The 121,896-nt window shown below is 40.5% G+C and overlaps 10 protein-coding genes across 15 annotated transcripts; 7 read left to right on the plus strand and 3 right to left on the minus strand.

Moving 5' to 3' along the window:
- The first annotated feature begins 12,241 nt into the window (after positions 1-12,241).
- Positions 12,242-15,050, plus strand: LOC307047570 (B2 bradykinin receptor-like). The gene is made up of 2 exons (XM_079694561.1): positions 12,242-12,340; positions 13,695-15,050. Exons 1-2 carry the CDS (start codon positions 12,321-12,323, stop codon positions 14,737-14,739), a joined length of 1,065 nt encoding a protein of 354 aa, XP_079550687.1. The 5' UTR covers positions 12,242-12,320; the 3' UTR covers positions 14,740-15,050.
- A 1,112-nt stretch (positions 15,051-16,162) lies between these two features.
- Positions 16,163-20,919, plus strand: LOC307046448 (uncharacterized protein; the record flags this gene model as incomplete). Its single annotated transcript, XM_079692844.1, has 2 exons — positions 16,163-17,179; positions 19,277-20,919. The coding sequence occupies 2 exons, from the start codon at positions 16,163-16,165 to the stop codon at positions 20,366-20,368; spliced, it is 2,109 nt and encodes a 702-aa protein (XP_079548970.1). The 3' UTR covers positions 20,369-20,919.
- Positions 20,920-21,353: 434 nt separating this feature from the next.
- Positions 21,354-24,534, plus strand: LOC307012974 (B2 bradykinin receptor-like). Its single transcript, XM_079640180.1, has 2 exons — positions 21,354-21,456; positions 22,696-24,534. The coding sequence occupies exons 1-2, from the start codon at positions 21,437-21,439 to the stop codon at positions 23,759-23,761; spliced, it is 1,086 nt and encodes a 361-aa protein (XP_079496306.1). The 5' UTR covers positions 21,354-21,436; the 3' UTR covers positions 23,762-24,534.
- A 1,261-nt stretch (positions 24,535-25,795) lies between these two features.
- Positions 25,796-26,937, plus strand: LOC307013059 (ovarian cancer G-protein coupled receptor 1-like; the record flags this gene model as incomplete). The annotated part of the gene is made up of 1 exon (XM_079640280.1): positions 25,796-26,937. The coding sequence occupies one exon, from the start codon at positions 25,796-25,798 to the stop codon at positions 26,765-26,767; it is 972 nt and encodes a 323-aa protein (XP_079496406.1). The 3' UTR covers positions 26,768-26,937.
- A 644-nt stretch (positions 26,938-27,581) lies between these two features.
- On the plus strand, positions 27,582-30,989 carry gpr65 (G protein-coupled receptor 65). The gene is made up of 2 exons (XM_079640513.1): positions 27,582-27,796; positions 28,714-30,989. The coding sequence occupies exon 2, from the start codon at positions 28,742-28,744 to the stop codon at positions 29,690-29,692; it is 951 nt and encodes a 316-aa protein (XP_079496639.1). The 5' UTR covers positions 27,582-27,796; positions 28,714-28,741; the 3' UTR covers positions 29,693-30,989.
- A 7,290-nt stretch (positions 30,990-38,279) lies between these two features.
- Positions 38,280-53,375, minus strand: kcnk10b (potassium channel, subfamily K, member 10b). 2 transcript variants are annotated; one of them, XM_079693265.1, is made up of 7 exons: positions 53,268-53,375; positions 48,905-49,320; positions 43,406-43,523; positions 41,957-42,117; positions 41,657-41,849; positions 41,333-41,475; positions 38,280-40,334 (listed from the first exon to the last, which is right to left on the minus strand). In XM_079693265.1, coding segments are annotated over exons 1-7 (1,668 nt in total). In that variant the 5' UTR covers positions 53,269-53,375; the 3' UTR covers positions 38,280-39,698. The 2 variants fall into 2 exon arrangements, with proteins under 2 accessions (XP_079549391.1, XP_079549390.1); XM_079693264.1 differs by lacking the exon at positions 53,268-53,375 and adding an exon at positions 52,684-53,113.
- A 1,036-nt stretch (positions 53,376-54,411) lies between these two features.
- Positions 54,412-60,965, plus strand: spata7 (spermatogenesis associated 7). Of its 2 annotated transcripts, none has more exons than XM_079641378.1 (12): positions 54,412-54,644; positions 55,367-55,423; positions 55,530-55,619; positions 56,736-56,783; positions 57,033-57,136; positions 57,215-57,681; positions 57,818-57,863; positions 58,853-58,977; positions 59,082-59,132; positions 59,299-59,376; positions 59,504-59,561; positions 59,711-60,965. In XM_079641378.1, the coding sequence occupies exons 1-12, from the start codon at positions 54,602-54,604 to the stop codon at positions 60,344-60,346; spliced, it is 1,803 nt and encodes a 600-aa protein (XP_079497504.1). In that variant the 5' UTR covers positions 54,412-54,601; the 3' UTR covers positions 60,347-60,965. The 2 variants fall into 2 exon arrangements, with proteins under 2 accessions (XP_079497504.1, XP_079497505.1); XM_079641379.1 differs by having other exon boundaries at positions 58,856-58,977.
- Positions 60,966-61,437: 472 nt separating this feature from the next.
- Positions 61,438-78,054, plus strand: ptpn21 (protein tyrosine phosphatase non-receptor type 21). Of its 3 annotated transcripts, none has more exons than XM_079694127.1 (20): positions 61,438-61,772; positions 62,452-62,750; positions 63,836-64,005; positions 64,284-64,381; positions 65,242-65,309; positions 65,402-65,472; positions 65,662-65,749; positions 65,877-65,965; positions 66,413-66,500; positions 66,844-66,923; positions 67,056-67,163; positions 67,803-67,863; positions 67,999-68,080; positions 68,227-69,746; positions 70,674-70,814; positions 72,298-72,516; positions 73,410-73,538; positions 73,632-73,866; positions 75,485-75,645; positions 76,266-78,054. In XM_079694127.1, the coding sequence occupies exons 2-20, from the start codon at positions 62,571-62,573 to the stop codon at positions 76,392-76,394; spliced, it is 3,717 nt and encodes a 1,238-aa protein (XP_079550253.1). In that variant the 5' UTR covers positions 61,438-61,772; positions 62,452-62,570; the 3' UTR covers positions 76,395-78,054. The 3 variants fall into 3 exon arrangements, with proteins under 3 accessions (XP_079550253.1, XP_079550252.1, XP_079550254.1); XM_079694126.1 differs by having other exon boundaries at positions 61,438-61,655; XM_079694128.1 differs by lacking the exon at positions 67,056-67,163 and having other exon boundaries at positions 61,439-61,655.
- Positions 77,379-82,362, minus strand: fam98b (family with sequence similarity 98 member B). The gene is made up of 8 exons (XM_079694129.1): positions 82,148-82,362; positions 81,395-81,543; positions 81,181-81,309; positions 80,909-81,081; positions 80,412-80,492; positions 80,165-80,281; positions 79,294-79,461; positions 77,379-79,210 (listed from the first exon to the last, which is right to left on the minus strand). The coding sequence occupies exons 1-8, from the start codon at positions 82,195-82,197 to the stop codon at positions 79,001-79,003; spliced, it is 1,077 nt and encodes a 358-aa protein (XP_079550255.1). The 5' UTR covers positions 82,198-82,362; the 3' UTR covers positions 77,379-79,000.
- A 4,660-nt stretch (positions 82,363-87,022) lies between these two features.
- Positions 87,023-120,201, minus strand: spred1 (sprouty related EVH1 domain containing 1). Of its 2 annotated transcripts, none has more exons than XM_079691428.1 (6): positions 119,300-120,201; positions 107,964-108,237; positions 101,213-101,381; positions 97,848-97,894; positions 92,572-92,727; positions 87,023-92,382 (listed from the first exon to the last, which is right to left on the minus strand). In XM_079691428.1, exons 1-6 carry the CDS (start codon positions 119,329-119,331, stop codon positions 91,684-91,686), a joined length of 1,377 nt encoding a protein of 458 aa, XP_079547554.1. In that variant the 5' UTR covers positions 119,332-120,201; the 3' UTR covers positions 87,023-91,683. The 2 variants fall into 2 exon arrangements, with proteins under 2 accessions (XP_079547554.1, XP_079547553.1); XM_079691427.1 differs by having other exon boundaries at positions 92,533-92,727; positions 119,300-120,195.
- Positions 120,202-121,896: the final 1,695 nt, after the last annotated feature.

The following is a 121,896-nucleotide window of genomic DNA, read 5'->3' on the forward strand; positions in this document are numbered from 1 at the left end:
CAGGAGACCACAACAGAGGGAGGATAATGGAGAATCATTAGTTTGCTTCAAGTTAATTAATTAAGTTTTCTGACTCATGGGATTGGGTAATCGGAATCACTAATGGGCTTTTGCTCACTGTGTTTCTTGTTTGAGATTACTTTCCAAGAATAGGAAAGATCAACAGCATCCCTCCTCTCTACGACACAACCTCTGATCAAAAGAGGCACTGGTTTGGCACAAGGTATCAGAGCGTAATATGAATTATGCTGTGTTTGCATCATGTGTAATCGACTCCGACGTTACAATGATGGATGTTTCTGATGGTAACTGCTTGAGCGCACAAGCAGGATGGAATTTCATTCCCTGATCCGATCCAATGAAGACTTGAGGTACTGACAGCTGTCATAACACTAAAAAAGATAGTTACAGAGACATTGCCAGCTGGCATTGTGTGCCTCATGGTAACATACGAGAGGGAGAGCGGATGGTGATAAAATTATTTTAGGTGGGCTGCTACCATGGCAACAGCAGGCTATAATGGATTTGGACAGCACCTTTGGCTTGTGGCAGCCATTCCTGGTCCTTAATTCAGCTTGTGTGTTTCTTGGGTTTTTCTTCTTTCAACCTTTTATTTGTCACACACCCTCTAATGTTGCTGGTAATTAAAGATGCTTGTCAATACAGCTAATTCCTTTTGATGAGGGGCTCACCTTCAGCTCTGATATGCAGAACGATTGAACAAGATAATAAACCCTGTGAGTTGTTAACCGATGATGTGCATCCTCAATATGATTTAATTTGTTAATGACTCTCCAATACGGAGTCGTAATTGAAATAATTGCTTCCCCGCTGATTTATTAGGTCTACTTGCCATTTGTTTAGGCACAAGCAGCAGCCGAAATGTAGAAGTAATAATATATATTCCACTTCTGCGTTACCTTTTCTATTCTAGCTCCAATTGCATGAGATCGTGCACACTCTACACGAGGTATGGCTGTGTCAACAGCCTTATTCAACGACGTGAGTGTGGAGGACTGCACGGCGGCGTCTTGGTCCACGCCAGGCCCATTCATAAAGTTTTATCTCTTGGACATTTCTGACTCCTTCTCGTCGTCTGTGCTTGCTGGGGCAACACAGGACGGGTGAGGGGGGGGGGGGCTCTCGGGGTCAGTAGGTATCTGACCCCCCCCCCCCTCCCCTGGACATAATGTACTTGTGTTTTTCCCATGCTCCTTGGGGACCCGGGGAACATGGTGCGTAGTAAGCCCCAGGCGGGGCTGGAAGACTCTCCTCGCCTGCCTATGGGCAGGGGGGGAGAGCCTTCCTCACTATTTTTTCATGCACACTCTTCACAAGATAAGCGTGTCTGAGTGTGCTCTACCAGCCAAGTGATCTGCGGCACCGTCTTCTCCACGGTCACAACTGGAGGAGAGGGACTGGCGGCGCAGTGGTTGTTAACCAAAAGCCGGTCAGGGGCAGTGTGGGGGGGCCGATGTTGTTGGACGACAGCGCGTTCATGCATCAGGGCTCCGCCCACTGTACCCATAGAGTCCAGTAGAGGGCGGAGCCTGTGTGAGATATAACAAGGGGTTAGCTATTGTAACCCTAGTTACAGTTGCAAGAAAAAGTATGTGAAGCCTTTGGAATTACCTGGATTTCTGCATAAGTTGGTCATAAAATGGAGGAAGCCACTGCTGTTCAGAAAAAATATTGCTGCACGTTTGAAGTTTCCAAAAGAGCACCTGGATGTTCCACAGCACTACTGGCAAACATATTCTGTGGACAGCTGAAACCAAAGTTGAGTTGTTTGGAAGGAACACACAACGCTATGTGTGGAGAAAAAAAGGCACAGCACACCAACATCAAAACCTCATCCCAACTGTGAAGTATGGTGGAGGGAGCATCATGGTTTGGGGCTGCTTTGCTGCCTTAGGGCCTGGAAAGATTGCCAACATCGACGGAAAAATGAATTCTCAAGTTTATCAAGAGATTTTGCTGGAGAACTGCAACAGGACAACGACCCAAAGCACAGAAGTAAATCAACAACAGAATGGCTTAAACAGAAGAAAATACGCCTTCTTGAGTGGCCCAGTTAGAGTCCTGACCTCAACCCAATTGAGCTGCTGTGGCACGACCTCAAGAGAGCGATTCACACCAGACATCCCAAGAATATTGCTGAACTGAAACAGTTTTGTAAAAAGGAATGGTCCAAAATTCCTCCTGACCGTTGTGCAGGTCTGATATGCAACTATAGGAAACGTTTGGTTGAGGTTATTGCTGTCAAAGGAGGGTCAACCAGTTATTAAATCCAAGGGTTCACTTTTTCCACCCTGCACTGGGAATGTTTACATGGTGTGTTCAATAAAAACATAAAAACATATAATTGTTTGTGTGGTTTTAGCTTAAGCTTATTTCATGACCAATTTATGCGGAAATCCAGGTAGTTCCAAAGGGTTCACATACTTTTTCTTGCAACTGTATATAAGCACAGGCAGAGCCCTCTACTCGGGGCACTGTCTGTCCTATACCGCTCGCTGAAGAGGATGTAGGATGACGGTCAGGAGGCGAGGCCGCCTTTTATATGGTGTGATTACGCGCGCATTCAGGTAGGTCCGTCCCGGGGGCCGGCTACGTTTATAGAAGTCTCAGTAGGTGAATGCTTGCATGGTATGGTTGAGAGGTAGTACCCATAGAGTCCAGTAGAGGGCTCCGCCTGTGCTAATATAACTAGGGTTATAATATGTAACCCCTCGTTTCTGAGGTCAGGGGGTCCGCCTTATTATCTGTTGCGTTTGGTCCAGCAGATCTGGCAGGATACCCAGAAAATTCAGTGGGCAGGGATCGTCTCAAGGTTTGTTTACTTTGTCCAATCCCCATTCTTCAATAAAAATAATGTTCTTGAACCTTGGTTATCTGTGCCACATTAATGTCAATCAAATCAGGCAGCTGGTCTTACTATGAAGATTAAAAAAATGTCAACCTTGTGGTGGTGGTAGAGGAAAAAGTCAGGGCTCACTTAAATCAGTACGATTCATTCTCTATGGGGATCATTAATGTCTGCACAAAGTTTCAAGCTATTCTATTATCTTGACTGGAAATACAACCTACTTTAAATACAATTCTTAGAAAGTTCCTGAGGATCTCTGGAAATAAGATGCCAATACCTCAGCAAACCACGGCCACAGCTCCGTCGCTGAAAATGTAGAACATCAGCATGCAGATCATGCAGGCTGTCACCATGGAGACTGACATGTATCACTCCAGCTGCCTGATTGGCAGTCACACTTGAGTCTGTCTTTCTCGGTTGCTGGCCAAAATTAAAGTGGAAACCACAGCGGGGGTAATGGGGGATCCATTGAAGAGAGAGTGAAACAAGTAAAGAGACAGATAGACGGATGCAATGGCTAAAAGGAAATGCACAGGAGGATTTAGAAGAGCAACAATGTTATAAAATGGGAAAGGAGAGGATCGGGATTAACAGTGGAAACCTCTTTCCAGTTCCATGTTTTGTAAAGGATGCTGTGTTCTCTCAGAGCAGAGATTGATTGATGTTGAACCTTGTCATCTCTAAATCACTAAGTACCAAGGCAACCCTTTTTTCTGCAATTTGTATTCCTACCTTGTTATTTATGTTTCATGTTTCGTAAGGTCATTTCAGTACGACTTACGGAAGTAACGTGTTGAGGGATCTTCGTAATTTAAGTAGTACACTAGGCAAGGCAAGTTTATTTATATAGCACTTTTCAACACAAGGCAATTCAAAGTGCTTTACAAAAAATGAAAGACATTAAGAAAATGGCATTTAAAATCAGTCATTAAAAAGAAAAGTTAATAAAATAAACATTAAAAGAAAAAATACATGAATAAAAGTTACAGCGCAGTCTAAAATATGAATAGTTCAATTAAAAGCAGCGACAAAAAGAAAAGTCTTCTGCCTGGATTTAAAAGTAGTCAGAGTTGCAGCGGACCTGCAGGTTTCTGGGAGTTTGTTCCAGATATTTGGAGCATAATAACTGAACGCTGCTTTACCATGTTTAGTTCTGACTCTGGGGACAGAAAGCTGACCCGTCCCTGAAGACCTGAGACATCTGGATGGTTCATCATTTAGCAGGAGGTCAGAAATGCATTTTGGGCGAAACCATTCAGTGCTTTATAAACAAGCAGCAGTATTTTGAAATCTATTCTTTGACATACAGGAAGCCAGTGTAAAGGCTTCAGAACAGGAGTGATGTGATCCACTTTCTTAGTCTTAGTGAGGACTCGAGCAGCGGTGTTCTGAATCAGCTGCAGCTTTCTAATAGATTTTTTAGTGAGACCTGTGAAGACACCATTACAGTAGTCCAGTCTACTGAAGATAAAAGCATGGACAAGTTTTTCCAAATCCTGCTGTGACATTAGTCTTTTAATCCTAGATATGTTATTTAGGTGATAGTAGGCTGATTTAGTAACTGTTTTAATGTGACTGTTGAAACTCAGGTCAGAATCCATGACTACATCTAGATTTCTGGCTTTTTCTGTTGTTTTGAACATTGCAGGCTGAAGCTCAGCGCTAACTTTTATACGTTCTCCCTTGGCTCCAAAAACCATCACCTCAGTTTTATCTTTGTTTAATTGGAGAAGGTTCTGACACATCCAGTCATTGATTTGTTCAACGCACTTACTCAGTGTTTGAATTGGAGCATAGTCTCCTGGTGAAATTGTTACATACATTTGTGTGTCATCCGCATAGCTATGGTAACTTATTTTGTTGTTTTTCATTATCTGAGCCAGTGGTAGCTTGTAGACGTTAAAGAGAAGAGGCCCCAAGATGGAGCCTTGAGGTACCCCACATGTCATATTTGTCAACTCAGATGTGTATTTACCAATAGAAACAAATTTGTTTATGTCCTTTAAGTAGGATTCAAACCAATTTAGAACTGTTTCCGAAAGTCCCACCCAGTTTTCCAGTCGGTCTAGTAATATGTTGTGGTCAACAGTGTCAAACGCAGCACTGAGATCTAATAATACTAACACTGAAGTTCTGCCACTGTCTGTGTTTAAGTGGATGTCATTAAAGATCTTTACAAGAGCAGTCTCAGTGCTGTGGTTTGGACGAAAGCCTGACTGGAACACATCAAAACAGTTATTTAAATGCAAGAAGTTACTCAACTGTTGAAAAACAACTTTTTCAATGATTTTACCTAGAAATGGCAGGTTTGATATGGGCCTGTAATTGTTCATTACTGAAGCATCTAGATTATTATTTTTTTAAGAGCGGTTTAATGACTGCAGTTTTCACTAGTATAGTATATATATATATATAGTACATATTTTGGACTAAGGACAGTCATTGACTATCCCAACGTTAGCCTTAATGTCATGAGGTCTCCCAGTTCAAAGTAAAGGTCCTTCATTCAAGTGAAGTAAAGGTTCACAAGTAAAATAATCACAATAAGGCGTCAAAGGTAACGATTATAAAGAATGGCTCATGTCAGCGTTTAAATATAATTGTTTCTCAGTGGTGGATAGGAAATGTACTTGAGTTCTCACTTTGTGTTACTTTATACTTTATACTTCTATTCTATGAAAAATCAGAGGCCATTATTGCACTTTAATTACAAAGTCACAAAAAGTACAACATTTGAGTCAATGTACTTGAAGTAGTACTTAATGTTATGGAGTATGATAGCATATTTTAGACAGACCAGATAAGGGTAATTTCTGGTCAGAAATCAGAAAGGTCACATCCTCACAAACCAAATATTTCAGTATGAGAAAAATAACAGGTCTTATGACACTCACATGGACATAATGTGTGTGTTAAGTATGTAATAGTTACTGTATGTTCATACATGTTTTATTGGGCCTGTGTTTAAAAAAGAGGAGGGCTGACTGTCTGCACACTTGGTATGTTGTCTATTATATATCCAAAGCTCACACTTTATAGTTCATCCAGTAGAGGGCTCTATATCAATAATTTGTTCAGACGCTGAATCAAGAATGATGAGGGTAAACATTATTTACAGTGCATTATAAACTGCTAACTGTACCAGCATGTTTTCAAATGTAACTTTTTAATTTCATACATTTTAAATATACTCACACTTGTGTCTGATGGCATAACATTGTAATGATGCTTTAAATCAAACAAAGTATAGAAATAACACAGCATGTTGTTTTTATATTTAGAATACATTGTTTACAAAAGGATCCATGGAGCATATATGTGTAAGTACAATAGATCCTTTTTTTATTGCAGGGATATTGCACAGACATTGCTCTGTAAAGATAATATGGGTGATTTAACAGTGCACGATGTTCATTGAGCTGTGTAGCGCCGGCTAGAAGGAACAAGTTGAAGGAAATTGATTACGTGCATGGTGTGAGGACCCTGTGGGGATTACTTCTCCTAACTATCTCAAACTATCCTTTTATTTTGTCATAAAATATCATTCAAATACATTGTTATTCAATTGATGTGTTACAGCAACATATCATGGATTTCTATCTAGAAGATCTAGAAGCAAATCAATTAAATGAAGGTTCAAAAAAGTTTGAAAACATATGCCTCTATGTTTTAAAGGAGGTTTTCTTTTTCGATAGAAGCTGTTTCAAGGAGGAGACACAATTGTGATGTGCCGAAGCAATCTTAATTATCACTGTACTGTCAAAAGTAATGCAGTTACACAAGCAGTCATCTGTTTTGTCCCTCTGAGGCAAACATTTGTAGTCTGTCAGTCGGCATCAGAGTAAAAAGACATATTTGACAAGAGCTGTCTGTGTGTCCGTGTGTCACGTTGCATTTAATGTAATTTGTTAGACATAACTTTAATGGTGGAAAATCTCAGAAGCTGACACCTTGTATAACAAATAGTTTCTATTGTGTTTTTTTGTGGACTTTATGCATAACAAATGCTTCCATAGAAAATGTTCAAAAGATATTATGTGGCAAAGTAATTTGCTTGGGTGGTTTTAAGGAAATATAAGAACTTGCAGTTTTTGGTCTGATTCAAAGACCAGATTGGAAAAATCTCTTATTTCTCAACATCACTCGCAGATGTTGAGAAACTTGTGGTCACTTAGAAGTTGTGTAGCCCAATAAAATGATTTGGAGTCATAACCACAACCATCCACTCTAATAGCGCCTGGATGATAAAATATTCATTCCCAATCAAGTGGCTTTCTCGCACTTAGTTCCTCTGTAAACTACTTAATTATTCTCCAAGCTTTCAGCTCAGTCATTGCGAACAAACATGTTTATTTTACCATAAATGGCAGATTTTCAGGCTTACCTCAATGTTTTTTCTATTCGTTCTGACGTTCAAATCACAGAATGAAAACAAGACTAAGTCCGACAACAGATGTTTGGATTCCGCCCACCAGTAGTTTACTTAATGTATTGCATAATGTCTGGTTTGTTAATGTAAAAGAGGGATGTGAAATTGAATCATTTTTTTATTAACTTCCAATAGTCAATGTGTTGATTTTGCGTTGCCTTTATTTCAAAGAAAGATGGAAATAATACATGAGCCATTTGAAATTCAAGAGGAAAATATGAGGGTAGACACAGATCACTATCCAAATTCTGTCTAAGCCTGTTGTGGAAAAAAGAAATTACCGTAAGTCCCTGTCTAACAGTAAGTAAATAAATACTGGGTGGGCTGTGTTTTTGACGCCAGGAAAAAGTGAGCAGTCAGACACACATTATTAGAAGCAGCAGTTGAATTTTACTTTCTTTTTAAAAAATGACTTATTGTTCCATGGCTGGAAGCATAGTGGTATCACACAGTGTTCGTCAAAGTTGTATTAGTGGTTACGGACATGAGCCAAGCCGGCCCGGGGCCACTCCCAGCATCAGTCCATGGGGTTGGACCGATACCATGTCTTTTGAGGTCTCATTCACACCCCATTCAAAGCCCCTCATTGTAGCTGACAGCTGTGAAAACACATACACATAAACTACACAATAATGTATGGATATGAATGGCTTAACTCAGTGAAGAGTACTGAAAGAGGGAACTGGGCCGAAATCAGCACCAAGCTATGGAGCTCACAGCCTGGAAAAAAATGTTAAGCAGACAGGCAGAAGGAGACAGGAAATGAGCTGAGTATTTTTGAAGAGAATCATGAGCATGGCCGCCCCCTCGTCCAGACATTAGTTTTATACCTCATTACACACCACTGAGACATAACTAACGGCAGCAGACAGACGTTGTAGTCTGTTGTCATGATAACTCAAGGACCTTTCAGTTTTATATGACAAATTACTTTAGAGTCTACTATGAAACAGTTATATATTGTGAGAAATCATTGTGTGTGTCTCTATATGAAGGATTAGCCTAGGATGGAGGCTTAAATCACTAATATTAGGCTTACGTTTTGAGGCTGTTACATCTTATAAATGATATACGTGGCCCAACACCTGTAAGAAATCGCTTCACTTTCTACACATAATTAAGGTTTAATTTGCTGAGGTTTGAGAAAACTATTGTGTTTTGTGGTGCTCATGTCATTATTATATTACAGCCTGTTCTTCTGGTAACTTTTTCTTCTCACATTGTTTTGGTAACATCACTCAGAGCACAAGCCAAAGACCAGTGATTTCTGGGAAGCAAGCATGCAGAACAGAACATTATCTTAAAAACTAAACAATGAAAACTAGTTTGCTGCAGGACATTTTCTAGAGAGGTTTTTATATTTTTCCCTGGAAGTTTGTGCAATTACCTTTATGGCTCAAACAATTACCAGAAGTACCAAAAGGAACTGATTTGGATAAGTTTCTTTGTTGAAATAGTTTCAACCTTTCTGTTTCTAATTTACGTTTCCTTATCTGACTCTGTGAGGAGGCACACACTCCCTCACTATCATTTGGATACACTATTTGTTTGTAAAGAAAGGTAAGCAATTATTTTTCAGAATTGTCTTTCTTTCATTTAAAGTTAATAATATAAATGTACATAGGCAAATGAATATACTATGTATTGAAATAAATCTCACTTCTTTAAAACACACAATCACAAAATGAAACACCATTTCCTTTGTTCAGACCTGGAAGCCATTTTGTGCCAGTGCTAAAAGGGGGAACACGCCTCCGAAGTACTCCTCACATATTCTGTATGAGTAGGAGGAGTCTTGGATGTGATTGGTCAGAACATGTGTGATGTAATGTATGCCAATTAACTTACAAAAATAAAATATCAGTTTTGTGCAGATCTTGTTTGTTTTGAATGTACAATCTTTTTTGTAGATAAAATGATGTATTGACTTAGGCTTTGAGGATTTAGTTTGTTTTGTTTGTGTTCTTTTTGTGTTTAACTCTTCACTTCCCTTTCAGAGTCATGACCTGATTGGCCAGGATGAATTAGGGAAGGCTGGCAATAAGCTATAAATGTGACTGGGAAAAGAGTTGAAGGGTGGCATTTTTGTCCTTGTTGGTGAAAGAGCAGCACAAGGCATGTAGAGAAAAAGCAGTTTATGTTTCTGAAAAAGAAGGTTTTTGTTGATGTAAAGAAAACCCTCTCTCCTTGTGATGTTTTAACACCTGCACCTCCCATTAAAACAGCCTAATTGTACTGTTTTAGATTTGGTTGAAAGAGATACGGCCAAATGTTGTTTTCACTGCAGAAATGATCCTTCAGTCATAGCAATTCATCTACTAACACATGTCTACATATTTTGCATCTTAGGTATGTTGCAACATTTTGAATAAAAGGAACCAACAAGCTTTTCATGTTTATGTTTGGATCAATATATTTAATTGTATGTGATATACAAAGATAGAGGAAATATGTTGTGTATCATTCTCTATTTGTAAACACAAACATAGCTTTATTGATTAAAGCTATTAATATCATTATGGCTCAATTAGGACATTGACAGTCTTAAAAGACAAACCAAAAAAAGCAATACAGAAAGAACAAGGTTCAGAGAGAAAACGAGGACCAAACCTGAGCTTATTGGAAAGGCGAGGCCTGAGAGGAAGTTGACTGAGGGTCAAATATGTGTTCATATTGCGAGAACAAACAGGGAAAGCAAGTGTTATGATGTCTGAAGTGGCTCTCTTAAGAAGTTCAATTCATCAAAGCACCTAAATGAACAATTGATATCAATGTAGATATTAAAATATCTGTCATATCAAACCTGGTCATTCAAGGACTTCCATTGTTTGAAACATGGGTGTTGAATAACAACATTTGTTCTTGTGTTTGGATATCCAATATCCGTCTAATGTATTTTATTCCAAGGAAATGTGCTGTAAAAGTGTGATGAGTGGGAAGTCAATAATATACTCAGTACACAGACCAATCTATTATACAAGTGTATAAAAACATCCGTCAAATGGGACATATGATTTAGATTCTTATTATATCTAAAAAGAGGAAAGGGGAGCAGGACAAAATGAGGAAACGACATTACTGTGTCAACACCAGGAAGTCTCGTGACTGGGCTGTTATTAGATTCTATGTTTGACAACCTGACCTGTCTTAGAAGATGAATGGTGGGCGAGAGAACGGCGTCAGAATGGCGCCAGCACCAACTGGATGCTGCTTCAGATGCTGCCAAAGCACTAGAGGTCACTTCAAGGTTACCACTCAGATTGTCCTTTCGCTCAAACACAGTTAAGGGAGCATGTGTCTTAATAACAGGTACATTTACATTATGGTAAAGCATGATGGTCTTCTTCCATGTCTGTGTGTTTTAAGGACCAACAGGAAGTGGCATAACTGAATCATTGTCATTGCAACATGTCTTTTTTTAAATCAGTCATGCATTTACTGCACGTTAATCATATGAATTTGACACACCAGATCAGTTTCCCACATTATTGGCTGCCTTTAAGCACCATTGTCTATTCTAATCAATGCTAACTAGAAAATGGCTTTTGGGTTAAAGTGAATTCTCCCTATTTAGCTGCACTGTGAGATCTTAATGTCCCTCAAATGGCCATGTTGTTCATCCCAAATGCTGGCTCTTAGGTAAATGAAGATCTCAGCCCTCAGATACAAGCTGATAATCACAGGCTTGATGATTGAGTCAACAGCCAATCTTCCCGCGCACACACACACACACACACACACACACACACACACACACACACACACACACACACACACACACACACACACACACACACACACACACACACACACACACACACACACACACAACCACACACAGCATAGAAAATCGAATTAGTCATTTATAAATATAGTTTAGTATATTTGAAAGATAATTGAAGGGGTCAATATTACATAACATAAGGAGGAACGGACTGAGTCCTTATATAGCCGTAAACAACAAATGGGAAAACGTTTTTTGTATTGTTATAACATAAATAACTTCGCTGTTCACAATTTCTACCCAATACATAACACCCTGCTTTCAGCAATGGAACAGCATGTGGGGAAAAAAAGCCTTAACCAGCCACAATGGCAACCATTATAACTCCAACCCTGTTCTTTTGGTTAAGTCAACCCTTTGGAAAACTAAGCACACTCATCCTCCTGCCAAACTTGCAATGTGCAGGGCCAGGGGATTGTGACACATGACGGGAAATTGTTTTGTAAAAGCCTAATGTGGGAGAGGATCTTGAAATGGTTAAGATGATCTAGCCTAGCAGTGTGATTCATTGCACATTGTGTTAATCGTTTACAGGCATCAACATTATAAGATTTGTTTCGTGATACAATTATCTGTTCTTGAAAATGACTTTTGTAAAATGCAACAATCAAATATTTAATTGGCCATACTGGTTATGTAAGCCATGGTTTTAAGTTTACAACAGTAACCATAATGGCTATCACAACGCCTTTCTAAAACCGTTCAAACCAACCTGTAATAACAAACACAACGCAGTGCAGTAACTGGATGCACAGTTATCAGTGTACAAACATAATTTAAAGGCTTTCATCACAGTCCAAGCTCAAATAAATTGGACTTTAATGCTGAGAAAATAACACCACTATGCTCACATGTGAAATGTCTATGCAATGGGATTTTGGTGTTTATACTGAAATTCTCAAATATCTATACAAAGACAGACGTCACCCTCCCACTTTGAAACTGTATACTTCCAGCTGCAGGAACTAAAACATATTTATATAATGAAAAACATTTAGCAATAAAAAAATAAACTAACTAAACGTGCTAGATGACTAACGCATAGACATGCTGTGTGTGATGACGAGGGCAGGGGACAAACAGGAGAGAGAGAATGCAGACAGAAGTTCCCTGACATCCTTTTAATTACAGTTTTCTATAAGAGAGTGAGTCAGTCACAGACAGAGGAGAGTAAGGGAGGGTTACTGGAGCAGTCGTGCATCTGGAGGTTTCACATCTGGACTTAGGACTCAGGAGCAATGAATCTTCAACCTACAAGGTATCTATAAGCTTTATTTAGTTATTTATCGTGAGATATGTATACATAATATTTTTTCACATGGAAATATCTATAGTTTCAATGTCTATGACTATAAGAGTTGTTTTGTAATGACATTTTCAGATTTATTCTACTTCTTTTGTCAAGATGTATTGAGTAACAAAATATCTTGATACATAATGGTAACATATACAGTCAAATACATCCAAAACGTAGCGTCTCATTTATTTAGTTTACATGTCAGCAAGCAGTAACCCCGCTCTCTTTTGTGCTAAGTACATTATGGTTATTTTTTTATTTGTTTCGACTTTGCTGATACATTTAAAGTAACAATTTAAAATGTGTTGATTGAATCGAAATTTGAAAGAAAATGAATGAAATAAAATGTATTGTGTTGATTATCTGAGCTCGAATTTTGCCCCTAAGTAAAAAAAATTATACTATAGAAAACAAAACATTTAACAACAAACATTTAGCACTTTTCAAAAGTTGATTTTACATGCCACAGAACTGGTACCTTCTACATAATGTACAGTAATAAAAACAATAAAAACAATCTATTTAAAAAAAAAATGGGTTTAGACCTACGCTCTTAAATCGCAGCTCTATTATTATTGATTCTCAATAAATGTAGAAATATTCTCATGTACGTATCATTAAAGAATACAGTTGACTTTGATGTAAAGGTTCAGTGCAAAACAGACTCCCAGATGACAAAGATGATAGCCTATCTCATATTGTGCAGAGCAAAGCCAAATTACCCCCGGGGGAAATTAAGATGAACAGAGCCCAGCATGTTGCTCATTATGTGGAGATAGTGACCACTGGACTACGCAACTTAGATGCAAATACAATGGAGAGAGTAATCGATTGATGGGTGGCGGCAGGACTGCTGAATGGAGCATTTCAAGATTACAATGCAGTGATCAGTAGTTCTGCCAGCAGTTAGATGTACAGTGAGGGGATGGATATTTAAATTCCCCGCTCTGTGTTATTATGATTAAGTTTGAAGAGATCAAAGACCTTAGAGACTACATTCGTATTTTAATGGTTGGTTATGTCCTTTTAGTGCATGTGGTACGATGCCCAAACAGCTTGGGAGTTATGAAGCTCAGGGGAGGACCCTATAAAGACCATTTCCCCACAAACAAATCACACAGTTTAACCAGGTTGAATGTTGCCAGGTTAAAGCAGTTAATTCCCATGGCTTTCAGTATTTATGCTAAGCTAGTCTAACCAGCTTCGCATTTACTGTCATGACCGGAGTATCGATCCTTTGACCTCCAAAGATTGTATGAAAATTATGTAAACGTTTTTATTAATATCAATGTTTAATTTACTTTTTTTTCCACAGCGTCCCATACCTCAGCACCACCGCTTTCAATGGAGACCAAAACCACACCAATGGCACAGACTGTCCTCAACACTACGACTGGGAGTGGCTCCACACCGGCCAGCCAGTGTATATCCTCATCATCACTGTGGTTGGGATTGTGTTCAACGTGTTTGTCCTGGGGGTTTTCTGCTTCCACAAGAAGGCCTGCACCGTGGCTGAGATCTACTTGAGCAACCTGGCGGCCGCTGACCTCATCCTGGTGGCTTGTTTGCCCTTTTGGGCTGTCTACATATCCAATGGTTTCAATTGGCCTTTTGGTCTGTTCATGTGCAAAGTCGTCAACCTGGGCATTAAGGTGAACTCCTACAGCAGCATATACTTCCTCGTTCTGGTTAGCATAGATCGCTATGTGGCACTTGTTCATACGATGTCCCATGCCAGAATGCGTCGGCCAAAATATGCCAAACTAGGCTGTCTGCTGATGTGGGGTTTCGGCTTGCTCTTGAGTCTACCCACCATTATCTTCAGGAGAGTGAAATATTTCCCTGAGTATGGTGGTGTGAACGCATGTTTTCTGGACTATCCAAATGTCACTGCAGGACTGCTCTTTGATGGGATTTTGATTGTTTTTAGCTTCATCATCCCCATTTTGTTTATCTCGTTCTGTACTATCAAAATTATTCAGGCTTTAAAGATCCAGGCGATAGAGAGGTTCAATGCTCAGAACACGGAGAGGAAGGCCACCAATCTGATGCTGGCCGTCCTCCTGGCATTCCTCATCTGCTGGGTGCCTTTCCATGTGGTCACCGCACTAGATGTTCTCTTAAGAGCTGACATCCTCGGAGGATGTCACCTCGAGTCTGTCCTAGATATCTGCAATCAGATCTCCACCTACTTAGCCTTCTTCAACAGTGTTCTCAACCCCATTCTTTATGTCATCGTAGGAAAGAACTTCCGTAAGAAAGCTTGTGAACTCTTCCAGCATTGGAAAATTAGAAAAAACCCCAACTATGAATCCTCACGTTCATCAAACCTGTCAGCTACACTGAAGACTTTGGTGTAAAATACTACTTTCACAATCACTGGAGTACATACAAATACTTATTTTTAAGAAATGTAGATATATGTGCAGGGACATAAAATGTCTTAAATGAATTGTTTTCTCAGTTTATAACAGTTGAACTACATGAATTAAACTGAACTTGTTTAAAACATTTCTAAACAACTGTATCTTTAACATACATGTGATGTGATATAAATCAGCCTGGAGCTGTACAATTATTTATTTAACATACAGTTAACATATCCTGTCTTGTATATATTTGTTTTTGTTCTGAATATAAAAGGTCCAAATAAAAGATACATATTGTTTTACAGATGCCTCGTGAATCTTTATAATATATTTAAATGTTGACTGGAACACATAAACTAGAATGTAAGAGAGAACCAACAACTGCTTGCTAAGTGTTTTCTGATGTTATGACTTAGTGTCTGCAGAGTTTAAAACAGTATTGTGTCAAAGAGTTTCCAGTGCTGATACACAAACATTCCTCTTTTTGTTGGCTGTATGGACTTCGCTTCACGTTTCTTACCACACCACCATTTAACTGCCCGATGTTGACTCATTGTGGGCTGTGGGCAAGGGTACACCCCTACTTGTCCCTTAAATTAAGGCACGTCTTGCCAAACAGGAAATCTTTGTTAGGAGTCTGTATTTACCACCATTGCCAGAGCTGGAAAATATTGTGAAACAGAAAAATGCAGACGGACAAAGTTACCTCAAAATAGAAACGATGCATGCAAAAAATACACTGTTTGACCTTGTTGCCTCTCTGGATTTTGCTAATTTGCCTAGGTTGCTTGATTTTACCCTTTGAAGGGAATACGCTTTAACTTTATAATGCTTAAAGGTAAGGGAAATACAAACTTAGGAGGCAATACAGTATGATGACGTACTCTGTCAGTAGCAATCCATGGTAGTTGACTCCAATGTCAGCTTGCCTTTTAACCTGTAGCTAGAAGCTTGAAGTTTGGCCCAAAAATGTGTATATTCTCTTCTGAAAAATGGGAAAACACAATAGTTTAGTTAAGCATATATTCCCTTAGACAACATCTGAGCAGATGCCAGTTACATTTACATTGTAGTTATGCTGTATGTGTTTGTGAATGCATGCACGTACGCATTACAATGACAGACATATTCCATACAGTGTCTGTTGCTAGGACATCCCTTTTTATGTTGGCATGAGCAGGCTGTGTGCTCTTACTGATAAACCACCATTAAATCACTGACAGTCCATTAAATCTATTATTCCTTCTCACCTAGGAACTAACATTATGATGTGAAAGTGACAACAGAGACATTTAACCTGTGTTGACACAGTTGAAAGGTTTTTACTTGTATGTTCACTTTGAACGCAGCCTTTTTTTCTTACTCTTAAATCGTCGTTACTGTGGAACAGTCTTCACATTGAGCAACAGTTCTTATGGAGACTGCCACGAGAGATGAGCCTGTCTGCAACCACACAGATGCATGGGACTGGGTTTACACCATGCAGCCTGCCTACATGTCCATCATCTGCCTCTTTGGAGTGATCGGGAACTCCTTTGTGCTATGTGTGTTCTGTCTCCAGAAGCGACGCAGCACTGTGGCCGACATCTACCTGAGCAATCTGGCAGCAGCTGATCTCCTCATGGTCTCCTGCCTGCCGTTCTGGGTAGCAACCGTTATCAACAAGTTCCACTGGAGGTTTGGGGAGCCCATGTGCCAGATTATCAACATTGTCATTGGGATGAATTATTATTGCAGTGTGCTGTTCCTTACGCTTGTGAGTGTGGACAGATACCTGGCACTTACCAGACCCCTAACCCATGGGAGAGAGAGACGGGCCTTCTGGGCACATGGGATTTGCTTCACTATCTGGATTGCTGGGGTCTTGCTCAGTATCCCTGCTGTCTTCTTTCGCTCCGTACAGTTTTTCCCTGATCTGGGCATTGAAGCATGCTACCTAGCATATCCACATGAAGGCTGGAGACTGCGCTACAACGTGACTGTCAGCACTGTGGGCTTCCTTATCCCCGTTCCTATTGTGTCCTTTTGTAGTTACCACATCACTAAAGTCCTTCGCCACAGCCAGAAGCTGAGGAAAGGAAGCAGAGGCAGTGTGGAAAGCAAAGCGGCATATCTTGTTCTTGTCGTTTTGGCTGTGTTTATTCTCTGCTGGCTGCCCTACCAGGTTTTGATCTTCTTGGACACCTTGGATCATTATGAAGTCGTCTCTGGATGTACTTGGGCGTACGTGTTGGACATCGGAAACCAGTTGGCTACTTACCTTGGTTATAGTAACAGCTCATTAAATCCTTTCCTGTATGTGATTGTGGGGAAGCACTTCAAGCAGAGGGCAAGGGAAGTGTTTAGACGCGTGCTGTGCAGGAGGAAAAGGGAGTGTGGGAAGTCAGGTCGCTCCAATGCCAATCTCAACTCAACTAAACAAACTGAGAGTACTAAATTCTAAATCTACACACACACACAAAGAGAAATGTTTTTACCAAAAACAGCTGTTAAAATAAAATATTATCTCTCTACCTATCAGTTTAAATTAAGTACAACAACAAAAACTATTAAAGAGTCAATCATAAATCCACTGCCATTTGAAAGCCATATTTGGACATTTTGGGAATACTCTTATTTGGTTTTTGCTAGAGGTTATGTGACTAGGTCAATACTACTCTTATTTATAGGCTAAGTGTGGAGATACAGCCAGAATCCCATTAGCTTAGCATACAGACTGGAAGATGGGAAAGGGGTTTTCATTGTGGTCGTGAGGTGACAAAATGTGCCTACCAGTACCTCTAAACCTCACTAAGTGTCATAACATCAGCGTTTGATACAAAAACTTTAAAACCATACTATGTCGTTTTTGCACTTTTTAAAGAATTAAATAATGAGATCATGTGATGACACGTGATCTTAGAGGACCTCTTCCAAGGCTTTTTCTTAAGTAACTTCACATGTTGGAATCGGCTCTATAACTGATGCAACAGATATTAAGAGTAATAAATATGTCATATATGAAATCCTGCCGCTGTGTTATACATGTACGTATGAAATATATGTGTTCCTTCTGCAATATCAATATAACAGAAATGACGTGAATAGTAGAAATCACCCACAAAACATTTGAATTCCAGATAATAAAGTGTCTATTAGGGCTCTAATAAAGATGTTTTTCAAGTTAGTTCAACTATTTATTGACTGTTTCTTGTTTTCAATAAAGTAACATCTATAATCCTCAAAATCAAAAAGTGTTTTTGTTTTGATAATAATGAACTGTGGCAATGAGCCAGATTTCCTTTCAAAAATGTTTAACTCGACAGCATGATTCAAGCATGCTGTTATCATTTTGACCGTAAAAGGATGAAGCCTCTTCCTCATTTTTAGATGACACTTCCCACTGCATACTGACAGCAACACTGTTTATATGTTGTAATCTGTCACTGATTGTTTGCTATTCAGTTGTTAACCATATCAAGTTGTTATGACGGTTTGAGTTGGAGGGACATTTAGGATAGATTAGGACAGGATAACATGACGGTACAAGGATAAATAGGAACATGACAACCTTTGTGGGGATTAATTAGGCACATGTATTATCTGTATATGCAAAGGTAAAACTGATACAATAAAAAACACGTCAATCCTGATAATCGATGTGATCGGTTGGATAAAGATTTCTATCAACTGCACGAGAATTGTTGTTGTGATAACATAGAAACTCTGAATCCCTGTTTCACATTATCACTCATTTGATTTTTCTTATAATAAAATACATACAACTACCTTACTGCCTTCCTTGACAGTCTGCACTACTGCTAATGGAGTTGAACACTCTCCAACACATTTGGTGCTATGCAGTTTCAGGTTGTCTAGACACTATTTGTGCATTGAGCACATTTTTACTCTCTCCTAAACAAGTTGATATATTGCATACTTGGCGAAGGGTGAGGAAGAATGCAACTGTATACAAAATCGCTCGTAACGGATCCCTCATCTGACTTGCTTTGCACTCACTGGGATCTCAGTGTACACATGAGCCCTGCCCCAGACGTGCCTGTTATCATTAGCATCCTGAACATAGGAGGAACATGTTCATGAACAACACGGTAAGAACTTATTCATTCCATATTCTTTCCTTTTTTCTTTTTTGAACATCAACATATATACTTTAAAGATGCTCAGAGATGCTAGATAGTCTTTCAGCATAGACTCAGAATGACAATTAATGATGTAGACTTTTTAGCCTTTTTGGTAGCACAAAATTATTGAAGTTACCACATGAAAACACATTTCAATCAGGAGCTTTGACACATGTTGTCAAACTAAAGGAAAGTTAATTAACTGCTTGTTTTTTTCTCGGTCACTTATGTCTATCATGAGGGCAACATTTTTATATTTTGTGTATTTTCCAACATGTCTTATTTATTTTTGTTGAAGCTAATATCGAATGTTATGTCTCTGATGCAGTAGCTTTCAAAACGTGTTTTTCTGTCATTAAAAACGTTTTACTGATGAAGCATGTCCAAATATTTTTGTTTTCTAGCCTATGGAGCCAATGATGCTTGTAACTGTGCGGACATTGTGGTCTGAAAACAGCAGTGCGTCCCGGCCATCAGAGTTTCCTATCCCTGTAGAATGGGAGCTTATCCATACCATCATTCCTCCGTACATCTTCACGTTGTCTCTGTTAGGCCTGCTCTTAAACATCTTTGTCCTGGGTGTGTTCTTCGCCCACAAGGATCGACTGACTGTAGCAGAGATCTACCTGAGCAACCTGGCACTGGCTGACATTATTCTCCTGTGTGCCCTCCCCTTCTGGGCGATGAACATCCTCAACAACTTTAACTGGCCGTACGGAGACGTGTTATGCAAACTGGTCAACTCCATCATCATCCTCCATTTCTACACTAATATCTTCACCCTGGTCATGATTAGTGTTGACCGCTACCTGGCACTTGTAAAGACCATGAAGGCCAGGTGGCTAAGACGGACACTCTATGCCAAAGTGATCTGTTTCCTCCTGTGGATTTTAGCTCTTGCTTTGAGCACGCCAACAATGGTTCAAAGAAAAGTGACGTTCATCCAGGACATCGGAACAATTTCCTGTATTTTGGATTATAGTCAAGGCAAGTCTTGGAAGTTGACTAATCAGATTCTGATGAATGTTGTTGGCTTTGTACTGCCTGTTCTGGTAATTGTTTTCAGCAGTGGGAACATAATCAAGGCTTTAGTTCAGAGAAAGGAGAGGGTTGCATTCCATGACATTAATGACACAAAAGCCACAGTACTTTTGTATGCTGTCACACTACTATTCTTACTGTGTTGGGGCCCTTTCCAGGTCTTCACCTTCCTCGACACACTCTGTGATGTCAGAGTGCTGGATGAAGAATTGTGGTTCCATGCTCTTGATATAGGAACCCAGGTTTCAGTGTATCTGGCCTTCCTCAACAGTGCACTGAACCCACTGCTGTATGTCTTCTCAGGGCAGTACTTTAGGAGGAAAGTTAGCGCCATCTACAGGAGGACCAGACATTATCGCAGAGGATCAGATACGACAATATATCAACGCTCAGTTGTGTCCACTTACATTAACAGAACAGAGAAAATTAAGCCAGTGGTCATTCTAAATGCATAGGATCCCATTACATTCTCGACTTGCAAAGCTGATTACGTTGAAAATATTTACAGTATACAGTCTCATAATTGTGCTTTCATGAGAGAGTTAATGGTCTAGGTTAACCAGCATTATCATCGGATGTTTCAGACTGTTCCTATGCATAAATAATGGACACAAGAGATAATGGTTGTAATTTGCAAAAGACATAAAAGCAGATTTTATGTTTACACTTATATCACGTTCTGAAGAAATGCAGTATGTATCTAACGTCATTAAAATTACTCTAAAAGTGCAGTTTACATTCTGCAGGCTAACCAAAGAGAAAGGCCACCCATGTACTTTGTGTGTATTCACATTCATAAATCCCCTTGTACGGTATATATCATGACATGTTAACAAAACATCTACTCGGTGACAAACACATGCAAGCTTTTCTTCAGTATCAACAGTCATTATTTAAGTATGTTTGTGTCTTGCTGGAACAATGTGTGCAATCAACTCAATTAAAGTACTCACATGCAAAGACATAGCGTAAGGCATAACCTGTTGCAAACTCATAACTTTCCCAAACTTTTATAAATGGATCCAAATGTATGTATGTATTGTAAAAACATTGTTGACATCTTCTGTTACATACATTAAACAGTATTAGTCAAGCAGGCCCTCTAACGATGTCTAATTCAAGGGGGAATTTGTGCCCTTCTCTCTTTGAAAGTTTCTTGAGTTTAAAAAAGCAAACACATTTCTTATCTTTGTTGAACTCCAATGGTCTCATTCCTCACTGTATTTTACAGAATCACGCCACGTTGTGTCAATGTTCACTCTATGCAGAAAGCTAACTTTTATTAGTAAAGTCTAATAATTTGAAGTTATTAGTGAAGTTCACTCCTGAACCGAGGCGTAAATACTTTAAAAAGCTGAAACCAGAGTGAGGATGAAGGCGGGGTCTCAACAGCTGAGAAACATTAAGGAGTTTGTCTGACATCCTTTTTCATTGGATTCCTTGCCCCTTCGGAGAGCATGTCAGAGGCAGACCGAGGACAGTGAAACAAAGTACTGAAGCAGTGTATCTGCACAAGAAGAAGAATGGCTCTTCCGTCCACAAGGTAGGCATTAACATTCATATGGTTTGGATATTACTTTCTTAATGTTTTAACACGATTGACAGCTGAATGTTAGCATGGGTTATAAATAAGGTTCAAGGCTTTTTTTTTGTCATTTCTACATACTGTAGCTACAGTTTAGTTATGACAATGAAAATCTTAGGTCACAGGGCAACACAATAAAACAGATGAAACAGATCAAATAGTGCAAGTGAATCAAATCAAATAGAATATAATAGAAATAGTGCAGAATAGTCAGTAAAGTAATTGGAATATTGATAGATATAAGTTGCAAACAGATGGATGTTATGGATGATGTTCTTTCAAAAGTTCAGGTGTTCAACAGTCTTATGACCTGTGGGATGAAACTGAAATTTGGTTTAATATCGGCACCACATTTAGACACAGTCTGTTCAAATGGAAGACAGTATTATGTTTTTTCCAACAAATGAACAGTTCTCTAACTGCATAGTTTGTGTCTCAACATGTTATTAGATGAGGGTTAGATGTTAGACGATGGTGAGGTGTGTACCATGTTGATGCATTTTAGAATTACTCTTGATGCATTTATATTGAAAACATTTAAAATAGTAAATCAGTGGCAGGTTTGGACATTTACTCAACTACTGTATTAAAATGACGATACTTGTACTTTACTTGAGTATTTAGAATTTCTGCTAATGTATACTTCTTTACCGTTAATCTGCATATACAAATATGATCAAATATTAAAGAGAACAATCCCAAGAGGGCAGGGACATCCCTTAGATTCCACTTCCAAAATCGTCAAAATTCAGTTTGCTCAGAGTAAACCTGTCAGAGCATGTTTGCTCTCCAGCGATTCCTTATTTTGCTGAAATTCAAGATATGCTATAAAATTCCACAGAATGAATGACACATTCACAACATTTATAGCAGGATAAGAGCCTGTCAAGTTGTCGTGGGGAGAGACATAAAAATCCTGCAATAAAAGTTATTCAGAAAAACATTTCATAACTTTTTGTTTTGCTTATACATAAACATACATGTATAACATCCTTATTATTATTTTGTCACCCTTTTTATTCATCATAAACTAGTCTGGCACCTGCCTTACACTTGGAATACAACTATTTAACATTGTTCAGTGTAACTGAAGCATTATCTCAGCATAACATATTTCAAAGAAAATATTGAATTGTTACCTTGAATTTGTGTTTGTTTAAACGTTTTGTCTTGTTTGCCTTCCTCTTACTTCCACAGCATCCTCGCTGACTTCAACACTACAGCTATAAATGGAGAGGAAAACAACACGAATGGTAGTCAGTGTTATAGTGACGCACCACATTTTTGGCACACCTCCATGCTGCCGGTGAATATCCTGCTCGTCGCTGTGCTGGGAATTGTGTTGAATGTGTTTGTCCTTGGGGTTTTCTGTCTTCATAAGAAGTCCTGTACCGTGGCTGAGATCTACTTAAGCAACATAGCTGCTGCGGACCTCATCATGTCGTCCTGTCTGCCCTTCTGGGCTGTGAATGCAGCCAACAAATTCAACTGGCCCTTTTCTTATCACCTGTGCCGACTGGTCAACTTTAGCATCAACATGAACGCCTACTCTAGCATCTACTTCCTCGTTTTGATAAGCATAGATCGTCGCATGGCACTGACGGACCCTCTGTCCCATAAAGGAATATCAAGGCGAAAATATGCCAAACTGGGCTGTGTGCTGGTGTGGGGTTTCGGCTTGCTCCTAAGTGTCCCCACACTTGTCTTCAGGGAGGTTAAATATTTCCCTGAATTACAATCTAATATATGCCATATGGCTTTCCGAAATGTCACTGAAAGGGCTGTGTTTGATGTGATGCAGTTTACATTTGGCTTCATCATCCCCCTTTTCATCATCTTCTACTGTACTATACAGATTCTTCAAGCTCTGAACAATCGGATATTTGAGGGGTTAAACACCCAGAAGAAGGAGCAAAAGGCCACCACTCTGGTGCTGGCGGTCCTCCTGGCGTTTATGATCTGCTGGATGCCATTCCACGTGACAAAGATATTACATTTGCTGAAAGAAGCTGAAGTCCTGACAGGGTGTAGCTTTGAGTACGCCCTTAACATCTGCATCCATGTCTTCATGTACCTCGCCTTCTTCAACAGTGTTCTCAACCCAATCCTCTACGTCATTGTAGGACAACAATTTCGGCAAAAAGTGAGGGGACTCTTTAAACAGTTGAGATCTACCAGAAAATCGTCCGTTAACATCTCATGCACAAACTCAACCCGGATGAGTAGTGTTAGACCTCAGTTGCCTGTACTTACTTTCACATAATGAAGTTATTAGTCATGTTCCCCGAAGAAGATATGGAACAGTAACATAGTCATTTAGAGTTTAGTCAGAATACACATTAAATACAATCCTGTCTGATGAGAGGATGTTGTCTCATACTCAGACCTTACTTTTTATTTCAGAATTAGATTGGTCTCTCCAAACAGTTTCCTTCATCTTATCTTCTGGGCAACAGTAGGAAACCGATGGGAAGGAGGAGAAAGATAATCATAATATTTAGCAACATGTAAGCGCTACTAATATTAATAGAAATCAATTTTGTGGTCACCTTTTAATGCATGGGGTTATTACAGGATGTGGGAGGCAATTTTTATGCCATTAGTAATGTAATGTTCAAAAGAGATGGAGTGTTTCCTTGTAAATGCATGTTATGAAGTCTTTACATGAGACATATTCTGTGTGTGCATGTCTGTGCATATGTGCTTCTGTGTACTGTCAAATGCTGTTGTTCTTACAGTCTTTATTATATTTTTTATATTTTAATGTACATCCGAAAAACAAACCCTATATTTTTTTAACTATTTGTCTCTGTCATTGTTACTCATGTTTCCTTTATTCGACTCCAGAACATTAATCTGGTAGGTTTGACTTACACAGTCAGGTTGGTATTTTTTTACAATGTGAACAATGTTCTCTACGTTCCATGAACCACCTCTGTGTATCAATTGTTAAACTATTTGTTAATTAATTGTAATACCTGGAGAAACATCTTTTGCCTACCTATGAATAAACGTACACCTATGTCAGTGTATAAAGACAGGTTTTGTTTGCAATTTGTTGCTTTTCATGATGTATAAAGTTAAAAATCTGTTAAGAAGTTAATTTAATTCATCAAGCAAAAGGCTTTTATAAGTATTACTTCACATTGGTTCTTATTTTCATAACTGTTTTTCCTGGTTATGATAACATTTTAGTTAAAAATGAATTCCTGCTATTTGTTTATACAATGTCATTACTTTACATCTGAATCATGCAGTTTGAAATCAAGCCAACACTATAGCAAAATGATCACTTTTTAAAAAATTTTATTTAAAATTGAGTACACCCAACATGTGATAAATAATCTCGCATTGGGTGTATGCATGCCCAAGTTATAATAAGGTCAAGGTTGGACTGAGCTGTGAGTCTGCTAACTTAACCAGTTCTTATGATCATAAAATATGTATTTACTGAGTTGTTCCTTGTAATTCCTGACATAAGAAAGTAGTGACAATAAAAGCAATGAGTCAGACTTAGTGATAAAATCTGTGTGATTGTGAAAGCTGTTGGTTGTTTTTAACCTGGAACATGTGTATTGACGTTGCACTGTTCCCAGAACTTAAGTCATTGAATATAACACTTTGCAAATGCAGGAGTAGCCAAAAAAAAAACACAAGAGAGTGACATTAGAGAATAACTTAAGAAAAGCATCCACACTTTCACACTCCAGATATATTCTCTTCACCAAACTTTAACTCCAGCTACTTAGTCTTATTTGGTGAGCTTAGATTCCTAATTATTGGATAAGTAAACGTTCAACCCTCTCAGCCCTCTCAGGCTTTTTAGCGTCACATTGTAAGTGTAGACAACAATCCGCCCCCTATTCCGTGTTGCTGTATGGCCGGCCCTTTGTTCCTGGCTTGCCTGAGGAGCTTTGCCAAATTTCCTATCCAAATGATATACTTTGAATTAAACGTTAAAAACATTTTTAATGAAATAATAGATAACTTTCTCTATAGATCATGACATCTGAGGTTAATGGTAGAACTATTGTAGCTGACAACACAGTGCAGTTTCCATTTAATCCTACAAACACTCAGGTACAAAGTAATGTTTTGGTTGACCTTATCATGACCTTTGAAAGCTGCATATAATTACAGATAACTACAATGAAAGCATTGGATGCCGTTTAGATTATTAGCATGGCCAAATATTTTTCAGCAGGAAATATTTGCATTGCCAAGCTTATCTCAATTCACCAGAATACAGGGCTCTCCATTTCAAACCACATTCAGGTTTGGTCATCAACACATGAGGATGGACGCAGCTCCTGTTAACCAGACTAACTCATCTACCTCCTGCACCGTGGAGTCCTCAGTGGAAACGTACATGTATCCAGCTGTTTATTCTCTTTTTTTTATTGTGGGTTTACCGGCTAACTGCCTGTCTTTGTATGTAGCCTGGATGCTGATGAGGAATGGCAACAACATGGCAGTGTACCTCTTCAACCTGTCCATCTCTGACCTGCTCTACACTATCTCTCTGCCTGTGTGGATAGAGCTGGCCCTGCAGAGACCTCTCGGTGGCCTTTGCAGTTTGGTAGCAGTGATCATGTACAACAGCTTCTACGTAGGCTCGGGCCTCCTTTGCTGCATCTCTGTTGATCGCTACCTAGCAGTGGTCTATCCTCTCCACTTTCACTGGGTCAGAGAGGTGCGGACAGCAGCAATAGTGAGTATTGCCCTGTGGACTCTGGAGATTACCATTCACATTATCTTGCTTGACCACACGGGGGCACTGCAAGCTTTCTCCTCAAGAAAACTATGTGAGGAGCGAATACCCATGACACAAGAAGACGTCAACCTCGCCATTACACGTGTCACGCTGGGTTTCTTGGTCCCTATCTTCATCATGACCTTTTGTTTTCAGCAGATCATGCAATCGCTCAAAAAGAACACCTCAATCCTGACAGTGGAGCGCAGGAAAGTGGGACTGCTGCTGTTTTACCTTCTTCTAACCTACATAGTGGCTTTTATGCCCTACCAGATTGTCATGCTGATGAGAGCCATACTGGAGCCAGGGACCTGCTCCTGGGCCACAAGGCTTAGAGATCCATACCTGGTCACTGTCGCCACGACAACCATAAACAGTACACTGGATCCCATAATATACTGTTTAATCAGCGAGAGCGCTCAGAGAGAGTTAAGGAAAGCTGGAGAGAAATGTTGGGGAGTTTTTCTGAGAAAGAAATTGTCAGAGAGTTCTAATCAAATTCAGTCAGTTTCCTAACTGAATTATCTATTTGTTTACATTTTAACCCATAATTGCAAATCAAATTAAATGTTAATGACAATATTGTATTGATGCGAGGGTGTCTTAGATAATTTAGAAGAGCACAGTGCTGTTTCTATCCAGGAATGAAACTAAAATGTATCCTATGTAGGGATAGTACATTTATAATACTTTAAATATAAATAGAGTCATTTACATTTATATTTACATACACAGAGATGTTGTATTTCCACTTCTGAGTGGGTATTTTATAACTGTAATGTACTGCTTTGTTTGATTTTGAACAAGATCATATTGGCCTTTATTTAATTAATTGATTTTATGTCTGACAATAAAACTTGAAAAGCAGGAAATCTAAATAATTTTCATTAAAGTTCATTTCCTTTTTGTGGGTTGGTATTACTTTGGAAGATCATTATTTTATTAGTCAAACTTTGATTGGCTAATAACATTTTTACTCAGAGCAAGGAATGTGGATTTTGTCCCCCTGTCACTTACACTGACATTTCTTTATGAAGGGATCTCCTTGTAGGCAGCATGGACCGGATGTAACAGCAAACAAAAATACTTTAAATGTAAATAAAGACTTGTGAGAATAAGAAAAGCTCAAAAATAATGTATGTGCCTATCATTTAGGAGCAGGTAGGCTCAGCCAACATTATTACGCTGTGGAAAAAATAAGTCAAACAGCCTTTATCAGACACTAATCAGCATCACCTTTACCCGGGTTCATGTCTATGTTGACACACCAAACATGAAGACAAGCAGTGTCATATAGGCTTAGTTATTAAATTAAACCTGACATGTGGTCTGTTACACCGGTAGTTTGTTCTGCCATGGCCTGTCACCCAGAGTAAGTCATACGGTACTCAGGGACGACTCTTCCTGTTCCTCTGATCCGGCTGACCAAGCAGTGGAAGAGGAGACAACCGAATGAATCCACTCTGCATCTGCTTTAATGTTTTCATGTTGCTTTTAATTACTTTTATGGACATCATTTGGAGCGGAAACTCTTCTGAGTAAAGAGTAAGTAGATCTTTATACGAGTTCAATTTAATTTGTGGTTTATTTGATCTGGCTAGAGGAATAAATGAATGTTTATGGTGCATTTGAAGCCTAAGTATAACAAAGGTTGTTCATGTTCTAGCCCATTAAGTAGCCTTTTATTAGTTATTGCTAACCACTCAAAATGCATTAGTTTTAGATTATTTCCCACCTTCCAGGGGTCTATTGATTTTGATGCATTTCAGAAAAGTAAAAAAAAAATACTTTTAGTCTTGATTTTATGTAGATAGTCTATGATAGCAAACATCTGATCAACAATTGCTTTTGTCACACCATGTTTTTGTAATGCGGAAATGCAGGATGTGTTGTGAAATGACCCTCTTCCATAAAAGTGCAACATTAGAGGTTTTAAAACGACACACTACTAAGTTTAAAGTAGACGATTACTAAAACCAAATATTCCCTGGAAGGTGAACAAACAAGACTTTGTTCAATATGTTAGTTTAGGAAAAGCAATCTGTGATTTATTTGTTAATAGGCCTACAAGTGAATCTTTTGGGAATTTAAACAGTCGCTACATTAAGTATGTCACTGATATGAAGTTGAGAAGCTCAGATAAGACCTATAGGTTTTTTAATATCAAATTATAAAGTAGCAGAGGCAAATATATTTGAATTTTTGTTCTTGAGCGTGACATAATTCTGTGGCGCAGTGGATAGAGCCTTGGTGTTGGGATCAGGGGGTCACAGGTTCAAACCCCACTGCATGTCGTTGTGTCCCTGGGCAAGACACTTCACCCCAAATTGCTCCTGTGGGGATTGTCCAGAGTATTGAGTATGTAAGTCGCTTTGGATAAAAGCGTCTAATAAGTAACATGTAATGTAATAATAATTGAATGTGACATATTTGCTTATTTCTTCCCTTGTTTCTCTGCAAAGGTATGAGCACATAAACTCCACATCTGCAATGGAAAACTTAACCCTGAGCTCAAATCAATCAGAATGCTACCCAGTTGATAGCACTTCAAGGAGGAGGTCGTTTATGTTTTTCTACCTGGCTATCATCGTCACTGCCATCCCATCCAACGCCTTCTCCCTGTACGTGTCGTGGCAGCATATCAGACAGAAGAACGGTCTCGGTGTGTATCTATTTAACTTGGCGCTGAGTGACCTGACCTTCACCATCGGCCTTTCCCTGTGGTTGGACTTTCTGTGGAAAGGACTTTGGATCCACGGAGGCTACGTTTGTATGCTATCTGTGTACTTCCTCTACACTAACTTTTACACCAGCGAAGCTCTCCTCTGCTGCATCGCTGTTGACCGCTACCTAGCAGTGGTTCACCCCTTTAAGTACACTTTCTTGAGGAAAGTGAATACTGCAGCAGCAGTTGGTGTTGCCATTTGGTTGTTGGTGTTCTGTTTCAACGCTACAACCATCTCTTGGGAGGACTCATACCATGAGTACAACAAGTTTGCAGTGTGCTTTGATATTTTTCTCCCGCTGTCAAGGAACTTTGTCTGGGCTAATGTAGCACGCTTTATCCTGGGCTTTATTATTCCCTTTCTCCTGGTGGTGTTTTCCACCTGGGGAATCTGGGAGGCCGTCAAATCCAATCAGGCCACAAAGGAACGAGAACGTAAACGTATCCTAAAGCTGCTGACGGTAGTTCTGCTCTGTGTTTTGTTCTGCTTTGGGCCTATCCACGTCATGATGCTCCTCCGCACACAAATGGATGACTGCAGGGAGGTTGCATGGCTCCTTTACCCATACAAAATCAGCTTAGCTCTCTCCAGCTTAAACTGCCTTGCAGACCCTCTCCTTTACTGCTTTATTACTAGAACGGGGAAGGAAAATGTCAATCAAGTTGTTCTATTCTTCCAGGTAAAGAAGAGGAGCAATGATGAAGATGTGGTGTAGTTTTAAAAAAAAAGTAAATAGCTAAACTATATGACAAATGTGTGGTAAGCTTTAGAGTTAGAGATTAAACTATATGATCCTGAAGTTTGTATCAGTTGCAGACACAAATGTTAGAAAGTTGTCAACTGGTAAAGATTCTCAGCTATTACGCGACAAAGCTGGCAGTGTTGGCAATGTTGATATGTGTCTCGTTGACGACAAATCTCATTACACTAAACCAAACAATGGGTTACTCTGTCTCTAAAACAACTTCCTGGTACCGGTCTATAGCACCCGAACCCCAGAAGAAGTGGTGGAAGAAGGATTCTGTTTTGTTTTTCTTAGAGTAAAAATACTTTTAACATTCTGTGAAAAAGACAATCCTGCATTCAAAATCTTATTTAAGTAAAAATATATCAAAAGTATTATCAAAAATATGAGTACTCCCTGCTGTTATGGTCCCTTGATGTCAGTCTTTCAAAAATAAGAAGTTTAACTATACTGCACATAATAAGTCTCCTTAAGTAGGTACAATTCTGTTTTTAGGATGTGTGCCGTGTCACACTTCGACCTTTCGACACACACATACATTGTTCTGCACACACCAACATGTTTAAATTGACAGTTTACTTTGCTTGTACTGTACACCTCTGCTATCACGGCAGACAGCTGTGTATACACTTCATCAGCATGGACTTACATGCAACAGCTGTTCCAAGGAGGAGTATTTGTCTAACATCAAAGCTATTCTTTTATATAAAATGCTCTCTACATAAGAACGAAATGCAAATTTGACACCATTTGTAGTTTTTGTAGTTTAAAGTAAAATAACAAACCCATTGACTTTAATCAATGGGCTGGGCTATGAACACAAATCTGACTGGGGTTCCATTTAAGCTTATCTTACAACACCATTTGAATTTTGGCCAAAAACAAACGAGTGGTTGTCAAGGGAAGTGTATATTTGAGTCAATTATTTTCTCCTTTTCGAAAGAGCTATTTCCATTAAAGAAAAAAGGACATATGACTGTAAAAGATTAATAGAAGCTGCATCACTCACTTCGAACAAATGGGAATCTAATGAAGTTTCAAAAAGAAAGGCTCTTTTCAGTAAACAGAGAATTGTTTTTATAAACTGGTCAAATGTGTGGCAGACTAAATGTGGATATATGTGGCTCTCTAGTGGACAATTATAGTAGTGCAGTAAACCATTTACACTGCTTACACTTTGAACAGTGGTTCATTACCATTTGCACATATTGTTTTATGACGCAACCTGTAGTGTTTTATGTACTCCGATTAAACCGCAAATGGTGAATATGTGTCTTGTCTTTTTTTAATAACATGAGTGAGGATATAAAAGGTGGCCTTAGGTGGTCATTCTGGTGTGTGTAAAACACAGAAACAATACAGTCATGCAGCTCATACACACATGCATGTACAAACATACAAACACACATGCACACACAAACTTTGCAGGTATTAAAATGACACACAAAGTTAACCTATGGAGACCAGATTTATGGTTCCAGATGACAGGTGAGCCCCATTAATGTACACTCACAATAATAATAATAATAATAATAAAAACATTATATAGCGCTTTTCCTGGTGCTATTATATATATGTAATGTATTAAATGACATCCTCAGAAGTGGGCAAATCTGCAAGATTCCCCATCTAACATTTCCCGTGTTTAACATTGGACCTTCATAACAACAAAGTCAGGCAAGGAAAGGTGTCCTTCCATGTTAGTCCTTGTCTTGCCTCTTTATTCCTTCCATCCATTCATCCATGTCAGATAATATGCTTCACCTATCGCTAAATAACCAGATGGAGGTTATAAAGCCCATTCGAACATCCATCTTCACCTCTCACCTTCTAGTGTCCTTGACTCTGTAAGAGACAGCATTCATTATGTAAAGCACAGGTAGGGATAGAGTTAGCTGAGGATCAATGGGCTTCTTAACCTCTTAAGCCCTGAGCCTGTTGTTCAGGTTTCAGGATCGAAAATGCTATGCCCAAAACAAATGACTATAACTTAACTTCTAAAAGGGTTATATGAATAATTTCTTTTATCAAAGCAAGGTTATATCTGTGAGTTGGATGTAGAAGTGTCAGAATCAATATAGATGTTTCTGTGTCAGAGTAAATTCAGATGGAACATAGTAAAAAAAGGTCAATTCTGACCTCCGCCTAAAAAAAACCCATTACTTATAGTGAAAACCACCCTTGAATGATGGTATGATAGACTAAAAGCTTTAGGAATCCAAAGTATAACACATAATAAGTACCCTGTATCAATATTGAGGCAAAACCAGTTAAATTTGACCATTTTAGAGAGGTTTCTTTGGGAACATTTTGGCACATTTGGATACCATCAATGCCATTTGACCTTTTTCAGGTACCATACTGAAATTTTTTTTTATTATGACTATAGGTAATCATTCCATCCAAATACAAGTGTTTTTATAAAAAAGAAATATATTTTTAATTTTTTTTAAATTACATTTCTTTTTTTATGTAAATGGTGTGTGTGTGTGTGTGTGTGTGTGTGTGTGTGTGTGTGTGTGTGTGTGTGTGTGTGTGTGTGTGTGTGTGTGTGTGTGTGTGTGTGTGTGTGTGTGTGTGTGTGTGTGTGTGTGTGTGTGTGTGTGTGTGTGTGTGTCTGTGTGTGGACTTTGACACAGTCCTTACATGTTTATCACCCGACTAACACTTCTAGGAAGGTTTACTTACACAATAATAACTATTATTATTATTAATAATATTCAGAGGTTCAACAGTTGCTTAATGGTATGAGGGTCTGCTCCTTCTCAGGCATGATGAATGGTGGTCTTTTTTGTGTAGTCACATTTAATGAAGTATGATGCTTGTTGGAATAACTAGGCAAAGTGTACAAAGCAAGTTGCAGTACTGTAGATGATCCTTTGTTCAAAGTGTTGGGGTAAAAAACATCAACAGTGAATCCGTCTGTATTGACCAGATTACTCCTGGTATCTTGACATTAAAAAGATCCACCTCTTTGGTTGGAAAAAAACACATCTCGAATCAGGATGCACAGCCACATTTTGGCACAGCCAACATCGCGATGTTGGCAGGAAGGCTGTGGGGGCGGTCATGGTAACGTACACAACCATGTGCCTCAATCTAAACTGAATACGCAGATGTGCTGAAGAAAGGAAACAGATGGAGAAATAAAGTGTAGAGTCGTGATGTCAATGTTACATAAGCCATTTGTTATGTAAACTTATAATATATCATCTATGTAGTTTTACCCCAGTAATTTTAATCATGTTTATACATCTACTGTATAGGCTGCACTTGCTACACCTGTAATACATCCTTCTTTATTGACTCTTGAGAATAAAGACATGCAGTAACCAGAACTGAAACAGAAATGTAGTCTCTATCTCCACATTTAAAATCTAGCTCATAGGCTGAAGGCTTAAAGAATAATCTGAACATAGTTAGTTTAGTTACTTCCCACGAGTTCATATTACACCTATTTTTACTTCACAAGTATCTCACTTGCGTCGTTTGCGCTCAAGAGCCTGGACCAACAAATACCTCACCGAGCGCACTAAGACACGCATCTACCAATGTTGCGTGGTCAGCGTCCTGCTGTATGGTTCCGAGGCGTGGTCAACTTACGCGCGGCACGAAAGAGAGCTAAATGTTTTTCACATAAGGTGCCTGCGCAACATCCTCGGGATCACATGGCGGGACAAGGTCACGAAAGAGGCGGTGCTGGCGCGTACGGGCAGCAAGTCAATGTTCCAAACACTGAAAGTCAGGAGGCTGCGGTGGCTCGGTCACCTTCACAGAATGACAGATGGCCGCCTGCCAAAGGCCATCTTATACAGCGAGCTGAGCGCTGGTTCCAGAGGCAGAGGACGACCACTGCTGCGCTTCAAGGATGTCGTAAAACGTGACATGAAGGCCCTGGACATTGCGACGGACAACTGGGAGAGGCTGGCGGAGGACCGGACGAAGTGGCGCCAGCAGCTGCGCGAAGGTGATGACAGACTTGACAAAGACTGGATTCGTGGACTTGCTCAAAAACGTGGACATACTGTATCTCTCTGATTGCACTGTACAATCTCTTGTAGATTTTCTTGCCAATAATAATAAAGTTTTACCCCAGTGATTTTAATCGTGTTTATACATCTATAGGCTGCACTTGCTACACCTGTAATACATCCTTCTTTATTGACTCTTGAGAATAAAGACATGCAGTAACCATAACTGAAACCGAAATGTAGTCTCTATCTCCACATTTAAAATCTAGCTCATAGGCTGAAGGCTTAAAGAAGAATCTGTACATGTAGTTAGTTACTTCCCACGAGTTCATATTACACCTCGGCTCTTTTTACTTCACAAGTATCTCACCTGCCAGACACGTTGTCAGGCAGATTTCACACTTCTCTCCCAATGGATTTCATGTCAAGCATGCTGGGCTCCTCCTGTGACTGTCTGACACTCCCCGCAAATCTTCCTCTTCATCAGGGAGGACACTGTTGCTCTAAGCACTTTCACACTTTCCACACAACAGCTCCCAATTCCAGCAACAACTCTCTAAATCTATGTGGGATAACAAAAAGAACTTGAAGGCAGGGGGTAGTTGTTTAGCTTGTTCATTTAAAAAGACATCTCTGCAACACAATACGTAATGAAGAAGACATAATGTCAAAACGAGTTCTGTTGCTGAACTTATATGGTTGCCATACTCAGTTATCTGAAAAACCACATCTTTCTTTTATACAATGCTGGTTGTACTATTTTGTCCTTTCATTCTATGCTACTTTTGCAAGGCTTTCCTTGAGGGCGAAACATGATAATTTACATGTTTTAAGGGAAGTGCATGTGAGCATGAATCACTTGATCAATGTTTAACAGGCAGTGCATTTGTTTTATGCTCTCCATCACACACAAGTGACTTCTCTATCTGTTGTTACCCTTGCCTTATTAAAGATCACTTGTAGATTCAGATGTGTGTTCATGTATGCAGGCCCATCCCTGCAGGGTGAGACACAAAAGCTATTTTCTCATTCGTACACACACTCTTACAACATACAATTCTTCATAGTTTTGTGATTGTGCGGAGGCCCTCGGGAAAATTGCACAGCTCTCTAATGGCTCACTAAGAGCTGTAAAGCAACAGCACTCTGATAGTTGACATCAGTTACAGTAATGTTTCTTTAACAGTCACTGCGCCAGACAAAAACTGGCCCCATAAAAGATGCTATTTGGCGTCAGAGAAGTTGTAAGGCATGGAATGTTCAGTTTGTCTCACTCTAGCAAAGTGATGTATGGAGGCCAGATGGATCAATATACTTTGCCAAAATATCAAACACATTCATGCTTCTTTCTATTGCATACAAACGCCAATTTCAAACCACTGCATAAATCTTAATGTTCAGGTTTCATTTTAAATTGCACCTAAGACTGCATGTACCAATGGGACATATGCATTCTTCTTCCTTCCCTGGTTTCATTTTAACCAGTCATAAAAGGAGGCCTTTGGGTGCAATCAGATGAGGGTAGCCACCCATCACACTTCCTTTCATCCCCTACGGGGGGGTAAATAAACACAGTTGATAGAAGGAGGTTCAACACTATGCACACAGAATGAACAGAGGTAAATGGAGGAAGAAGGGAGCTGTAGAGGAAGACCTGCTCCACCCCACTCCTTCCTGCAACCTACGCTCCACTAATATCAACCTCCTGGCTCGACCAATCAAAACCAGGCATTGAACATGGGGCGACAGAGCCATTCTCCCTCCCTCTGGAAACTCTCTCCCCAAACACGTTCTTGCCAGTTTCAAATCTAAACACACCTTTTCAGAACTGCTTTTAATGCATGTTTCATATTGTGCTATATATATTTTTGTGTGTTTTTTTTATATAATATAATATAAAGTGTCCTACCCATTTACTAGAGACTGCACGTGCACAGTTTTATTAACAAATAACAATGAATATGTTAATATACTACATAAACGATCTTTAACTAAATTATTTACATTCTTGTACATTTTCTATTGAGGCTCTGAAAATGTATTCCCACACAAATGTGCATCATCATTCCTGCTTCAGCTCATCCTTCAAATCATGAAGCATGTGATACAATGTCATATTTATAACTAGGATTGTATAAGGGGTGAAAAATAGTTTCTGTTACCTCAGAGCAATGAGTATTCCAGTTGATCAGGTTCACCTGTGCTTTCAAATGTAATAAGATTTATTTTTTCTTAGTTTTCAGTGTGACTGTGTTAGTGGGGTGTTGCTTATCTCTGAGATTGTATGGTGTTGTGAGAGATTGAGTTATATTTGAAAAGTATTTTCTTACATAACAATGTATATGGGATCATGGAAATACGTATAATGGAAATACAAAACATCCTATTTTTAATCTAATTATAATTCCTGAATTGTATATGTGACTGTTACTAATTGCATGAATGGCACTTTTAATCATCACCTCTTGTTTGTCCAGATATTTCAGTTTCCTGTGTTTCTTCCAGCCTCTTCCGTATTGCCGATTGATTCTCCGAGGACATGAGTAAATACACTAATGAACAAAGATATGACTAGAAAGCAGTTGAGTCATCATATGTGTGAGTGAGGGACAGATGTAAAGATGGATGGGCAGAAAGATAATGAGAGACAAACAGGGGGGGGGGGCAGAGTTGGCTGAGGTCACTTGCACCTTGAGGGGAAACCAGCGCACACACACACACACACACACACACACACACACACACACACACACACACACACACACACACACACACACACACACACACACACACACACACACACACACACACACACACACACACACACACACACACACACACACACACACACACACACACACACACACACACACACACACACACCCACCCACACACACACACACACACACACACACACACACACACACACACACACACACACACACACACACACACACACACACACACACACACACACACACACACACACACACACACACACACACAATTTATAGCTCTGCCTTTACTGACTTGTCTCTCCGTGATTAATTCTATTGTGGAGCTGTCAGCTGCTCTTTCTTCTTGGGTGCCTGAACACACTTTGACACACACGACTCTTACTCCGAGCAGTAGACACGCACTGATGGAGACCTTGGGCACCAGCATCCTTTAAAACGCTAGTTAGCTACAAAATAATGAATTCTGTAATTGAATTATACACATGCAGCATCAAGGCAAATTCAAATCAATTATATCTTGTTAGGCTTACACGTTGAAAGGAGTGAAAAAAAGTGATCAAAAAAGTTCAATTTTGCAGAGAAGCAATGCTTTGTTCACATATTGTGTTGGAATAAAATAAGTCAATTGAGAGCATTTACAATGTGAGTTTGAGTAGGAAAGAGACAAAATAACAATATACAAAATTGCTGTAGAAAATGCTATCATTGAATAATGTCATCTATAGTAGAGCACTATAAGAGCACATAGGGTTAGGGTACTGTAAATAAAAAAACATGTAAATATATAATATATATATATATATATAAAAGTACACAAGGATAATAACATTATGCTACATACCTTGCTAAAGGACCCTTCACATTGTTTTACAGTATATGTCACATAAATGAAGACCATTATGCTAGAGGTCAAATTTAGCCATTAGTGTTAAATGGACCATAATTCCTCACAGCAACCTGCCAGTAGAAACCCCATCGACCAGAAATGTGCGGTGAAAAAAGCAAAATGCCTGAAAGATAATTGAATGATAGCCAAATACCATTAAGATGCTTCAGTTTCAGTTCATGCTGTTTTGCATTCTGGCTCATTGACACAGTGTCTTGACTCATTGCTGACAGAACAAAACAACCATTAACGTTGTAATTGTCACTAAACAACTATCCCTGTTCTAGTATCACAAGTCATAATACCTGATCTGAAAAATAAACAATATTTATAATATTTCATTTGCAGCAATAATTCTAGAGAAGCAACGATTCCCAGTACAACATATAACGAAATACTATGCAAATTGTTGTGTCTCGTCAAATGTGCTAGTTATGTATTTTGTCTGTCATTTCCTGTTTTATTTTCTATTTACCTCTTGTCTTTCATTTCGGGCCGTTTCTTCCTCCCCTTGTGTGTTTTTTCCCGCCATCATCAGTGTCTGCCCCGCCCCTGACTGTTTCCACCTGTTCCCACTCACCTCATGTTTAAATAGTCCTGTCTCTCCCCTGTCCTGTCAGTTTGTCTTGTTTGTTTCCCCGAATGGTCGTGCCAATCCTCTACTCAGAAAGGATTGCTTTCTCTCATGTCAGGTTATGTTATTTTGTTGATTTTTGTAGGCTTAAGTTTTTTCTTAAGTTCTCCTTTTGTTATTTCTAGTTATTTCCTCCTTGTGAGCGCTTTTTGTTTATTCCAGCACCTACTCTGTTAAGAGGGATTTCCTGATCATTGGAAATAATAAATACATGTTATTACATTCAAGTCTTTGTCTCTGGGTCGTGCATGTGGGTTCATCAGTTTGTGTCGAGGTCCTGACACAAATACAGTATTTGATATAGTTACAACAACATCTTTAATTACCTGTGTAGTCTTTATTATTTGGAAAAAGGCACTCACTACATTTAATGTGATCTGTTCGTAAAATAAACTGTACACAACAAACTTGTCACAGGTCATGGTCAAAGGAAAAGGATAATGATATCAGATGAATAGGTTACGAGTACAACCAGTGTGTACTTTGTCTTTAGTAATGCATGCAATGCACGCTATAGTGATACGTTGAATAATTCAGTAACATTTCAAGAAGGCGTTAAGTAGTGCCAATGCCTATTTGTAAAATGCAAATATGAATTGGTGACGTGTCAAACATTTCAGTCAGTTAATTTAGGAACAACAGCAAAACACATCTCAGTGTGAAGACGATTGAAGCCTCTGTTTGACTGTGTTCCAGAAAAAATAAATACGATAAAAGAAACATGTTTTTTTCATATTTTCGATTCTATGAAAAATGTAACTCAAGTGCTTGGCTGGTATAAAACAAAGTAAACACATATACAAACATGCTTGATGAGTAAAAAATCAACAGCATCACATTCATTAATTAAAAAGTAGTTGAAGTCGTCAGAAGACATGTGTGATAAAAGTGAATGTAATATACAAAATAAGTGTTTTCAACATGGCGGACAATCTCATAGCCAACGGTGATTAAATGCGTCTAGTGAATTCCAGCTTGGTATATTCTTCTTCTGCAAAATGTTAAATTAAGCAGTACATTTCATTTTATTAAAATATTATTACAGCTGTATTTCAAGCTTTCAAGTAAGTCAATTATCTGCAATACTTGTGGGTTTTTTTATGAGCGCTTATGTAGTAGTTTAAGCCCTAAGGCTGCATTTTCAAAGCCACATACCATGTAGGAATACTTGTACATGCCAGGAAGGTAAATGCTTGTATTGTCTATTGATCCAGCAGAAACACAACCTTCCACCCTCCAGACATTGTAATCTTTAAGCAGCAGAGCTAAAAATAGCCAACACAGCATGAAAGGACAAAGCGGCGATCGATAGTGGTTTTGAAGATGGATGACATTTTACTAGCTCTCTGGATGTCCTGCCCACATCTGTACAAAATAATAATATTCTGCATTAAGTGACAGCCGTTGCCCAAGTGTCTCTTAAGAGTCGTCTGGAAGACAACCAAACTGGATTGATAGCTCCCGTAGAAATGAAGGTTCTTAAGTAGCTCAGTCTACAGTAACATCCCATGTGAGGTATTTTAACTAAAGCCTCTTCTGTCTCTTTACATTTTTGGCAACACATTCCTTTCTCATGGCTATGGCACAATGACTGAATTTCCTTGGGAGCAGTTATGATGTAAGCGTAGGAAACAGAAAGGCACATTTACTGACATCTCAAAGGTCCATGCACTCTTTTTCTGCGTCTCTGTGTGTTTCACTCTGTCTCTCTGTCTCTCTGTCTCTGAAGCAATCGATTATTCATCGCCTAGTCGTTCTCTTTTACATTCACTGTTGTGAACCCATTCAACTTGCTGCGCTCCGTTGCGCAATCTGACAGGTTTGTCAGACTGGTGTTTCCCTCTTTTCTTTCTCCACTTTCCTCGTCTGGCTCCACATCTCCTTCTTCTTCCGTCCTCTCCTCACCCAGCATGGCATTATTTATTCCTAGGCTTGTCCGTTGCACATCTTCATTAATGTTCCTCCGCAGTTCACGGTTCTTGTTGCGTCTGGCCAGCTTGGTAAGGGATCCAAAGCGCAGGTTGGAGAGATTCTCCTCTGAGGAAGATGCTGTCTGTGGTGTTTGCTCACTCGCCTGATGGTCGTACGCCTCACAGGCCCCCTTCAGCCTCAGGTTGTTGAGCTTGGTGTCGATGCTCTCCTGAGAGGAAGTCTTGAAGCGAGCAGCATCCAGACTGGCAAACAAGGCCCTCTTCTCAGGAGACAGCATGTCCAGAGAGAGAGCTCGCTGCTCCAGGCCCAGCTGGCGGCGCTCCATGCTGCGGATGGTGGCGGCCCGCTGGAGCTTGTCATGGATCTCAACACTCAGGCGCCGCCGCGTTTCACGAAACTCTGCTCTGACATTTGCCTTCCATTCAGCAGCATGAGCTTTAATCTCCCCAACCTGTGACGATAGTGCAGAAAGGAAAGGATCAGGAATCGGTTTCAGAAAAAAAAATGTCTTTAAAGAATTCTAATTCAGTTTTTGCAAAGAAGTGTGAGTGATGGGTACCTCGATGATAACAAAATGTTCTGCCAATGTTCTTTTCACTTTAACCTTACCAACGAAATCTGAATAGATGAAGATTTGTACAACTACTTATACCTATACAGCGTTTTCATTTCATTGTCTTCTATTTGGACAATGCTGAACAACTCAAACAATATAGCAGCCTGTTAGATACCATTCTGACTAGAGCTAATCAGCGATTATTGGGAGAAATGTAAGAGCAGAAGGGTAGAGAAGGCAGTAGCAGGGTCGGAATTTCTAGTTCTATTATTATTATTATTATTATTATTATCTATTATTATTATTATTATTATTATTATCTATTATTATCCGTGAACACATTACACCCGTCCTCATCAAGCTCCACTGGCTCCCCATCCCCCAGAGAATTCAGTACAAGATCCTCCTGATGACATACAAAGCCCTCCATAACCTGGCCCCATCCTACCTGACTGACCTCCTCCACAGACACACTCCCACTCGCTCCCTCCGCTCTGCCACTGCCAGCCTTCTGTCCCTCCCCACCCGGACCAACCTCAAGTTTTGGGGCGACAGAGCCTTCTCCGCTGCTGCACCCACCCTCTGGAACTCACTACCCCAATCCATCAGAGATTCTTCCTCCCTCACAACATTCAAAACATCACTCAAAACCCACCTGTTCAACACTGCATTCAACCACTGACCACCCCCCTCCACCCCTATTTTCTGTTTTGTTTATCTCTTTTTGTATTTCTTTGTTTTTTTTTGTAGTCTTTTCTTAATTCTCTGTCAAAGCGTCTTTGAGTTTCATGAAAAGCGCTATAAAAGTACCATGTATTATTATTATTATTATTATTATTATTATTATTATTATTATTATTATTATAGTTTCTCTACAATTGTATGAACCTCACCTCTTCTTTGGTCTTTATGGACAGTACTCGAAGCCAGTCTCCAATCATGCTGAGTACGGCCGCAAAGTATGCTAAACCCACCAAGATCCAGAACCACACCAGGGGTTTGTACCACTGCATATAGTCGATTCTACGGTCACCACCTGGAGGGGAAGGAAAAACACCAAATATGTAAGTCATGATAGTTCAATTAAACAATAATCTACATCATGAGATACAGTACAATTCAGTTTTCAATCATCATCAAATGTTGAGATTTCCTGATTTGAGATACAAAATGTTGGCTGAAGAAAGAAAACATTCTTTAGTTGTAGCATGATCTACCTGCCACATAGTCTCCTATTCCCACTGTGGTGAGTGTGATCACAACAAAGTAGATGGCCTCTAGTGTGGTCCAGCCCTCGATGTGTTTGAAGACGACAGCAGGGATGGTGACAAAAACAATGCAGCCAGCCAGAATGAACAGGATGGTTGACGTCACTCTGATCTTAGTTTGGCTGATCTGTTTGTGTTTTTGCTGAAAAAGACAAACATGGGATGCCATTAGAACAATATAAGAAGTTAAAAGAGGATAAAAACTGGCAAATACGAATAAAACAATATCTGAAACTAGCTTAAACTCACCCTGAATATCTTCTCAACTCTCAAGATGCTTTTCACGAAGATGGTCCCCAGCTGGTCTCCAATCCCCGCCAACAAAAAGCCAAAGAGAGGGATGCCAAATATTGCATAAAGGATGCAAAGGATTTTCCCGCCCTCCGTGCTTGGAGCTATGTTTCCATAACCTGATAAAAAAGAAACAGAAAAAACACACGAAGAAGAGCAGAGAAAAAAAAGATTATAGAATCATGGCCAAGTGGTGAGGGGGAGGGGGAGTGTTAGGATGAAAGCAATAGAAGACAATCAAGACCTTCTTAACCAACAATCAATTGAAGTCCATATCATGCTACTGTTGCAAGGGTCTGTAGTAAATAAGCCCCTCAAGAAGAAATTATCCTCCTGAGAGATATTGCATGATTATTATTTGACAGAGATACCAGGCCAGGGAGACACATAAAGGACAGTTTCATCATGTATATTTCAAATGCAATTGAATTGAAACTCATTGAAGAGGATGATTTTTTTTATTTGTAACATGTTTAATTTAAAGCTGTGTAGGGTCTTACTTCTTGTATTCTCTTAAATCTGATATCTTAAAATCTGATATCCGGATGTTAATGAAGCAACTCAAAACTACTGTATAGCGTAGTTGCAAATCCCTAGTTAATGAAATCTCTGGATCATAACAAGAGGTTCGGGACTTTTTTTTTCCTTTTATTTGAAATGAGGGGACATGCAGCTAATAGAGAAATAGAAACTTTAATGTATCATCTTGATGTTGGAATTATAGCTCCTATATGGAACTATATCTATTGTAAATATTCAAAGCATCAAGAGCCTTTCAATTTCATTAAAAAATGTGTTTGATCAATCAATTGTTTTTCTTGTTAGAGCAAGTAAAAAAAGCTCAAAGAGAGACATAAGGTGAATTGAAACTAAATAATCTGCATAAGCAGTGTGTGTTTTGAACTTCACCGGTTGTTAAATCCCACAGGGCTTTGTATTGCATCATTTAGCACCACCTCATGAGGGTGAAGGGATTTGTAAAACTCACCTGAGGATAGCAATAAGAGGGAGGGATTTACACAGCTTTACAGAAATGTGTGTTGAGAAACACCTTCGACAAACTGAAAGGACAAAGCCTTTCAAAAGTATTCTAATCCCTTTTCAAGGTCTTGCATATATACAGTAACTCATGTTGTTGTTTGGTTCATCACAAAAATATTTGTTTTTTTCAGTGAAGATTCCATTTTTTAGAATAGTACTAATGTCATATTGTTTTTCTCTACACACAAGCGGTGTTAGGATTCTATAGAGCTTCAAAGTGTGGGTTACTTTTTAATTGATTGGGTAAACAGTGTATGGCCATTTTTCTAAATAACACTTTAGTCTAATGAATTGGTCAACACCTCTATGATATGACCTTATGCAACATAACTAGAGCAGAAATGAGTGGATTATTCAAAACGTTACCTATGGTTGTGATGACAGTCCCAGCGAAGAAGAATGCGCTGCCCATGTCCCAGTAACTGGAAGTGTAGGATGTGTTTCCAATAGGACTCACTCCTGCATTCACAGCATCTATAGCATGCTGCAATTAGAACATAATGGAATATAAATTAGATGGAAACAATCCTAGATGTATTTCATAAGCTGATTATACGTTCAGCTAAGTAGATGCAGTTACAATAAATTAAATCAGTTCAACATTAGTGTACAGTATCTGCCATTGGAATCATACGCTGATGTGATCATGGGTGTGTGTTACAAAACGCTGTTGTGTTATAACATTTAATTAAAAAAGAACAAAATATCCATTGCTTTGAACAATACACATACAAATCAGTAAATGCGGAAACATCTATGAGATCTGTTTCTCATTATTCAGTGTCTGACTCTTCACACAGAGCAGTGTCTGCATTCTAACCCACTGCATGTTTTTACACTTCACTTCATTGACTTAATCTACATTGACTTTCACTTGCAGCAAACAGACCTTCATCTATTTGTTCTTCTATGTCAGGTTTTCCTTTACTCCCGGAGCTTTCCTTTATCTCCAGCTTGTCTAGGGAAACATTTAGAACCTACAACGCTCTCACACCCTCCATCATTATTCTCAATGATCTCATTCTGAGCTCCATTATATAGCAATAACAGTTAATACACTATCTTGAATTATTTCTACATTTTCTGTTTATGGGCTTTTTATGAGAATGGCATTTAATTTTGTTATCTTTGTGGACATTAATAGTTTGCATTTTGCTTCTGGGCTCAACATCACTTTCTGCTGGCATGAAAGTCATGGTTGCCATTGGTAAAAGATAGTGCATTTAACAACATCCTGAATTCAGGGCAACCCCCCAAAACTATCCATGCAAGCTGTTAGTAAAATGCACGTCCATCTGATCAAATATGTATCAACTCTTTTGACATAGCCTAAATTTCAAAGCAGACAGAGTAAGGGATCACTTCCACACTGCTGCACCTGCCTACTCATAATCATGCATGTGATTACCTCAGCTCCATCAGTGCGCCCCCGCACCCCCCCCACCCCCCAATGAGACAGACTTTGGTATCTGAAATAGAGTCATGCCCACATAGCCTCAATATAGGAGCCAAATCTGAGCGGTAATTATATAATAAATCCCAAATAGCCTAATTCTTGAGCCAAGAGAGAGCTAATAATAGCCTCACATATCTGAATACTTGATGAGGAAGTCTATTTTTGTCTCCAGTTTTCACAGCCAAGTTCACACTGCATTAGATATGTGGAAAATCCTCTTTATCCAGGGGCACTTATGAAACACGAGGATGCTGACGAGGATTTGTGTTGTTGTGTGCTAATTAGGACGCAACTTGTGTTATAATGTTAAAGCAACTCTCCTCCTATTCGATTGCACTGAAGATTAAGCACACAGACGTTCTTGTAGACACACAGTCAACCCCAAATGGTTGTGACGTGCCCTTTGCTAATGTGTGTTTTTATATTCTTCACTTCAGGATCAATAAAGTGCAGGCTTAATCACTGCACATCTTTATCCTCTCAGTGTGTCCTTCTGCCCCACAGCAGGTGACAGCAATGATCCAGCCAGCATGGTGCCTCGCTCCCTGTGAGCCGGTGCCAAGCTCTCTCCCCTGCAGCACTCGCTCTTTGACTAGTATCTATAACTTCTTCTGAACCACTTTAAAGCATTAAAGCTGCCTAAATGACTGCCAAACTGGAAGACTCTGGTCCATCACAGATAAGGCTAATCATCAAAACAGTTTGTAAAGTGAGCAAAAATAATCAAAACCCAGCTTTGATACACAGATATATCCCTGGTTTGTGGTTTTATTTAACATGAGATATATATTTTTCCATATGTTTTACAATTCACTTTTTAGTCTATTCTTAAAGTCATTTAATTAGTTTAGGAACTTTGTGTCAAACCGTTGCGGAGCCTCTTTCTCATGAATCACTGTAGACCTTTAATAAAGCAGCCTAACTTTTACAATCATTCTCACAAATAACTACATCCATATAACAAAAATAAAAAACTCAAAATCATGAACAATGATCGTGACATAGATTCCCTGCAGGTAGTCCAGTGTTTTTGAAAGTAGTTTGTAGATAAAGTGAGTCATCAATAAAAGAGACTTGACTGGTGGCAACAACAGCACGGCGCCACATTGTGCCAAAGAGTGAGTCATCCCGACAGCGCTGGAAAAGCCAATTTGGTCCGCTGCCTTTGTGGGCGCCCAGCGGGTAGGTGGACAGCACAGATGCTGAAGCAGACATGAGTGACGGGGTCAACATACATGCATTGACAAGCACACACGAACACACAGACACACACTGAGCCAACATGGGTTTTGGAGCAAAGCCTTACAAGTGCTTGGTCTATACACGGTCTTCTTTTCGCTCACCCACACACTAGCTGTACATTTACACACATGTCTCTTAAAGTTGCAATTTTTCGATCAAATCCTTTGCCAAACATTAACTGAACTGTCAGTAATCACTGCCGTGTCACCATAGAGGATCTTTGTTTGAGTGACAGGCTCCACGCAGCAGGAACGGACCGATAACAGAACCTGTGACCAGACAGACTCTATGATTGAGTACTTGTGAAGAAACATGTCCTGAAGGCCTTTTTTTATGACAGCCAAGGGAAAAAAGTGTTATTTAACAGTTCGAGTTTCACACATGACACGATTTTCGTTATTTTATACTTGAAGAACTGTCATAGCTTCGTGGAAGGATATCTGAAGGAACAGTTTGAAACTTTGGAAATTCACTTTCTTACCGATGATTAGCAGAGAAAACTGAAAGAAAACTCTCAATCTGGTATGCATTATTTCTGCAAACAGTTAGCTTATCTTTATCTAAATCATGATATGTCATTTGTTTAATCTGTAGACAAACAGAAATGTAAACATGACATGTTGTAGTTTAAGGTTGCTTGGGTCACTGCTTCTTACAAAAAATAATCTGGCACATAAACCATAACTTGCATTTTTTACAATTAGTTTTTTGCGCGTTTAAAACAGCAGATTCTGTTCAGTTTGGGCAGACCTAGTTAGGCTACATGTCTCCCTGTCTTTCCAGTGAACGTTAGGTTAACTGGCTGCTGGTGCTAACTTTATAAACCATATCGACATAAAGGCAGCGGTATTGATCTACTAATTTAGCTCTCTGCAGAAAAGCCAATGGATCAACTCAAACTTAATCTGATCTCATCATAGTTGTACAAGGACTACACAAATCCTATCATTTTTAATACATTCAATTTGGCAGAGGTAATATTGTAAATTAGTTCTAAAACAGTTTAATAGAGGCAAACAACTGGTAACATGCTGTCATAGACGTTATGTCCTGTCTGGATCTGATCATTAGTCAGCTGCTGCTGCTGCTGCTGCTGCTTGGAGCTACAGGAGGTCTGTGACTGCTGGCCTGTGCAATAAATAATTGATTCCCTCCGGACCTCAGGCACACCTAAAGGTTTTTATTTACAAACATCTCCCAAGGATATACTGTTATTGATTTATTTTCACAAACCCGGGATAACACTTTTGTGGTTTAAAGGTTGAGTGCTGCGAGGGTGGAGAAGAAAGGAGGCTTTTCTGAAATAGAGTAACAGAACAGGCGTGGGTGTGGAGAAGGAGGGAGAGACAGATCGGCAGTCCAATATTTACTGGAGCAGTGTTGAAGAAGCTACCGTCAAATGGAGCCATTGTAGCAGAAAGTGAAGCACACCAAATGCCTTTGGGGTTATTTTAAGTTAAAGATTATCAGAGGGGTTCACTGGGGCACTAACCTACATGGAAAGCACATTATGCAAAAAAGCTCTCTTTTTCACAATCTACTGTATTCATGTCATTTCATATGTTTTCTGCTGAATTATGCTAGTGAGGTACTACTTAGGCAGGTAAAAGGGATTTGCCATTTGGTCCTTGTGTCACAAACATTTGCCCTCAAAGAAATTAACCCACATAGATGCAGAATCCCTCCCTCTCTTTTTCTTGAGAATATTCTCTGCATAGGAGTTTTTGATTGATCTGAGTCCCGCTTTTTTTCTTTTGCAGCACACCCTCACATATCAAAGTTTCAACACAGCAGAGTGCAAGCAGACAGATCTCAAATTATTTTCCAATCGCGCTTTCAGTTGTCAGCTTGATGTATTGACCTTAAATCTCGACCTATAATATCAGAGAGCAGCGTAAAGCATTGCCATACACTGTGGTATAAAGCGGCTGACCCCACAAGGAAATGCCCAATCAAGTCATGATGTGATGGGCATGATTTTTGTCACTATCTGCTTGTTATCTAGTCCAGTTCACACAGGTAGGCCTATTGGTTGATAATGAAAGCTTCTTATTCTGTATTAGAAACATGTGGAACATTGCAGGAACAGTATGATTTAGGTCGACCTGTGTCAAGGGTTGTCACTCGTGTTTTTAACAACAAGCTCTTTAATCGAGATTCAAATGTTAGAATTAATCATTTTCAAGGTTGTCATTATCTGATTTTATGATCAGACAGACATTGATGGGACTCCAGAGGATGGGAGTGTCTTCTGTCACATGTGTCTATACATAAGCATTATCGGAGCAATAACAGCACTCTGGAAAAGGTTGTGATTGAGTTCAATATAACCCTTAAAACCATCTCCTATGTGGAGGTTAATTGCGACTGAATAGAGAAGTACAATAACAACGAGTCAAGGTATTGGGTTCTAACAATCATTTTTTTAAAGAAAGAGGACTTTACTGCTCCAAGTAAACACCTACACAATTTCTAAAGGTTACGAACAAAAAATTGACATAGAAGTAACGAAGCAGTATTATCATTTGTTTGGTTAATTTCTTACTCATTGTCATTTCCTTGTTATTCTAAAAATGTTGATTATAGCAGCTTTTAGTCGAGGCTAGATAGTACAAATAATCTTTACAAATCAGAACTCTTCAAAAATCAGCAATCAAGATGTTTTACTCAATATTTAAATACAGAAATTGTTATATCTATTATATATATGACAACAATTTTTTTGAAAAACCTAAACAATTATACCGTAAAATTCTGCAAAAAGGACAATGACATCAAAGTCTTGATCTTCTGGAGGACGGTCTGGACATGAAAGACAGTATCATCCAAGGTGTTCATGTGAAAAGCTAAAGAAACAAGATTTAATTAACCTGAGAACCTCTAACTACCTCTCATAGCAACCACCATCTTGAAAACTGCTGCTACAAAAAGGTAAGTCCTCTGATTTTCTCCCTCTTATCCAATCACATGGAATGGCAGTCAGTATCAGATCACTTTAATTAAATCTCTCCTCGTTCTATCCTCTTAAAAACTAATCTTTGGATGAAGATATACTGTGATGAACAGATACAATAAACGCAATGCACAATCAAAGGGCTGAATGAACAGATGAAAGGAAGTTCAGGTCTGTTAAATGTGCAGATCCATCTCGACTTTCAATCCCTTACCTTGATGAGTACCTCGAGCTCTTGAGGAGTAACACACGGGTTTCTCTCCAGGAACGAAGCCTTCTCCAGAGTGATGCTGGTCTTCTGATTGCTCTCAAACGGCTGCTCCAGCGCCTTGAAAGCCAGACCTCCGCAGACCAGGTAGAGAACGACCACGATGAACACGGCCAGCACCGTCTTCCACTTCATCACTGAGTGGAGCGCGGCGGCCATGCCGTCACAGCTGGCGTCCATGCTGGCCACAACGCTGGCAGAGCGGGAGGAGATGGACAGGCGTGGCAGTGGACAGTGACCATTGGACTTAGGGTCGCAGCTCATTGGATTCTGCATGGTGGCCACACTGGCCTGGACAAGACTTGACTTTGCCATGCCAGACTGGGCCTTTTTGGGAGGGACCAAGTTGGTTTGGACCGCCACTAGGAACAAATTGGAAATAAGAGAATATTGTTTTGTTTGTCATTGTATTTGAGGATGCCAAGACATAAACTGCAATCCTGTATCTTCTGAAAGTGATTCTCTGATGATTTTATGCAATTAAAACTAACAGACCATTCTTGGCTGAAGGCTTTGAATCTGTTACAGACAGATTGAGTTTTGAGAACGATTCCTCTGAGATTATGTTTTATGAAATCACACTAATTGTTTTTACATTCATTTGTTCTATGCCCAACTCTGATAACAAGTCTTTTGCAATAGTAAAAAATACTCTATGGAATGAGTTTGATTACAGTATTTTCTCTATCCTTTAAGCTTTCATGCACGTCAAATGCATTAACATCAAAAAGGAGCCAATAATAAAAATGTTCTGCTTCCCAGGTACAATAAGTAAAGCAATATAGCTTTTCAATGTTTCAAGCCCAAATTGGGTATTCATCAGGTTCATACTGTAGGTATCAACACTGATTGTTTAAATCTGTTAGTAAGAAGCCTCCAAATATTGTACTTTTTTTTTTTTAAAGTAAATTATTTTAAAGGGAGGCCTTGGGAAATATATCACTGTGCAGGTTTGGACTCCCCGAGCACAGAGAGAAATGTGTATCTGTTTTGCACATTGAACACGACATTGGACATAAACACAGGCTCTTTAGCCATTAAAACCTATAACCACCTCATTACGCATTAGAACGTAATTTCCCTTCTACTCTGATCTGATAAAGGGCTCTTCACAAAGCTAACACTTAAAGCTATCAGCATAAAGGACATATTCAATACGCTCAACAGCATTCATCTCACACTTCACATAATGAGAATTTGGTTTGGGTTTTAAACATAAAAGCCACTATTTCTGTGAATTGCAGTCTCTGCGCTACCACCTCAATCACGCAGGCAGAAAACCTTGACATCGAATTATTGTAATAAATGAAAACAATGGAGGTAACTAGCATGAGTCTGCAAAACGGAAAAATAAGAAAATACATTTACAAATATCTAAAACATAAAACTTGCAACCAAACCCTCACAATATTTCTAAGAGGAGGTGAAAGCTGAGTTACCCTCTGCTAAGAAAGCAGGATTCAATTATGCTAATTCACTGTAAGAGGGGGTGGGGGGGATGAGTGCCACTTTCAGTAATAGGTTTCTGGGTGGGTTTTTATAATAATGCATAGGTGCTGGAACAGGTCAACGAAGTAGCAAGCAGCACCTTGGAGGTGGCCACATTTAGATTCCTTTAATGTGTATAACGCATTGAATAAGATATTCAGAGCATCAACCTTCACCCCTGACGCCCCCACCTATCTTAGATTGGAGAGTGCGGCATGCCTCTGGCCATGGGTGGAGCCTGTTGGCTTTAATGTTGGAACTCTTGTATGCAGGAACACAATATGGATATGTTTGAGAGACACTCTTCTACTGGTATGGGATCACTAATGGGATATTCTAAGTACAATGTATCCTCTCACTCACACACCCCACCTTGATGAGTCAAGGGCATCCAGGAAGTGTCTCATTCTCTGCAGGAGCTATGAATCTTGTTAGTTAATGCCTGTATCGTGAGTGAATCAATAACAGCAGAGTGATTTCAAGCTTAGGAAGGTGCAAAACTGCCACTTTCAATTTATACATGTGTTTAAGGGCAGTGGCTGGCTATTTTTAGAAAATGAGATGGAATGGAAAATTAGGACTGAATGCTGAAGCAGAAGAAAGAAAATAACACATCAATATTGTATGCTGCATTTGATCTTGATAGATGTAGATGAACTTCAACTGTCAAATGAATTGCAAATTGGGCCAAATCAATAACTAGTTACATTGAGACAAGAATGCTTCTCATCTCATCTGAAATGTAATAAATCAGTTATTTGCAGCAGAGTAACGGCAGCTATGCAGTTAAAAAACATGGATATTATTGAGTTTAGTTCAGCTATGTAATAGAAAAACCTAAGAGTAATAAATAAATAAAGTATAAATAAAAGGTTACATGTCTGTCAAAGTTTAAAACCATAAGGGCAAAATCGAACCGGGGATAAAGATAATTGTCTTTGCATTTCATATTTTTGAGGCTTTATCGCATTCATAGAATCCTTTTCCAACCAATGAGTTTTCTTCATATTGTTTTTTGGTAATGAAATAAGGTCTGAGTGGGACACCGTAATTTGTATCTGATAGTATCTCTCTCTCTCAGCCCTTCCTGTTTCCAGCAGGTCTGGCCAAAGCAGAGGTAATGTTCACTCACTGGGGACTCAGGTCCATAAAACAATGGAAAAAATATCAGGATGCTAATGAGAATTCTAATGATAGAAATTAAATGTTGCATTTATAATGTAACACACTGTTTAATGGGGCACAGCTGTGATGGGACAATAGAACCATTCAATTTGTCAACATTTCAGCATACAAATGCACATTGCGTGTAGAAAAGCATTATTTAACCAGTGATAAACTAAATGCTAACCAGCAGGAACAGTTAACGGAGCATTAAGGGTTAGTTACTTCAGGACTCTAGGCTCAGTTCTTCCCTGGGGTGCAAGCAGGTGCAAGTCGGGTTATAGGCGTTGAACTAACCAGCTGGAACCAACATCTAGCATCAAGCCAGCCTGAATCACACATGAAGGCCAAGTAGGCCTACTTCCGGCAAAAAACTGATTCCAAAATCAAACTGAGTACGTTTCAAGGAGTGGTGGACTGGTCCTGCTAACTCTATATCACAAAACAAAAGTAGAACAAGTAATTACAATATTATTCAAAGACCAAGCAAAATCCTCATGTTTTCTGTAACCATATGTTAGGCATAATAAGATAAATAAACTCACATTCAGTCATGGTCAATTTCCGACGAGATTAATTATGTAATAAATAACCACTGTCACCAGCCATTTTTGGTAGTTATAATTGTATATATAGCGTGTCTTATTTTGTAGGATAAGTCATATAGCCAACGTTATTCTTCAGCAGCAACTGTATGCTTTTATTTTTAAACTAGTTCCGGTTTTACGCAGGTTACTTCTGATAGCTTGATTTGGCTGAAGCTCCGCTCTCAGTAGCGTCTCCATGCACAACTAAGCACAAGGAGGATAGAGAATTAAGAAATACCCCCAACATCATTGTCGCTTGTTAAATGTCCATATAGAAACACAGACTAGACAGAAGAGAAAACACGAAGTGTAATCAGTTAAAAATAATAGATACAAAATAGTGCAAAAGTGTTCATCCCTTGAATAATGCAGCGTGGTGTAAATTGGTGTGTCTCCATGAGATGTTTCTGAGACTAGGAGTAGTTTAAATGACTAAATGACATATATCTAAAGTGATGAGATAATAAGAAAGCATTTTTCACCAACCTTGTTCTGGTTCCCAGTTAACTTGTTTCCTTGGGGTTTCTATTGGAAATTTCATCTCTATTTTTGTTCTCAATCAAAACGTAAGGGAATTTCAATAATATTTTAAAAAATAAAGAAAAATATCCAAATCACGAGGAGTCCTCCAGCATCTTCGGGACATCATATGTTTGTGGATGATGGAGTAAATTGTACGCAGGAATAAACGCATCGTAAAACCGCATTGTCTGCCTCTGCTATCCCCCTCCCTTTTTCTCCTCCTCGCTTGGACGCGCGGTGATAGTCTAACAAGAGAGCTCCTTGGGAGACCTTTCACTGAGCTGTCGCACGGGAGGACCAAACCACATCACGTCTCACACCCGAACACACAAAAAACGGGTTGGTCCGGTCCACAAACACAGCCACAGGGTGTCCAAAATAGCAACTTTACGCCAGAAGGTAGAACAACGGGAAGGGATGCTCTCCACCCTTCCATTCCCAAAGCTCTACTCCACATGCTTTGCTGTAAATACCTGGAGGAAATGTGCCTCTAGCCTGGCATCGGTTACATACTCATACATGTTCATAATACATTTTTGAATACTTACTGTTTTGGTTATTCCCAAAAACGGGATTATCTTCTCGTCATTTGGCAACCGGCGACGGAGCACATGGCGCAGGGCGGCAAGTCAGAGCTGCACGGCAAATCAGCTGCAGACACAAACCATGACATCATTCACATGTATGGGAAAACGTTGTATTATTTATGAACTTCTACAAAGTCCCTTCCTCCATCCCGTCAGAAGCCGACCAATTTAGGGAGCCATTGTTGAACAGCTAACATAGACATTTGTAGAAACTAAATTGAGCCTGAATTTATTTTTGATTATGGCCAAATTGGCTGTTTAAGTCATTTTCACACTGCAATGAAGAAATCTACAATCGTTTGCTTGTAAATGACACGAGGGGTCAAAAGGTTTATAAAACAATACAAGGAACACAGCAGACTTAACAATACGCTGCTGACAGACGTTTCCCATGTCCAACATGCACTCAGTTGAATCAGAATGTATTGCACTCTGTGTACTCCCACTACCACATTATATATAAATGAGGCCACTGGTTTTGTTTTTTAGCAGGCCAGATGGTGTGTTTGCCTCAAACTGTCCTCAAAACAGCAAACCAATAATTAACAAGAGGCTCAGTAATTAGGAGGATGCATGAATAGAGCTAACAATAATAGATTCAATATAAGTGTGATAGATAGATGGATGGACGGATATATAGATAGGATAGATAGATAGAAATAGATAGATAGATAGTTTATTGATCCCAAAATCTATTATACAGTATAGAAGTTGATGGAGCCATTATGTCTCTTGTCCCCTCTTCTGGATCATATTTAACTAAACTATTAGGCAGACAATTGTATAAAATGCAGTGCAAGTTTAAAGCCATTTTTTACAAAGGGGCTACAGTTCAGATGCAGTTTATTTTATTGGTGGAAGAAGTGTTCATTCAGCTATTTGTATAGTTCTACTTCTACAGAAATACTCCTTATCTTGTTCAAGTATAAATACAAAAGCAAGTATTTGATATTTCTAATGTCGTGGATCTGATTGAATTCTGAGTTATATACGTTATGCTTTGTTGTTTTTGTTCACTATTTCCTTTCAAGTGACAGGTGTGTTGTGTATGGGGGTGGGTGGTTGGGGCGTGACTTTCCTTACGCATGCGCGTGATGACGAAAGCAATCATAGCAACCAGCATGGCGACGGGGAAGCTTTGCTCCGCCACTCATCTGCTTATAAACTCGTGTTAGGCTGTTACCGTTTCGTTACTTGATTAGCTTTCAGCGTTAAAATGTCCGTCGTTAAGTACACTGTAGTTTCTGGATGTATCCAAGCTCTACCGTCGCTGCCCAATAGTATTTCTGAGGAAAATGGGATACGCTGAGTGTAACATTACCATGGAATCGAGAATAGGTATGCAACTACTGTTAGCATTAGCTAAGCTAGCTGTTTGGCTAGTGGATCAGCTGCATGAAGCTAATTCAAATTGTGCCTAGGCAGCTATGTGAAGATCAACTCTGGCTAACTCTGTATAAGCTCACTAATGTGGCTTCACGTTTATGTAGATACTGGTCAGCCCTTACCTAACATAGCTTGTTAAACTTGAAATCTATAGCAACACAGTAGCGTCTAAGCCTGTAACACGGTTCTTCTGTTAAAGCTAGCTAAAAAATAGGTTACTTTATTGTGGTACATTTATGGTTCATAGTACACGTGCTAATGTATGTTCTCAAAGATGTTCTTCTTAAAGTTCAAATTAAATGTATTTCTATAAACTTCAAAAAAGGATAAACTTAATGTAACATGGTCCGATTGTATTTTTTCAGATCACATATTTGTTGATAAGATCTGTTTTGAAACATATTTACATATTACTACTACTTATAATAACTGAGCAAGAATGGAAATACGTAGAAATACAACACAAAACGTGTTCACCCCATAGAAAGACCTACATGTATTAACCAAGACTGAAGGACTGTTAAATAATGAGTTTCAATAAATATAAATTATATTTGATTAGTTTAATGTAAATAAATAATCTGTTTAATATTTGTAATTGATTAGTAAGCACATATATCATTCAGTAAGTTATAGCATGTTTAACATGTCAACATACATCTGTTTTCATTCAGGGAGTGTATCATCTGGAGGGGGCTGCAGTGTGAGAGGACGGACTTCAAAAAGTAGCCGTGAGTAATATTATGCGCTTATATTATCATTTAAAACATTCAAATGAAAGCTTGATTATATCATTTACTGCATGTTGTATGTGTGTTTTCTGTCTTGCTTTTATAGCATTCTGCCCTCGCTCCTCCAGCATGTTGACACAGTCCATCGTAAAAGACCACATGGTGTCTCATTACAAGAAGGTTTACTCAGCTAAAGGTGAGCTACATGGCAGGAATACATTATGATCATTACATTGACATTCCGTAAAACAAACTAAATCAGCTCCTGAGAATTCGGAATAACTACACTGAACAAAAATATAAATGCAACACTTTTGTTTTTGCTCCCATTTTTCATGAGATGAAGATCTAAAACATTTTCTTTCTACACAAAATAACCATTTCTCTCAAATATTGTTCACAAATCTGAAAAAATCTGTGATAGTGAGCACTTCACCTTTGCCGAGATAATCCATCCCACCTCACAGGTGTGGCATATCAAGAGGCTGATTAGACAGCATGATTATTGCACAGGTGTGCCTTAGGCTGGCCACAATAAAAGGCCACTCTGAAACGTGCAGTTTTGCTTTATTGGGGGGGTCTGGGGGGGTCCAAAAACCCTAGGGTTAAACCCTAACCCTAACATGTCACCCATCTCCTTCGCATAGAGTTGATCCGGTTGTTGATTGTGGCCTGTGGAATGTTGGTCCACTCCTCTGCAATGGCTGTGCGAAGTTGCTGGATATTGGCAGGAACTGGAACACGCTGTCGTATACGCCGATCCAGAGCATCCCAAACATGCTCAATGGGTGACATGTTAGGGTTAGGGTTAGGGTTAGGGTTTAGCCCTAGGGTTTTCGTACCCCCCCAGACCCCCCCAATAAAGCAAAACTGCACGTTTCAGAGTGGCCTTTTATTGTGGCCAGCCTAAGGCACACCTGTACAATAATCATGCTGTCTAATCAGCATCTTGATATGCCACACCTGTGAGGTGGGATGGATTATCTCGGCAAAGGAGAAGTGCTCACTATCATAGATTTTTTCAGATTTGTGAACAATATTTGAGAGAAATGGTTATTTTGTGTGGATAGAAAATGTTTAAGATCTTTGAGTTCATCTCATGAAAAATGGGAGCAAAAACAAAAGTGTTGCATTTATATTTTTGTTCAGTGTAGTTTCGTCATGCAATCATGGAAAGCTTTTAATGTAAACCACTTTGTAATTTGATCTTTAAATGCTCTTTATAAATAAATAAAAAATACTGTTATTGGTTGTGAAGTAATTGGATTCATTTTCTGTTGTGATCTTAATTAATTTTTGCCTCGTCCTATAGCTGCCATTGATGCCTCAGTACCCAAAAGCCTGATACACAGTGTAAAGTGTAAGTTTAAAAGTATCAAATATGACATTATTATGACAGTAGCCTCAATAGGCAATAATGCAATGCAATCACTGATCCTGTTTGAGTACAGGATGTAGCTCATCCTTATCTTTACTGGTAAAGTAATGCTCTCTTCTAATGGCTGTACTATAACAACTGCTCTCTTGCCCCTCTCATACCCTGCACTTAAGTACAGCGAGTCTTGGCCTATTTCCTGTGTCTATTCACTCTTCCGTTGCCTGTTTCCAGACAATGACCAGATCAGACAGGAGCGGTTGAGGAGAGGGGGTCGTCCTCAGTCAGCCAGCTCTCTCTCCCAGAGGAACAGCAGAGCCTCCTGCTCACCTGCCCAGGTAAGAAATCAAGACAGATTCACTGATGCGTCACTAAGAAGCCAGACATTGTTTAAAAACAACATGTTTCCTTTTCAGAGTAGATTATCTGTGCAGTATGATGACAGCCGCTACCTCTACTCAAGGAGTTCCTCAGTATCCAGCCCAGGGTTCAGCTCCTCCTTCCATGCCAAGGAGATAGTTTATCCATCGTATGCAGTGGATTCTGACAAGTTCTCTCATCACATACGGCCAGCTTCAGAAATAAATTACCGTAGTCCTGAGGCAACTTCACACAGAAGGCAGTCAGCATATTCAATGGGAGCTTCAGGAGATCACAGTCACTACACGTCTTTCCAGGACCCTGTTCAGAAGACCTACAGCGGAGACTTGCTCCAGAAACATTCACAGCACTTTACCCAAGACAAACCCTTCACCCCTAAGACCCTGAAGTCAGAAAAAAGTTCATACCTTTCACAATATCGCTACTACCGAGCTCCCCGGAGGAAACCTACTCAGGATAGCACCAGCTCAAAATGTATGCGACAGGAGACATATCATGGAAGGTACTTACCACACATCTACATGAGTCTCAAGGGAAAACAATATATATACTGTATGTCTTTAAAACATTTGCTTAGCCTGTAAAACATGTGTTCCTATGTGTTACAAATAACGTGAATTCGACCTTTTTTTATGCAGCACAAAGCCCAAGAAATACACACAAGAATTCTATGAGCCATCTCAGGTAATTTTGAGGGATTCATTTGATTATTGAAATATGTTTTCCAATGAGTCTTACAATCCTAGTACGGTGTCAACTTATCTTTTGTTAATCAAATTATCGAGTTAACCCATCCTTTTGTATAATGGGTGGAATGTTTTTTTCTCAAGTTATTGTTTGTGGTTTATCAAGGTTTTAATGCTTGCACTGCACTTCCCAAATATCAATTAAGATGTTTAAAGGTGACCTATCATGCAAAATGCACTTTTGTACGTCTTTTATACTTGAATATGTGTCCCCGGTGTTCCAGAGAACTCACCAAGTGTCAGAAAACACAACCCTCTCTATTTTCCCCCATACCCAAATCTCTTAAAAAGGGGCTGCAACGGATCTGATACAGATTGATCCAGATTTGAACACTTCTCTGACGTCACAGAAGTGGCGCTATGGCTATTGGGCCAACTTCACCAATCAGGAGGAGACAGCCACGGACATTGCCGTTCGAAAGCGCTGAAGACGCTGTAGTATATATGCCAGGCCTGTAGATGGTGCTTTTCTCACAGAATCAGCCCATGCAAAGACAGTGTTAAATTGAGCGAAATGAGGAATGGCTAAAATGCATGATCTGTTTGGTATTTTGTGAAAAATAAAAAGTATAAATATGCCTTATATAGGTATGGTCCTACACTATATTATTCAAATATAGCATGATAGGTCCACTTTAACATTTGCATTAAGCCTTAGCTGTTATCCCATAATTATTTCCAAGATCATAAAAGCCACATGTTTAGTAATACCAACACTTAATGAGTCAGAGGGCATTCTGTGGTGCAGTAGCAACATACAAATAGTGGTTTATAATGATTTGTTGCTCAATGTTGGTCATAAATCCTCGAGTTGTTTATCATCCCTTTAGACCATGAAGAACTTAAGTATTTGCAGCTACATTAAACATTTAATCGTGAGGCAGTTTTGGCAATATTTAATGTCCTCATTCAATCCTTTTTGTTTAGCAGGGATTTCATACAGAGCACGAGTGGTCTGAAGAAGAATTTAATGGCACATATTTCTCTTCATCGAGACAACAGAGTCGAGCACACAAGAGCAGAGACCGTGATTTAATTGACTCCTCATCCAGGTGAAATCATAGACTGTAAATGCTATGTTGCATTTTAAACCAAATGTTATACCTGGTGTATTTTGTGTTTAAAGTCCTAAAATAATGAAATTCTCATTTATTAGGGGCTCACTGGACGGCGACAAATCTTCCATCAACAAAAGTTTATCTGCAGAGTAAGTTCTCTTTGATAATGTCTAATCCTTAAACAGCTTTTAATTCATATAAACCAAAGCTCTTGCCAGATGTATAGGGGTTGGCAGTACGACGCTTCTGTGATTCTTTAGATCCATGAACAATAATGTCTCTGGGAAGTTGCTAATTCTAATTTTGGTTTAACAGGGAAGAAGAATTAATGTACCTCGAATTCATTTCTGCTGTAACAGAGGATATATTGTCCAAGGGGCACATCTCTGACAGGTTTGTCGTGTTTTCTATGAACCGCTTTATGTTGTGCTACAGACATTTACAGGATGGCACTTTTTTAATAGGCATGTGTTCCATATTTGATTATATTGTTAAACCATCTGTCTGTGTCCTCTTCTAGGTTCTTAGACCGGGTGATGAATCGCCATATCGACATGAATCGGCATCAGCTTGATGTGGTTAGTGACTTTTTGCAGAATATGTTAAGCAAGTATTTTTTAAGTTTTTGGTTTACAGCTTTAAATACAAAATACAAATTTAAAAGGAAATGTAAAACATTGTCACAAAGAACTTTTTCCTTGCATCTGATTATATTGTTTGATTTTAGGGTAAAATGCGCCACCTTCTGGAAGTGCTGCGTAAAGAGTTTGAAGAGCCAGCCAACTCATTCACCCCCAGTACAGAGATAGAAAAAAAGAAGAATGATCGGGGTGATTCATTTTTGCCATATGTTGAATCAGGAGGGAAACAAGAAAAGATCAAAAAAGACGATGACCTTCTCTCCTATGCATCACTTATTAAATCCTGCGATCTGCAAGATTATGCTGATCCCCTCTTGGTGTCTACACCCTTATACTCTCCTGGAACGACTGCTGCCTCACCAACTGAAACAAACGAAAAGGACGAAGCAGTTGACAATCAGGAAGAAGACAATAACTTTCCTTGTCTCAGTGACCATGCTTCTAATAATACGGAAATCAGTGAAGAAGTCCATCAAAATCAAACAGGCACAACTGAGTCAAACAAAGAAGTCACCTCTGAAAACCATGAAGTTACCCCCATAACCAGTGACCGAGACCAAGAAGAAGTCAGTTATGATGGACAATCTAAAGAACTTGAAGATCTGGGGAGAAGTTTGTCAGAGTCGCTTCATGTATCCAGCAATAAAAACCACGGCAATGACGATACTGTTGCTGAGCAACCTGCACATTCAGTTGCGTCTGTCAGTGATGACGAGTTCTGAGTTTTACCTGTATTCTGTGATTGAATGTTCTTTTATATTCTTGTTACCAAGTGAGTGTTTTTTCCAGAGAGAAATGTAATATTTGAAATTTCTGAAAGTATAGTTTTGTATTTGTGATTTATCACTGGTTGTGTTGTGTTGTCCAATTTTTTTTTAAAACCCCACCAAAATGGTGTTGTTCTATTCTGAATTTTAAAAAAAAATGTTTACAAAAATAAACAGGGCTTTTCAAGTACAACAGAGAAATTATAATTTCTAATTTGGGATATTGTAAAGTGGCCACTTACTGGCCGTAGTGGTATATCTTCAATTGACCCTCAGATTAAATGTTCAAGATTGCCCTGTGGTATCTAGTGAGAATAGCCAATTTGCACTGTCAGATGTGTGAAATGTGTGGTTTCATTTTGATTTAGTCGATTGTAGAGTTTATCTATAGTCTTAATGTAGCTACTGTTTACATTTGTTGATTTCCAAAAAACAACAACAACACTTGTTGTAAAGAAACATAAACATTTTCCAGTGTGTTTGACTTGACATATGCCTCAGAGATGTAGCAACTAGGAGATGATTGTCACCGGAAAGTGTCTTTACAATTGCAATAAATTACTATTTCTTTTGATCCTTGTATCCTGACATTTTTTATTATAAACACTATTACAAACTGATAATTATTCGATATGAAACCTGTAACAAGCGCGGCAATTATTACCACATTGAGGGAGACTTTTAAATCTTAGCAAAAGTAATCTATGTTTGCAATTACAGCTGTCAGCCGATGTAAAGGTAAACAGACAGGTCAGCGGCCAGCAGTTCCAGGCAGCTGTCCCATTTCTGGCATTTTCACCGCTCCGCATTCCAGCAGTGTGATGTCATGACTCTGAAAACCTAAGTGTGTTCCTCCGCCACGGATGCACTATAATGCATTTTGAAACGTCTGCTCAAACAGGTACGTTTAATCGTATATTGTGTATGCAATTATTGAAAAGTCTGTATGTATTCCAATGTTATAAGCTGATTTATAAGATGTTGAAAGACAGCTAATATAGCTATAGTGCCGCGGATGTAGACGGAATACGCTTGTTGCTCTTCCAATCCCAGGAAGCGAAACACGCTTGGAACTTGAGTGAACTGTTGGACCAAGAGGCATGGGGTGCTACGTTAGTTTTGATCCACCAACAAACTACAGACCAACAGGCTGTCTCTAATTTAGAAACATATCTAAACAGTAGAGTGAGCCATTGACCTTGATGGCGGAATCCGTCAGGACTGAATCCTAGTTGGACTACTTTTTTGCATCTGGTGGCTAACGGTAACGTTAACGTTTTTCCCCAAAATATTTACCGGCGACGTCAGCTTCCCAAGGGTATCGTCTATTTGCTGGAACACAAGTTAGCATGCTAGCATTCAAGCTAATTTGACGCTAGTTGTAAGTAACGGTTAAAGTTATGGATGTATCAAAACGACTAACTAAAAGTAGGAAGTTAGAGGGGAAATTAACAAATATTTGGGAAACCCATCCTTTAATTTCAGTAATGCTAAGTCGGTTAAGTTATAGAGTATAAACGTTGTAATACAATGGTTGTATGTTTGAGTTGGAAAGCATTAGGGATTTTGCAGTGTTGTGTTCGACAGTAGTAGCTTGCTGCGTATTGAATCTGGTTGCTCTTGTCAGTGTTTGTATCAGACTATTCACTGGAAGGGTTTCATTTGACCACAATCGTGAAATGTGGCTTGCATTGCGTGTTATAGAATGTAAATGACATAGGTCAGGAGGCATATTACAAATAGCTGTCTATTTGCTTTAAATGTTTTTTTGAGTGTAAACTTAGAGAACTGCATTATGAATTGGTAGCAAACTCAAGCCAAGTCAGGTATTTAAAAAAAATGCCTACTTTAAGAAGATTACTCTTCGATAAGTCTTGTGTTGTCTGGTTCAGGGTGACAGACTGACTAGCTGTGAATAAACTGTTGTAACATACTCTTTAGTGATGAGTATGAACACTATGGTTGTGATTCATCATGGCATTTACCATCCTATTCCAAGTTTTCTATTTTATGTCATTATGTCATTTTTGTGAATTTATGTCTCTTTTCTCTCTTTTCAGATCTGTCTGCTGATGATGAACCTCATGAGATGTAACATTCACACAGTGTTCGAGGGGACAGCAAGGAGAACTATTTCTCTGGACTAAGTGAATAGCTCCCTCTTGGAAAAGTGTGAAACATGCCCTTGCCATTTGGCTTAAAACTCAAAAGGACTCGAAGGTATACTGTTTCAAGCAAGAGCTGTCTTGTCACTCGGATTCAGCTGCTCAATGGAGAGTTTGTTGAGTTTACACTTTCAGTGGAGAGCACCGGGCAGGAATGTTTGGAAGCAGTTGCTCAGAGACTTGAGTTAAGAGAGGTATGTCTGTTTTTTCATCCAAAACAAGTGCAGATTGTTCTCTCTTATATACTTTTTGAGAATCATCTCAGATACTTATCTTTTGGAAATGTGTTAATTACATACTCTGTATTAATATGTAATAATATGCATGTTATCAACTCATCACAACTTGTTGCCCACATTCACTTTCTTCTTTGTATTTCCTTTTAAACAAAAGTTCCAGCTCTCAAATCATGAACAATATGTTCAAGAAAAACTGTCAGTCAGAATTGAATAATGCAATGAGCTTCATATGTGCATTTGGTCACCTGGTTATCATGAGCTGAAATAGATGCTTTCATTGTTAGACACAACTCAAATGAACAATAGATACTGCTATACAAACAGGTGTTTTGCCTGGGAACATGCACTAAATCACAGTGTCTGTTATTCTGATGCAAAGTGGCTAGCGGGACTAAGCCTCTAGCCACATTTAAACGTTTTCTTGTATTCAGAGCAATAAACATATTGTTTTTTTTTGTGCAATCATGTGGTTCTCCATCCATCTCTCGTAGAGCATGTTCTGTCACTTTACTTGATTTAGGGATGATATTTACAACCACTGTCTTATTTGTTCCTATTTTCTCTCCTCCGAATCATTATTATTTAAACAACATTTGTTAATGGCCACATAGCTTTAAATAATAGTTTCCAAACAGTGCTGTTATGTTGGCCATGTTTCTAGTTGTGATTTGAGAGTTGCTGCAAATCACAAAACTCCTCTTTCAGCAAATGTGTCTTTGGTAGACAGCAAGCCTATAGGCCAGGGGGTTACTTTTCTTACTAGTGTTTATTGTGAGATGTTCAGGCAGTCACAAGACTGAACAGGGACTGCCAACAGCCTATACATCTGGGAACGTTTTTTTTTATAGGTCTTGATAAGTGTTGAATGTAATGATGTGCAGTATTGATCTAAAGCAGTCACTCAATATTGTTCTAAAGTTGAATATGTTTAGTGTGCATTCATTTGGGGTTCAGTACAGATAGTAAGACCAAAATGTCCTTAGGGTTTCTTTCATCACAGCATGCCTAAGGTGTAATGTTTGTGCTTCTCTGCTTGTTAGATAACATTCTTCAGCTTGTGGTACTTCAACAAGCAGAACCAGCAGAGATGGATCGACTTGGAAAAGCCGCTGAAAAAGCAGCTGGACAAGTATGGGCTCGAGCCCACCGTTTACTTTGGAGTCGTGTTTTACATACCCAGTGTCAACCAACTGCAACAGGAGATCACAAGGTGAGGTTTCGTCAGTGGCACGAGGTCTCTTGTACTAGGCCTATATTACCTTAGTGACAATTTATACAATTAATGCCAATCAAAGAGGTATTTTGAGATCATTTTGCCTGTTTAAAGTGGCCAACGAGAAAATAAGTTCATCAAGCACAGTTGATCAGTGATTTCCTTTGACCTATGTTTGTTTTAATACACAAATCAATTCAGAGCAGTCATTTATTTTTTTGTTTTCGAGTGATTGTTCATTCCCCACACAAGTAACCCTCTCTTCTTCTCCACAGATATCAGTATTACCTACAGATGAAGAAGGATTTTACGGAGGGCAGGATCTCTTGCTTACCAGAACAAGCTATTCGTTTAGCTAGCCTGGCAGTGCAAGGTAAATAATAAATACATGATACAAGTCGAGAAAAGAAACCTGGGGTTGACAAGCCTGTTGTTTCCTGACGTAAAGCTTCAGCAAAACTTGTCATTTTAAACATTGACAGGCGGCTTTTGCTAGTTTTTGTTAAGTATTATACCGCACCTAACAAGCACCATTACACCTAAACCAGCATATTAAATGGGTCAGTGGTGTGTTTGTGTGTGAATGTGAACTCCCCTTGCAAGAGTTTTAGCCCTGACACGTCCTCCCACTTCTGGCCAACCAGAAGAATCTCAAACACTGCTGGCAAAGTTAAATCAGGCTCTGCAACTTACTGGCCTGGGTGTTGGAATAGCACAGCCTCCGAGATCACTTACTGCTGCGGCCATCTTCAAATGACTGACCAGCATGCATTATGTACATTTTAAGAAAAGCTGTAAGAAGCTTCTTCCAAGTTTTACTAAAGATAAGACACTGCTCAAGTTGTCTTGCAGACTTTGCATGACTTTAAAAGTGCAGTGTGCAGTTCCTATTTTCTCTCCCTGTTTTGGAGTGAAGGGCCGTTGTAGCGTTTAAGCAGGGCTGATTCCTGGGATAGCCAACATAGTTGTGAATGTTGCCAGCCTGAAGCTAATAACAGCTTTGGACTTCTACGTTGTCAGACGCTAGAGCAATCCCCCTTTCTTTACAAATGTGCCCCTCCTCTCCTAAAATGTGTGGCACTGCAGCTTTCCAAGAGGCATTACAGCACGCTGCAATCCTTGAATGTCTATTTAGGCTTGTACTCAATGCAGAATTGGACATGTAATCAAGTTTATTCAGAACGCGGTGTTATGCACAGTATGCTCATGAAGTCTGTCTTTTTTTGTACACAGCTGACTTTGGAGACTTCAATCGATATGATTCCCAGGACTTCCTCCAGAAGCTTGCGTTGTTCCCTATTGTAAGCTTTTTTTGATTTACATGTGAAATGGAAAGTGTTCTTATTTGTATTTAAATACCAACATTGTTTCAACCGTGATATTCTCTTTGCAGGACTGGATCCAGGATGAGCGTGTGCTTGAAGAGGCCACTCAGAAAGTGGCTCTTCTGTATCAGTCCTACAGGTGAGCATCAGCAGTCCTTTTTGCTTCTATAAAGCCACGCAGCTTTTTTTTATTATCTTTGTTAATTTAGAGTCTTACTGAGGCCATAAAGTTATTACCATGACTTATTGCAATGCAGTGATTCTTTCTTGTTTTTTTTTGGTAGGTGAATGGGTTTTGATGGTTGTTTTGTCCTGTTATCTTTTTAAGGGGTTTATCAGCTCCAGAGGCAGAGATGCTGTACATGCAGGAGGTGGAGAAAATGGAAGGCTATGGTCAGGAGAGCTATCAAGCCAAGGTAAGTTAACACGTTGCTTTGATCCCCGACAGCTCAAACACTGAAGAAGACTGCAAACTATGTGTCTGGATTCTTTCACCTCAAATGATGTTCTGAATGTCTCTATCCTCTCCACGCATCTAAACAGGACAGCACAGGCACAGACGTTTCCATGGGGTCGTGCCTCGATGGCATCTTTGTCAAGCATAAAAATGGCAGGCCGCTTCTTTTATTTAGGTAAGTCTAGCCAGAAATTGGTTCCAAATGATCTTTACTTCTAACAGTGAAGAATAAAGGTGTTCAAAATGTTGATTCTGAGAAGCAATTGTTTTGAATCTGTCTCAGCAGCTCACAGCTATTCTTGGGTTAGGTGGTCTCCTTTTATGTTCCTTAATGCTAGATCTGAATGTGGCCTAAGTGGAATGAGTCAAGTAAAGTAACATTGTTGTAGCATTATCTGTCTGTCTAGTGAGTGGGAGTGCATTCTTGACCTTCCATGAACTGTATCTATCTACATACCATTATAGGTACTGCATACACCTTATTTCATAGACTCCCACATGCATTGCTTAAGCAGTGCCAAAGTCTCTTTAAAAAATGCCACAAAGTGATGTGACTGCCATGACATGTGTTTTTCTTTTCCCTCTCTCTCTCTCTGCCACCGTGCTTTAAACGGCTGCGTAGGTGGAATGAAATTAACAACATGAGTCATAACAGGTCCTTCTTTGTCCTGGAGCTCACCAACAGAGAGGAGAGTGTCCAGTTCCAGACAGTAAGTCTCTGCTGCCATCGCACCTTGTCTGCCCTGCTCGTCCCCGGAGACATTTCAGTCTCTTATTGAATTTGGCTAAATTAGACATTGCCAATCGTCAGGGAGCTGAGCATCAGCTAGTCTGAACAATTCACCCGTGTTTGTGTTTGGGTGTGGCTGCTGCTAGGGATGTTTGGGTATGTTACTTATGTGTTGGTCATAAAGTCACATACCATTAGCCGAAACTCAATGTAGCAAGTATTTGATAGCATACAGAGGAACAACTTTACTTAGAGATAACTAAGCAAACACCACCTTTGTACTACTTGTGTTAACATCTAATGCTTTTCTTTTCTTTGTGTAGGAAGACATGGAAACCTCCAAATACGTGTGCCGGATGTGTCTGGCCAGACTCAAGTTTTATAAGATAAACAAGAGTAGCCTGTAAGTTTTTTTTTTTTTTTTGCATGTCTAGCCTAGTTCCTGTCTCTTTGTTCCTTGTGGTCTCGTGCATGTGTCTCCTCTTCGGTGTAGCCTCACTTCTCTCCTCCTCTCCTCCTCTCCTCCTCTCTTCAGAGAGGAGTGTGACCCCCTGCCTTCTGAGGGCTCCCAGAAGTCCCTTCTCACTCTATCCTTTCCTCGCTTTCCAATGCTCTCTCGTCCCTCTCTGCCTTCTAATAAGGGGTGAGCATTACAATCAGCCCTGCCCATAATATTTGACATACAGCTGTTTAGCAGGTGCCAACACCAATCCCTTTGTGATTGTCTCTAGACAACACTGCATCAACAAACAAGCTCCCTTCTTTGTAGCTGAAAGGGCCATTTGGTTGTCATTTTTGTGTATCAAAATGAATACAATTCATTTTAAAGTCTTTTTTTGTCAGCACTATTTGTAAAATCAAGATGATCTTTAAGATTGTTTAAAATCTTGGCATTACCTGTTCAGTATTCTCTCTTACAGTAATTCATTTAATTTTGAGTTGATCAGATATTTAAAGATCTACATTTTCTAAGTTTATACTATATTTGATTAAGTTGCTCAGCTTCATGTGTTTAGAAAATACTCTACAAACAGAAATGTGCTCTGTTTATGAGTCAATCAAAAATAAAAACACATCGCATGACTCTTCTCTTACACCAGGTGTGCTGGTGTACTTTAAGACATGTGGAAAATGTTGCATGGTGTTCTGGAGAACAGTTGAGCATGTGTTTTTAAGTCTGAACTTAACCATGTCTGCAGTGTGCTGTGTGTGCATTGAAAAGAAGGTCTCTAAAAATATATTTCAAAAAGTTATAACAACACACATTTGTTTTACCCACCAGCCAAACCCAGCCTGTCGTTGTGAACCCAGTCAGACGGAGGTCCTCTACTAGAATTACTCTGGTAATGTCCATGCACATATTTTCCTGATTTTCTAGCTTGCAGTTCAGAACATGATGTTTCCTCCAATAAAGACTTATTTTTAATCATTTTCTCAGATCATATGAGCTGTGGCTGAATTCCTCTTGTTTGTTTCAGCCAAAGCCTCAGGCCTACATGATGCCCCCTCCTCAAATGCACTACAATGGTCATTTCACAGAGCCTTACACATCATCACAAGGTAATCAATGGCAACAATGAACCTGAAAAGCAGTGCACAAGATGGCATTAGAAGTTTTTTCCTTCAACTACATTTAATGTTGCATGGTTTTATAAATGTAATCCATTGTCCATGTAAGGATGTGTTTTTAATTTGCCTTCTCACAGACAACCTGTACATGAACAATCAGAACGGTTATTACTACCACTCGCAGACCAGCCTGGACTGCTCCCCTCTGGAATACAGCAGCGGGGGGCGGTTACGTAACGGCAGTGTGTACAGCGCCCACAGCACCAGCTCTCTCACTAATCCCCAGCACTACCTCCAGCCCTCACCCATGTCCTCCAACCCCTCCATCACCAGCGACATCACCAGGCCCGACTATGTCCCCTCGCATCGCCACAGCGCGCTCATCCCCCCGTCCTACCGCGCCACCCCGGATTACGAGACAGTGATGCGTCAGAAGAACCGCGGAGCAGGATTTGGGATGCTTTCGTCTCAAGACCACCGACAGAGCCACTCCATGAGGAACCTGAACATTGGTAACTCGTACGCCTACAGCAGACCGGACCCTCTAGTTTACAGCCAGCCAGAGATCAGAGGAGAGCACGGCGGAGCAGCCCCCCACCATCACTATCCCTTCCACCTGGGCTCCAGCTTCCACAGCCCCTCTCCTTACCCCTATCCCACAGAGAGAAGGCCCGTAGTGGGGGCGGTCAGTGTCCCGGAGCTCACTAATGTCCAGCTGCAACAGGCACAGGAGTACCCCGCCCCTAACATCATGAGAACACATGTGTACCGACCACCTCCCCCCTACCCGTACGCCCACCCACGGCCCGCTAACAGCACCCCTGACCTGTCGCGTCACCTCTATGTCAGCAGCAGCAACCCAGACCTGATCATCACCAGGCGTGTGCACCACTCGGTCCAGACCTTCCAGGAGGACAGCCTACCGGTAGCCCACTCCTTACAAGAGGTGTCGGAGCCTCTTTTCAGCGGACCCCCACAGAGACACCCTTACCACGCTCAGAAGCGGAACTCCATTGAGATCGCTGGATTAGCACACAGTCTGGAGGGGATGAGGGTGAAGGAGCGCACCGTGTCTTCCTCGGCCGCCGAAACCGTCACGCCCCCTCCCCCCCTGCGAGGCGGTCGCTCTCAAGGCTCTCATCTCAACGTGTATTTGGAACGCATAAAGACGGACGACGGGGGCGACATTAAGGAGGACGTACAGTACGGACACAAGAAGTCCCTTTCCGACGCCACCATGCTGGTTCACAGCAGTGGGGAAGAGGAGGAGTTTGAGGAGGACAGTGGACGCCACACTCCTCTTTCCCAGGATGCACTAGAAGCTGTTCCCGTGCAGCCGCCCCAACAGCACAGCAGTTTGACATCTCTGTCGCTCCTTCAGCAACAAACTCCCTCAGAGCCGCCTCCTGCGTATCCCATCGGCTCCTCTCTGGACCCCTCTATAACCAGCTCCTTGACTTACAGCGTTCACCCCCAGAGCCAGGAGGGCGAGCCTCTCTACCTGCTGTCAGATTTACGACAGCCCAGAATAATGCCCTCTGTGTCTGAGGGAGACCTGAGTGGCCAGGCTAAGCAGAAGACTAAAAAAGACTTCAAGAAGAGGCCTGTGTCTGATGTGCCTGCCGGGAAGAAAACAGTGGAAGGGTTGCCCCCTCCGGTGAGTGCTGTTCCCAGTTACATCACATTCTCAGCATAGTGCAGTAGTTAATAATCCTTATGACATTTAGACATTTCTCCGGGCCACCTCTGGTTATAGATATCGTATTTCTCAAGGATTCTGTATTTCAAATTGGCATGAAAGCAAGATTGAGGATATAGCAGCTATTTATTTGTTTCATGGTGGTCTTACAACTAGGAAGGGGAATGATTAATCGAATATGAGTTATGAATATTTTTATTGTAATTTATTTTCCTTTTTTTTTTATGGGAGGGGTGCCTAAGTTGATTACATATTATCAAATGGATGAATTAAATGTATAATGCGATAGTGCCATTTAAAATATCTTAAGAAATACATGAAAGAAAACGTGGTTTTGTTTCTATATTTATTTGAAATGTTATTTAAACCTTTTTTTAATTACTTTTTTTTTAAACATTTAAAAAAAAAACACACATTTGATAGGATATGTCAATTCTGTTAACCGTTTTTTTGGGGGTCGAATGTTCTGATATAAATTTGCTTTCAAATTCCCATCCCTACTCAGCACATCTTATCACACTCCAGCTCTAAAATGTCTTTGAAGTTGAACTGTAATAATAACTCAGGAAACCTACTCCGAGCTTGCTGTAAAAGTGTTTTGTTCCCAGACATGTGTTTTGCTCATTTGAAAGTCACATGAGTATGCACCGAGATAACATTAGGAAGTCTGAACATAGTGTTGGAGTCAGTTTCAGGGGCCAGCTCTCAATGCACGCACACTATCACAAAGAATGCAGCTGGAGTACCTTGTAAAACTGGCCAGGTGACATTCCCTGAGCAAACACCCAGCAGGCTGCGTTTGTCCCGCCCCTCTTGCATGCTGACTCCCTCACAGCGACACATCGTCCTCACTGTTTCTCTGTCTCCTCTCTGTTGTCACACCAGGGCATGAAGAAAGGAGCCAGGTCAGAGTTCAAGAAGAGGGGCCCGATGAAAGAGGCTTATCTAAACGGCCTGTCGGTGTCGAGGCAGCCGATGCACGAAGAGGTGAAGGATGAGCCTGAGAGAGCATCCAATGAAGAGAGGGTAGGACAACTTTCTGCCGTAATGGTTTGCTTCTTGACAAACAGATTTACAAATACAGATAAAACGTAGTTGGGTGTATGTAGGCAATGGAAAGCTAAGACATGTCAGATGTGTTACAGTATGCTTGTACTCATTAGCAGGTTCTACTGTTTGTGTTTATATTCACCTGCTGCTAGGTTGTTGAACAGGTACATGGGGACAACGTTTTGTCAATGTTCTTGTTCTGGAGGTTAAACACAGCTCAACTGGTCAGCCTAATTAGTCTTGATGCTTGTTGCTTTAACTCCGATGTTACCTTTCCATTTCCAAAATAAATTAATATGTTGTTAATGTGATCTGTGAGCGCACAGTAGATTCCCAAATGTCTCATACACACAGGAATGTAGGAAGACAAAAATATCAACCATACATATCACTCACATTTCTTTATTTAGTTATTATTTCTACATGGCTTCTTTACTTATTGAAATAATTCATCTCCTTGTGTCACCCGTCTATTCATCATTTACAAAACTCCACTACTGCACATCTATATCTTTTAGATGAGTATATTGAATGTTCCTTTAGTGCTTTTGAAAGTTTCCAAAATAACTAAGCAAGAATGGTGCTACATGTTTTCCGTTTTTACAGATTGGTACAAAAATATGAGTAGCAAATGGATCTAAATGGATGTTCACCGTGATTTTGTGTTTTCTAATTTGCTTCAAAACGGTTAGGGTCTTGGGGCTGAAGTTTTAAACTTTTAAGCAACAACCACATTTCTTACATACTATCCAGAATCAGAGAAATGCCTTGTCATTCAAAACCACATTTCAATACCTTAGGAGTAGATGCATTAACATGAGTGACTTGCTTGTACCAAGATCAAATGATGCTGGGTTTAGACATTTTTTAAACTACACCCAGTCTTTTGATAACATTCACAAGTGAAAGCTTTGTCCTCTTATAGCAAGCACAACTCAGTACTTCTTCCCTTTTATAGAAAGTAAAACTACAATCATAGGAAGTTAGGATGATCCTATTTATCTGCTGACTCAGATAGCATTCTGACCTGTTACGCAGCGTCCACACGGCGGCGTACGTTGAAGCTTGCCGGTGAGCTTGTCTAAAACTCGACCAACAACCAATCACATGAATCTCCTGCCCCGGACACACAAGCACGCGGTTTGATTGGCTAGAGCTTGTCGAAGCGTCAAAAGTTGAACATTGCTCAACTTTTGAAGCGAGCAACGCGAGCAAAGCGAATCAACGCTCCCACAATGCAGTTCGGCAAAGCGTGCCGTCGCCCCATTCAAAGTGAATGGGCAGAAGCATTGAAGCTTCAACGCACGCCTCCGTGTGGACGGGCCGTTATACTGTATATGTCATTGCAGCGTTTATGTATGCATAATTGGGATTGGGCCAAGGAAGTCCAAACAGGGGAAGGTTGTTTATGAGTCAGGACCGCATCACCCATTGTTTCCTGTTTCCTCGTGTGTGTTAGTGTCAGGTTCTGGAGCAGCATATGGAGAGGGGAGAGATGCTGAAGGAGTACGACAGCATCCCAAAGCGCCGCCCGGGGGGGGGGTGCTCCATCGCCCAGCTGCCGGAGAGCGGAGACAAGAACCGCTTCCAGGACGTCATGCCGTACGATGACACCCGAGTGGAGCTGGTTCCCACTAAAGAGAACAACACGGGATACATCAACGCATCACATGTTAGAGTAAGTTGTCTTGTCTCATGACATATCACATGTTCCTGATTTTGTTTCATAATTAGGACAACAAAGCACTTGGAGCAGAAACGTTTGCTCATGATGATCAGTGAAGCTGCTGATACGGCTGGTTTATTTGTCTTTCTATGAATGTAGGGTTGGGTAATAATGGCAAAAATCATCATGCATTGTTACGTCAATACAACAGGCTGATACGCTTTTCCAGAAAATCAATTCCAAAGAAACGCCCTGCCATTATGTCATTCTACATGTGATGTCAGTGTAAAATGATATATAATTAAGTGTTTCCACAACACTGACATTACTGTCTGACTCAGAGCGAAGGTATACATTTCAAAACCATGCCACTACCTTAGAACATTCGGTTTGGCTTTCCAATACAAAGACTATTTGTTCCTTCTTTTTTGGATTTGAGATCAAGGGTGGTTTTGTGTTTGAACAGCTGTTACTATGTAGCTGCTTCTCCACCACCTGCAGAAAATCACATGTAGGAACACACCCTCAGTACAGGACTGACTTTAAACAACAATGGAAATACTTGGAATTAAGAATGGCCTGCTTTAAATACAGGATTTGTGAGGGACTGATGAATATGATTAAGTCATTGGTTATATTCCAAAAATGTAAGCTAAGCATGATAACACTAAACTTTCTCTATCCTTTGAATAACAAAGTCTAAAAGAAACACCAGCAAAGTCCAGCTCTGATAACAAACCCATGACTCTGTTTCTATGGCTGCTGCTGCTTCTCATTCATTCTTCATCATCAAATCTATGACACAATATACAACAAAAATCTATGCTGTTCTCTAGTTGTGTTTTTTAGAAAATGTATGAAGAGTACTTGTGACTGAAACATATCCCCCTCTCCTCTCTCACCAGATAACGGTGAATGGGCAGGAGTGGAGCTACATAGCGACGCAGGGTCCGATGTCCAACACGTGTCCGGACTTCTGGCAGATGGTGTGGGAACAGGGTGTCTCCATCATCGCCATGGTCACCGCTGAAGAGGTGCGATTTCATATTAACAGCACCCCATTTCTTTCTTTCACTCCTCATCATTACCTCGATTGACCTTTTTAGTTTGTCCTCTGCTTCCTCCAGGAGAGCGGCCGAGAAAAGAGTTTCCGTTACTGGCCGCGCCTCGGCTCTCGTCACAACACGGTGACGTACGGCCGCTTCAAGATCACAACGCGCTTCCGCACAGAGTCCGGCTGCTACGCCACCACCGGGCTGAAGATCAAACACCTGCTGACGGGCCAGGAGAGGACCGTCTGGCACCTGCAGTACACGGACTGGCCCGACCACGGCTGCCCCGAGGACTTCAAAGGCTTCCTCAGTGAGTGGGACCCATATCTGTTTGTCCGTTACATGCTTTATGTTCAGATATCTACCAGGAAGACTGAACAAGTGTATTCATTAGTTTGACTTAATAATAGTAGACCTGGGGGGTATACTACAAATCTAGTTCAACCTTTCCTGGATATGTTTTGAGTTATCCGGTTGACTTAATCCAAAACAAAGCCGCTCTCGCTAAACTGTCCTACAGCGCTGGCTATCAACTCGTTCGCTCAAGCCAGCCGTGTCCTATCTATGTAGGTGCGCGTTCACATAAAAGGGGTGGTATCTGGAGCATTCGACCAATCACAAACACGGACAAGCGTACTGACAGGGCAGCGTCGTACCTCCTGAATGAAAAGTCAACTATAATATTAGACATATGGAGTTAAACTTTAAGCATCCATGACTTAAACACTTTATCCAGGATAAAAGCCACATAGTTGCACCTGCAAGGTGAATACAGCTGGTAAAAGAAAAAGTGTTTGAATGCGTACATTAACAGGTTTATGATATCACTGCCCCGTCTAAGACACTAGTGGATCTGACTTTAATTACATCTGACTCGAGTGTTTCGTCAACTTAATGTGTTGCTTAAAATAATACTTCTGCATACAGTATGTGACACTGTGAGTGTTGCACGGCCAGATACGGCTCAGCTGACTCAGATAAGGAAATATATTATACATTATGATGTGATATGAATGATAATGGGACACATCAACGTCTGCACTCAGTGCCGCGGACTGTAGGCTACGTAATGTTACTTTGATCCGGTTACTTATGTTGTGGCAGATATTTAATTAAGCTTTCTTAACATAATAGTATAATAGTTATAATAGTCAGATTGCTCTGAAGATGGGAGGTGATATTCTATTCATTTTCACGTTCACACAGTCGGTGATTTTGGCCGGCCGTCTTTCCTGCAACGGCAGTTTAAACTGTATTTCCTCCGCACACTGAGCTCTGATTGGTCAGCAGGCGTGGTGCTTTCACTGAGTTGATCTCTTATCCTGGAACCTATCCTGCTTCGGTGCACAGACTAGGTTCCAGGATAAGTCACCATGGAGATCTAGCCCGCTAAAAAGTGAACCAGCTTCGTAGTACCGGAAATCCCAGAAGTTATCTTGCTAAACAAAAATCCTGCTTCGTAGTATACCAGTATTACCCCCCAGTTTTGATGGAAATTGAGTTAAACTCTGTCTTAAAAAATAGAATGTGAAGTTCTCTTCTGGCATTTATTAAATCCTTAAAAACTGATCTCAGATTACATAACACATCACTCGAAAAAAAATCCATGCCTTAAATATTGTCTTTATTAGATTAATAAAGACATGGATAATTGAAGGTGCCTGAATTTTGTATATATTTTGTTGTATTTTATTTTACTAAGTATATGTTCAGCGTTGTAACAGTATTCACGTTGATCCTTGTCCCAAACAACCCTGTCTTTAAATGTATTGTAATAGAGCCTGGAGATTCTTTGAAAAGTATTTTGATTGAATTGTTTAGATTAGTATTGGAACTCTCTAAGAAAGTTACTAAGTAGATTTGTGTTGGATATATTCATTGATTGTGTACCTACCGTACTTAAAGTTGCTGTCCTCATGTTTCTGCAGCGTACCTGGAGGAGATCCAGTCTGTGAGGAGACACACCAACAGCATCAGTGAGCCAAAGAACACCAACCTGCCGGTGCTGGTGCACTGCAGCGCGGGGGTGGGCCGCACCGGGGTGGTCATCCTGTCCGAAGTCATGATCGCCTGTCTGGAGCACAACGAGGTAACATCCCCGCCAGAGGTCGCGTTAACCGAATATATTCCGTCTATGACGGAATTCTTTTGACAATGACGGAAAAATCTGAAAGCAGTCCGTCATTTTGACGGATTAGAACAAACTCAGAACAGCGCCAAAGTTTCCCCGCAGCAGGGCTCCGGTGTTATCCCCTTATGTCGTTTCCAGACCTAACTATGCCGTACTACAAATCATTGAAATGTCTGGGAGTTTATGCTTTGCGCTGTGGCGCGCTCCCGCGAGGTGCAGTGGGCATGCACAACACGGCATAACACCGGCGCTAGTATTTCATTTTTTCTGGTCATAATAATTTATGTTAATTCCATTCAAAACAAATATTTTGAATTCCTTCACTTGCATAGTTTGTGTAAACATTAAACCAAAGTAAGGCGTTGTTACTCATGTTTATAAGCTAATAGTTTAATATAAATGTTTATTAGGGTTAGTTAGATAGACGTTATATATACATCTAATCTAGCTCTTAGCAAAGCAGTAACATGTCCCACATGTTGCTTGTTCTCACCTGGTCACCCATCTGGAGTCAATATTCTTTCAGCTGCTCGTGTTTCTAGATGAAACTGTCGTACTAACTGCTCGTCTTGTTTCAGGCGCTGGATGTCCCAAAGTTCCTTTTGAAGCTTCGTCAGCAGAGGATGATGATGGTCCAGACCTTCTCTCAGTACACCTTCATCTACAAGGTCATCATCCAGTACCTCCGCAACTCCAGGCTCATATGAGTGTGTGTTCAACCCTCAGCACACACCACCACCATCACAGGTTATTGAAGGGTGGAGTCTGCCCCAGGTTTATGCCAAACTGCACTGTGATGATGATGATGATGATGATGAAGCAGCCATATGAAACTGCTCACTGTAGCGCTCTGAGGACTCTGATTGGTCAAGTATTAAAGTCAGGCGTCTGAAGGAAGGATGTGTGGATACACAAACATGAAGGAGCATAAAGACTTATGACCTGCCTCTAAACAGTATTATATATATTATTTTTTACATACAATATTGCTTAATAAAGCCCAGCACTTTTACAGTACTTAGCTGTACACGATGAACCAATGTTAAGCTGCATTATGAAACTCTTTAGGATAGATGGGTTTCATTGGTTCTGATAATGAAGGATGTTTCTGTAGTCATGAAGTGGATAAAGAATCATGTGACTCATATAAAGGTTTATTACAGAGCCCAGATCAGGTGGATTTGAACTTCATCATTGGCCTGTGGTGGCGCAAAGGTTTTCTACCTGCATTTAATTTAATAGGAACATAGAATGACATGATACAGAAGATACCTACCGTTCAGTCGGATTCGGTAAAAAATGTTTACCCACCAAACGTTATCAAAACACAACAGGAACCATCTCCTATCCTCTAAGATGGGGGATTGATGGGTTTGAGAAGCAGGTGTGAGGCAAAAGTCAAATTGGATAAATCATTTTGTACTGTTCATTATTTTTTTACAATGAGAAATCCGAGTGCTGTATTTTAGCCAGATCAAGATACTTTAAGATGTTATTACGAGACAAAGTGCCTACATATCTGCGTCATAAGGAAATGGATTAGTTTTCTTACTCAGTGTAATTTAATGCTTGTTTGATTGCAGTGATGTTTTTGTACCGCCAATCAATACATTTTAGGGACAGAAATGGCAAACTATGATCATAATAATTATTTAATTTGGTTCAACCCTTCAGGAGTGACAGTTTTGCGATTGTTAAATACATAGAAATGGAGCAGTGGGGCCATTTGACAGTATTGAGAAACAACAGTGCTCAGTGACACTTTGACATCCTGACTGTCTTTATTTTGATTATTCCTGCTGTTACAAATAGCATCCTGACTTTTAGTGAACACTTCCCTTTCCTGCTCGAGCTACAGAGCGTATTTAAAGCCAATTATGAATTCGCCTGTCCAGGAACAATGCGTACACGCGAAGTTTACATAAAGTCAAACTACTTCTTAGCAATTAGAAATATGTTTGCCTTTATTATCAATGCAAGACACCAATTTAATTTATAATGTGGCCAAAGTGATTTTTAACCCCTTATTTGTCTTACCTTGTTGTTGGTGTCAGACACGTGGGCAGTGATCTAACTTAACTGGAGGAAACTCATCTGAACTGAGTTCAACTGGATCTTTTTAAACGCCCGTATGAATTTGTTTCAGGTTTTTGGTTTGAAGATACTGAATGAGTCTTAGTGTGGAGACTGAAGAGTGATTGAACTGTTGTCCATGTACAGGTCTGTTGTTCATAATGTACAATTTTGCTTTTATGAATATTGGTTATTGTACAAACTGTATAAACTATCTATTGAACAAGAAATGGTATGCCATTGGAAAAAAGTGTAGAAAATCTTTTCAGCCAAGAATAAATATTTGGAAATACATTGTTTCTCTATTTAATTCATCACACACATGCCCCCTTGTGGTAGGAATTATTCTGCCGCATCAAAAATAAGAGTTTACTTTAGAAAGAGGTCTTTATTAAATAAATTCAGAGGTGGAAAAGATCATAGCTGGTACAGAATCTTCAAGGAAATGAGGCGAGAGCTGATCAGTCTGATCCTCAGTTTTCTAACAGGTAGCAGTGACTTCAGTCAAAGACAGATGTGTTCTCTATCCTTAAATCACTTGATACAATAACATGATTCAAAGGGTAGCGTGTTATTTTATGCCAAGAAAAAAACATGTGTAGTGTCTTTGTTCATCTCATCGGTGGTTCCTCCCTCTGATATCTGTGGAATTGTAAGCCGTGTCCCAAATTCCAAAATAAATGTAAACAATAAAAAGATTTTCATAGTATCCTTTCCAGGCTTTTTTGCAGATATGATAAAAGAAAATACACCTACTGAACTGGTTATAGCTTCCCCCAGATTATAATAATACATTAGGTTATCTGGGGCTGTTTGACTAACATCTGCTATTAGTTTTAAAGTTATGAACAGTTGCCCCTCTTCTTAAGTTCATTGCATTTTGGGAGGACAGGGTCCATCAACACTCAAAAATTAAAGTTTTTGTTCAATACATATACTTTAAATTATGTTAAATGTAGTTACGTGTGCAGTCTAAACACCATACACACTGAAGCATCCTTAGTCAGTATGAAATATGGATTTGGGACACAGTTACAGAATTGTGGCACAATGCCGCTGTGAAATCATTTGCTCCTGTGCAAAAGAAATTCTAAAATGATTGCTGTTATTTTTGAGAGATGAGAAAATTAAAAAGTAGAAATACAGTTACTTTTTCTTCCTCGGTGAAGTTCAGTCCATGTCCAATATGATTTTTTTGATCACTTATATAAAAAGACACACAAGATAGTGTCGGTCGAAACTAATACTGGTACCGTCCTCTCTTTCCTTCTTGTCCACCATGTCCTCCTTGGTTCCTTCCACCTTGGCCTCCTCCTCTTCCATCACCACGGCCTCCCCAGCCACCACCGTGTCCGCCATCTTCTCTTTTTTTCCAGGATGGCATCTCAGGAGCCGGGGCTGACATCTCTGAGGGACGTCCTCCTCTGTCCGGGACCCTCCCCATTAGAATCTGCGGACAAGTGGACATAGAAATGGTTGGGAAACATCGAATGAATGGCATTTTGTTGACAGAAAGGAACCGTTCTTCTGTACCTTGTTGACAGCGCAGCTGGTCTTCTCCGTGCTGGAGCCGCTGCTGGTCTTCACCACGTTGCAGATATCCTCTCTGGCCGCCAGCAGCTGGGCCATGTCTACGGTGGACTGAGGCTTCAGAGAGTGTCTCCTGGGCTGGTAGGCCCTCGCCATGCTGTCCACCCTTACCTAACAACCACAGGCACACATGGGGTTAAATCAGATGCCAAACACACATTACTTTGCCAATTTTAGGCATATATTATGAGTCTCAGATATATCAAAAATATATAAAAAACACGTCTATGATTTTTTTTGCTCAAAATACCAAACAGATCATGCATTTTAGACATCCCTCATATCCCATACAAAAAAGAGGAGGGGGAGCTTGTGCCTGCTCAGAATTCTACGAGATACAGCTAAATGCTGCTGTGATTAAACGGTGAGTTACTTTTTTTATTTCCTGCTTACACAGGCTCTCTCCAGTACAGGTTAGCTCTGAGTGTTAGCGATGCTTGCTAATGTAAACAAAGACCATATTACTTCCAAAAGACGTCGCGCATGATTTCTGATAGGGCCACGGGCGTGAAGCCAGCCCACATTTCCGACATTACGTCATATCGGACGCAAATCTAGATCAGCTCCGTTGTACCCCCGTTTTTAGAAATTTGGGTACGGAGGAAAAGAGAGTTTTGTTTTCTGACACTTTGTGAGTTCCCCGACGCACCGGGGACACATGTTTATGTATAAAAGACATCAAAAAGTGAATTTCGCATGATTGGTCCCCTTTAAAGAATCACCATCTTCCCCATATGCTCATCAGTTTAGATTCCCACGTGATGGAGAAAGAGGACAAAGAACATTATGATGTGTAGGTTTTATATAAACATGCCTTGGCTCTGTCCGACCACCCAAAGGACTGAACTGTGACGTCCAGCCGTTTGATCAGCATCCTGCGCCGACACTCGTACTCTGAAGACAGAGCTGCGTTAATGTTGTACAACTTCTCCTGCAGAGATAAAAAACAACAACATTATAAACCCACCTTTACATTGAACAATAAAACCCACCTAGCTACTAATATACAGATATTATTAATATATATTAACGTGGTCGATTTCATTATTAGATCTACTTACCCATTGTTCACTGTGTAGAGATGTCTTTAGTACTGGGTTTTCAATGGAGCCATCTGGAAGTTCTTTAAGTACTTTTTCAACCTATAATGACACACAGGGTCTGTCATACACACAAGTCTATTGTTCATTTCATTTACAATACTGTTTAGATAAAGACAAGATCAATTTGAAGGGTAGATAGCATTGCAAACAGGACCTATGAGAAAATGGCAAGCAAGAAGCTAATTATTATAGCTAAGTACTTATGGATAAATTTAAAGCCTTAAACATTAAACATTGCAAATAAACTTTTTTAAATCAATATGAAATGTGTTAGGAAGTCAATGCAAGTCTGGGAGAAGAGGTTTGAATATACAAATAATATAATATACAACAATGTTCAAACCACTTTGTTAACATCATGCACACCATTTTTGCTAGCTTTGAGGACTAAGACTAACAGAGAAATGCTGGTGGCTTTGACATAAATGTACTTAAATGATATTAGATAGTCCCACCTTGTCTTGGACTTGAGACAGAACCACTGCTGCGTCCTGTCCTCTGGGTCCCGGCAGGTTCAGTGTCTCACAGATGACCAGGAGCTCCTCCCAAACAGGACCCTCTTCTTGTTTACGAGAGTCTGCTCTGCTCCTCACAATCTGAGCCGCCTGGAGCTCAGAGCTCAGGAACACTTCATAAGAAGACACACAAAGCATGTCAGTGACTCACTGAACATGCAGACAACTTGTAGAACAATGAATGGAATAAGCAGTGGGATGTGATTACATACAGAGACATTTGAGATGATCCTTTGTATTCTGCACACTGCCTTTGAGAATCCCTGAAACTAGATCTCCATAAGGACAGTGCAGCTCTTTGAGCAGACCACTCATCTCCAGCTGAAGGCTGTCCAAGTCTTCTAGAGGGAGGCAGACAGGAAACAGGTTGAGAGGAAAACAAGACTTCTGAGTATCACAATCAGGTGTGAATGGAGGTGAGCTAACCTGGACCGGAAATAATGCTCTCCTCCAGATCACACAGCGGCTTCAGGCTGGAGGCCAGCCACCGGCACAGCTCCACAAACTCCGGAGAGGACAGGCCTCCCTCTGCGGCTCCGAGCAACGCCTTCTCCTCCAGCAGAGGACCGGCGTAGCTACGGAGAGAGAGGAGAGTCAAATCACAACATATTAACTAGATCGTTTAACCCTCCTGTCCTGTTCGTTTCTCCCTCCTTGCTTTTGTGTTCTTGTCTGTTTGAACTGCTCTTACATTTACACAAAAAACGTTAGTCAGCACAGCATTTTAAGCTGTAAAAAACAATGTCTCAGACCACTGGTTTAAACAAATAACTGGGGTGAATATACAAACAATAGACAGTCAAAATGTATTCCAAAGTGAACATTTTGCTGATTTGTGGGTGTTTGCTATCTGATGGATGAACATAAACTAGGGTTACCCCATTCATTTCCTTTTGCGGTCATTTTTGACAGTGTGGAAATCAGCAATTTTTTGTATTGTATAATGTTCAAATGCCTAATGTGGAGGATATTATAAGGCCTTGACGCCAAGAAAAAATATAACACAATATTTATAATTGATTAAAGTAGTTAACATTTGACCAGAACACGACAGGAGGGTTAAACCAGGCTCTCTACAACTTGCTAAATAGCTTTCACAGCCACTCTGCCTTTTGTAAACACGCAGACTGATAACATAACGGAGTGTTGATGCTAAATGCTAACAGCACATTAGCTTACCCAAGCTCCTCCAAAGAGTCCAAAATGTCGCACTCCATCGTTAAATTCATACGTGTTTTTGATATGTTTTATACTACTGAAAACATGACGACGTTACGGATATAACACTGTCAACATGTCCAGGATTTTGCACCCATTCATTTCTGCATCGCTCTACTCTCATGCCTTTTTGCTGTTCCGGTTACTGACATGGTCCGGAGGGAAACCAGCGACTTTCAATCTATGGTTCCGCTGCAATGGTTCCGCCCTATACTAGCTGTGTACTCTCCACAATAAAGGATCTGTTCATCAAAACGTGTAATAGAAGTGGCGTGGGAGAACTGCCTGAAATGTATTTTGTTGTTAAATTACAAAAAAACAGAAATCCTGAAAAGTTTAGATTTTGGAGATATTTACTTTATTTTTAATACTTTCTAATGTAAAACATTGATCTGCAAAGTAACAGAAACAGTAAATGTAGTGCAGTAAAATAACATAAAATGTAATGTTTGATGTAGTATCAAAAGCATAAAGTTCATAAAAATGTTATTATATAATTAGGTACTTATACGTAAACATACTCCTAATTAGGTACTTGAGTAAACATACTTACTGCCTAATACCATTGTAGATCTTTGTTAAAAGTGTCATTCAAGGTTCATCAAAAACTTCATTTACCATTATGCGTCATAAAGTACTTAATAAAATGTTGTTATAAAACGCAACTAGACCATGACACGCATTTATACGCCAATTTAAATTACTTCTCTATAAACATAAACACAGGCATACCACCTTGTCACTTCCTTGAAGCCTTTGGAGTAGCAAAGAGTTATTTATTTTTTGGAGTAGCAAAGACTCTATTTATTCAATTAATTATTATAAATTAGAGAAAAATGGAAATCAACTTTGTATTAAGAACAAAGGTGGCGTCTCGTTTTGTCTGAGTAACAATCCAACAGTCTAGGTTCCACGACATGCTTTTCTGGTTAATACCCATCCCCTTACCAATCCGCGGAGCTCCTCACACCAACACACTCTCTATCACACACACACACACACACACACACACACACACACACACACACACACACACACACACACACACACACACACACACACACACACACACACACACACACACACACACACACACACACACACACACACACACACACACACACACACACACACAGCCTTATCAATCAATCAATGTTTATTTATATAGCCCAATATCACAAATGTAACATTTGTCTCAGTGGACTTCACAGTTTGTACAGAATATCAGTATGGCAATACGACACCCTCTGTCCTTAGACCCTCACATCGTACAAGGAAAAAATTCCGGAGAAAACCCCACAGTTTAAAGGGGAAATGGGAGAAACCTCAGGGAGAGCAACAGAGGAGGGATTCCTCTCCCAGGACGGAAAGACGTGCAATAGATGCCGTGTGTAAATTGAAAAGATAATACATTTGCAACATAGGTAGTCCAAATGTTTGGAAATGCATGTGTGTATAATAAGAAGATGAATCCACGAGGATATCCATCCAGGACGTATATGATCCAGGACCACAGCAACAGGCACAGCCACGACTCAAGATCCAGGGCTCGCGATCCAGGACTCAGGACCACAGCAACAGGATTATCCATGACTCCAGATCCCGGCGTATATAGACACCAAAAAGAAAGACATTTGCGGAAGCTGGGTCATTCGGAACATGAGAGTACACAGGTATAGACAGAGAGAAGGAAGAAGTAAGATGTCCCCGGCCCCGACAAACTAAGCCTATATCAGCAAAACTAGGGGCTGAATCTAATCAGCCCTAACTATAAGCTTTATCAAAAAGGAAGGTCTTAAGCGCACTCTTAAAAACAGATAGGGTGTCTGCCGTCCGAACACAAACTGGAAGCTGATTCCACAAAAGTGGAGCTTGATAAGAAAAGGCTCTGGCTCCCATTGTACTTTTACAGACTCTAGGAACAACCAACAACCCTGCATTATTGGAACGCAATGCCCTAGTAGGACAGTAGGGTATAATGAGTTCTTTAAGGTAAGATGGCGCCTGCCCATTAAGGGCTTTGTAGGCGAGAAGAAGAATTTTAAATTATATCCTGTGTCTATAGGGAGCCAGTGTAAGGCACCCAGAAAAGGAGTAATGTGGTCCCTTTTCCTAACTCTGGTTAGTACACAAGCTGCAGCATTTTGAATCAGCTGAAGCGACTTGACTGACTTTTTGGTACAACCTGATAATAAAGAGTTACAATAATCCAGCCTTGAAGTAACAAATGCATGGTCTAGTTTCTCTGCATCGTTTTGAGGCAAGACATGCCTAATTTTTGCAATGTTACGTAGATGGAAGTAGGAGGTCCTTGGAATTGATTTTATGTGGGCGTTAGAAGATAAATCCTGATCAAATATAATACCAAGATTTCTTACAGTCTCACTGGAGGCCAAATTAATGCCATCCATAGTTAGTATATCTTTGGATAATTTGTTTCGTAGATTCTTCGGGCCAAGTACAATAACTTCAGTTTTGGTCGTGTTTAACATCAAAAAGTTTAAGGCCATCCACGTTTTTAAGTCCTTGAGGCAGTCTTGAATTTTATTTAGATGATTAATTTCATCAGGCTTGATTGATAAATATAGTTGAGTATCATCCGCATAACAATGAAAATGTACAGAATGATTCCTTATAATATTGCCTAACGGAAGCATATATAATGTGAACAAAATAGGTCCGAGCACTGAGCCCTGTGGCACTCCATGGCTAACTTTCGGTTTGCATGGAAGATTCATCGTTGACACGTACAAACTGAGAGCGTTCAGATAGATAGGACCTAAACCAGCCTAAAGCAATTCCCTGTATGCCAACTAAGTGCTCTAGTCTTTGCAATAGGATATCATGGTCGATAGTATCAAATGCAGCACTGAGATCGAGCAAGACAAGAATAGAGAGAAGTCCCTTTTCTGAGGCTATTAGAATGCCATTTGTGACTTTAACCAGAGCTGTCTCTGTGCTATGATGTGTTCTAAAGCCAGACTCAAAATCTTCAAATAAATCATAGTTTTTTAAGTAATCACACAACTGTTTTGCGACTGCTTTCTCAAGAATTTTTGAGAGGAACGGAAGATTAGAAATAGGTCTATAGTTGGCTAAAACCTCTGGATCGAGGTTGTGCTTTTTAAGAAGCAGTTTTATCACTGCTACTTTAAATGATTGTGGAACATAGCCTGATAATAAAGACAAGTTCACAATATTTAATAAAGTAGTGCTAATTAATGGAAAAACTTCCTTCAACAGCTTAGTTGGAATCGGGTCTAAGATACACGTTGATGGTTTAGAAGAGAGAATCATTGAATTTAATTGTTCAAGGGTTATGGCTGAAAAGCATTCTAGTTTACTATCTAGTGTAATATTAGAACTTACGTTTCCGGGAGCTGTTGATAACACTATACTGGTCAAAGGCAAGAGGTCATTCATTTTGTTTCTAAGAGTAACAATTTTATCATTAAAAAAGCACATAAAATCATTACTACTGAGTGCTATGGGAATAGAAGGCTCAGTCGAGCTGTGGTTCTCTGTCAGCCTGGCTACAGTGCCGAAAAGAAATCTTGCATTATTCTTATTCTCATCTATTAATGAAGAGTAGTAAGCTGCTCTCGCTTTACACAGTGCTTTCTTATATTCATTGAGAGTAATATGCCAAATTAAACGAGATTCAAGTTTAGTGGAACGCCATATCCTTTCAAGTTCTCTCGACTTTTGCTTTATTTTGCGGGTTTCGGCATTATGCCATGGAGCTAATCTATGTTGTTTTATTTTCTTCTTTTTCAAAGGAGCAACAGAGTCTTATTTTATTCGCAGCGCATCTGTAGCACTATCAACAACATGATCAATTTGGGGTGGTGTAACTTTTGTATAATTTTCCTCCCTTACATGCAGACATACTATCGAGTTAACTTTTCTCAGCCTTGGCTCCTCGGATTTCTCCCCCCCCCACCCACACACACACTGTGTGTGTTCATGCTGAGTTCATTGTGTCTCGCTGTCTCGCAGACCCCACGTAGCAACCAGGAAACGACACCAGTAATCCAGCTCACACTGTCTGCTCCTCGAGCCTCAAAGGGCGGAGCAACGAGCCCCGCAAAGTTGCGCCAACACGGCACCCAGACCCCACGCAGCATTCTCATCTGTTTGTCATTACTGGTGTTATTTTCTGGTTGCTAACAAAAGCCATTGTAACACAATCACTGATGTTCCGCTGTAACGGTGGTGGACTCAGCAGAATAGAGTGGGCGAGCTGACCAAACAGTGGGCTCATAGGGGGAGGGGATGGGGGGGGGGCAGGAGCTCCAAAAAGCCATTTAGGACAGAGTGAATACACATACTATATAGAGATGCTGTATGAGAAACCAATGTGATTTTGGAACATTGAACAATATAAATATATTCTAGTGGACCTCAATGGAATTATGATCAGTAGAAATGGCCATGTCATGGGACCTTTAAGAAACAGAGAACATGGAACCAAATAATGTAGGCCATTTTTGGTCAACTGACCTACACACACATTGTTTGTCCGGAAATGTTGAAGCTGCATCTTCTATGAATAGAAAAAAGGGTTTCAGCTCGACTTCTGGTTAATTTAGCTGCCTGGATTTTACAGACATTAAGACCGATAAGCATTTCAAATGCAGAAGTATAGAGTCGATCGGAGATTTCAGTCTTGATAGTTGATCTTCATGTTTTTTCAAAAGAGGAAGAAGGTTATTTAAATATTCTGACCACAGTAAACTTGATCATGTGCCCTTGGTGTATCTTCACAAAACAACTAATTAGTATTCTTATAACATGGATGACTGATACAAAAAAGGCAATGAAGCTTACACAGCAAAAGATTAAAACTCACCATTTTATTATGATAATGTTATTTGATATGTCAAATTACAAGTGTATGATGTAACATAAAAACAGTTACAAACATATGTATGCATATTTACATTATATATTTATGAAAAGTAACGAGCTACATCTGTATAAAGAAAATACAACTATGACATGAGTTATTGGGACTATAAATCATATACTTGGTATTCTCGAACCATGAGAAGAAATACCTAGACGTGTAGAAACCAATAGAACCAGAACGAGAGATGTTAAATTATAAAATGGAAACTAGGATGGACGTGAGGCACTTTTTTGAGGTTGTCAGGATGTGAAAGCCGATGGCATTAAGAAACAAATAGATGCACAGGAAAGAAATATGCACAAAGAGAGTGAAAGAAAGAAAAAAAGAAAGAAAACAGGCAGTGTTTACAGAATAGTTAAGAGTAGTACCATTTATACTGCAAGTTTCAAAACACAAATGTCTTCCACTATTTAGAACTAATCACATAAATGTTACATCAAGCGCTGTAAGATGAAAAAAAGCTTACATATAGTATCATCAGTGCACCAAAGCATCGGAGAATTGAAACATAACCACTCAACTGCTGTGAAAAGTAACCTTTTTAAAACAATACACTGAAGAGAAACAGGTTTATATAGATTTTTCTTTTTTTAAATCTACACAATGTCAAGAATGTACACTTGTATGCATTCCCAAAGATATGCACAATTTCCAAGATTGAAAGAGGATAAAAGACTAGCAGCAAAGTGGTTAAAACTGAAGTCTTATATAATGCAGGTCAAAAAATATATATATTAAAGCAGACAGACACATGTTGCATATATAATACAGTACATGACAGGAAGTTGCACTGTGCTGGTTAATGCAGAATGAGAAGTGTTATTTCAGCATTCTCTACACTTTGTATAAATGCACGTCCTACATTTTTGCTTCTCAGCCAGCAAGTTTTAATCAGGTTCATCCAACCTTGGTTCAGCTTGCAATAATGCAGGGCAATCCAATTACAATGGGAGAATATGACAACCATCCAAACATCTGGTCACACACCAACCCCGCACGCACACAGCCAGCACACTGGAAACACACACACGCAGTACACACACACACACACGCGCAGTACACACACACACACACACACACACACACACACACACACACACACACACACACACACACACACACACACACACACACACACACACACACACACACACACACACACACACACACACACAAGAATGCACATTTATAGTAACACTCGCGCACCCACACACATGCACAAGTGTCCACTCGCACAGAGCAATCAAACATTTAAAAACTCACTGTCATGGTTATATGCTGTTGGAGAATTAGGGTTTAACAGTCGTTCATAGCTGATTTTTCTCTGTCAACACAATAAAATTAGTGATTGTATCTAGCAGCTTTATATGTATGTATATATATATATTTATATATCAAATATGCCACTACTGTACCGTGTTAGCACTATCCTTCCTTCTACCGTACAAAACTATAGAGAAACTCTATTAGAAGCTCAATAGTCATTTCCATCACAAACGCCCTCTACTTTTCAATGTGAAATAATACTAAAAGGTGACCTATGTACATAATGCTGTCAATTGAAGCTACGGTATATGCTGACAGCAACGATAAATACAGCTCTATCTTTAAAATGTAAAAGACAAAAAAGCTGGGATTATTATCAGAACTTAAATATAGTGTTAAGTATTTACAGGTTGTTTGGAGTTTGGTACCAGGGGTCGGTCGTCTATATCGCGTTAAAGTGTCCTATCCCGTCACTGACTCAGTCTGCAGAGAGGTCAATGTGTTTCCCACGTTAGAAAGTTTGCATAGAAAGTAAAGGGAGCATCGGTCGGGGGGGAATTAGGAAAATATATGTTTCTCCTGTAATCTGAAGTGCCATTACTACTATTATTTTAGCCAGGAGGGAGAGGAGATGCATATCTGTTAGCAACATGGATGTCATGCCAAATCTGCTGTTAAATACTGCGGGGAATCACAATTAGCATTAATTTCAAACATGCCAATGCCTTAAGTTAGGAATAATTTCTTCAGTTAGCAAGACTTATTGCAGCTGGACATCCAGGCTGAACTGTTATAACTGTCGGGAGTTTGTCGTTGTTCAGGACTAGTTCGAGTCAACATTTAGTTAGTTGAGGAAGCCAGTTCAATTGAAATATGTTCTTCTCTTTTGGGCGGGAAATAGGATTCAAACACACACACTAGACTTCCTGTTTCCCAAAGGATCTTAAAGATGTAGTTTGACATTTTGGGAATTGTGCTTTCTTGTTTAGTCAGTGAGAAGATTGATACCATTTTCAAATGTAGTCTTTAAATACGAAGCTGCTTCGTTTATTAGCATAGGGAAGCTAACAGGTAACTGTGACAAAATCCTCCTACTGCCACAGCTAAAGCGCACTAAAGATTATATATATTTTTATTTGAAAAATGGCCAATTGAGGTTTTACGAGTTATTTGTTGTCCAGGCACAGTACCCTCATGGTGACAACACGACTTAGTCACTGTGCCTGTTCAAGAAATAGTCCCACACATGACCCGTAGTAAAACCCCAAATTGTCATCTTTACACTTTCGCTTTTATACTAATCAAACAAATGATATAACCTGTTAATCGGTTAACTTTAAGGTGCTATAAAGCAGAGTTTAATACATTGTAATGGAGCCAAGCTATCCGTTTCCCCGTTGTAAGCTAGGCTAAGCGGCTAATAGCTCCAATTTAACAAAAGTTACAATAGCGAGTAGTTTTGATCGTCTCACTAACCACAGTAAAGAAAGCAGATAAGTGAAATTCCCAGGATGTTAAACTTTTCCTTTAACAGTTCCATCGTCTCTTTGTTAAATAGACGCTTCAGGAAACAGGACGCGGTTACAAGTCAAAGCCGTAATCACAAAGTCAGAAGTGACATGACACCAGATCAACAATGCATATGTAGACCTATGCACACACACGCACACACACGCACATACATACATAACACTTGTATGTTTAATAGCTAAGATACTCAGCATTCCTGAAGCAATGCATTCATTCATTCATCCAGGGTCTGTTAAATGAAGACATACGGAAGGAGTGAACTTTTGAGGAACAAAGAAGTACTACATTTACACAGGATGTGCGGGGAAATTAAAAGAAAACAAAAAAACGGATTCATGGGACAAACATGGACATTTGGAGGGTGCTGCAACCAAAGCTTGGAGAGCAGTGCTTTCAAGAGGAGTATTCCCAATGGCAAATTAAATAAAGTTATATTAGTCAAATATATGTACAGACTAATTATAAAATCTAAAGGATTCCCAATAAAAGAATAACCTAATTTAAGTGCCTCATCATTAAACCAAGGAGAACTGTAACCCATTTACTCACCGAAACAAAACTTGCTGGTTGAGCAACATTTCAGCCTTTGTTTAAAAAATAATTATAAAATGAGCAGGAAAATAACAAGTAAGAAATAAAAACACCAATTTCACAACAGCAGTAAATAACTGGACTAAAACTGGAATTCATTGGAGTAAATCAAATCGTGGCTTCAAAATTTAAACGGTTCAAGATGTTTTAATGCTATTTAAATGATGTGGAAAAAACTATTTCGGGGAACTCTGCATGGTAAAGTCATTACCATTTTATCCCTTCTAATCATGGAATCGATCCCTTTTTTTTGGAATGCAATCAAATAGTCTAAATCACGTAGGGAAGGCAAGGTAATCATTTTAACATCTTATAGTTAAATGTCAAAAGCAATACCAAGCTGCACCTTCAGAAACAAGCTGTCACCTTCTGAATTTGTTCAACATTCGATGGAAAGGAAAACAAGGAATTGGCCATACATCCACCACGGAAACATCTCTTAAATGTTAAAATTACACTACAAAAGGTGGTTAATGTACCACAAGAATTTGAGGGGGTTACCTTTACTCAGGGGGGGGAAACCATTTCTAGTGCACTTTTCTCTGTCTAGTAATTACATTGTCAGCAAATGCTTAAGCCATGAAGGAAAGGCCACTGTTACCCAACTGTAAATTCACAAAAAAGCAAGAACATATCCCTTTTAGCATACTCAAACAGCAAGTATTTTTTCTGAAACGCAGAATAGTTTTGTTTTGTTTTTTCGTCGTTAAGTTGTTTGCTCTCTGTACAAAAGACAATTTTTCCTTCATAAAGTTACACATTTCTTGCAGTAGAGTCCTGACATTTGTGGCCTGGCTTTGTCAATGCATGAGTGTGAATGTGAGAGATAGGTGTGTGGGTGTGGGTGTGTGTGTGTGTGTATGCGTGTGTGTGTGTGTGTGTGTGTGTGTACAGGTGTGTTTAGTAACATCTCCAAGTCTATTAATCTTGACGTTGCCTGCTGCTCCTCTCCTCAGTTTAAGCTCCTGAACATAGCTTGATGCTCAGAGCCCCCACAAAGCATTTGGTTTGTCCTCCACCGCTGCTTGTCGGCGACAAACACAAACAGAAATCTCCAAAAGCCCTCAGAGCTGGGGATCAACAACATCACCCCGTCTGAGAGGGGAATGAAAAAAGGATGCCGGCTTTTTTATTTTTCCGCATTTATCCACTTCCTGTGTTAGCTAGCTTTGAGGGTGTCCCAGAGTTCGTTGTGGGGTCACCCCGCCGCCTTGTGCTTGCCCCCGCAGCAGCGGCAGGCCTCCCCACAGTGGTGGCAGGCGCGCAGGGGCAGGTAGCAACACATGCAGGGCGCGATGAAGGACAGCGCCACCAGGGCCAGCCAGCGCAGGCAGAACTGCTCGTCGGACGTGTCACATGAGCAGGGGTCTGAGAAGTCCCCCTCGGAGTCGGACATGCAGTGGTACAGCATGCTCTCGGCGCAGAGCATGCAGCTGACTTTGTAGATGCACTGCTTGATGGGGTCGGGGGCGTCCTGGCACTGCCCCCGCCAGTTGTCTTCGTGGTTGAACATTTCCCGACAGTAGATGCAGCGCGAACGCTCGCCGTCCTCTCGCCGCCGCCGGCCCTTCTTAGACTTGAGCAGGGGCGAGGGCTGGGTCTTGATGGCTGTGTCCTTGCCAAGACCCAGACCCATACCTGTTCCAATGCCCATGCCGGGGCCAGAGTGGGGGTCCCCACACGGCCCATCGGGGAAGAGATACTCGCACTTCTTACTGTCTAGTTTGTGGAAGGCGGTGGGGAAGTCCATGTCCTCGCGGTCGGAATCCTGTTTCCACATGACAGGGTGGCGGTAGTCCTCATAGCCGCGGATGAGCACGTCTTTGCGTGGGTTGATGCGAACAATCTCCTCTTCGTCCATGTGAAAACTGACATGACGAGTTGACTTGAAGGAGACCTTGATGAGAGGAGAAAATGGGGAATTAGTGGGATTATAAAACAAGAATGGGAAATGAATATGAGAAATACTTCATTCATAGAATCTCACAAGCTTTAATCTTCCTCTTAAAGATCCAAAATGTTGCAATTTTATGTAATTTTTACAAACTTTTGCAGACGGGTGAGTTTGTGCTGGGCAGAAGCAGACCTGGGGAGGCAGGTAGCGGCGGTTGCTGGAGTTGAACTCGTCGAAGGGTTGGGCGCGGACGTAGCAGCCCCTGAAGGGCTCGGTGGAGACGACGTTGTTCAGGGGAGAGAAAGGCTCTTTCATTGGGGTACATAAGGAGGGAGGCTCATCACACGCCTGCAGAAATATCAGAAACAAATCATATTAGTCGGAGAAAATCCTATCGGAAAATACCTGAAACATCTCATATTTCCGCTTATAAAGGATGCATGAAGAAAAGAGACAGAAAGCTGAACATAAATTGAATACTTAGCTCATAATAAATGTTAGTTCAAACCCCTTAAAATGCATTATTCTCACATTCTGTGTTGCTATTTAATTGCCTATAGAGCACAAATGGATTTCTGGACCACAGCTGTTTTGACTCGGGGTGTGTAGGCTGTGTGTTCCACTTGTAACCACCAGAGGGCCTCCTGCGCCCACGCTTGGCCAAATGAGTGTGCTGTGATGACTCAAGGCCCTTCTGTTAAGAACTCCGAGTTCCCATCAGCCTTGCATGTGTTCCCACAAACATTTTAACGGATGCAAAATCTACAAACACTGGCCTAAAAAAAAGAGGCGCTTGAATTATGCGATGAAAAAGAGAAATGTTGGAAGCCATGTGAGGCTGAGCGAATATGTCTTACACCTCACGCCAAACTATCTCACAATTACACGAGAGAAGCTCAATGTTGACATCAATCGGAAAGAGAAGTCTATAAATAACATCTCGTGAATGCCACAGTTGACATTAGAAATGTGAACACAGCAAAAGAATAAACATATTTCTAGTAATACATAGTTATAGATCCAATAGAAGTGGTCCAACACTTCTGTACTCATGGCAACAACATCAAAAGTGATGGCTATTCATGATTCATGCGTGCAGAGGTGATGAGAGATGGGGGAGGATTGTCAGTTATTACATGAAGAGCTGTGTGATGATATTTCATGTCCAGCATTATTTCAGGACAACCATCTGTATAACTCCCAGTTACATTATGCAGATGACTTGGAGATAAACTGAATTACAATCACAATCAGAATCACAAGTTGTTCCTTATTTCTCAGCACAGTCTTTCATAGATAGAAACTGTCTGAAAACAGTCCAAATAAACTGCGAAATAAAGGGTATTCAAGGGTCTATATCTCTCGCACATGGACACACGTTGAGGTATATCTCCACAAGTACCAGTTCGATCCAACCATATTCAAGCCTTGTACACACTGGCTAGCTGTCCCTCTTTTCCCACACACACCCCGACCTCATCAAGGCAGGGTTAGTCCTCCTCTCTTCTCCTTCTCCCACCCTCTCTCTCCCTCTCTCTCTCTCTGCTCTGCGTGTGGAGGAGGCGGCTGGCTCTGGTTAGTCAGTGCCGTGTGTAAAGTAGCCCACGCCAGTGCTTTAACGCACAGCGGAAATCTGGTTTGCTCCCAGCTGCTGCTACAGTAATTACTGTCCTGTGGTTGCTAAGAGATGCTTCCTTTGACTTCTTTTTTTTCCCCTCTCTTTCTCTTCTTTTTTCCCCCTCCCTCTCCTCTGCTTGCACTGCCCCCCCCCCTAGACTGCTAACACATGGTGTGTGTGACTTTGCTCCCTCTTTGCCTCCAAACATACCAAGTGGTGTAACGCACATCCACAGCGTCTGCAGGGGAATGTGAGGAATAGGAGACAGTGGAGGGAGAGAAGAGAAAGAACAGAACAGGAAAAAATGACTTTGTGTTGTGTGTGTGTGTGTGTGTGTGTGTGTGTGTGTGTGTGTGTGTGTGTGTGTGTGTGTGTGTGTGTGAGAGAGAGAGATAGAGAGAGAGAGGGAGAGGGAGAAAGAGAGCGAGAGGCCAAAGAGTCTGCCGAGGGAATGTCATAAACCAGCTCCAGCTGGAGAAATGCAGCACAGAACTTAAAAAGCCAGATGACAGCTGTGTGTGTATGTGGGAGAAAGAAAGAAGGGAGCGAGGGGTGGGGGGGTGAAATGGGAAACAGACTTGGGCTTCCTTTTAAAGCGCTTGCCTAAGCCCCACCATTCAAAGGCATGCGTGGGGGCCAATCTGGAGCTGAGCTGACCCTAGAGATGTGGCTGGGTGAGGGAGGAGAGGAGGGGAGGGGAGGGGAGAGGAGGGGATGGAGGTGCTGGGAGCCCGGGGGCAACCTGGCTCCACACCAACATCAGGGGTCCGTGCACTTCCGCCCTCAAAGGCAGAGGGGCTCGGGAGAGGGTGGGCTGGGGTCCATGTACTGAAAACGACAGAACATGCTAGATCTCTGAATCACCCGGAGGAAAGAGGATGTGCGTGCTCTGGTGGTTGATCACAAACACTTAATGGTGTACTTCTTTAAATATGTGTTTATCACACTCTAAAAATAGGGATCGGCCATCATCTGCGTCTTGTTACCTTAAAAACAAAGAAGTATAGCACAGCTCGAGGATACACACCCATCAACTTTGTTGCAGAGAGTTTGATAACAAGACTTTGTAGGTTTGATGTGAAGCTTCAGCCAGCAGCTGGTTAGCTTAGCATAACAATTGGGTCCAAATGTAACAAAACCTGCTTAGCAGCATCTTTAAAACTCACATATCAACATGTTACATCTTGTTTATTTAATTATTTTAAAGTGTTGGTTGTGGTTTCTTTGCCCCAACCCTAAAACCACTGCATGTCATTTTAATGCTTTAGGTTTTGTACCAATTAAAATAAAGTGATATACCATTGTTAATTAGCTATCTTCTGAAGGGGATGGAAGGGCATCACATATTGTTACAATGGGGAAAGTTCTGGTCTTTATGCTAAGCTAACATTGCAGCAGATGCATGTGAGAGTGGTATTAAACGTATCTAACTTAAATGAAGTACAAAGAAAAGTGTATTAACACATTTCTAAAGATGTCAAACTATTCCTTTAAACATATCTATTTCCTGGCTACGGGTGCTTCACAGAGCTCTATTTTAAACGTTTCTGTGAGTGAGGCTGTAAAAGTCAACTGGCCAACAAAACCTCTGTGTACTAAACAGATAAGAGAAAACTTCCTGCCAGCGCTAAATTAGATGCGGATGTTTTCCTGTGGCATTCGAAAAGAAATACAATTTTTTCTTTGTACTAGCGGAAGGACTGTGGTGGTACGGAATAATTCCTGGCAGTGGGTCATCACAGCTGAGTAGGGTGTTGTGCAACTAGGTTTGTTTTAATGGGTAAAATATGTTGCATGTGCATATAGTGCCTGTGTTGTGTGTTTCTGAGTGAGAGGAAGAATGTGGTAAGCTTGTGAAGGGCATACAAGTGGGTGCAGAGCCTCGGTGGGCAGGATGTGGGCGGAGGACAACCATCTTCAACGCATGTACATTAACACACTCACACACACACACAACTCACACACATGTACAAACAAGCCTGCTCTCACACACACAAGTCAAACGCTTCTAGCAATGCAAGGCTATGATGGATTCCAGAAAATTCTAAGGACAAGCAGTTTTTTTTTTTTTAGAGATGTCTGAATCTAATCAAGGGAATAAACAAGGCTTGATGGTGACCTCCGATGCTCATGAAACGCTGTCCGTTCTCAACAAGGTCAAGACAGGAATGATCTAAAGGGGGCGGCCAATAACACAAACTAAGTCCAGAACAAAGAATTTTCTATTACATTTTTCTCTACCATTCACCAAAATCCTCTCCAACCCAGTATGCTGTTGTTTATCAGGCGATCTTTGTGAACAGTGGTATAACTTTATGATGGAGCGTAGAGCAGCACACCTTGTTGAGTGCTGGTATGTGCTAGCTCTCTGGCTGCAGCCACTGGTTCACTTCTCTTTCTCTGTAGCCCAGGTCTCCGACCGCAACATTCGGATGCCAAATCACCATGGTGACACCCTCGGTGGCTCACTCACTGAACCTTGTGAACACCCCCTTCTATCCCCCCTCCCGCTGAACCCCCCCCCCCCCAGCCCCTGCTGCCTAGCAACAGTGGTGCCATTGGATTTCCTGTATGTTCAGGCGGATTCCTTAAAGAGGAACTTCGCCACAGGAACAGGAACGCAGCTCTCCCTCCTTCTCCTACATCGTACAGGATGTGAGACACTAGGCAGGTCAAAGGTGATGACATCCTCTGACTAATGCTCAAAACTACGTTATGGGGGGTGCAGTTTGATGTCAAAGTTCTGGTTCAAGCTTGTTGAACTTGAGGGGCATTTTACATCAATCAGCAAAACATTGAATTGTAATGCAATGCCACATAACTGCAATAAATACTGTTAATAATAAAGTTATCTGTGTGTCGACTCATTCTTTATCAAGTTTTTAAGATAATTAATGACCTTTGTTGAATGAAAATCTCTAAAAAACAGTGTCAGCAGTAATTCATTGTTAGTGTCAAGTATTGCAGGACTATTGTGTGTTTATTGTCACTCAGTTTACGTGTGCATGACAAGATCTGCCCTTCCTTCCACGATGGACGGTGTCTTTTCACCTACTTTACAATCAGAAGCAGAACAGGTGACTGACGTTCCCTAACAGATCCGATATCTAAACCAAATGGGTGGAGTAGACTTGAACTATATACCTACTAAAGAGAACACAGCTATCTCAACCACACATGTCGACACACTTGCCAGGAAATATAAACAACTCTTAACATAATGCTCTCAAAAGTCCTGTCAACAAAAGAAATAGATTCGGTTTGGAGAACAGGGAAATCACAGAGCAGTCTTGCCAAGCTGCTTTAGAACAAACAGCTCCTGAGGCAATAGTTATTATTTCGGCATCAATTCTAACAAGAGTGACAGCAACCAAGTTAGATTGATAGAGACAACTAAGCCTGTCCTAGCACATTTGCTGGCCAACACCCAGCTCCACCTCAAGGTCTGCTTGGCACTGCTTAAACACCTGTAAATCTCCAAGAACAACTGGTAGAAAACAAAGGCAGGTGTCAGCGCCTGGGTGGGACGCATCAGGGCTCAAACATATGGCTTGGCTCAAGTTCGAGCTATGACCTGCCTTCGTTTTTAATAGTGAGGGAGCGTTGAGTAATAAATCCAACTTTAAAAACCTTCAGTAGGTGCACTTTAACATCCTATGATTCATTTACCATTCCACAACAAAAGGATACTTTATAGAGTTAAATGTCTCTTTTTTTGGTGAATGGGTTTTACAGTGAAAAAAAAAAAAAACATGAACATTTTTGCTTAAAACAACCACAGAGAGATTTCAAGATCAAATATATTCTTTATATTCAATCTTTTAGCCTCTCAGCTTTATATCACACTTACCGGCAGTCCATCCTCAGGAATATCCCCTTCCCCAAACGGCCGAAATCCTGAAGGAAAAACACAAAGTGGAAAAAGATGAGTGGCCTGTCATCATTTGATATGCTTAAAAAACAACAACAGAGGAACTGTTACGGTCATATAAGCAACAAAATGCTAACAAAAGGAAAGTAATAACAGCTCAACATTTAAATTAGCATGTACCTTGATTAAAACATCCTCACACAGTCAGCCGCCAATGTTATTAATGACGTGTAGCATTAGGAGTTTTGGACAAGTCTGTAAGTACACATAGCACCAACCTTTTAGCATCTCAGATGGCTACATTTTTGATAAATTCAAGGAAAGATTTGTTTTTGGAACTCAACCAGTAGGGGGCAAAAACACAAGGAACAGTATGGTGTAGCAGTCATGTCTACTTGTACCATTTCCCAAGCTTGTCAAATCCATTCCACTCTCAATGGACGCAGACTCCTCAACAAAGCATATTTGAGTGAACAGATTTACATTGCTAATTCTTGTCAGGCCAGAAAATGACAAGACTTCTGCTTTCCTCTGACTGTGGCCTCATGGGGAAATGAAAGCTGCTTTGTGTCAGTGGGGCACACAGAAGTTAATGAAATATGCATGTCTAGAATAATGTAACCCCGACCTCGGCTTCAAACCCCCATGTGCCATTTCCGCATCCAAAACACCTCTTCCACCAATGCTGGAGTCAGAGCTTATGTTTCAGGTATCAGGCCGACCATGTTACAGATTTTCGTTGCCACAGAGAATGAAACTGTGGAGGGTGTAACCGAAGGAAAGACACTAATGCTGCTGATATTTTTAAAAGAATCGGTTGGTTTTTTAAACACTTTTCTACTTGTTCAAATTGAGAGGCCCAATAACATAAATAAAAACTTTTAGCCACACACGGCTTCTAACCATTTTCGATATTTGAGTTTCAAATTAACTCAACTGCTATACAAATTTAACAGAATATTCTGATAAAAATATACAATTCCTGCAAAACTACTAGTGCAAAGGATATAAGTTGAGGTCAGTATGATTCAGTGAATGAAGTACTATTTACTGTAATTATCACTTTACAGGTACTGATATTCAGATGGTTGAGGCTATGGCCTTGGCAATGTCCACTGAGACAAATGTAACATTTGTGATATTGGGCTATATAAATAAACATTGATTGAATGTTGCAAAAAAGAGGGATTAAACATTTTCCACTGGGATGAAGGAAAAAGCGTACCTGGGGCTCTAAGAGGTTCTGTTTAGAACTTCGGTTCACTTAATTAGGATCACTGCGGCCTCCTTTGAAAGACCGAGCATTGGCCTGTCTGCTGCATTCAGGCAGGAGAGGAATACAGCGAGACAGAGGACAGAATAATTCACTGGGCTGGTGTCAGACCCATGTCCATCAGTCTGTATGTCTGTCTGTGTGTCTCTGATTCACATGAGAAAGGTGTTGGTGTGTCTGTAATGCATTTCTGCACTACAGAGAGAAAGAGGCTTCCTGCAGCACGACTCTGGCAGTGCTGGGCCGCAAAGCTGCCTGAGCCATGTGCCCAGCGTTGCCATGGCAACAGAGGACTGCAAGACTGATACACACACAGGCAAAACATATTCTCTCTCTGACACACACACACACACACACACACACACACACACACACACACACACACACACACACACACACACACACACACACACACACACACACACACACACACACACACACACACACACACACACACACACACACACACACACACACACACACACACACACACACACACACACACACACACACACACACACACACACACACACACACACACACAGCAGTAACGCGATGCAACAGGAATACAGAAGAACCTGCCTGAGCTGAAGAGAGGCATTACACAACACTGTTAGAATACAGAAGATGCCAGAAGAGAAAGGAGAGCGGAGGGAGGAGAGTACAGCAGAGAAGAGGGAGAGAGAGAGAGAGAGAGAGAGAGAGAGAGAGAGAGAGAGAGAGAGAGAGAGTCCAGGCACCGGGGAGACAAAACTCAGCATCACCTGCCGAAGCTGACATTCACAGGGAAGAGTTGAAGCATCTACAAGCAGACAGACACAGACTCTTGGTGAGGTGAGGGATGTGTTTGATCACGCTGACACTTTTCGACCCAAAGTGTTGTGTAATGGAAGTACTAATTGTGGGACCTTTGATTTTAAACATAATTTATTGACCAGCAAACATTGTTTCTTGTAAATCTACCGATATATCAAATTAAGTAAAACAGTCAACTAGATCTCACACCAACCAAGCAGCCCTGACCTTCGATGTGACATTGTCATCTTCTCATTATTGTAGTGCTTTGGATTGATCATTGCCTTTTGCAAAGCCAGCCTCTCAGCTGTTCCCCATGCTTACCTGTTACCTAGACTGTGTGTGGACTTGTGCCCAGGAAGTACACATCTCAGATAAACGCTTGTGGGCAAGAGGCGACTGATGCCTGGTGCTGATAAGCTTTTAAGATATGTTTTGCTGTAGCTCCTCTACGCTCCCCAGGGTTCCCAGGTCTACAGGGTAAAGGAGATTATAGCTCTCCAGTCAGCCAGCCTCTTATGTAACACGGGGCTGGGTGGCAGATTGCTGAGCTGGCGATTCTCTTGCTAATTGGATGACTTTGCAACCTCTGGCACTGTACTAAAAAATATTGCTTATCAGGACCCAAAGTTGCTAAGTAAACTCAGAGACCAAGTGTTATATCTAGTTTAGCTCAAAAATAAAAAGTAGAAAAAGTAGAAAATTATAGAAAGTAGAGCAAAACCTTATTTTTTTTTAATCAAACATTAGCTCAAACAGAACACAAGCCTAACCTGGTCAAGTTTCTTCTGACAGTTTCTACTCCCCACCCCCCCCCCCCCCCCCTCTTTCTTACCAACTCACCCCCTTGTCCCATATCACCCACTGTGTTGCCCTGCCAGTCTATACAGGAAGTGGGAACTTTATCTGGGCAGCTGGCACTGATAAGATACCGCAGGAGGGGTCATGCTTGGGTGAATGAGCAGGTATCAGTGGGGGAAGTCATCAACGCTAATCAACGCTATGCATCTCTCGTGGAACAGATGCTAGGTCAGCCATTACAAGCCAATGACAAACAGGCAGAAAAACCGGCTGCAGACACCCGCTTACAGATGCATGCCATGTTCATACACATACACCCGTATCACTTTACACGCATTGGATGGCTGCCAACACACATAGAATAGTGCAGCCTCTGAGAGGGAATTCCAAACAAATCTGATGTTTGGTTTTTGGAATCCGAAAACACACGCATGGACCATTGACAATCTGCTAACACACAACAACACACACACACCTTGGTTGATGTCCTCAATGGCCCGACGTATGCCCCGGTCAAAAGCACGAGCGTCAGCAGGGCTCTGGAAAGTCAGTCCAAACTTCTTGTTGTTGATCCTCCAGTGGTGGAAGATGGGGTTGACCTTGTTGTATATTACGTCTTTCTGCAGGACACACTCCAGCACCACCTGATAAAACACACAGTGTCAGATTGAAACAAGGCTTATTAGTAATATTTTTGTCAAGCCTGACTTAGAATGCAGTTGCATCATTTAAAAGGTTTAATGAGAAAACTCAATGGGGAACACACATGTAAATCCTTCATCATACTCCCCAACCTAAGTTGTTTAAATGTGTCTCATTCAATTACTCCACATTGACACGAGTAAGAGAAGAGAGAGAAAGAGATCGAGGCTTGCATCTAGAACTGCACATAACTCAAGGGTGTCTAAAAATAGAGAAGAAAAATCATTCTAAACCCAATCATTTCACATACTCCTTTGGACAATTTGTAAAACACATTCTAAATGGTGGGGTTCTCATTACAGATGAAGATACAAAGTTGGAAAGCAGTGGTGGTGGCTGAATAAGGGGAGGGGGGGGGGGGAGAATGTTTTGGAGCCAGGCAGCCCAAGTGTGTGGCGTTAAGAGACTGTGTTTCCAAAGCCTATTATTAATCAGAGCTACTGGGCCGCCTCCCGGCCTTCCTCTAGGCAGATTGAATGAAATGAGAGATGGCCATTACAGTCTTTGAGGTTTTTTACAGACATGCACGAGAGGTGGCTTTGTAAGGTGTGAATGTGTGAGCGTGCGCATGGTAATTTGCGTGAGAGAATGCGTGAGCACAGGAGCTGGTGTGATGAAAAGCTCAATGACCCGAGTGCTACACTTTGCATCTTCTGCCTCGTCAGAGGATACCGGTCAAAAACCAATGCTGGTGTAGTGAAAGCAGATGGCAACGTTCCTCGTTGTTTCGGACAACAGTCAACGCGCACACTTTAAGAGGTTGATACGTGGCAGCTGTACGAGAGGTTGGTGATATGCGATACGCGTGTCATAGAGGGTGTACACAGGTCTTCATTTCATTCTGAACGTCCAAGTGCGAGATGCTTTTTACACTTTGGTATACTCTCACAATATCCTTCCTCATGTCACTGTTGCATACATGCCTCCCCAAGAAAAGCAGGGCCAAAAGGTTAAGCCTGTGTGTTTACCCAAAGCCAGTGGATGAGGGGAGTAAAGAAGAGAGGGATGGATGTGAGGAGGATCGGGTGGGGTGGGGGGGGGGGGCCCTCTGGGGCTGATTGTGGAGGCGAGACTGAATGGAGCCGGAGCAGGTAAGGTGAGCGCACAGCGAGGCCAGCAGAGGAGGAAGTATCACAGTTGCATGGAAGGACGATACTCAACACCGCATTCCACACTGTGCTCAGAGAAAAGAGAGGAGGAGGAGCCAGATACGGAGCAGAGGCTGGAGATGTTAGAGGAGGAGAGGGACGGAGACAGAGACAGGCGGAGGTGAGACGTGCCGAGAGTAGTGAAGAGATAGCGTGAGAGCGGAAATGGGGGAAGAGAGCGCGACTACGTTTACATGCATAGAAGAAAGAAATCAGGCTAGAATCTCTGCCATATTGTAATTATAAGATGTCTCGAAAACAACGCTCAAAATTAAAGGATATATTTTAATATGAACTATCTTAGAATAAACAAATGTGTTTTGAGCATTTACAAGGCAGAAATATAGATATAAAACATGAAAAATGGCTTGTAATAATATTTAAGCACTGTTTTTTCAAGGTTTAGCAAGAGGCATTGGTTGAAATAGATACATGTTTTTCCATACACCCAAGACTTCAAGATAATAAAGCATATTTTGCTAGCAAAGATAAGTAAAAAAAATCAAATGACAAGGTTTAACCGTAGAAATAAACATCTGTATCAGGTGTGCCCCTGCCTCTGGGAAAGGCCTTTTAGAGTAGACCCGGACTACACCACATTCACAGCTTTATCAATCAAAGGGACGCACAGACGATCGACGTCAGAAAACGAGGTGAAAGCTCAGCCAGCGATTTGTCATAATCCGAGAGCCAGTGTGGTAAGTAATCATCAACCAATTAGATCTGTAGTTTTTAAGAGAGTCAGAGAATGGGAGTAGAGGAGAGAGGGACAAGGGAGAAGGGAGGGGGCACGGAGAAGAGTGATTGGTAGCTATATGGAGAGCCAGCTGAGTCATCACCAGTACACTCTGTGCCGCATCACTGCGCTTATAGACAGATCCCCTCCACCTCTTCCGTCTCCCGTCTATCTGGCTCCACCTCTGTTTCCTGCTCTTTGACTACACACATCTCTTTCCCTGATTCCTCTCATATCTTATGCACCCCAATCACCTCATTTCTTCCAGCCAGCATCACTCCTTTTGTGATTTCAAAATAACTGCATCTCTGATCTGTTCCTTCCTGTATCTAGGAAGTTCCTATCAGGCATGGCAGATGTCTATAGCCGCATTCACACCGCAGGACTTTCCCTGGTACTTTCGTTCTTTAGTTCCGTTAGTACCAATAATGTTGCGTTCACACCGCCGGGACTACTCAGTGCCGGGAACTCTTTTGCCCATTTTCAGTCCCTGCTAGAGAGGTGGTACGAACCTGGTGATAAAAGAGTGCTAATTTCTATTCTATTTCTATTGGCTGGGCGAATTGCAAACCACGCCCCGTTAGACTCTGAGCATCCGACGAGTGGGTCAAATCCCTAGTTGGCTGCAATAACCCAGTTACAAAGCTGTATAACATGAGCACAAAGACAACAAGCTCAGTGAACTCCATCATGTCTGAGGTCGGAAAGTAAACAAACGCCTCATGTACAGCGGGTGGGCTTTATACCCCCTCCCCCATGTAGTTCTTCTTCTCTCGTTTTTTTTTTTGTACTCGCTGTGAAGTGGTTTTGCGGCCTGCCAGTAAACCCAGAGAAGAAGAAGAGGAAGTGACGTCAGCGTAATCTTGCCTCAGGGAAAGTACTGCGGTGTGAATGCGATTGGCACTAGCCCCCTGGCGGATTCAGTGCCGTGGTACTTTAGTGCCGGCACTAAAGTACGGCAAGTCCTGCGGTGTGAAAGCGGCCATTGTGCCTATTCTAGTCTGTCCATTTATGGCTGATTTGAAATCACTGAAGTATATCCCTTAAGAGAAACATATATCTTTAACATGAAGCAGGATTTTCCTTTTCTGTTCTTTAAATGTAAGAAACCAGTGTTATCGACAGGATTTCGTAAGACTACAGTAGATGGACATGTTTATGAATCTATACTAGGGCTGCACGATATTGAAAAAAAACTGACATTGCGATATTCTTTTCCCCTGCGATATATATTGCATTTTTTTTAACTATATTTAACCGGATGAAGGGTTTTAGTCACGGACGTCTGGATCTTAACTGGTTGACTCATCGTACCTTAAGTCATGATCTAATATATCATGATAATGCAGGTTGCGTACCCTCAAATAGGGGGGTTCATCTGTGAATGAAGAAGAGAAGAACCTTTTTGTATCCAAAATAGTTCCAGATGGCAGATGTTGCTTTTCTTTTTGGAAGTAAATCTTCATTCTCGCCGGTATTGTCCTCCTGTGCCTCGCTCATTTTTTAACGGTGTTTTGATGGTCTGCAAACTAGCGGGGCGGGGAATGCTGTGATCTGATCAAGAATGATTGTGATTGGTGGTTTGCTGTGCATGCAGAGCCTGCATGTCACTCACTCAAGTACCCCTGACATGAGAGCCGCGCAAGTTTTCTTTTGGAGTAAGCAGCAAAATAATTGTAACATGACGTGTTTGAGTTAATGTACCTACTTAATATCGGACGTCCTAAAAAAAATAAAAAAATAAAAAAATAATAATAATTAAAATAAATTAATAAAATTGCACGTCCCTGCGATGTGAATATCGCGCATGCGCATATCGCGGTTATCGCCATGACACGATATATCGTTCAGCCCTAATCTATAGTAGGACATATTAGAGTATAGGGGTCTGTCCTGGTCTACGTAATTAGACGAAACAGCCCTCTAAACATTCAAAGACTCTTCCCCATCTAATTATTTTCCACATCACTTGCACAACATAATTGGGGTCTTTCATTTACCTCTGAATTCAAAACACTGATGTTATGGCTTCAGACAATACTGTGGTAACAAGCGCCGTTTCTCCCGCAAAAAAGACAACGTGCTCTTATGTGGTTTTCTCTGTTGCTGTTGATTTCATTCCGCACTGTGCCTATGCTCTTCTGATGCCCTCAGACTGTCGGTAGCACTGTAGTTGACGCCAACACCATGGCACTGGGTGGCATCCCGACAGACCTACATATGGTTGGGTGTTTGTTGTGGTGGCTGGGGGTAGACTCTGGTGTTGATAGGGGTGTTTTTACCACATCCCAGAGCAGTCGCCGGGGTCTCTGAGCAATGTCTATACCCTGTCTGAACAACAGCATTCCCGTCACACCCTTTCCTGTGCCACACACACACACACACACACTTGGATAGCAACATACAAACACAAACATGTCGTAAACACGAAGCGCGTATAAAATGTGCTCAGTGAAAAAAGATAAAGAAGGTGATTTAGACGCCGTACTGTAAGAAGCTTCTAATGTTAGATTGTCAGGAGCCACCAGACTCTGAGCATCATGGTGGCCTCATCGTCTCCTGACATCTGACAGACAGTTCTCTCTCCCTGTCACACAAACACAGATTTACAGTCTCATTACCACAGACCGGGATTAACCCCGAGCATCTACTGGATCTGTTTTAGATCTACGACACAGAATGAGTTTGTGACAAGAAGATCATGAGCTTTACAGCAACTACAGCAAAAGCTATTAGGATTAAAACTGCAGCGTACAATGGGATCTTTCGAAGCCTCATTGTTATTTCTGAGAATAATGGAATGACAACGCACCAGGGCCGGACTGGGACAATAAGTCAGGCCGGGAATTATACACCCAGCCAGGCCACTACCAGTTTTTTGTGCCATTTTGCTGGAATTATTCGTCAATATTTACAGCGTTGCTGCCCATAGTGATAGCCCTCTAGTTGAAATCTACTACCCAAAAATAAACATATTGAGATGGGTTACTATTTAAAAAAAAATTAAAATCTATTTAGGAACCTATTCATGTGAACATATTTTAAGTGGGGGTGGACCTCAAATCCTATAGGGGGGTCCGGGGGCATGTTCCCCCAGTAAGATTTTTTTTTAAATGTTGGACTTAAATGCATCAATCTGGTGCACTTTGAGGGGGAAATAAAGAGACCATATGAAACAGAACTGTATACATTTAAATAATCATTAAATCATAAGAACATGGCCATAACCACTAAATTACCATATCCAATATGAAAAAACATTGAAACTTATATATTTATTTGTTTTTGGTTCATTTATATGTGTGAGTGTGTCTGGGCTCCTGAATCAGCCTCTCCTGTCTCCCTCCTCTCCCTCCTCTCCTCCCTGCTCCTCTTTGAGGCAGCAGCAAAGACTAGTTTTAGCTCTCAACAAGTTTTAAAAGTTTATCTTACCTTTTTTCACCTAGTTAACATTTTATTTGTATTATTCATGCATATTTTACTAATCACTCCCCCCTCAAATTGAAATATGTGTTTAAATAAATGGTGACCAAACCGTTTGAGACCCACAGAGAACTAAGTTAACTATCTAAACACTCCGAGAGTCCTTTACCTCACCTGAGCTGTAGTTATCAGCCTCTCAGTCTGACAGGAGAGGACTCTCCTCCACCTTGTTGTTGAAACAGCTCCTTAGATTCGTTATTAGATGCTAACAACAACAATACACTTGATGAGTAGTTGATTCAAAGATAACTGTTTTACAAAAAATATTATATATGTTATTTGTGTGAATATTTTTCAAGCAAAATTCCAAATATTTAATAGTTCCAGCTTTTGTTGTTCCTTTTGTCATATATGATAATTAAGTATAATCGTTTATTGCACCCATAGTTCAAGAAAACCCAGCTTGATAAAATAAAGCATTATCTTTTTATATACATTTTGAATTATTTTTCATAGGTTTATAAAACAAGCTATATCTGAAAACGCTTTTTCCTTATCCCTAACTACATTAACTTTAGCACACGATTGAGGATTTTTTATTTTGATAGAATAACCAGGAACATGTTTTTTTGACTTAATTAACCCGAACATACAGCCGCCTTTACATTACACATCAAGTAAAAGGAAATGCTCATAAAAAGGGTAGGCAAATTCTTGTGTACTCATGGAAAACCGGAGTGAGTGTGAATATCCAGCCCCTATTCCATCATTTAGCTTCTTTTCCAAGCCCTTTGTGCGTTTTCCCACATCCCTCATCCCACATTCTCCTCTCCTGAGTAATCTGCCCTTCTCCTGATGATATCATCATGCATCACAGCATCAAGCTCCTATTTTCAGATACCTGCGCCATGGAGGAAAGCCAAATAACCACTTCCTGTGTGTGAGTGTGTGAATGAGTGTGTGTGAGTGTGTGAATGAGTATGTGTGAGGGAGACAGAGGGAGAGGGGTCTAGAAAAGGGGGGCTCAGGATGATCTCATCCAAGAAAATGCACCATCTCTGGTTTGTGCACCTGAGTGTGCATGACAGAGTGGGGATGATTAAATACCCAAGAATGTAAACACATAAACTAGCTGGTTAAATAAATGGAATTGACATGAATTTATGAAGTGTTGCATAACTTATATGTTTCTCCATTATGAATGGACGTTCCCTTACCGATTTGTCTTTGAGCCTCTCGCCCTTGATGTGATATTCCACAGCGGTGGGGCTGGGGCTGGGACTGGGGCTAGGACTAGAAGTGGAGCTACACGGGCTGAGGTTGCTGCTGCTGCTGCCTCCGCTGCCTCCACTGTGGATGCTGCTGCTGTCCTCCGCCCGGCTGACCTTATAGACGGTGACACAGCTAAGGCCTCCGCCCGCCAGGGGAAGCCACCCACCACTGGAGTCATCCCGAGTCATGACCACTGCTCTCACACGCGCATAACTGTCACTGTGGAGAAGGAAAGGAAGGAAGGAAGTAGGACAAGGAGATGGGAAGGAGCAGAAAGAAAACAATGCTTTTAGTGAACGTAATCAGTAGCAATCAACATTTCAACATTTTCAGCTGGCTTTTTTATCACTCTTCTCTGATGACATTTTATAGCACCATTAAAAACATCATCGAAAGTAGACAGCTTACATTACAATATCAGCCAACATGGTTCAGTTGAACTGCAGCATTAACAAGTTGTAGTACATGCACACAAAAGTGATTGTAAACGTGAAGTAAGGAACACACCACAAAGACATACAGACAACATAAAGTTAGGAAATGGGTCTGAAGTGTATACACCAAGTTATAAAGTTTACAAATCACATCAGAACAACCCTGTTAATTTGACTAAATAACTCAAAGGAAACTACTGGGGAAGGTGGGTTGTATCAAAAGCTAATACTAGCAATAAGCTATCCTATAGGCCAACTAAAAATAGAATGTGAAGGTGCAAAGTCCAGTATTCAAAATTGGGTTAAATGGTTATTTGGTTTAAGTGCATGATAGAGCAGACAACTGGATAAGATTTCTAAAGTCTGATCAGTGTATGTTTAACCCAGGTCCGAGGGTGACTGACCATGTGGACGAGTTCAGGCTGTGGTTGCTGCTGGTTTCCAACCTTTCCCCTAAGCAGGTGGTTTCAAACTACACAACGAATGACAGGGGCTCCACATCAACATCTTTCCTTTCTTTTTGACGATAATACTGCCGTCTCACTTCGTTCCATTTAAATGCTTTGAATCCCAGCATATTACATAAATGATCTACTTGTTTTTATAGAAAACATGCTAATAATAAGCCACAAATACTTTTTTACAAAGCATGAATGGAACATAGGAGAGGCCATTCACTTAATTATAAAGGCTTCAAGTTTTAGTGGTTTACACACAGCTTACATGAGGCGGTTTGTACAAACATGCCAAAGCTTAAGGTCTCTTCAGACATTAGCATAAACATATGAGTCATCATTCAAATGTCAAACAGTTACTAAGTGGAAAAGGGCTGGACTGCCAGAATAATAATAATCCAGATATAAAAGGTTTGTAGAAAGGAATCAAAACTCAATGTATTGCTGTATTGATCCCAGCATGTCAGTAGACTCTCATCTGATGACCCCTCCATCTCACGCCATAGTTTTATACTGACTATTATAAAAGACTTTTTACCTCTACATCTATCCCCAATAGAATTTCCCCTTCCCACCTCCTTTGCCTTTCTGTCCCTTCTCTTCAGAGTCCGATGTTTCACTGATTATATAACACAGTCTGCATTGGGCCACCGGAAATGACAAAGGTCAGGGTGTGCTGAGGGCAGCATTTTGCAGAAACGTCTGGTAACATATTAAAGGCTGTGGAAGATCTGAGCGCGGATAGAAACGGGCGAAGAGAGGGAAGAATGTTCTGCCGGATGTCTTCCTGTGACACATTGCTCTCTGGCCGACGTCCAGGTTGACCAATGAGGGTGACGTCACAGGGTCTGGAACGTTTCCTAAAGAATTACTTCTCTGATGATGGCCAAATAGAAAACAGTGAATAAGGGAGAGAAATGTCAACAAGTGACAACTAGTAGCTGCTCTCAAAACAGCTGCCTTTCCTCTCTTAATCTACTCCATAAGGGTAACCTTTGCCCTGCTGCCTTCCACACCCTTGGCAAACATCAATGCCCAGGTTATTGGTTATTAATTAATCCAAGAGCCAGTGAGCATAACATCTGAAGCTATTTTGTCTCTTCATGTGAAGCTTTGATATCCTTGCACATGGTAATAGTTGACTAAAGTTCCGTCAAAAGGATTGATGAGCATGATGAATATGGACAACTCAATAATAACTGAATAAATCAAAGACCACACATTTTATTCTGGCTAATTCATGTCTGGTCAGACAAACAGATAAAAGTATAATAATATTTTTAAGACATAAGACAAATGTACTTCACCACAATTTATTTTATATACGTTAAAAAAAAAATACATACAGTACGCTACTTGCCCAACACTAAACAGCAGACCGACACACTTATGGGACTAGATAGAACATATATTTTAGCATTGAGCAACTGAAGAGACAAATATTTATCTCAGGAATTGGTACAGACCAAAGATAGAGCAAAAAATAATCAATGTTGAACTACATTCATTAGGTGGCAGGAACAGAACTTGTAACAACTGTTTGCTAACAGGCTCGCAATATTAAATATAAAGTTGACAATGAGTCAATAGAACATTTATCCTTTTCATTTACTTACATTGAAGGATGATTAATCAAATATGAATTGACTTGAAAATGATATGCCCTTTAGTCCAATACTCTTACTATCTGGAAAATGGTTCGATGAAAATGACATTTAATTGATAAGTCAGCACAGCTTAGCCGGCTTGCTATTACATGTTTTTAGTTACACTAAAAACAGATAGGAGGCTTAGTGAGGATGCAAGTCTTTTACTTTATATTAATGTTATATAATAAGTATAATAGCAAATAAAATGTCACCCTAAAATGTGTTTTTTTCTTCTATTTCCAATTAAATACTGAATTAAGCAACTAGTTTGCTAATCGAATAAACATAGGCAACAAAAAGAAAGAACGGAAAGAAATGCTAGACAATAAAAGTTGCAGAATTTATAAAATGACCAACCATATGGATTAATTGTCAACCTAAATGTACTAGTTTCCCCTCTCTCTCTCTCTCTCTCTCTCTCTCATGCTGCCCTCAAGCTAAACAGTAACTGGTCGTGGGAAACTGACAGAAAAACATCACCACAACTTACTTCCCCTTTGCACCTACCAAGAAAAACCCTTTCTGGTTACACCTCATAACAGCGTCACAGAAGTAGTGCTTAACCTTACACAACAACGCCTGCCACAGGCGGAAAATGCATTTTGTGCATTATAACGGGCAGTAAAAGAGGGAAATGCTGCTGCTGTTACACCCCACTATGGCCCCCAATAAAGGATGCGGATGATGGGTGCAGGAGGGGCTGTCAGTCAGGCGGGGGTCCCTGGGGTGAACAGAAGGCAGGCGGTGGTGTCGCTCAGCCATGACCAGGGCACAATGACCAGGGCCTGACCCTTCAGACCTACCATCACACACATGCCAGCAACCATGACACTCACAGGGAGGGGGGCTGGGCCCAGAGAGGAAGTTAAGTGGACTGTGTATACGTGCATTTTTGCATCTTGCTGAAAAACCCTAGCAACATCGTTTTTGAGAATAACTGTACCACTAAAGGTGAATAGTCAATAGTTTAAAATGTCTTGTGAAACCTTCAGACCAACCACTCAAAGATCAACAAACAACTAAACTATAGATCAATTTAGTAAAATCTTTAAGACAGGGGAATACAAAGGTTACATCCGCTCCTCTTTTTCCCCTCACATAAAGAACCTTTCCTTCCTTGTTGTAAAAACAGTCAGTGGTCCAAAAAGATATTTGAGTGCAACCTGCTGCAACACACATACACAGTACACACAGTTCAGAGTGGGACGGTGGAGACAAAGGCTGCCCTCCACGCCCCTCGCTGGGAGCACACAGTCGACTGGACACACAATTGAGAGCGGAAGCAGATCAGCTGGCCTGGGCCTGAGAGAGGCGGGGGGGAGGGGGAGATAGAGAGAAAAGAGCCCCCCCATTTCAAATTATTCCAAGTTATTCTGCTGGATGACTGACTTCATTTCCGACCAAAAGCAGGAGAGAAACACAGAGGGAGGGGTGAGAGAGTAACGGAGGACTGTGGGGAAAGGAGGAGGAGGAGGAGGAGGAGGAGGAGGAGGAGGAGGAGGAGGAGGAGGAGGCTGTGGATGGGAACAGGGTGGAGACCAAGGTGACAGTCAACATCTCCCAGACACATTTGAATATGGCCTTTTTCTAGTCACAAAAAAGGATGTGCAAAGGCTTTTATGGCATCTATATAATAAGAGTTGTGCGGTATCTTATTATTTAAAACCTGATTTGAAGTGAGAACAAAGTGCCAACAAAACACCATGACTTAAAGCGGAGTTAAGCCTACATGTAAAGAATATATTTGAAGAGAAGAGAAGGCGTGATGAGAGAGCACGTGCAGAGCAGGCAGGCCTGGGCCTCGAGGCCGGCTGCTCCAGTGTGTGGTGGAGAAGGGAGATCCTGGGACAACCATTTCCTAAGTTGACAAAGTGGCCGTTTGTCTGCTGCTCCGGCCCATGGCTCACTGGGCTCCAGCATGCCATCATGCTTTGCTCCTGTCTCAGCCTTGGGCTTCCCACCCCAGAGGGGAGTGGAGGGTATGAGGGGGGTATTGAGAGAAAGACAGAAGGGGGAGAAGAAGGGAAGGAGGAGAAGGAAGAAGAGGAGGAGTGCGGGAGGAGAGGAGAGAGAGAAAGGATGTGGCCTGAGCCCTGGGTGCTGGCCAAGTCACCCTCCCTTTCCTCCGCTCGGTCTCCCCCTTCTACCCAACCCCTCCCCGGCTGCCTCTTTCTACACAATGGCCGCTTCTCTGCTGAAATTTCACGTTATTGGATCCCGGGCCTGGAGTTTTGTCCTCCCACAATGTCCAGGCAGCGGAGCATGCTGCAGGGGAGACACACTCTGCAAGCTAAAAGCTGGAAAACCATTCCTCCTTTCATTAGCATCAGAAAAGGGGAGAAACCCCCCCCCCTCAACCTCTTTTTTTCCATCGCCCCTTTTCCTCCCCATCTCTACCCTGTATCAAAACCGAAGGAAGGCTGTCAAGCTCGGTCAAGCTCCACTAGTCCACTTTGGTTTTGTAGGACTTCCGAGGGGGGGGGGGGGGAATCATTAAGAAAATAAACACAAGCTACTTATCCCAATCCGATTCTATAGATTATCCTCCAAAGGGAAAGCAATCGCTAGGAAAATAGAGGGGGGAACGGAAGATGGCGCGACTCAAGTGTGTGGCCATCTTTAACAGCTGTTATCTCTGAGAAAGTACTTTTACATTTCCTCAACAACTTTGTCCTTTAATAAAACGCAAGATGTCTCCATGTAGTCAGTTTAGATCAACTCTAAGATTTGTAGATATAAAATGAAGAAAAGCAACATTTGAATGCAGTCAAGAGTTTATAAAAAATACTTTATTCACCACAAACTAAAATCTAGCGTAACTTGGCAACTTTAACTTGGCTAAAGTTGTAAGTGGATAAAGTGGTACAGTTTCCTTCACTGCGTTCACGCCTCATTGAAGAAATAAATAACACACAATCTGGGACTCGACCGTCGATTCCAGCAGTGCATCTAATCTGAACGGTGCAAACTAGCTGGCCAATTAGCCATGGTTCAAATCCCACAAATAACCAGTGGCAAACTCAAGGGCACGGACATACACAAAACAAACACCAACATGACCCAACATGGATGCAGAGCAAATTATAACACAAGGCCCAAACAAGACACTTTTGAAGGGGCTGTCTGTTAGCCATTAATATAAAAAAAAGAACTAATAATGGGACAATGCCTACAGAAACACCAACAGGCAGCCAGCATCACAAGCCTGCTACATTAGCTGCAGTGAAAACCAATACGTTGGCTATAGAAAGAGAAGTGAAAGAGAAATTTGCCCTATCTCCTCTCAACACCTCAGGCTGCTGGTGAGTCATCCCGCTCACAAGAACATTCAGCTTAGCTACCAACTGACTCAGAAAAAAAAAAACAGAACAAGCCTGCTCTGCACTTCGTAGTGAATCTACACTTCACATTTACCACCATCCTTTCACAGAAATACCACCTAGTATGACAGCAGATGAACAGATCACAGTCACTTCTGGTAGCATCCGTCACAGATAGCAGTTAGTGGGTCAAATTAGCCTGTAACCCAAACCAAAGAGACCGAATACAGCAAATGAATGTCAAAACTGCTCACTCCGACAGCGCTGCTACCATTGATTTTCTAACCAACCCCTCTATTACTGGATTGGGCCTGTAACCCCAACAACAATGTTCTAGGTGCCGCTGCGCCGTGGCACTATAAATCACTAGAATTTCATGTGTATCAAATGCCCAAAACTATATTCTGAAACATCAATCTAAGCCACATATTGAGATGATCTTAATTTGAACCGCAAGCATTCGGAAAATTAAAACCTTGCGCTTGCCATTACCAAAAAGAAAAAAAGAGGAACCACAGATTTCGACTGGTGCGTCTCTGGTCTCCTTTGATGTGAGAGTAGTCCCAAGGGACCCTAAGCATCTACTCGTCATACTTACTCTGAAACCAAGAGGCAAGCAGAGGGAACAAGGCAGCCGTCTGGTTATGGGACGATCCATCAATAGAGCTCAGCCCCAACTTGGGAAGAATAAACCACCAGACCATGATGACGGCCCATGGTTGTAAGGATAAACTGCTATGACAAGTTGTTAACTATCACAGCATGCCTGTTGATGGGTAAAATATAACATAAGTATCATATCAGAAACCAACTTATTAGTCTATCTTGAAAGTACATTTGATTCACATTAAATCAGCTTTCCATAAAACCTCTGTCTCAAAGGTTTGTTAAAAGTCAAGAAACTTAAAATAAGCCATAAAAACCTGTTTCACACTCTGAATAAAGCCACTAGACAGGAACAAATATATTGAAAAGATAAGGGAAAATAAAAAGATATGTTCTCAAAGGCCTCAAAAATGTAAATCATATTTGAAAACTTCGCTCAATATTTTATTTATTGGATAACATAAAGCTATGGTTTCCCGAAATTCACTCAAATAGGATCCAGGCTTATCTCCCAGGCACATGCCAAATGTTCCCAGAGAAATAAACACACAAGTGTGTGCACCAACGCACACACACAGAACCCCCTTCCTGTTTTCAAAGTGTTTGGAAACTCAATCAAAGACACAAGGTTTAGGATTTACATCTGTGCCCTTTTATGTCTGTGGCCTCGCAGGAAAGAACCATCTCAGCCCAGCTGCAGCAAAGAGCTCACAACAAGGCCCAGCCTTCATGCTCCTGCATGCAGCACAACTGAAAACAATATCCACAATTCAGACACTTGGTGCTAAAAGCACTTCTTAGAGCCATTGAGATATGGTCTGTGAACATCAGAGGCTCTGCTTGACAAAAAATAAAGACAAGCCGCGCTATCAGGATGTTGTGATGGAGACACAAAAGAATCAGAACGTTTTTTTTAGTCTAGGCCTACATATAGAGCAAAACACCACACCAGGTCTTTGTCTTGGAAATAAGAAATTAAGATTGAATTATGTTCAAAACAAACTGCTGACATTTATGCCATTTATGCTTGCTCTTAAAATACTTGAAGAGGAAATGAAAATTATAAGAGGGAAGTGGCTCGGGTTTAAAATACACAGGATCCAGGCCTAAATCTGGCCATGGGAATGGAACAGTCCACCACTATACAAGGCCTGTTCAGTTTGTTGGCTTGTCTCAGTTACAGACAGTCCAAGCCCTCTGGTTATACAGAGGATCATTGTCATTAATCACACAAACAATACGACAGCAACAGACACCGGGGCATAAATATTCTGTACACAAAATAACTTTTAGGATTGTGCAACTCTTCAGTCTACGTAAATCAGGTGAAACTGAGTGAGATTAATATTGACACTTTACATTCTACAATGGCCTGTGTGTAATATATCTTAGACATACATCTACGTCTAATAAAATGTGAGAACATGCCTAGCAACCAGGAAGGTAAACTGCTGTTACAAGCGCCCTTATGTATATTTGTCAAATAACACATTTTTGTAGTCTCCACCGCAGTCACAAGCGACACTTCCTCAAAAGAATACAGAAGCAAAACTAAAGATGTGTTCAGCTCAGCAGACTTTGTCCAATGTAAGATAATGTCTGTAAGACTAGGCCAGCTAGTAAAGCTTAGTGTCCATGGAGGTCATACCCAACAACTGGCAATAACCCCAAATAATACCATCTATAAAAAAGGTCCAGGAAATTATTTAGCTTAACATAAGGGCCACAGGATATAGGCAATTACCCAGGCCATAAAGCACTAACCCTAACAGCTGAAGTAGCTGTCTCCCTTTGTCGTTTCAGGACATGATGGGGGTTGTTTAGGAGGAATGTGTTTGGAAAGCTCTGCAACAGGAATGGGAGTGCAAAACAGCCCTCAGGTGATAAGATCACGACACCCACATTGGCAGATAAAACGCTGAGCTGTCAAATCAATCACACAGATAGGAAGAGGACACAGAGAGAGGAATCACCTGACTGGCAACAGACAATACCACCAAACTGCAGGAATCTAAAACAATGAGGCCATACCCTAGCTGTTATACGTTCAGAGAAACATAGAGGCATCTGGCCTGCACTGACAAAAATTGATTCATTTGACAAATTCTAGCAAAAAAGTCTGTAGGCCCATACAAACTAAAATGATCAGCAGTTTTATTTTCTTATTGTACTGATTAATGAGGACAATGCAGCCTCTATTTGTCTAATTACAACCTATTTCATGTTTTGAAAAGGAAACTGCTGTTTAAAATAACAGAATTGTGATTTTTTTTGGCTTAACACAGAATAAGATGTCATTTCTAACAACAAGGTGTTCATGTATACAATGACGTTGTGAAAGAAATATCTAGAGTACACAGATAAAAGGTACCAGTACAGTGCACCTCAACAGACAAATGCTTCGGTTCAGATAAATATTTTAGATAAGCGTGACATTCAGCAGAGATGCAGCTTGCATTATACTTTCATACATCTCCCACTTCTCCCAGCATAACCATAGCCCTTGACTACGACTGACGCAAACCAAAATCCGACAGGGCTTTATGTGCAGTCTTGTAATTTCAGCCTTGTGAACATAGTTGCACCAAGGCCAAGTAACATGTTCTCAGCATAGGGTGTGCTGGGAGCACTCCAGCTCGGCTTACCACCCATCATTCAGACAAAACCACTTCAGGACCATCTCGTCACATACATGGTGGAGATTTTCAAATTAAATGTTCACGATGCAATACAACTACAAACAATTGCCATTTAAGAACAGGCTGATTTTCTTTTACAATTTGGCAAATGACTCCTCAAAGACCTATATTTATCTTGAAGAGGTCACAATGTAAAAAGGAACACACAACTGTGAAAGACATTTTGATTTGAAAAAGATCCTTGATGCTTAAAATATCTTATTTTTGTGAATAGCTGTTATTAGAAAGAGCATATTAAGGACAATATCTTCGGTAAAAACTAAAAACTTACAGACAACGCTCTGTATTCTGTTCACTTCAACACTATGAATCATACAGTCAGAAAGGTGGTGTAATCATAGCAACAATGTTTGGATCGCTTCGCCATCTTAGCTGTTGCCATCATGCAGTGTGGAACAAATGCAGCATACTGTATCTTGCACATTACTGATGATCTGTAGCCGATGTAGTTCCCAAAGCAGGGCCTGGTGGTCCTGAGATCCCACCAAATCTAGGAATGCTTCCATTTCTCAGTCATTTCTCTCATTACGCTTAACTGGATGACAAAATGTTTTCAAAATGAGATATTTCACCCTTCCTACTAGCATCAATAATGCTAGGTTGTGACACAATTTAAGCTAAATCTGATTAACAGTAAAAAAAAAATCAGCTTGTATTAATTAACCTAAACCAATGTGTAGTTAATTAAAAAGGTGAATTATTATCTATTGGGTGTTGATTCATATGAGGAAAAAGAGCTCTATGACATATGTTACATAAAACACACTAGTGTAGTTCAAGGACAAAGCCTGCACACATTAAATCTATCAACCTCATTTATGCCACATAGATGGAAAGGGGGGAAAACATGGGTGCGTTTCGAACAGTAAACCATGACACTGTAAATGGCTGAACAGGGACATATGACTTCCTCTGTGACAAATACATTAAAATCCTCAGAGATAGTGTACAAGCATTGGTTAAATAACGCACGCATCTGAAATAAAAGGCGAGAAGAGAAGCACTGGTGTTTATGTGTTAGGTATTGTACAGTAAATGCAGGAAATGTGATCATTGTGTGATCGTCGGTGCAATGCGAAACAGTGTACAGTGCTGTGAATGGGGAGGCAGGTACTTTATGAATGGAGGAGATCATGTGACCGCAGCACCTCCCGAAGCAGATATTTCTCACTGACTGTCAACAAGCGCACACAAGGGATCAGCCCATTAAAACAATACCAAAATGCGAATAAAAATGGGCGCGACGTGTACCAAAACACCTCATGTGCATTTTACAACAGACCCCCGTGTGTTGTGTGGATTTGGGTGTGAATGTGACGGCTTTTTAATGCGTTTTTATGAATGGAGATTGTGATATGTAAATGAGTGTGATTGAGAAAAAAAAATGGCATCTTCAGCCTTTCAACGTTGACATTGCCGCAATCGACTCGAAGGGTTTTCATTATAAAAAAAAGGCTGGACGGAAATACAAAACATGAATTGCACGATGCTTATCGATGCTTATATTCTAAAAATCATGGCGGACAACAGTAACATACACATATAGGCTGTGAATTTAACGCTTTCTGATGCTGATGTAACGCTACTGGTCAGACATGTAAAATCATATTTAGACTGGATTATACGTCTATAACGAGTGATCCCTCATAAACTGTCATATAACTGCCAATCTATAAAGCCATAATACATATTTTGGGCATATAATGTTAAATAAATGATGTGCAGGCAATTGATAATATGCCTTTATATACAAAGCCCAAATACGAAGCATTATAGCAGCCACGTTCATAAAACCAACATTATTAAGAATGAGATGGGTTATTTTTCACAATGGGCCCATGCATCTGCCTGTCAGACACTGTTCTTGTGAGACTCATGTGTAGCTTTCTATTAACATACATAACAATCAGACAAATGTATTATAAGTATGTGCTTCTTATTGCTTATAATAGTAAAGTAAGGCGATAAAATAGCAGCTTCGCTCGGGTTAGAAATGTGATTGGGAACTGGTAGTGGATAGCTTATCGAGTAAAGCGTGTGTTAACATCTAAAGATAATTAAGTACTTATCGTTGCAGCTGTACATGTAAATGGAAAAATGTGTATAAGCAGTACTCACTCGTTGTTTGGATTTGTTGAATCTTCACTCATTTTTTCCTCACGGGGATCCAAATCCTAGCAATAGCATCGACGACGCAGTGACGGCGGGATAAAATACCACAAATATCACCATTTTCCGTCACATATAGAAATTGCCCCCTATTTTGGATAGTAAGTAAAGGATGTAGAATGGGGCATGCCTGTGTAAGCGTCCCTTGAAAGCCAAGAGGAGCTAGCTTTATGTTAGCTTCGCTGTCTGGAACTAACGTTAAATCGCGAGGAGGAATGACAACCGTTGATTCATTTTATCCTCCCTAGAAGTAAAATCCGACCACAACAAATGAGCCATCGGGATCATCCTCTTCAACAAGCACAGTTCCCCGCTTTGCAAAAAATGTGAATAGATCCTCAAAAAATGTTGCAGGCTGTAACGTTTGGCAGGTTATTTATGGCTGACTGTCGAGCATCCATTCGCCAACTTCGGCTCCAGGACAACACTTGAAAAAGCGCTGTGGAGCGTTGCTCCGTCAACGTGTCCGAGTAATTTGCAGTAAAGGCATCCAAAGCCAAAAAAAAGGGTTCAACTGATTTCGATATGAATACTGACGGCGTAAAGCAAAAGCACCTAGACTTGAAATTTCCTTGAGAAGTTGGTGGACATCTGCTTTAATCGAACTCCATTTTCAACTCGGGGGGAATGAAACATCGGAAAACTGGGCGGATGTGTCGACCCTCGCTTGAGAAAATTAGATCCTTCCGCGACGTAGTAAAAACATAACACTCTTGCGATACAATACGCTCAACTAGCACACAATATATTGGTTTTAGTTAAAGAGAAACACATATAGTACTCAACCGCGTCCCCTTTTAGCAATATGCAGTGCATACTGTGTGTTTCTTTCCAAAGTTGACCTAAAGTAGTCCCCGCACTTCCCAAAAGAAGTTTCCCTTCAATCACGCATTGATACAAGAGGGAAGCGTCTGTGTGTGTGATAGCACGCACAGTAGAAAATAATCTGGAGGAAGGACTGTCTTGGATTGACACAAACTCGGCCATTAATAATTTCTGTTGTTTTCTTTCAATAAAACAGTCACCATGATAGACCCTCCCCGAAACCTTTAAACCATCTTAATTGTGGCTAAATTCTTGTAATGCACATTATAACGACTCCTGCAGCACGTGGAATTAAATTAGATCCTCCTTCAGATTAAAGCCTATTCAGTATTTTTTGTTATCTGTTTTTACTATTATTCAATCATGACGTTCACAAGCAGAGCTTCAAGACAGAATGTACAATTTAGGAAATGCATATCTCAAAATGAGAATATTTTCTGAAACACATGTATCTCTAACCTATTCTGAGGGCTAGTTTGAAATTACAGCATGGTATTGTGGAGTAATGCAATAGCCCATAATGGTAAATAAAAAATGAGGCATGATATTAACCTCCATCAGCCACAGACAGGGGTTTTAATAAAGCCAAAGCTGCTCCTCCTTGCACCCCAAACGTCCCCCCAGGCAGCTGGAACACCCTCCAAAATAAAACACCCTCAGAGGCTACCAGAAAAATCCACGTGTGCACCCATGAATCTTATTTGCAAATGTGTTAAAAGCCTTGCAGAGCGAATCGGTGGCATGGTTGCGTAAGACTTAAATGCTATTGGATTTCTGTGCTGTGTGGAATGGCAAGAGATCAGGCTAAATGATTCTGCCTGGTTGTCATAGTGACAGCATGTTGTGTGAGAAGTTTCTTTGTGTTTCTCTGGCTTTCATACAGCTTGTGCCACAGCCTTATGTTGCAGCCATATAAAACACCCCTATGTGTCACTGTATATAGATAGCCTGTGCACACAGGACCCCCACATGTGCAGCCGTGACACATATTGTGCACTTCCTTTGGTATTTGATTAGATTTCCTGCCTGAGGTTTGTACTCCTGGTGACTGCCTGAGAGCAAAGGTGAAATGACTCCATGGATTGTTTCTCACCAACAAGCGTCATTTAAATGTGTATGAATGGATTTATCTATAAACAAAAGTATGCATTTCTAAAAAGTCTCACATTGCACAATCATGTAACAGTTAACTGTCTCTGTCCACATTTTATTAATGCCACTTGTCTACACTTCTTCTTTTTTGAATCAGGTTACCATGGCCAGGATCGAGCTCACAAGTCCAGATAAAGTGTCCCTTGTTTCAGATAGAGCAGAAAAGGCAATGACCATGAATGTTTTCCCACTAGCATGCCTGTATCCTTTAGAGTATTCAGAGTTCAGGAAGTCAGCCTCTTTCTCATCTCACAAATGTGGATGGCCCTAGTGTGCATTTCCTGTGTTTTTCACACACTGAACACAATACACTGAAGATTACTAATACAACAACAGGATGTTTAGCTAACAGACGCATCCCTTGAATTCCCTCACTAAGTGCAATCAGGGTCATCACAATTCTCTTTAAGACGGTAAACAAGCTAACATTCCTGTGTTGCCAACAAGCAACCGCAGCATAAAGGATGTGTTTTGCTTAACACAAACCTCATTCAGGAGGTTCCAACACAAACAGAAGCTTACTTGACTTTCAGGAAGATTGCTAAAATGATTTGCAGATCATAGTCACG

This window comes from Notothenia rossii (assembly GCF_949606895.1).
Source record: "Notothenia rossii genome assembly, chromosome: 7".
Taxonomy (NCBI): Eukaryota; Metazoa; Chordata; class Actinopteri; order Perciformes; family Nototheniidae; genus Notothenia; species Notothenia rossii.

Excerpts from the sequence above, each read along its gene's own strand:
- LOC307047570 (XM_079694561.1), top strand. The coding sequence starts at position 12,321 with ATGAATCTTCAACCTACAAG. Across the intron at positions 12,341-13,694 it reads ATGAATCTTCAACCTACAAG|CGTCCCATACCTCAGCACCA; the intron begins GTATCTATAAGC and ends TTTTTTCCACAG.
- LOC307012974 (XM_079640180.1), top strand. The coding sequence starts at position 21,437 with ATGGCTCTTCCGTCCACAAG. Across the intron at positions 21,457-22,695 it reads ATGGCTCTTCCGTCCACAAG|CATCCTCGCTGACTTCAACA; the intron begins GTAGGCATTAAC and ends TTACTTCCACAG.
- gpr65 (XM_079640513.1), top strand. The coding sequence starts at position 28,742 with ATGGAAAACTTAACCCTGAGCTCAAATCAATCAGAATGCTACCCAGTT.
- kcnk10b (XM_079693264.1), bottom strand. The coding sequence starts at position 52,738 with ATGAAATTTCCAATAGAAACCCCAAGGAAACAAGTTAACTGGGAACCA. Across the intron at positions 43,524-48,904 it reads AGCTCGAGGTACTCATCAAG|CATGCTATAGATGCTGTGAA; the intron begins GTAAGGGATTGA and ends TTCTAATTGCAG. Across the intron at positions 40,335-41,332 it reads CCATAAAGACCAAAGAAGAG|GTTGGGGAGATTAAAGCTCA; the intron begins GTGAGGTTCATA and ends CTATCGTCACAG.
- spata7 (XM_079641378.1), top strand. The coding sequence starts at position 54,602 with ATGGGATACGCTGAGTGTAACATTACCATGGAATCGAGAATAG. Across the intron at positions 55,620-56,735 it reads GAAGGTTTACTCAGCTAAAG|CTGCCATTGATGCCTCAGTA; the intron begins GTGAGCTACATG and ends CTCGTCCTATAG. Across the intron at positions 58,978-59,081 it reads TTAATTGACTCCTCATCCAG|GGGCTCACTGGACGGCGACA; the intron begins GTGAAATCATAG and ends CTCATTTATTAG.
- ptpn21 (XM_079694127.1), top strand. The coding sequence starts at position 62,571 with ATGCCCTTGCCATTTGGCTTAAAACTCAAAAGGACTCGAAGGTATACT. Across the intron at positions 64,382-65,241 it reads AGCTAGCCTGGCAGTGCAAG|CTGACTTTGGAGACTTCAAT; the intron begins GTAAATAATAAA and ends TTTTGTACACAG. Across the intron at positions 68,081-68,226 it reads GCCTTACACATCATCACAAG|ACAACCTGTACATGAACAAT; the intron begins GTAATCAATGGC and ends GCCTTCTCACAG.
- fam98b (XM_079694129.1), bottom strand. The coding sequence starts at position 82,197 with ATGAATTTAACGATGGAGTGCGACATTTTGGACTCTTTGGAGGAGCTT. Across the intron at positions 81,544-82,147 it reads GACTCTTTGGAGGAGCTTGG|CTACGCCGGTCCTCTGCTGG; the intron begins GTAAGCTAATGT and ends CTCTCTCCGTAG. Across the intron at positions 81,310-81,394 it reads GAGCATTATTTCCGGTCCAG|AAGACTTGGACAGCCTTCAG; the intron begins GTTAGCTCACCT and ends GCCTCCCTCTAG.
- spred1 (XM_079691427.1), bottom strand. The coding sequence starts at position 119,331 with ATGAGTGAAGATTCAACAAATCCAAACAACGA. Across the intron at positions 108,238-119,299 it reads TCAACAAATCCAAACAACGA|TGACAGTTATGCGCGTGTGA; the intron begins GTGAGTACTGCT and ends CCTTCTCCACAG. Across the intron at positions 92,728-97,847 it reads TTCCTGAGGATGGACTGCCG|GCGTGTGATGAGCCTCCCTC; the intron begins GTAAGTGTGATA and ends ATATTTCTGCAG.